General features: G+C 38.3%; 2 protein-coding genes across 2 annotated transcripts; one reads left to right on the top strand and one right to left on the bottom strand.

Annotated features, from left to right (window-relative positions):
- Positions 1 to 10283: 10283 nt before the first annotated feature.
- Positions 10284 to 11071, bottom strand: FGFBP3 (fibroblast growth factor binding protein 3). The gene has a single exon (XM_070431886.1). The coding sequence runs from the start codon at positions 11069 to 11071 to the stop codon at positions 10286 to 10288; it is 786 nt and encodes a 261-aa protein (XP_070287987.1). The 3' UTR covers positions 10284 to 10285.
- Positions 11072 to 18703: 7632 nt separating this feature from the next.
- Positions 18704 to 126202, top strand: BTAF1 (B-TFIID TATA-box binding protein associated factor 1). Its single transcript, XM_070432712.1, has 38 exons — positions 18704 to 18989; positions 34814 to 34937; positions 38880 to 38994; positions 41592 to 41738; positions 46565 to 46728; positions 48797 to 48933; positions 51937 to 52066; positions 52337 to 52405; positions 58097 to 58186; positions 58853 to 58948; positions 59045 to 59221; positions 60193 to 60333; positions 61140 to 61264; positions 64319 to 64439; positions 71657 to 71761; positions 72862 to 73011; positions 73324 to 73466; positions 73727 to 73901; positions 75797 to 76000; positions 85593 to 86019; positions 87130 to 87320; positions 89793 to 89946; positions 90360 to 90469; positions 92293 to 92494; positions 93715 to 93863; positions 103083 to 103235; positions 103421 to 103542; positions 103631 to 103798; positions 106485 to 106562; positions 106674 to 106803; positions 108395 to 108536; positions 108621 to 108751; positions 110347 to 110472; positions 112544 to 112696; positions 114687 to 114898; positions 116430 to 116589; positions 117245 to 117415; positions 119294 to 126202. The coding sequence occupies exons 1-38, from the start codon at positions 18976 to 18978 to the stop codon at positions 119435 to 119437; spliced, it is 5550 nt and encodes a 1849-aa protein (XP_070288813.1). The 5' UTR covers positions 18704 to 18975; the 3' UTR covers positions 119438 to 126202.
- Positions 126203 to 127258: the final 1056 nt, after the last annotated feature.

Here is a 127258-nt window from a genome sequence, read left to right as displayed (position 1 = left end):
TCCTTATTGCATTGGGTATGGGACTAATGAAAAGAGTGTTCTCCCTCCAGACCCCGTCCTGGCCCTGTCCCCTCAGAGGTCCCCAAATTTGGAGCGCCTTTGTGGCTTGAATCTAGGTCACAAAAGATTGCCCTTTTTTAATCCCATGTGGTCACGGTTGCACACACCCAGTGCTTCAGGGGAGGACCAATGAAATGGAATAAATGCCTGGCTTCTGCCTTCCTGCTTTCCTCCGGAGATGCAAAGGCTTCTAGAGGTTAATAAGATAGAGCCAGTGCGAGGTTCACTCCCTGGGGCTCTCCAATCAACTTCTTGTATGTGCTGTTTAGTTAGGGCTTTGGTGGGTCTCTTAGAATGTCAGAAAATAGCACCCTCTTCCTCCCAAAGAAGGAGTTCACGCTCTGTGGTCTCTGACCTAATGACCCCCTTGTAACATTGCGGAAGGGGTCATATTACAAGTTGGGCGACCCGCGGGGGACGAAGGAGGGCGGCTTTCAGAACTATGATAATTGTCTCCACGTTCTGGGCTCCGCATTCTGGTTTCTGCGACGCGCGCAGACTTAACTCACGTCCCGCTTTGTAACCTCTTCTGGCCGCAAGAATGGTGGAGGAGATACCGTGACCGCGGAGCGCGGGGTGGGGGGTCCCGGAGGGGCGCGGGCCCGGCCAGTGGGAAGGTCGGACGCGGAGGGGCGACATCACCCCACCGGCATCAGGCCACCGCCTCCATTCAGTGGCGAAATGTGGGCGGGCAGAGGATGCGCGGAGCCCTTGGCCCGCGGTTAACCCTGTGCGCGCCCGCCCGCCCTAGCATCACCTGGCACCCGGGGCATCACCCGGCGCACGAAGCACCAACCGCTGTGGCAGCACCGCCCAATTCACTGTCCTCTACGTGTACTCGTGGTCCCTTAGGTGTTGCCCTTTTTTTCCCCACCGCTTAATCACCATAATTACTTTCCCCAGAACCCACATGTTCACGCTACAATTCAAATAATTTATAAAATAGTTTAAGAGGTAATCGTGGGGCCCCAGGAAGCCAACCTCACGTAGGTGGCTTCCCTTGCTGGCAGTCACGACACAGTGTCCAGAAGAGGGAAGCCAGCACCTGGCAAGCTCTTCAAACTGCAGCCGCCGCCTCCGCACTTTGCATGTGGGAACAGTCAGGCCTTGTCTCTCTTTTCTCGCCTTCTCTGTAACTTTGTTATATTCGTAAGTAGACGAATGATCAATTTCCAGTTAGTTTCTCTTAAAACTTTTATTTAGCAAATACTCAAATGTGCGGAATCGTTGAAAATGTGATGCAATAATGCAAATAAACATTTCTCTATCCTTCTAGCTTTATTACTTGTTAACATCTTGTTATATTACTTAATCAGCTATCTGTATAGAGATATATTTTTCTCCTAAATTATTTGAAGGTATATTGGAGATCGCATGACGTTCTACTCTGATATAATTTATCACACCGAAGAAAATGAACCCTAATTAAGTAATAATCACTTAAAATATAGGCCGTATTTACATTTTCTCTGTTGTTCCAAAGATGCCTTTGAATCAAGATTTTAAAAATCCAGAATAAAGATGGATTGCATTGCATCTAGTTATGTTATTTATTTTTATGGTAATTTTCTTAAAAGGTTTTTATTATTTTTAGCCTGCATAGCACATTTCTGGAATTTAAATTTGGGTACTGTGGTTATTCTAGATCTATCTTTTCCTTAAGGTTAGCACATTTTTAAAACGAGATTTTTGACAGAAATACTTTGTTGCTAAGCTTCCTGTACACATCTTGGTTTTCATGTGCAGACCAACCAACGTGTTTTCCTCCCTTGGAGTCTGACCTAAACCTGATGCAACAAAGCTCCTTTTCCTAGGCCCTCACTTTCAGGGCCATGTCCCACAGGGCTCTTAGTCTCCATCTTCTCTTAGCTCTCCCTTTGGATCCATGATTTGTGTGCTGTTTTGCAATAACTCTGATCAAACCCAAATTAAACCATTATTTTTTCTCTTCATAGGTAACCTTTAAAAATATTTTTAAAACTTTCCCCAAGTCCTGTCACTGTTCTTATTACATATGTGGACCTCAGCATTCTTTTCCTATAGTCCTATTGCCTCTCTCTCCTGGCTTATCTATAATCAGTGTGTATTGAGTGCTTGCTATATCACACACACACACACACACACACATGTTGCTCAGAACAATCTCATAGAATTGGCACCATTAATATTACCTCCATTTTAACTTATTTTAATTTTTATTTATTGATTTGAGAGGGAAAGGAAGGGAGAGAGAAACATTGCGTTGCTGTTCCATCTATTTATGCATTCATTGGTTGATCCTATATGTGCCCTGCCTGAAGATTGAACCCGAAACCTGGGCATAATGGGACGATGCTATAACCAACTGAGCTACCTGGGCAGGGCACTATTACCCCATTTTAAAGATGAGAATAGTGAGACTTAGAATAAGTAGTTTGGTGCGTGTGGCATTGTAAGACGTGGAGCTGGGACTTGATCCTTGGTTATCTGACTCCAGAGTTCATGTTCTTAACACTGTATACTACCTCTGAGACATTAACACATCCTTTTATCCAACACATAAAGAGCCTATATAATTGGATGTTCCAATCCTGTGTATGTGTGTGTGTGTGTGTGGGTGTTCTGTTGTATTGTGTTTTATTTAGCTTTGCTTTGCCTTTTTTTTTTTTTATTTTACTGTCACTATATTCACAAGTCATTCGGTAGAAATTGGTGACACTCATGTGCCAGGGCTGTGTATTGAGCACAAGGCTAAGATTTTAACTAAATGACATTTGGAGACCTTATATCAGCTAGCCGTTGGCTCACTGAGGCCATAGAACATCACTGGTGACACCCCTGGAGGTCAGAGAAGGTTAGGTCATCCCCTAAACCAGTGGTTTCCCAACATCTGGAATTCCAAAACCATTAAAACTTCCTACACATTTGGAGGAATGACATTTGCCAAGTGAGAGCATTCAATTTTTAAAATCACCATCTATAATATTAGCATCATCATTTTATAAAAGAAAGGATATTTTAAATCTATCTCCCTCCACTCCTATAAAAAGATTAGAAGGGACATCACTTCAGAATAAAGAATAATCCTTAATCTAAAAAATTCAGATCTGTCAAAATTCACTATCTTGCCCTTATTTTTCTCATAATGAACTGACTTTGGATCGGGCCATATAGGCCAACATCATCATTTTACCAATAAGGAGGTGATTCATCAGACACATCTTTATGTTAGCCAGGTTACTGTGATGGAGTCTGCTGGCCAGGATGGCGGACTAAGCCCCTCTAACAAAATCACTGAAAGTGGTTTCCCCTGATTAAGTGCAAAAGCCTGATGCTTCCATAAGGGTATGGATGTAGACCTGGCAGAAAGACACTGTGACTCAGCAGAAACAAGGGTTCATAGAGGATGAAGGATGAAGGTATTGATGGAAGGTGTTCAAGGTCAATGGCCTGGTGATGGGACAGTTGTGCAATAACAAAAATAACTCAGTTCAAGTTCCAGCTCTACTCTCTCCTTGGAGAATTCCCTGAATGTCCCTGAACCTGTTTCTTCACTCATAAAATGCCATCTCATGAGGTAGATAAGAGGACACATAAGAAGATGCTTTTCAGTCTGACTGGTGCGACTCAGTGGTTGAATGTCAACCTATGAACCAGGAGGTCACGGTTCAATTCCCAGTCAGGGCACATGCTTGGGTTACTGGCTGGATCTCCAGTGTGGGGTGTGCAGGAGGCAGCCAGTCAATGATTCTCTCTCATCATTGATGTTTCTATCTCCCTCTCTCTTACTCTATAAAAGAGAAGGCCTCCTCTGCTATTTTGAACAAATCTATCACTAAGCAGTGGTCACCTTTTAGGGCTGCTAGGAACTTGAGGCTGCAGCCAAATAACCCTGCTGGCCCCTCCTCTCTTAACACCCTACAGCTGGTCCCAGGAGGCTAATTATCCTGCTTGCAAATAAGAGCTCTCCAGCCTTCTGTCTGCCCCAGCCTTCCTCCGGCAGCCTACTTGCTTTTTGGCACACATGCTGCCATCCTACACTGAGGTCCTCCTTCATTCTGGGTGACTCACTGAAAGTTTTTATAACACTGTAGGTGCCAGCCATTCACAGTTACACAAAGTGGTTTCACCCTCCAGATTTTCCTGAGGGTTTATGTTATGGATTTTAACAGGGCTTTGCAGGAACATCCGCACCCACCTAAGAAAATGGTTGCATACCCACATGGTTGAGACTGCTGGTATGAGCTAAGGCATTAGGATATGCTGTCCTAAACATCTTTTTTGCTGTAGGCATGCTACTGTTGGTACGTTTTCCAAATGTTCCAATCCTGTGTGTGTGTGTGTGTGTGTTCTGTTGTATTGTGTTTTATTTAGCTTTGCTTTGCCTTTTTTTTTTTTTTTTTAATGTAATTAAAAGCATTCCTGAGCCTTGGGCATTAGTTGGAAGGGATAAGAAGAGAGAAATGTAAATAGCTGCCTCTAAGTGCTGGTAAGTATTTCATCCCAGGGCACTGCCAATGAATACTTATATATGACTAAACATAAACTGTGACATCTCACCCTCCTGGAGATCCCACACTGGTTGTCTTCCCTTCATCTCTCTCCCCACCTCTTAAAATCAATGCAAAAGGGCCCTATCCCTTTTGGAGAAGAATCCTTCTCATTGTGGTCATTGTGCATGGAAACAAAAGAACATCTGGATCAAAGGGTTAGGGTCTCCAGCCCCACCACGATCACATGACCACCCAGCTCAAAGGAGGCAACTGTTAACTGAAGTGCTGGTCGGAAGCTTCTAGCCTTTCATGGAGAGTTCCTGTGGTTACCTAGAAACAGTCCGCTCACGTCATTTACGTTGCCTTGCACTGTGCCGCCAACAGTCCTTAGGGAAATTCTGTATTTAGCCATTTCAAGTTGTACCCTCAACGAAAGCTTCCTTTTCCCGGTCTCTGAAACATCCAACCCTGTATTCCTCCAGCCCCCAAATTCATTTTGGTTTTCCTTTAAAACTTCAGAAACAGTTTGCCTCGTTCACATAGCCCCCAAAATCCTGCTAGTGGCTTTGTTGAAATCATGTTTAAATGTATAGATTATTTATAGATTGAAAAAATAATTTAATGCTTCTTATGTAATAATAATACATTCATCTATAATTTCATTTTTTATGGCTTTCTTTTCTGCCCTTCGAAGTATTTCTGTATTCTTCATATAGCTCTTGCATATTTCTTATTGAGTTTATTCTTAGGCATCTTACCTTATTATTAATGGCATCTTCCAACATCTTTTCTTCCCGCTTGTCTGTACATGATGACCACTCAATAATTTTAACATGGCTGAAGCCAACATCGTGTTTTGAAAAGGAGAGGAGGGCTTTGGTCTGCTTTCATGCCTGCTTTTAGAAATTGAAACGGGAAAGAGTTTGAATGTGGTGAGCCAGAGGTCACACAGGAGGGACAAACTAGGGGTAAATTCATCAAAGCTCTGCAGCCATGAGCCTGGGCAGGAAGCAAGGAGAGTTGTTCTTTGAAGTTGTAAGAAAGCCATAGAGCTGGGAGGTCAGCTGTAGTCCCCAAGCCTTCAAGACCAGAAACATTCTCTTCTCCTTTCAAATCCTCCTCATTGAAGATCTCACATACCCCCGTGCTTCCACAGTAGGGGGGCAAGCACTGCATATTGTTCTCATCTTCGGATAATTCCCTCTTCAACAACTAAACATTTCCTGCTTCTTTCTTTTGATGCTGTTCCCAGCTGAGATGCAGAGTTGCTGACTGCCATTTTGTGTAAGTGCCCTTTAAGACTGAAAGGCCCTCTGGATGCCCGCGTTGGTCTACTAAAGGAAGTGGGAGCACTAAGGATATATTTATTGCAGGCTTGCAAGGTGCCAGGCACTGTGCTTTTCATGAGCATCTCATTTAATCCTCCCAACAGCCCCATGCGGGGGGGGGGGGGGGGGGGAATTACTGTTATTTTTTCCCTATTTTACATAGAAGAAGACTGAAGCTCAGAGACAGACATGAAGTAAACTGTCCAAGGTCATGCAGCTTGTTAGTAGCAATACCGAGATTTGAACCCATGCATGTTGGTCTCCTTCACCGAAACTCTTAGTAGCTTTTAGCTGTAGTATATTTTTGTGACGGTAGAAGAAAAAAGACCTAGCTCACGCTTCGACCAAACTGAAACATTAGCCTTTTATTAAATGGAGTGCAGTGCTCCAATCTCCCTTTCCGTGAGAGCCCGTCATGAGCGGTGTAATTAGCTGACAGTGTCCAGCAGTAGCACCTTCAGAATCTGCCGTGTTCACACCACGAACATGTTCTTCCTGGGCCATACTGGAGCACAGATATGTTTATGAGTGCCAAGACTTAGACTGAGAAGCAGCGGAGGGCGTGGCCCAGGAATTTCAGGTTTAAATTGTGTCTTTCCTCCCCCACACCTGTTTCTTGAGTTCCGCCATTCCTTACCTCAAGCTGACATCTCCTAGATAGGCTTCCCAGATAACCAGACCTTTTCTCAGCTTCCATGTTCCTAATCTTTTACATGTAGAAACCCAGTTTTTATTGTTGTTGTTAGGTTTTGTTTTCTAATGGTTTCGTGGTGTAATCCTAAATTCCAGCTTGTTGAAGACTGGAACTACATCAGGGTATCCCCGTGCCCTGCCTCCTTCCTTAGCACCGAGTCCAGGGCATTTGGAACAGCATCCAACATTATTTGTTTATTGTTTAATTAAACTAATTGACTTTAAACTTTACTCTTCTTCAAGGGAAGGAGAGGTAATATTTATGGGGTGCCTATTATATGTCAAGTATTGTGTGGTGCTGAGTAGTATCCAATGTATCACAGAATTTATTCTCCATGGTAACTCTGGAAGTTAGCCATTATTGTTATGGAACAAGAGGAGAGAGAAACATGGAGAGGCTAAACAACCTTCTCAAAATAACACAGAGTCAGTGGCAGGTGGATCTAATATTCAAACCAGCCATGTCTGACTCAAAACCAGTGCTCACCCACATCACAGAATGGCCTCCTCGGGCCAGTACTTGAAGGAGGCAAGTGAGAGGGGTGAGGCTCTTGCCTAGGGTGCAAAATATAAGGCAGTCCCAACAAACTCAGTCATCAAAATAAATATCTTAATGCAATATTTTAAAAATCAAAATTAATGCAAAAACAATCCGTGAGGAACAAAGTACTGCATTTTAAAAATAAAGATGGGATCAGGCTTCAATAGAGCTTCCCACAGCACCGGCACTGATCCTGCCTTTATTTAAAATCATAAACTGAGTCATTGAATGAAAGCTTTGTTTTAGAAGATTAATATGTTGGTGGTGTGAAAGACAAACTGAAAAGGATAGAGACTTTGAAGGTTTGAAAAATTTTGCTTAGTCAAAATGAGTTAAGAAAAATTCCACTATTCCCTCTTAGCTCTGTGCTAAATAACTTGGGAAGTACCACCAGAACAAGATGGTCTGATGCTTTTAACAAATTCTCTGTCTTCTGTAGACTGAGCTACAGATGCCTTGCTACTTCTGATGCCCCCGCTGGTGCCAGCTCTGACGTTAACCAGGGTGTGTCTGGCAACTTTCCCTTCACTCCTAATGGCACCCGAGGGGGGAAATTCCCATGTTTCCCATGTACATCCGCCTCATTATTTTAGAGATTTTGATCCTGTCTTTTCCCACCTGCACATTTTACCTTCTAGCTTAACCTTCCAAGTCTTTCTAGATGCTCCAGATACAGAAGCCTTCTCAATTTCTCTGGTCATTTTGGTTGTCTTTCTCTAGGTCTTTTCTAACTCCATGATCTTTCTGGGGTTATAACATGTAGTACTACATGTAGCACTTGTTGATTTTCACACATTATCTTCTCTATGAAAAACTATATATAGGTTTCCAGAATGCTAGTAGTGTGCCTTATGGACCTCAGATTTAACCAAGCCCAACTCCCCGCAATGTACATTTCAGAGATATTGGGACTTAACCAAAGTCACCCAGGATGCTGATGGTCGAATCTGTCCATTTCTCTTCCACTGCAGGCAATTGGCCCCTCTTAGTCTGTATCCTGTTCCTGAGACAGAGTCTAGTATAGCTCTGCTTGAACAGTAAAGCAGCAGAGAAGTAGCAACCAACACAGTGTACTTGGCCTACAGAGTTTGGCCTTTCTCTCTTTCATAGAGGTAAGTTCATCAGCTGGCCAAAGGACACACAGGAAGGAATTGGCAGTTGTCTTGTATGGAGAGTAAAACAATGGTTCCAGCCAGTGCTGTTTTATTTCAAATACCCTTTTCTGATGACACCCCAACTTTGCCAATCTTTTTGAAGAATTATACATTGGTCCGTATTTCTTTTTTTTTTAATATATTTTTATTAATTTTTTACAGAGAGGAAGGGAGAGAGATAGAGAGTCAGAAACATCGATGAGAGAGAAACATCGATCAGCTGCCTCCTGCACATCTCCTACTGGGGATGTGCCCGCAACCCAGGTACATGCCCTTGACCGGAATCGAACCTGGGACCTTTCAGTCCGCAGGCCGATGCTCTATCCACTGAGCCAAACCGGTTTTGGCATTGGTCCGTATTTCTAGGGAGTAGTCTGCAGTCACTCTGAGCTTCCTTTCCTTGGCCCAGATGAATTTTATCTAGTGGTCAATGTTACTCAAATGTGATCTCATAAACCTGGCCTGAAACTGTGTGCAATCTGAATATTTTTGCCAATTGTATGAATACAAGAATGTACAGAATCGGTAAAAGATCATTTGTTTACATTTCCTAGAGGCCAGACAGAGAGGAAAAAGTTCAAGAGATGTTTGGTATCTGTAAGATTGTTGTATTGACCATGATTTTAAAGGGGAGGAGATAAGAAATACAGAAGGTTGGTAAAACCTTATATTGGGCAGTGGCTTAAATGTCTAATGGCTTAGGCCTGTAACACGAATGAAGTCGATTGATAAGATGTGTAGGAGCAGTGGAGAACTCCAGAAAACATGCCTATTCTAAAGGGGCAGCCAACGGTAGGTGTCAGCCAATTGTTGCCATGCAGGAAGGTAGGTCCAATGTTGCTAGATCTGATTTTTCAAGACAATTCAGAAATCTGGATTTTTAATGAAATTACCTAATTTTTAAGTGCTGGCAACATATTCAATGTGGGAGGGAGGAAAAAAGAGAGGAGAAATGAAAGTGAACCAACCACATGCAGACCAAATGGACAGTTTGTGACTCTTATAGACTTCTTTCTTGTCTTTCCCAACAATTCAAGATAAGTTTAGCAGCTTACTTCAAGATAAACTCAGAACTAGATCAAATGCAGTCAGAATTTCCATTGCCTTGTCAGTTCTTTAAATCTATCCACACAGTTTTTATTGGGCACCTAACATGTGCAAAGTCTCTCATTACATCTTATTTAAGATGAAATATGTTAACAATTAATTACATGAAACAGAAATACAGCTTCCATAGTGATCCAAAAGACTCTGAGATACATACTTACATTTTAGCTGGTTTTTAAAAATATGGTCAACTATAAAAAATTATTTTTTAAAACCTACTGGAGCCCTCAATTTCTACAATTCACTTCTGAATTTAGAAGGTTAATGGGAAAGTTTCAGAACATGAGGCATCACTGTTTAAAAGTAGCACTTCTAAAATCATTCATTCGAGTCCATTTTGACCAATGAATGGCTTCTATCCCTGTAGACGTCATCTATATTACTAAGCAGCGTCCAAGTTAATATTAATTCAGAAAGAGAAAAAAGTTGGGAACCCTGTCGACTGATTAGGTGAGAAGACATTATACAGGTCTACTTGGCTCAAGCTATCAGTTGTTCGTGATTACATTTTAATATGTGCGCTAAACAGTACACATTGTATCAGCTTCCCAGGTGAGAGTCACGTCACTTTAGTCACTTTCCCCCTTATTACTTTTTTCAGTCTCTCTGTACCCATCTCTCTCCCCCAAGTCTACAGTTTTTACACATTTAAGGTATGCCTACTTCTGTTTCCACTATTTCTTCTGGTCTTAATCAGGGTGGAGACTCTTCAAATTGGTTAAACTTCTCTGCTGTCTCAGAGACTGTCCATATCCCCTTACATTACACTCTCAGCCCAAGCCCCCACCCCCACCTCCATTCTAGAACCTGGACTCCTCCCCACTCTCTATCCCGTACCTCCGGACCTAAGGTGCCCTTCGCCTCCTTCTCCAGCTGAGCGCCCTCTCCCCCCATCCCCAACCCCCCATATCTCTTCCCAGGCCGGCACCCTCAGCCGTTCCAAAAGCTAACCAAGAAGTTGCAGAGGGAGTGCCACTTCTCGGCACAGTAGGTCTCCGCGAACTTCGCGTTCCCGTCCAGCCCGTCGGGATCCGGCCCTGTCCCCAGGGGTCGCTCCTCGTCCGGGTCCGAGGCCGCCTTCCTCTTGCCCCCTTTCATCTTCTTCTCCGAGGACTTCCCTTCGGGGCGCGCGCTCAGGGGAGGCGGGACGGTGGCGGCGGGGCCGATCGCGGGCTCCCGGGTCCGCCCCCGGTTCCTGGCCCGGGGCCTGGGATCCGGGGGGAAGCCGGCCGCAGTGGGGCGGGCGGGTGGGGGCGCGTGGGCCACCAGGCGCAGCTCGGCGCCCTGGCCCTTCCTGCCGGCGCACAGGCGGGCTCGGAGCGGCGCGGGGTCCTGGCAGGGCCGCCGCTTCCTGCGCAGCCGGCCCAGCACTTGCTTCCAGTAGCGCGCGCCGCGGGCGGCGTAGGCGGCGCAGCGCCCGGGCTCCCCGCGGTAGGCGCACCGGCGGCGCTCGCCGTCCGGGCCCTGGCAGCGCAGCCACAGCTCGCTGCCCGCCGCCGGCCCTGGAGCGGACAGCAGGAGCTGCCAGCTGCACGCGTGGCGCTCGGGGCTGATGAAGCGGCCGGTGGAGCCGCCCACGGGACCCCGGGCTGCCTCTGCGGCGCTGCCTGCCGCCCCCGGGTCCCTCCGGGCGGCCGCGAGGAGGCAGCCGCCCAGCAGCAGCAGCAGCAGAAGCAGCAGCAGCAAGAGTGATGCTCGCAGCCTCAGAGGACTCATGGCTCAGGTCGGCTCTTCCGGGCTCCCTGGGTGCTTCAGTGGTGACAGGGCCAGGACAGCAGCATCCCTGCGACCTGGGGACAGAGGCAGAGGCTGAACCCCCGCGCAGTCCTTGGCCCCAGCACCGACACCTGCGAAATCCCTCTCCCCAGACTTTCTGGGCGCTTGTTGCCAGTGGGCCACAGCAGCAGCCGCCCTGAAAAGTTCTGGGAAAAAATAGTTGACTGTCTAAATAATCATTTTTAAATAAAAATTTAAACCCCGTGCAAACACGGAAGCAAAGCAATGCCTGATAACTACCACCTCCACAGCCTCCCTTCTCCACATCCAATAAGCAATCCCCCCAAAGCATGTCAGGTTATTCCCCAGGAGCTTACCGAGTTCTAGCAGCGGTAGCGGAGCCTTATTAGGGTTAAGGGAATGACTGTAGAAGAGAGGTCTGTTTCAGCCAACTCCCAGGGAACGAACGTGTCATTAATGGGACAGAAGGGGTCTCACCCACTATGCCCCTCCCAGACTCCTTTCACACTGGAAGATTTCCCACCACCAGCCCAACACACACACACACACACACACACACACACACACACACACGATAGAAGTGGCACTGTACCATGAATATAAATCGTATATTTAGCTTCCAGTGTTTAAAATAATCATGTGAATTTTAACAAGTAATTCTTTTCTTTAACATATTTAATCATCTGAACAGAAAAGTTAAATAGAAAGACCTAAGTTTTAACAGTTAAACAATAAAATTAAACAAAGCAATATTCGAAACCAGGCACTACTTACATACTTACACTCTTTTTTTATATCATTCTGACTTCTATGTTTTCACTCATCATTTCCAATAGTATTTCTTACCACAATAATTTAATCCTAATAATTGTTACTACTAATAAAATATATTCTAGTTTATTAATGTACCCCAGAGTCCAGCAGTTCACCCAGGGGTGGACATTTAAGCTTTAGATTATTTTTAGGTACTATAAATCAGTTATAAACTTCTTACCAAAATAGAAGATTAAAAAATAATAATTTATTTGGATTATAGTTGCAAGGTAATATTACTAATTCAAATGCTATAATCTTTTAAGAATTGAAATATTCTTGAATCTTGAAATTTGTATATTTAAACAAAGCTAAAATATACATCAGGATATTCCATTATTTAAAAAATGATTTCAGTAATAAATGTGATTTTTTAAATTTCAAGAGTTTATACTTTTTACTATAATTGTTTTACACATGTATTTTTCTAAATACTTCCCCAAGATATCAAGAAATCCATCTTGCAGACAGTATTTTCTATTACTGAACTCCTATTGGTGGTGTATTTGAACAGTTATAATTTGAGTACTACTATAAAAAGCAAAATATTTTAAATTAGAAGGATGTACTTAAATATGTATTAGCATATATTAAATATACAATAGTGTATATTGACCTAAAAAAGGAAGTTGTTGTGTTTTGTTTTTTGGTTTTTTTGTGTGTGTTTTTTGCCACTCTGGTGATACCAGAGAGATGAAATGACTTACCCAAGCTCACACATCATTGAGTGTTAAAGCCAAAAGCCACCTGACTTTCAATGACCAGTAATTTTTACATTTCAGCTTTGTATTACTCCAATCAATATCAAAGTTAGTTGTGTCTTAATTACACCAATTTGATTTATTATGAAAAGCAATTTGTACCAAGGAAGTTAAAAATATTCACATAAGTTTCATAAACAAGAATAGCTTCTTAATAACACCGGGGAGATGAAAACCTTTCCCAGAAAATCATGTTGGTATGAGTAAAGTACTGAGGAGTAGTTACAGGCTTCTGTTAGTCGCTCTGGCATTGCTGTTATCAGCTACTGAACCAATTGGAATAGTTTCTCAGCTAAAGAGTGACATCTTGTGACATTCTGCTCTAATTACAATGAAAAAGTTTATTATCTGAAGAGTCATATTACACATTCCAGAGACCATGCTTTCTGTCAGAGACATTGTTCCCAATGTAAGGACACAGCGATGTGCTGTGCCATGTCAGAAGGGGGGGCTTCTTATCTGAAGTTACTTTTTATCAATTCTGTAAAATATACATAACACAAAATTAGCCATTTTAACTATTTTTTAGGTGTACTGTTCAGTGGCATGAAGTACATGCACACTGTTGTGCAGCCATCACCATCATCCATCTCCAGAATGTTTTTCATCTTCCCAAACGGAAATTATACTCATTAAACAATAATGCATTCCTCCCTTCCTCCACCTCCTGGCAATCACCATTCTACTTCTGTCTCTATGAATTTGACTACTCTAGGTAGCTCACATAAGTGGAATCATACAGAATTTGTCCTTTTGTGACTGGTTTATTTCACTTAACATAATGCCTTTAAGGCTCATCCATGGTGTAGCATGTGTTGGAATTTTCCTTCCTTTTTAAAACAATAATATTCCATTGTATGTATATACACATTTTGCTTATCCATTCACTTGTCAATGGGCTCTTGGGTTGCTTCCCCATTTTGGCTATTGTGAGTAATGGTACTATGAACATGGGTATATAGATATCTTTGAGTTATTGTTTTCAATTGTTTTGGGGCATATACTGGTACCCAGAAGTGGAATTACTGGATCATGTGGTACTTTTTTTTCTGACTTTTTGAGGAACCTACATACTGGCTTTCCCAGAGTGGCTGCACCTTTTTACATTCCCACCAACAGTGCACAAGGATTCCAATTTTTGCCACATCTTTATCAGTACTTGCTATTTACTGTTTGTTTGATTAATTGCTTTTTTTTGTTTTTATAATAACCACTAGAGGCCCAATGCACGAGACTCATGCAAGGGGCTCAGCCCTCACAGCCCTGGCTTCGTCTGGAAGGTTGTTCGGCTGTCCAGTCTAATTAGCATATTATACTTTTATTATTATAGATCCTAAGGGGTGTCAAGTGGCATCATTGTAGTTTTGATTTGCAGTGCTCTAATTAGTGTTGTTGAACATCTTTACTTGTGTTTATTGGCCATCTGTATATCTTCTTTGTAGAAATGTCTATTCAAGTCCTTTGCCCATTTAAAATTAGGTTGTTTTGTTGTTGTTGAGTTGTACGAGTTCTTTATATATTCTGGATATAGATACACATATATGTAGCAAAATGGTAACATGGACAGGTAGTTTACACACAAACTTCTTTTAAAAAATATTTTTATTGATTTCAGAGAGGAAGGGAGAGGGAGAGAGAGACAGAAACATCAGATGAGAGAGGATTATCAATTGGCTGCCTCCTGCACGGCTCCTACTGGGGATCAAGCCCACAACCCGGGCATGTGCCCTTGACCAGAATCAAACCTGTGACCTTTCAGTCCACAGGCCAACACTCCATCCACTGAGCCAAACTGGCCAGGGCACAAACTTCTTAATAAATTATTTCTGGGAAGGTAAGGAGGAAAAAGGGATTAGAGAGAAATATAAGACCCCAATTACACAATTTATTGTAAATGTATTTGTATATGATAAAATATTAGCATTTGTTAAATCTGGTGGGTAAGTATATGCATAGATTTTATTCTCTATATTTTTCTGTATGTTGAATATAATTTTTAATTTAAAAATACAAATAGTATTGCTTTGTAAATATAGTTTTTTTGAACTTATAGAAATTGTATGATATTGTACATATTGTTCTGTATCTTGCTTATTTTATTTACTCAACTTACAGTTTTGAGGTTCATCCATATTGGCATATATAGATCTAGTTAATTTAGTTTAACTACTGCTGTTGGCATCCCATCATATGCTATATTACATTTAATTTCTCCATCATTCTCAAGATGGACATTTAGGCCATTTCTAGGTTTGCTAGCTGATAAACAGTGCCTCAGTGAACACTCTTGTAGAGATCTTGTGTACAGAGTTTCCCCTAGAGCAATGGTCTTTAAACTGGAGTATATGTACCCCTGGGGATACCCAGAAACTTTTCAAGAAGTGTGTAGGTCTGAGTAGACTTTTAAAAACTCAATTTCAAGATCCTCAGCCTGAATGTGCATATGTTTATTTCAACCATAGGCCTGGGTGTGGGCCTGGGGTTAGGATATTAGGCTGGTTCTCCTTTTCCCCTCCTTTCACTATCACCCTGCTCTCAGTTGAGTACAGGAAGGCAGAGTTTGTATCCATATAAAATCTCATTTGGGATTTTATATATAAAATTTAACATACATACTTTTTATATTGTTTTTAAAATTTCAGTTAATCCATCTAAAATTTATTTTGTGGTTAGCATGAGACAACAATATATCTGTAGATGTAATAACTTTGATGTAAACATCTAAATAATTTAACTGGATAATTTATACTTTTATATTTATATCAAAGGCCTTTTGAGCATATGAGAAAAGGCTAAAGTTAGTGGATGTATCATTTCACTATCTTCCCAGAACTCGCTGCAGTTATAGTGGCCACATGACACTGTTCTGGCCAATGAGATATTAAGCCTGGGAAGATTTTTGCTTTCTTGAGACAAGCACTGCCTCTTACTCCTTCCTTTTCCTTCTTTTCCCTGGATGTATGATGCCTGGAGGTGGAGCAACCTTTTTTCCAACTCTCACAGTAGAGCTTATCTCAGGGGAAGCTGAATCTGTCTCATGGTTGGTCTAAGGAAAATTCCACCCCCATTGCCAATGGTTGGTTTAGTTATCTGTGTGTGACCCGACTCTATACGCTTGGTTGCTAAGTGGTTAGTATCAGCCTGTGCACCAAAGGGTCTTGGGTTCAATTCCCCGTTAAGGGCATGTAGCTGGGTTGCAGGTTTAATCCCTGGCCTCTGTTGGGGTGCATGCAGTAGGCAACCAATAGATGTGTCTCTCTCACATCGATGTTTCTCTTCCTCCATTCTCTCTAAAAATCACTGGAAAATATCCTTGGATGAGGATTAATAATAATAAAAATAATAATAGCTACTTATTTAACATTTAGTATTTTAAGTGTTTCATGTATACACTCATTCAATCCTTACAACTTTACATGTACCTTAAAAGTACGGTACATGGTTCATTATTTACAATTCTGAAATTGAAAAAGGTCTGAAAACCATACTTTAAGAAAATTCATTTGGAAGCAAAACCTCATCTGAACTGGCATGTAGCTATTTACAGTCTTTTATTTATTCCTCTTAGTATGCCTATTAATACATTTTGCTGCAGAACTAGAAATGTATTTGATTATAAGGTGCTGCCCTAGAAGCTGTTGGGGTGTGACATAAAAAGGCATGTATATTGGATAACTTCTCAAAACTGAAAATTCTAAATTTAAGAAACCATCTGGCAGGGGTTTCAGGTAAGGGTGGTGGACCAGTGCTATTATTATCACCATTTCACAGCTGAGAACATTGAGACATAGTTAAGTCACTTGTTCAAGGTCGCATAGTTAACACAAAGAATAACCAATGTAATGAATAATATCTTAAGTTTTTATTACAATAAACATTATGTTCATTATCTCAGTTAATCTTGATCACAACCCTCTGAGGTACTATTATTTTATTTCTCAGATGAAGAAACTGAAGCTTAGAAAGGTTATATAACTCTCCTGGGCACACAGCTGATGAGTATGGTGAGGAATGACTTAAAAACAATTTAGTCTGACATCAATACATTTGGTTATCACGCTATCCCTTACAAACCTATCATATTAGCCCTTTCCTCTTTTCTAAATGTCCTTTATAACTACATATCTAATTACCTCTTGGATATTAGAGTAAGATTTTTAAACTGTATACCAGATCATTTTACTCACATGCTTAAAACCCTCTTATAACTTTTTACTGCATTTAGAGTGGAATCCCAATTCCTTACACTGGCCCTTTTCTACCTCTCCCAGCTCATCTCCCAACACAGCAGACTTCTCTTAGGCTTTTGCACTTAGTGTATCCTCCACCTGGAAGGCTCCCCAGGTTCTCACACAGCTGGCTCCCTTTTGTCATTTGGGCCTCACCTCCAGTGACTCTCAATTATTCCTAATTACCCAGTTTAGAGTCTCTAACCACCCTCTCTAGCTCATCATTCTGTTTTACATAACATGTAAACATGGTGTTTTCTTATTTATCTGTTTTCTCTTTTTCCTAGAATATAACTTCAACCAGAGTGGGCACCTTGTCTGTTCTGGTTTCTTTTGAAGTCACAATTTCCAGTACAGAGTTTAGCAAGGGGGTATGTAATTAATTTTGGTTGAATAAATGAATGTACATAGTACAACCAGTAAATAGCATCTGCTGGCTAGTTTGTCGCAGGAGATAAATTTGCGAATGCAGGTGGGAGGAGACTGTGAAATGTGAAGATATTTGAACATCAGCTTAATCAGATTTAATAGCATAGAAGTGCCTAGCAGAGGTCTGACACAGAATAGGTGTCAAATAAATACTTGATGAATGAATAAATACTTGATGAATGAACAGTAAATATTACTAGCTTGGATCTTTAGTAAATTACTTAAAACATTCTGGGCTTAGTTTCCTCGCCCATAAAGTGAAGATTAAAACTTACTTTACAGGGCAAGCCTGCGAATTATATGAGAGAATGCGTACCACGTGCCTACCATATAGCAGGTACTTAAGCTAGTTTCTGTCCCCTTACATTTACGTATATACTACTTTATTGTTTACGAAGCTCTTATAAGCTCTTCTAGATACATGACCTCATTTTACTTCCATACCTTGTATAGTACTTCTCATTAGCCTCATTTTATAGTTGAAAAACAGACTCAGGGCTTGAGACATAGCCTCTTTGGGTAATGAGAAGCCAATGTACAAGTTTTACAAGCAGAGGAGTGACACAATAAAAACAGTGGTTTTTTTTGGAAGATTAATCTTAGTGGCCTGGAAGATGAGCTCGGCTGAAGATGGAGAAATATTACGTTGACTATTTTCATAAAAATCAAGTTTATGGTGATAAGGGCCTGCACCAGGTGACTGGATAACATTTAAAAACCTAATGAATTAAGCGACTGAATAACCAGATAAACCTGACCCTTCCCCGCCCTACCCCCCCCCCCCCCCAAAAAAAAAGCCTGGGAGTTTTCACATCTGGTTGAGAAAATGATGGCACCATCACCATGAAACAATTGGGAAGTCAAACTTGGCAAAATAGTTGCCTTTTTAAAAGACCTTCCCTCGAATACCTATGCAGAACTTCTGGCAAATAGGGCAAATATGTGCACGGTGTCTTAAGTGCTACCACAGATCTGTCTTCATTTTTCCCCTCCCACTGGCTTCCCCACCTGGACTACAGCCCTGAGGTCCTGCGCGATCGCTTTCGCTACAAACAGTTTGGTGGGATGAGGATGGGGTGGTAAGGAAGTAGAAACTAAGTTTTTGAACTTCCGGAACTACGGTTAAATCGCCTTTTTTCCTTCTCTGAAAAATAAAGGAGAGGTCCCACATTCCTTCGCCCCGCCTCGTTTTAAAATTAAACGACCCTCTCCAGGTGAGCACGAAGAGAGTGCCTCCGCCCTTTTTTAAACGCTCGCTGCCAGGCCCCAGCTGCTGACACTCCTCGCCCTCACCCAGGAGCGGAGCCCCTCGCGGGGAGCTGACGTCACTTCCGGCGCGCTGACGCTCAGTCCGGCGTGCGGACGCCTGCGTCAGCAGAGAGCGGGGCTGGGGGCACCGGGTTTGAAGTCGTGCGGGTCTGAGGACTGCCGCCTCCGCTGTGTCAGACCCCTGCTCCCGGGCCGCTGCGGGGACGAGCGTCGGTAGGCGGGGGGCAGATGCCCGAGAGCCCGCGCCCGGACGCCCCGCGCCGCGCCAGCCGCTCCCCTCTGCTCCGCGGTCTGGGCCTGCGCCGCGCTGCTCTCGGGAAACTAGCGCCTCGGCGGCGCGGCGCCCAGCTCGCGGGGAACCTCGAACCGCCGGCGCCCGGCCATGGCCGTCTCCAGGTGGGTCTCGCTCCGGACCAGCCGGCGGGGAGGCGGCCCCGGCCAGCCCCCGTCTCCAGTCCGCGGCCGCCTCCTAGAAGGGAGCGGTTCCCCGTTGTCACTGGGCTCGGGCGCCTTCTTCCACGGACCGCGGAGTTCGCCCCTCAGTCTGCGGGGCTTTGGGCGCGGGTTCCTCCTCGTGAATGGTTCGGAACGTGTGTGTGTGTGTGTGTGTGTGTGTGTATGTGTGTGTAAGTCATTGACTTATTGCCACGATAGAGCTAGCTTTTCTCTTTCCTCGCCGCGTTTCTCATGTCTGGTTTCTCTTCCCTCTTTCAGTTCGAGGAGAGCCTTTTATCTCCGGGTCTTAAGGCTGCTCCCTAACCTCCATTTCACGGGAAAACTTGGTAGGAACGCTCCGGGATGGGGCCATTAGAGTACCAGGATCTAAGCGAGCTGCTAATGACGTGAACATTTTATAGTTACGGCTTTAGAGATAAGTTTTTTTTTCCTGAGGACTTTTTTTTTTTTAACATTACAGTAGAATTTACCTTCTGTGTAGCAGTACACATTCAGTCGTCAGCGTGGTAATCTTGGGCAAATGATCGTGTTAGTACCGTTTTCCTTAGCTAAAGCGCGAAAGACATATCGCAGATGTGAAATTTTTTAAAAATGTGTGTTGCCTGTCAACAGGACCGCCTAGGGCAGTGGTCGGCCAACTCATTAGTCAACAGAGCCAAATACCAACAGTACAACGACTGAAATTTCTTTTGAGAGCCAAATTTTTTGAACTTAAACTATATAGGTAGGTACATTGTTATTAACTTAATTAGGGTACTCCTAAGGCTTAGGAAGAGACACACTCAAGAGGCCAAAGAGCCACATGTGGCTCGCGAGCCGCAGTTTGCCGACCACGGGGCTAGGGGGAACGGTAGGAAAACCAACATATTTGCATGCCTTTCCTGCAGCACGGTAGGATGGTGGGGAAACTTTCTGTCGGATGTTTGATTGTCGTGGGTCTGTGTGAGTAGGGGACAGCCCCTGGGACGACAGCTAGAAGGAGTTAGCCAGTTTCTTAGAGTTCATGAAGCCCGTTTTCATGAGAATTGGGTCCTTCTACCACATAGACCAAGCGGTTCTCAACCTGTGGGTCGCGACCCCTTTGGGGGTCTAACGACCTTTTCACAGGGGTCGCCTAAGACCATCGGAAAACACATATATAATTACATATTGTTTTTGTGATTAATCACTATGCTTTAATTATGTTCAATTTGTAATAATGGAATTGGGGGCCACCACAACATGAGGAACTGGATTAAAGGGTCGCGGCATTAGGAAGGTTGAGAACCACTGACATAGACGGAAGGAAAAGTGATAGTTGAGAAAACGAATAGTATTCGTTATTCTTTTTCATAATTAATTGAACATGGTCCTTGAGCACACACCGTGCTCCAGCTGTATCTGTTTTCCAAGAGAAAGGATCACCCATCCCTCACAGACTCCCCAGGTAACTGATGAAATCGTGTGTGGGAGAAGCCCGAGGGGAGTTGGGTGAAGGGGGTTGCTAGGTACCTGGAGTTATGGGGCATCTACTTTCTATTTCATCGATCAACTGAATCCATTCAGTGTGAGGAAATTCTTATTTTGTGATACATAAAACTGCCTTGAGAGAACACAAGCGGTACTTTCGATTTTTGCAAATGCAGAACGTTACAAGACTGTGCAAGTCCTCGCCTTTTTAATGTGTTACCTTCCATATAAATACATACATATGTGCATTATAAATACATTGATGCATAAGCTTAGTATGATATTTGTCTACCAGGTGATAACAGTATGTAAGGGAATGAGTTGTTCTTGAAGTTCCTTTCTTAGAGCTAAGTGTATTTTCACAGCATTGGATATGGTTTTATAGAGTCAAAATGAAAGTGATTAAAAAAGAGACTAATCTGCTTGACCAGAGGGTTAGGGCACCTACATTTCTGAAGGAATGAGTGGGTTTCGAGAGATACTGCCTTTTGTTCCTGATGTTGGATTTCAGCGGGTAGTGAGATTCTTGCTTATTCGTCTTGTCAAAATTCTATTAAATTCTACTTTTTAAAAAGCCTGTCATGGTTTTATGAAAGAGCTACTCCTGTGCTTATTTTTGTAATATAATAGGTTAAAAGAAAACACTTTTGAGACTCTTGTGTTTTGGGGATACTGTCAGTTCTTGCCTTTTTCATCTGCAGATTCACTCTAAATTGCAAACTTTAATTTCAAGCTGGCCTTCTCCATGCACTAAGCAAAGTTTCTTTATTAACTAATTATCTTTTTTCTCCTGTTACTGTATGCATGTGAAATACAGACTCATTTTATTTTTTTATTTTTTATTTTACTTTATGGACTCATTTTAATCTTATTTCATACAGAGTAGGTGGGAGATAGTTCAAGAGATAAAAAGCCTATTTGCCAGAATTAAATCAGAAATGTTTTTTGCTCTGTTTATATCAGTGCACATAACTGAAAAGAAACTGTAATAGTGTTTTTAGGACCTGTAAATATTTCCAACAGAAAGGTAAACAGTAAGTTGGTACCATCATCATTCCCTCAGTTGCCAAATTCAGAAATTTGGGATAATATTTGACTTCTCCCTCTCTCTTTTCCCCTATCTAGCAGGTTACCAAACCCAATGTCATCAGTTCTACCTTTCTAATCTTTTTCTGGTCAGTTTTTCTTTCCATACCAGTTACCACAATTCTGCTTCATATCATCGTCATCTCTAATCCAAGACACTTGGAACAGCAACCAGTTGATTTTCTTGCCTCCCATGGCAGCTCTTTCTAACATATTCTTTACTTCAGCCATGTCATTTGCTAATATACACATTTTAATATTGTCATTTTTCTGCTTAAACCCCAATAGTTTTCTAATGACATGGGATAAAGTCCAAATTTCTCAACAAACATATCTTTCCAGGTCTTTTGTGATCTGATTACTGCTTCACGTTTTTAGCTTCATCTTGTGTCAAGTTCTGTGTCTCTCTCACTTCCTTTCTCCCCTTTCCAAATTTGTGTTCTCACCTCCTAATCTTTATTTCTGGAACATTTATTTCTTGTGTCCCACCCCTAAGTCTGACTAATTCCAACCTTATATTCTGGGTCTAAGGCAATATGTCAGTTTGTTCAGGAAGCCTTCTCTGGCCTTTACTTCATCTGAGCTTTTTGCACCAATGTGTTCTTCTGTCAATCATAATATTTATCACTAGTGACCCAGTGCACGGATTCGTGCACATTGAAAGGAAATTAATTAGAAGGTGGCTTACAGGGCAGGGCCAGACACGCTTTGGAGCCAACCTCCCATAGTCCCTCCAGCAGATAGGGTCCCTGGGCCTGGCCTGTGGGGATCGAGCCTAAACTGGCTCTCCGACATCCCCCTAGAGGTCCTGGAGTGCGAGAGGGCACTCTGCAAAGTTGCTGTTGTACAGGGTGTGGAATGCAATCTGCAGTAAACCAGATTCGGGGCCGACAGTGCCCCAGCAACAACATAACTCACGGCCCAAGGTGGAATTGCATGGCCCTGTGAGGAATCGGGCTCCCTCCTCTCTGGTTTCAGGGTGCGTCACCCAAGAACCGCCACTGCCAAGTCACTGCAGCTTGGCAGCTCCTGCGTTGAGCAACTGCCCCCCCCGGTGGTCAGTGCACATCATAGCAACCAATCATTCCACAGTTTGGTCGATTTGCATATTAGCCTTTTATTATATAGGATACTTTGTGAGACAAGGGAATATGTTTGATCTTTCTATCCCTTACAGGAGGTCCTGGCTCCTACTAGGTGCTCAGTACATTTTTTTTAAATGAGTGATTTTTGTTTCTTGTTTTAATACTTGTCATGATTTACTGTAATTTATATATAGTAAAATATTTCCAGTGTTTTCCAGTGAGTGCTTCTGAGTTTAGCTACACTATTTTTTTTTAAATATATTTTATTGATTTTTACAGAGAGGAAGGAAGAGAGATAGAGAGTTAGAAACATCGATGAGAGAGACATCGATCAGCTGCCTCCTGCACACCTCCCACTGGGGATGTGCCTGCAACCCAGGTACATGCCCTTGACCGGAATCGAACCTGGGACCTTTCAGTCGCAGGCCGACGCTCTATCCACTGAGCCAAACCGGTCTCAGCCACTATTTTTTTCTTCAGGAATATTGGCTAGGCTTATAACTTAACATAATAAATATTATTAGAATTATTTTTTTATATATTTTTAAATTGAATTTGAGAGAGAGGGGAAGGGAGAGTGATAGATAGAAATATTGATGAGAGAGGAACATCATCAATCGGCTGCCTCTTGCATGGCCCCCCCACTGGGGATTGAGTCGTAACCCGGGCATGTGCCCTGACTGGAAATCGAACTGGAAACCTTTTGGTTCCTGGTTCGATGCTCAACTGCTGAGCCACACTAGCTGGGCTAGAGTTATTTTTAAAAGTTTATAATTGGTACAATTCTGTGATAATGTGGCATTTTAGAATGCAAGTTGGCTATTACTGCATTTTGAATGATCAAATTTTTTAGACCCTGGTTATAGTTTTATAAAGGCCTATATAGATTTATTATACTTTGAATTGTAAGACTGTGACGAAATGCACATGGGTGAGTTAAATTTCACAAAAACAACACCCACCACAAACTTTAGGACCCAAAACTGCAAGTACAATTATAGCATTTTGTTCTCCCTTCAGCAGCACATACACGATGGTAGCATTTGAAGTTCTCCATAAAATGCAGTGAAATATTACTGAAAAATAATTCCTTTTGACCCTTAATAAATAATTGTTAAGGAGTATATAAATGTAGGAGTAGAGAACAAAGTTACCCTTTACATGTGAATGCTGGAAAATAAGCTAAGCTCACTCACTAGCTACTTGACTTGCTCTTACAAAACCAGCCTCAGCAAAAAGACAAATTAGTATATATTACTGCTTTTCGTGTTGCTTTCAGACAATTTATATTACAATTGTTAAATCTTTGAATTCTGCTGTTTTATTTTGTGATTCTTTCTCTAGTACAGTGGTTCTCAACCTTCTGGCCCTTTAAATGCAGTTCCTCATGTTGTGACCCAATCATAAAATTATTTTCGTTGCTACTTCATAACTGTAATGTTGCTACTGTTATGAATCGTAATGTAAATATCTGATATGCAGGATTGTTTTAGGCGACCCCTGTGAAAGGGTTGTTCAACCGCCAAAGGGTCGCGACCCACAGGTTGAGAACCGTTGCTCTAGTATCACCTGTCACTACCTAGTTGGGGTAGTTTTAGAAGAATTGTTAAGGAGTATTATGCTCATTACAGAAGATGGCGAATCTGTAACTGTTGGGCTCGATGGCTTAATACAGATTTTTAAAATATATATATTTTATTGATTTTTTACAGAGAGGAAGAGAGAGGGATAGAGAGTTAGAAACATTGATCAGCTGCCTCCTGCACACCCCCTGCTGAGGATATGCCTGCAACCAAGGTACATGCCCTTGACCGGAATCAAACCTGGGACCCTTCAGTCTGCAGGCCGACGCTCTATCCACTAAGCCAAACTGGTCAGGGCAGAGATTTGTTTTTTAAAGATTGTTTTTGATGCCTTTGCCTGTTTTGCCACAATTGAATCAGCTGACTGTTGTTTTACATTGACTAGTTAATATGAACAGTTTTTCCTTGATCATATAGAGGAAATTTTTAAATATAGAGAATTTTTCCTCAGTGTTATAAGCTAAACAAAATGAGGTTCATGTCTAAAATGTCTAGACAGTAATTATGATTTGACTACATTAGAAGCTACATCTTACATCTGTGACATATACCTTTGCATTTGAAAATGATGCAGTGTTCAGAAAGGATTCAGGAAAAAATCGGAACATATCCTGTTATGAAAGAAACAAATTGCTACATATGAACAGAACTTTGCTTAGTTTTGTTAATTCTCTCTGCACTGCTGATACTTCGGAGAAACATTGTTTCAACAGGTCTGTTCTGCCAAGTAAAAGGAAGTTTCTTGATGTGGGGGAAGTTCCAGTGGATCCTTCCTAGTGACAGGGGAAATGCTAAAATGATCTTAATTATCTATAGGACAGCATATGTTTCTTGTATTTGCTAAGCCTATCCCTCTTTTACTACAAATTTTAATTCATTATAGGATTGACAGAAGGGACTATTATGAATTACATACAGTGGGTGCTTCATATCTGCAGGTTCTATGTCTGTGGATTCAAGCAATCATGGATCTGGATTAAAAATATTTGGGGGAAAGAAGTTACGTTGTTGTTGATGTGTACTATGTAGTTAGGCCTACAATGGTTGCATCTGTACTGAACATGTACAGACTCTTGTCATCCCCTAAACCAGAGGTGAGGAACCTTTTTTTTGCCATGGGCCATTTGGATATTTATATCATTTGCTTAATATAATTTATTGAATATAAATTTATGTTGCTATGAAAAAAGCGCCTGGATTTATTGAATTTCTAGTGTCGCCTGTGGTTGCCTTGGCAGGGGCAGACCAAATGATTTTGTGGGCTTTATACGGCCCCACTCCTGCCCTAAACAATACAGTGTAACAACTATTTACATAGCATTTGCATTGTATTTGGTATTATACGTAATCTAGAAATGATTTAAATTACAGTAAGTCCTCACTTAACATTGTTGATGGATCCTAAGACTTTAAGGGAAACAACTTATAATGAAACCATTTTACCATATGCTAACTGGTATAAACAAGAGTTAATTTCCTGTGGCATCTCATCATCTCATCAACATTATAATAAAACAACCTTAAACAAAATGATGTTATTTGAGGACCTGCTATATATGGGATGATATATGTAGGTTATATGCAAATACTATGCCATCTTTTATCTTCTATATATATAAAAGGCTAATATGCACAGTGTCCCCTTGGGAGTTCGACCAGGAGACCGGGAGTTCGATCGCTAGCTATAACATGTGCTGACCACCAGGGGGTGGCGTGGAATGAAGGAAGGCAGCGGGGAAGGAAGGCCCCAGCTGGCAGCCAGAAGGCCCCAACTGGCCCTGGTCGCTGGCCAGGCCTAGGGACCCTACCTGTGCACGAATTTCGTGCACTGGGCCTCTTTTATATAAGGGACTTGAGCATCCAGAGATTTTGATATACATGAGGAAAATGTATAATTTTGTATTAAGTTTTAAAACCACAGATAGTTCTTCTAAAGAACCTATATTTTATCTTTAAGATAAAATCATACAGCCCTAGCCAGTTTGGTTCAGTGGATAGAGTGTTGTCCTGCAGACTAAAGGGTCCCAGGTTCGATTCTGGTCAAGGGCACATGCCCGGGTTGCAGGCTCTGTCTCCAGTGGGGAGCATGCAGGAAGCAGCCAATCAGTGATGCTCTTTCATTATTGATGTTTCTATCATTCTTTTACCTTTCTCTCTGAAATCAGTAAAAATATTTTTTAAAAGTTTATTAAAAAAACAAAAATAAATAAAATAAAATCATACAAAAGGCAATAGGCTATTAGGTAGGGATAGAGATTAGGAAAAAAATGTCCTGAAGGAGAAAACATAACTTTGTTGTATTTAAAAATATATATATCGCTATTGATTTTTAGAGAGAGAGGAAGGGAGAGGAGATTGAGAAACATCGATATGAGGGCAAAAAATCAATCGACTACCTCCTGCACACCCCCTACCCTGGATTGAGTCTGAAACTTATGCACATGCCCTGACCCAGATTCAACCGGAGGCCTCTTGGTGCCCAGGATGACACCAACTGAGTCACACCGGTGTATGTATATATACCTAAGCATTCATTTAACAAGTATTTGCAGAATGCTTTCTATATTCTAGGTACTGGAGATACAACAGAGAACAAAAATGGAGTCCCCATTCCCAGGGAGTTTATGTTCTAGTGTGGTTGTGGGGGAAATACAATTTATCTAGCATGCACCTGGCTGTGCCCCTGGCTTTGGTGTGGTTTCACATCTTCATATTCACCCTTGTGTTCTACGTGGTATCTTAAATTAATCTACATCCTTGTTTAAAGAGCATAACATTAGCATAGTTTCAAATTACCCATAGTTTGAATTAGAAGATTTATGCTTTAAAACACCAGGCTAGAGAATTTTTTGGAAATTTTTTTCTTTTGACTGTAACTTTCTTAATGATAATATGTGGGACTTAGGACAGTGTTCATGTTAGATATTTATTTTCTTACCTTATTCCCTATATAATAAAGAAAAGTGAAAATTTAAATAATTTCTGTTTTAAATTTTAATGTAATTTTTTGCTAAATGTAATAAAAACCTAACAAAATGGACAGAATTGACTGATCATTCTCTTTTAGTTAAGGTTACAAAGCCACTCTTGTGAGGTATTCTGTCGGTTGACCTTCCACAATTTTTCAGAGATTAAGTTTATTCTGAGAATATTGAGATTGGAAGTAGATTAAGGAAGTTATATTTTATACCTTTTTTCTTTCATCTTCAACTGGCTTTGGAGTGGAAATGCAACATATACCTGTTTATTAATGATGGAGTAGTAATCTAGGGCATAGTAATAATATCTAGGAGTGGACAAAAGTGGTTTATAGTTGTGAGTATGCAAAACACAGTTTATTCTTGTATTATTATTTATTAATTAATATTTATTTGTATTGCAACTGTAAGCCTACTTTAGCCCACCCTGTATGGCTTCTTTCAGTTTCTTTTTATGTCTTTATGAGGTATCATAATGCAGAGAGCTGAAAAGAAGAGGGATTAGATTGCAGCTGCCAGTATAAACTCTACAAACTTCTTGTACTCTTTCCTTTTCCTAGGTAGTCTTTAGAACAGTTGCCTGAAATCACAAGTAGGTAAACAAAACATGAATCATGTCTTGAGTAGTTATCTCTCTGAATTAAAACCCAAATTGAAAATGGGCCAGATTTCTTATCATCAGTAGATTCCTAAGTAGTGGATATTGTCAAATATAATTACCTTAGGTTTTATTTAAATTATTCTTCTATCTTCTTTGGTACCTTTTATACAGTTGACATCTGTTACCTCTTTCTTCTCCATCTGTCTATCTTCAGAGAATGAAGAATGGCTTTTTTTTCTACTAGCTTTTCTGCAAGAGAAGGTTTAGCTGAAAGAAGTATTGTGGTAAATACTGTGTTCCTCAATCAGCCCTTCTTTTAACTTCCTTTTTCTTCTGACCACCTAGCTTCATTCAGGACCTCTACCTCACCAGGGCCCTGTGTGCCCTCCAACATTATACTGACCCTGTCTCAAGCCTTTGCCCCTCTCCCATCAGTTCACTATACCAGCCTTTTCCATTGTGGCCTAGCCCTGATGCTTACCCTGCTTGCCTTATAGCTGTCTACCTTGGGGTAACAGATCAGACTGCCCTCTTGTCAGATCCCGGTCTGCATCTCTTTGTTCTGCCTTTTATGTGGTGTCTAATCTGCTGTCCTGGAGAGAGGAATGCAGAACTCCAAAAGAGACTGTGAGTCAAGAGGACCAAGGAAGCATCTTGTGTCTCCATTCCTCTGTTCAGGGAGACATGTTTATTTACCACCAGGTAGAAGATGTGAGAATAAACGGACCTAGAACTGGATGAGAGAGTGAGCTAGTCTGCTACTCTTAGGGCAGTTGGCTATTGGAGGAGCACAGGTGACATGACATGGCATTGGGATAAAAGGCTTTGCAGAAAGGAGAGGCAGGAGTAACTGTGTGGCTGAGACAGATCAGCATTAAGTTAGGAGTTGGTCTTTGGGTAGCTTGTGATTCTGATGAAGCTAGGTAGCAGGGGACTAAAGGAAAGTTTAGGAAGGGTGGAAATTATTGAAGGAATACAGTGCCTACTGCATGGTCTCTTTCAGCTTGCTGTTTGGAGCAGACATAAGTGCCTTGATGTTCAGAATGCTGAAGTACTGTTATGCTAATCTCTTCATTAATTGAAATATTATCTTACCATCAGTTCTGTTATTTTAATAATTTGTTTTTATGTAATACGTCTGTTGTAAATTAAGGTTGTTTCTCAAAGGAAGCAAAAGAAAATTTAATATAGCACACTTTTTTTTTGCTTAAAAATGGTGCCTAAATTTGTTCCCAAGAAATTTGAACTTTTCTTTATAATTTTAATCACAGTAAGCACCAACTACTCAACTACATTTAAATACTGTGCAGAGACACTGTGCAAAGTATTGTGGGGGAGCGGGGCAAAAAGAATCATCAAAGGAGGTGAAGCCTAATGAGCATAAGACATCATGTGACAACTCAATGTAAGAGATGCCACAAAGCAAAGCATAATAAATACCAAAATGGCCCTTTAAGATGAGAATTCATGTGGATTTCGGAAGAGGAAATAATCTCTATGGTTTAGTAGTTTGAAATGGTTTCAAAGGGTAAACAACTTTAAATCTTTTTTTAAAAAATACATTTTTTAGTGATTTCAGAGAGGAAGGGAGAGGGAGGGAGGGAGAGAGAGAGAGAGAGAGAGAGAAACATCAATGATGAGAGAGAATCATTGATTGGCGGCTGCCTTCTGCACATCCTCTACTGAGGATCGAGCCCGCAACCTGGTCATGTGCCCTTGACTGGAATCGAACCTGGGACCCTTCAGTCTGCAGGCCGATGCTCTATCCATTGAGCCAAACCAACTAGGGCACAACTTTAAATCTTGATGGATGGGAGCTAGCTGAAGAATTGAACCCAGAAAAGGCATTCTAAGTGGAAGAAACAGTATAGACAAAGTTATGAACACCAAAAAGGTTCATGTTTGGGAGAGACTTTTTTGTTTTTGATTGCTGATAGGCAAGGGCGAGCCATTAAAAAGTTTAGAATAAGGTAGTCATTTGACCAAAGGGTGCTTAAGGAAGTAAATCTAGCAAATAATATCACATCAGTATGAGATTATGCTTACCAGGCAGTTGAAAGTGTGGCACTAGAGCTTCCAGATGGGCCAGAATTAGGGACTATTTGTACTGTTATAGTTTTAACAAATAATATAGTTTCCTAAGGGAGAAACTGGTGAGAGATGAGCAGCCAAGGATGGAATCTGGGAGAATGTTCATATTAAATGTGTTAAGAATAGGGAAACCAAGGAAAGAATTGAGTTCAAAGAAGAACAGGGTAATAAAATATGAAAATTTAGAAAAGAAAGTATTTTAAGGAGTATTTGCTGATGTCAGATGTCATAGAAGAGTCAAGAAAATTGGATTTAAAAAAAATTGGATTTGGATCTTACAAGTTCATTGGTGACTTTCAGGTATGCTATTTCAGCAGTAGAGAAGGATTAGAAACGTGACTGATAAAAATTAAATTGTATGGGGAGGAAATAAAAGAGGTGTTTTTAAGCACTGGTTCAAGATACTAATAGAGAGGATAAGTATAAAGACCAATTTTTAGAGGTAATTGAGAGAACTTGAGATCATTTGTGTTCCATATCCTGGAGATCTGTCTATGCAGTGAAGTAGCCCTTTTTAAAAAAAAAAAAAAAAAAATTGATTTCAGAGAGGAAGGAAGAGGGGGAGAGAGATAGAAACATCAGTGATCAGAGAGAATCATTGATTGGCTGCCTTCTGCACGCCCCCTATTGGGGATCGAGCCCATAACCCAGGCATGATCTCCTGGTTCATAGGTTGATCTTCAACCACTGAGCATCACTGGCAGGGTGTCTGCTCCTTTTTAAGGAATAGGGAATGGTAATTGGGGTTTGAAGAATGTGGAAATGATTGGGGAAAATTTTGAAAACTGTGAATTTTCTTTCAACTTTTTACACATAGATTTATAAACAGGTTAGTATTGCCACTTCCTTAGAGTGTTCATTTTGTGGCCAGCTTTGCTTTTGGTCACAAAAAAGCAGAAACTCCATATGGAAAAGGAATTATGAAGTCGTTAAAATCTTTGCAGATGTCTAAGGAATTTGACATCAGGTGTCAAAGATATGAAAAACATTATATAAGAAAAAATACAAAAATGTTGCAATGATGTGATGCTGTAAAATACAGCCAAAATATCTAGTTTTACCTCCAAAATAAGAGGTTAAGCAAAGTGAGCTTCCCTAAGTCCTCTAATAAGTGACAGAAGTAGGACCTTTAAAGCTTCTCTAATTTCCAGTCTTGTTTTTCATTTTATCACTGTTTCCTATAGGAAAATGCTGAATCTTTTTGAACTATACCTATATTGAAGAAACATCCTATATAATAAAAGCCTAATATGCTAAGTGTCCGGTCATCCATTCAACCAGTCAAAGTATAATATGGTAATGATATGCTAAGGCTGCTCATCCGCTTGCTACGATGTGCACTAACCACCAGGGGGCAGACAGTTGACCGGTCGACCAGTTGCTATGATGTGCATTGACCACCAGGGGGCAGATGCTTTGACTGGTAGGTTAGCTTGCTGGTAGGGTCCAGCCAATCAGGACTGAGCGAGATGGGCCGGACATGCCCTGGAGCCCTCCCGTGGTCCCTCATGGGCTGGCCAACCTCCTGCATCCCTCCCTGGCCGCGATCGTGCACTGGTGGGGTCCCTTGGCCTGGCCTGTGCCCTCTCGAAATCCAGGACCCCTCAGGGGATGTCGGAGAGCCGTTTCGGCCTGATCCTGCAGGCCAGGCTGAGGGACCCCACTGGTGCATGAATTCGTGCACTGGACCTCTAGTATTGTTATAAAGAATACATGAGTACATGCAGCAATCTCTATATATAAAAGCCTAAGCGACCATTCGACCAGTAGCTATGATGTGCACAGCCACCAGGGGGCAGATGCTCAATGCAGGGGCATGGAAACATGGAACAGATTGATGAATCTCAGGGGGGAGGGTGGGAGGAGATTAATCAAAGATCTTATATGCATACTAGAGGCATGCACCGGTGGGGACCCTCTGCCTGGCCTGTGGGGATCGAGCCGAAACCGGCCCAGTGCACAGATTTGTGCACCGGTGGGGTCCCTCTGTCTGGCCTGTGGGGATGGGGCCAAAACTGGCAGTCCCACATCCCCCGAGGTGTCCTGGATTGTGAGAGGGAGCAGGTCAGTCCAAGGGACCCCACTGGTGCATGAATCTGCACTGGGCCTTCTAGCACAATTATACGTCCATTGTAGCATAAATTTGATCTAAAACTAATACATTTTTTATTGTAAAACATCTAATTTTTGATAATTTTGCCTGCCATAGAATATAGAAGATTCAAATGAATATTTGTCTTGCCCTAGCCGGTTTGGCTTAGTGGAATAGAGTGTTGGCCTGTGGACTGGAGGGTCCCGGGTTCAATTCTGGTCAAGGGCACATGCCCGGGTTGCAGGCTCGATCCCCAGTAGGGGGCGTGCAGGAGGCAACCAAATCAATGATTCTCTCTTTTTTTTTTTTTTAAATATATTTTATTGATTTTTTACAGAGAGGAAGGGAGAGGGATAGAGAGCTAGAAACATCAATGAGAGAGAAACACCGATCAGCCGCCTCCTGCACACTCCCCACCAGGGATGTGCCCGCAACCAAGGTACATGCCCCTGACCGGAATCGAACCCGGGACCCTTGAGTCCGCAGGCCGATGCTCTATCCACTGAGCCAAACCGGCCTGGGCAATGATTCTCTTCATTGATGTTTCTATCTCTCCCCTTCTCCCTTCCTCTCTGAATTAAAAAATATATTTAAAAACAAAAACAATAAATGAATATTTGTCTTGATACTTACAGGAAGTAGTTTGTAGATGTTTAGATTTTCTTTTCATAAATTTTTCTTCAATGAGCATAGACATTCAAAAATTATATTGTCATGGCAATGTACAGATTACTTGTTGGTTCAGAGAGGGTTGTTATAAACTTTAACATTGTAACCATTTTTAAAGATGAAAATAAAGGGGATTCTGAGAGTTATGTATGGAATGTATGTGGGAAATCACTTTCTGGGGACGGGGTCTGAGGTCCAACTTAGAACTTTTTAAGAACACTGATTGTCAGAAAAAAAATTTTTTCCTTTTCTTTTGTTCCACTATCTCCCTGAGTCACTTCACCAAATCCTGTAGCAAAAACTGATAAATAAATGGGTAAAGACAAATATTTAAATAGCATTGAATGAATAAGATGGGACATGTCTGTATAAAGTAAGTTAATTTTTGCATGTCCTATAAAAATTTCTTTATAATCATTCAGTGTGCCATTCACTATATAGGAACAAAACTGTGATGTATTATTCTTTTTTCTTTACGTTACGGCTTAAATTGCCTCAAATGTTTGTCCTTCTTACACATCCTTAACTATAAAATTTTAACCTTGCCCCTTAGTGTTGTTCTGAAGCAGTTGAAAAGTTTTCAAAGTACCCTTAAACCTCTTGACTGAAAAAGACCTACTTTAGTTATATATTTCTTACCAGTTATAATGATTTTATACTTATTAGTGACTAGCTAGCTTGAAAAACTAGCAGAAAAGAAAGAAAAAGAAAAACCCTGCCCATTTCATTCCCCCCTCAGAGGTTTATCCTTATAAAAGATTTTCAGAACTTTGTTTTTTAACTTTTTAGCTCTATATAAAAGAAAAATAATCCCAGAAGTAAAATATGAGCCTCTCTACAGTTTATTATTATTTTTTATATCTAATATATTTAACTTTAAAAGAAATCTTTATTGTTGAAAGTATTACATATGCCCCCCTTTTTCCCCCATTGACCCCCCCCCTTCCCAGGCCCTCACCACTTCACTGTCTGTGTTCATGGGTTATGCATATATGCATACAAGGTCTTTGTTTGATTACCTCCCCCCACCTCCCCTTCCCCACCTTCCCTCTGAGATTCCACACTTTGTTCCATGCTTCCATGTCTCTGGATCCATTCTGAGGATATGTTTGTTTGATTTTTAAAGAGAGAAGAAGGTGGAAGGGGCGGGGCGCAGGGAAGGGAGAAACATCAATAGGTTGCCTCCTATGCACCCACAACCTAGGCATATGGCCTGACAGGGAATTGAACCCATCACCTTTTTTGGGGGGGTGTATAGGATGATGCTCCAACAATTGAGCCATCCGGCCAAGGTAAACTTGTCATCTTGTAACATTTCCTCACCAGTTCTTCCCATTTCTTGTAACGACATCTTCATTTTCTAAGATTCAGAGTCTCAGAACCTTTTTATTTCCTTAACATTTATTTCACTTAATTATTATACCATGTGTGATTTACTTCAGCATTTCTCTCAACCTCTTTTTAGTCTTGCCATGATTATAGTTCAGGTTTGCACTTTTAGCCTTAAGTTATCTAAAAGGTTCCTTCCATTTTATTTCATACTTCAAACTGTTGCCAGAGTAATCTTTCTAAAACATAGCTCCAGTCTCATCACTTTCTTAATTCAAGACCTTCATGGTTGAACTACACATTCAAAGATCTCCACATTAGAGCTCTATAACTACTTCTGTCTCCCACTGTTATCTTACAGTTAAGCTACTAGTCACTTCTCTAAGTAGTCTTCCTTTTCTTATTGCCTTGGTGGTATTATTTCTTCCAGGTGTCTCTCCCCCTTCCCTTTTACCACCTCATACCCACCAGTATTGAAATCTTATTTTCTACCATTATGGTCTTTCTCATACACCATTTCTTTTACAAAGCCTTTTCAGTATTACACAGTTGGGGAAATAGTATTTGTTTTCTCTGTCCCTACTCTTTAAAATACTTTGTATGTTTTTTCTGACATGTATCTTACTGTATTCTATATTCTACTTATTTGTATATTTGCTTTGCCATAGCAAGTTGCTTGAGAGTAGAGATTCCCCTGCAGCTTTAGCATAGGTCTTTGTCCACAGATGCTCAGTACATTTATTAACTCATACATATGAGAAAACACATTTCAGAATAACCATTGTATTTTTGGCATTTTAGGCTTGACCGTCTTTTTATCTTACTGGATACTGGCACTACTCCAGTTACAAGAAAAGCTGCTGCACAGCAACTTGGAGAAGTGGTAAAGCTTCATCCCCATGAACTACATAATCTCTTATCTAAAGTAAGAATGCTTTTTTTTTAAAAATTATAATACAGTTGTGAAAATTTGTCCATAGATAACAAAAGTAAAGACAGAAATTGTCTTATTTTATTTTAGTGACAGCTTGTGGTCTTCAAATTCCATTAAATATCTTAACATTTTTCAAATATTTTTAGATTTTTCTATTTATAATGTATTTTGTTTGTTGCAAGATTTAAAGTATTTTTGTTTTGTTTTTGCATCAAGTTTAATTGTTTAAGGGATGTGACAACATAAAATTTTTTACCTGTGGCACAAATTTGAATCTGACCCAATTTGGTAATGAACTAAGTTGTTAATCTAGTTTGTTGGTGGTCTAACTTGTTTTTAATGGCTAATAATTATATCACAGTTGGCAGTCTTAAAATGGACAAGTACTCATGGGCATGATTAAAATATATGAGAACCTAGCTGTGATTATATTCTTAGTAAGTGGAGGCTTTCTGCTTTGTTGGATCACTGTTTTCATAATGCTAGCCGAAGTTCTTTCCTCAAGCAATGACTGTACTTTCACTGAACTCTGGGCTTGTGGAAGTATGTCTATATGATAGTAAGCAGCAAATTCCATATGTTTAATTCTCTGGCATGCAGAGTAAAAACAAGAGTGCTTTGGGGAGAGGAAGAATAGGGAATAGGTTGAGGGAGGGGCAATATGATAAGCCCAGACATTCGAAACACCATGATGCCTCTCTTCCCACTGATCTTATCCCTTTTTTCATTTTCATTTGTTCCTCCCTGATTCTTATGAGTAGGAGTTATAAGCCCCTTGTTGATATATATAAATCTGTACTATGTGGTTCCTACCATAAGGGTTAACAGTGACTCAGTGACTCTTTCCAATGTATTCCCTGCTTAGATACTACCATTTCTAACCAAGATGTAGATGGAGAGACAGTGATTTGACATCTACAGGTCCCATGTTCTCACAATGGAGAAGGATGCATATTAGGCAATATTACACTCATGTGTAAGCATACCCACTTCCTCTCATCCCAAGGGAAGAGAGGACTGAATGAGCTGAAACTGGAAACAATGAACAAGACTAATCTATGCTGAACTGAGAAAAAGTTTCCAGCCTTCCAAGTGAGTTCTGGTCTTCATAACTGAGACCCCAGCATACTGGCTGTCATCAAATAATTCCAAAAGAGGCAAAGTTTGTTTTTAGCACCTTCTTACCTCCTACTCTCTCATCTCTCACTTCAGTGTTTTCTTGTTGCCTTTCAGTTTTGTTTTTAAAACAGCTTTATTGAAATAGAATTTACATATAATACAGTTCACCCATGTAGAGTATGCAGTTCAATGATGTTTAAAATTATATTCACAGATATGTGCAACCATCACCGAAATCTAATTTTAGAACATTTTTATCTCCCCCAAAAGAAGCCCCATTCCCATTAGCAGTCATTCTTTATCACTCCCTCTCTCATTCTCAGTCCTAGGCAACCACTGATTTATTTTCTGTCTATAGATTTGCATATTCTGAACATTTTATATAGTTGTGTGACATTTTGTGAGTGGTTTCTTGAACTTAAAATAATATTTTATATTTTCATGGTTCTTTCATATTGTAGCATGTCTCATTACCGCCTTCCTTTTTATTGCTGAATAATATTCCGTTGTATAGATATGGATATACCATATGGATATACCTTATTATCTATTCATCAGCTGATGGACATTTGGGTTGTTTCTACTTTTCGGCCTATGATGAAAATGCTGCTATGAAAAGCCATGTGCAGGTTTTTGTGTGGTTGCATGTTTTCCTTTCCCTTGGATATATGCCTGGAGTAAAATTGCTGGATCCTGAGGAACTGCCAGACTGTTTTCCAAACTGGCTCCACCGTTTTACATTCCCAACAACAGTGTATGAGAGATCTGATTTCTCAACATCCTTGCCAGAACTTATTAACTGACTTTGATTATATACATACTAGTGAGTGTAAAGTAATATCTCATTGTACTTTTTTTAAAAAAAATATATATTTTATTGATTTTTTACAGAGAGGAAGGGAGAGGGATAGAGAGTTAGAAACATCGATGAGAGAGAAACATCGATCAGCTGCCTCTTGCACACCTCCTACTGGGGATGTGCCCGCAACCAAGGTACATGCCCTTGGCCGGAATCGAACCTGGGACCTTTCAGTCCACAGGCTGATGCTCTATCCACTGAGCCAAACCAGCTAGGGCATCATTGTACTTTTAATGGGTTTTCTGATGACTAGTGATGTTGAACATCTTTTCATGTGTTTATTGGCTATTTGTTTATCTTTTATGGAGAACAGTCAGACCCTTTGCCTGTTTTTAAAATGAGATATTTGTTATTTTATTATTGAGTTGTTAAGACTTTTTTATATACTTTGTGTATAAGCCCCTTATCAGGTATTTGATATGTTCTTCCAGTCTGTTAGATATTTTTTCACTTACTTGATGGTGTCCTTGAAGCACGAAAGTTATTACTTTTGATGAAGTCCAATTTTTTTTTAAACATCACGTGCAAGAAAACAACAACACTTGTGCTTTTCGGGTCATATCTAAGTAACCCTTGCCTAACCCAGTGTCACAAAGATTTACCCCTATGTTTTAAGAATTTAATAGTTTTTAGCTCTTACTTTTAGATTTATGGCCCATTTGAGTTAATTTTTGTGTATGGTGTGAGGTAGGGTTCAAAATCATTATTTTGTTGCCCCAGCACCATTTGTTAATAAAAACTCTTTATCCATTGAATTGTCTTGGCACTCTTGTTGAAAATCAGTTGATCATAGACACATAGTATTGTTTCTGGGCTCTTAATTATTATTACTTTTAATTGATTTTAGAGAGAGGAAGGGAGAGAAAGAGAAACATCCGTTTGTTGTTCCACTTATTTATGCATTCATTGGTTGCTTCTTGTATGTGCCCTAACTGGAGATCAAACCTGCAACCTTGGCATATCAGGGACAATACTCTAACCTAGCAGTCACCAACCGGTGGTCCGCGGACCACTGGTAGTCTGTGAGGTCTGAAAGGTTGGCGACCACTGCTCTAACCAACTGAGCTTCTGGGCCAGGGCCTGGACTCTTAATTCTATTCCATTAATCTAGATAACTGTTCTTTCACCAGTATCACACTGTCTTGGTAATTGTTGCTTTATAGAAAGTTTTGAAATCAAGAAGTGTGAATCTATCAATTTTATTCTTTTCAAAATTGTTTGGTTATTCTGAATTCCTTGCATTTCCATTTAAATTTTAGGACCAATTTGTTCATTTCTATAAAAAGTCAACTGAGATTTTGAAGAATTTTGTTGAATCTAGATCAATTTAGGGAGTATTAACTATCTTAACAATATTGATGCTTTCAATCCATGATCATGAGGTATTTTTCTGTTTATTTAGATCTTATTTAATTTCTCTCAAAAATACTTTGAATTTTTGTGATTTTTCAGTATTCAAGTATTGTACTTCTTTTCTTAAATTTATTCTTAAGCATTTTATAATTTCTGATGTTATTTAAATGGAATTATTTTCTTAATTTTATTTTCAGGTTGTTTATTGAAAGTTTATAGGAACACTTTCCATTGATTTTTACATACTGATTTTATCTCTTGCAATCTTACTGACCTCATTCTTTCTGCTAGATTTTTATAACTTTTTGCATTAAATAAGACTTAATATACACTTTGCTTTTTAGCAGGTTAAAAGCTATATGTTATTTTTCAGATGTACTTAAGTCTTCATTTATTAAAAATTCTTTTTAAGGTGTAGTGATTCATGTGAATGATATAATCTTACAAAAGATTTTAATAATTTCAAGATGTTGTATATAAATTTGATGGCTGCTAAATTAAAATACATTAATAACATGTAAATTTGTATTTCTCTGTTCTGGCTACCTTGAAAAAACAACATTTTCTGGTATATAACTGTTTTTGTTTTATCATTTTTTAAGGTGCTAACATACTTAAGGAGTACAAATTGGGATACTCGGATAGCAGCAGGACAAGCTGTTGAAGCTATAGTGAAAAATGTACCTGAGTGGAATCCAGTGCCAAGAACCAAACAAGGTGCTTTTAAGTGGAAAACCTATTTGTAGTAAAACACCTAACTGTAGAATTAACTAAACTATACATTTTATACTTTAATAATTTTAAGTCTTAATTTTTATGCTTTTAGATGTAGCCTTATCAAAAAATGACATTGAATAAGGTGATTTTCATATGCTTTAAAAAAAGACTACTAAACAAATGTTTTCATATTTATTTTTTTAAATTATTAATTCTAGGCTGGCAGGTGTGGCTCAGTGGTTGAGCGTCAACCTCTGAACCAGGAGGTCATGATTCGATTCGTGGTCAGGGCACATACCCGGGTTGCAGGCTTGATCCCCAGCATGGGCATGCAGGAGGCAGCTGATCAATGATTCTCTCTCATCATTGATGTTTCTATCTCTCTCTCCCTTCCTCTCTGAAGTAAATAAGAATATTCTTAAGAAAATAAATTATTCTACAGTATGCTTGACTTACAGAGATTATTACTTCCCTGAAGGAATTTATGTCCTAAAAAATAAAATTAAATCAATACAAAGTAAATCTTTGAAGCAGTAGTCTATTTATTTTGCTGGTGGAAGAATAGTGTAATTATTTTCTAAATTTAATCACAATTATGTGTGGCTATTTGGATGGTTATGCCTAGTTTTTTGTTGTTTTAATTTTTATTTATTGATTTTAGAGAGAGAGAGGAAGGGGGAGAGAGAGAAAGAAACTTCGATTTGTTGTTCCATGTATTTATACATTTATTGGTTGATTTTTGTATGTGCCCTGACCGGGATGCTTAGTTTTTTAATGTGTCCTTTAGATGCCTTATAGTGGAAATTATTTTCTGACTTCCTGAAATAATAATTAAAAATGATTGTATGCTTTTAAAAATGTGTAAAGATGCAAATTTTAATTGAGTGAAAATTTAATATGATGCAAGTGGGTTTCATTTTCAAGTCACTTTGATAATATCACTTTTATTATAAGTTTCAGTTATCTAAAATTTTTGCTTTAATTTGCTGGCACATATTATTTTCAGTGATTATGTTAATTTGTCTTTTCTGTAATCAAATGAAATATATAACCAAAAGAAGTTATAACTTGTTTTTAGAAAAGAGCTTTTTCTTTTTCAGGTTATTATCCCTGATTATTTTGGTATATAGAGATGGTAGAACTCAATTCTTTTTTACAAAACTTGTTAGTTACACTGGCATTAATATTTATAGTAAGATTGCTTATCATCACTAGAAAACTTAAAATATGTGTAGCAGTTCTCTTTAAGTGAAGCAATTATGCTTTGTTTATGGATGAATTATATACAGATGCCAGCTCAACAAACCAATGGACAATTAACAATATATAAAATTTATAATGGCATACCTTTTTGGAAAGGATACAGAACATTTTGAAGTTATTTTTAGGCCTCAGATATAATTTTAGCAATTTAACAGTGGATTATAATTAGTTTCTTTTTTAAAAAAATTTAAATTCTTTATTGTTGAAAGTATTACATATGTCTCCTTTTTCCCCAAATGACCTCTCCACGGCTGCTCCTGCCCCATAGCACATGCCCTCACCCCCCTACTGTCTGTGTCCATTGGTTATGCTTATATGCATGCATACAAGTGCTTTGGTTGATCACTCCCTGCCCCCAACCTCCCCTGCCTTCCCTCTGAGGTTTGACTGTCTGTTCGATGCTTCTGTGTCTCTGGTAGCTTCATATTTTGAGAAGTGAGTGCTATTGAATTAGTAGTTGCTTTGTGTTCCAGATATTACTCAGTAATAGGGAGGAATAATGCTTACTAGTTTTAGTTATATGAATATGTTTATCTTTCAATTTAGCACTATAATAAACTCATTGTTACCTTGGTATTTTTAATTTAGCTTTTTTTTTAAAAAAATATTTTTATTGATTTCAGAGAGGAAGGGAGAGGGAAAGAGAGAGAGACATTAATGATGAGAGAATCATTGATTGGCTGCCTCCTGCATGCTCCATACTGGGGATCGAGCCCACAACCTGGGCATATGCCCTGACCGGTAATCAAACCGTGACCTTCTGGTTCATAGGTTGACCCTCAACCACTGAGCCACAATGGCTGGGCCACCTTGGTATTTTAAAAAAAATTTTTTTCCTTTATTGATTAAGATATTATAAATGTGCCCTTATCCCCCCATTGTCCCCTACCCCCCCCAACTCATGCCCTCACCCCTGGTGTCTGTATCCATTGGTTATACTTATATGCATGCATACAAATCCTTTGGTTGCTCTCTCCCCTACCTTGGTATTTATTTTTTTTTTAATTTAATAGTAAGTGGAGACAACATGATATTTATTATACATATTTCAACATAAAGGGGATGCATTTTTTCATATAACATTGTGCTTTTGTAGCAAAAAACAGCTATACATACGTCCACTAACATTCTGATAGTTTGTAGGAGGGGAGCCACCGACTAAATAGTGTGTTTATTCATAAATAAGAGCTGATCATAAGTAAATCCACAGTAGCTTTTCTACTTCCCCTTTTACTTTTCTTAAAATATTACCCATCCACCACAAGTAATGCTGTTTTCTTTCATTTTACATTTTGGCTATGTGATCAAATTAAATATTTTTAAACTTTATCTAGAACCTACTTCAGAAAGTGCTATGGAAGATTCATCTACTACAGATCGATTGAATTTTGACAGATTTGATATATGTAGATTGTTACAACATGGGGCGTCACTATTGGGATCTGCTGGTGCAGAATTTGAAGTACAAGATGAAAAATCAGGTATGTAGTAGTTCTACAGAAGAAAGTCTGAAACACGTGTGTTCAAACTAATTTATCACTTGATATGCTATGTACTAGTCATGCAGAATATAACATGTCATGAAATATAAATTAACTAAAGTTTGCAGGTAGGATTTGGAGGTGCTACGAGTGGGAAGATAACCAGAAGTACTTGGTCTAAAGCTACCATATGAATATTTTTCTTCCCTTAACTGAGTATGTACTATATGTACAGAGTGAGGCAAAAGTAGGTTTACAATTGTTCATATGGAAAAATAATACAATAGTTAATAAATATTACAATAATAAACTGTGTTTTGTGTACTCACAACTGTAAACCTACTTTTGTCCCACCCTCTATGCATTATTAATGGTACATACTAATATTCAGTAGCCATTTTATCTAGTATAGAAATTTTAAATTGTTACCCAAGAGCCTCAATTGAAATGATTTTAAAAGCCAGATTGTGGTAATATTCTCACAATTCTGGAAATCTGAGAGGCTATATGATAGTTTTTATTATGTTTTAAGTATTTAAACAATTGGATCTATTCTTTCTGGTGACCAAGCAAAAACTAAAAATGAAAAATAAATTGTGGCTAGGTAATTATGCCATTATCTTTAAACTTACAGAATCTATCTGGATATAAAATAAATGTTTTGGCCATTCAAGATTGATGCCTTGAGTGGAAAAAACCTTGATGTTTTTAATGGATTTGTAAGTAAATAAATTGTTTTTTTGGACTAAAACCAAAACAGAACTGTGTTTTGTTGCTAAATAAAGTAATCGTTAGTCAAAGTATATCTATCCAGCTAAGTTAATGAAATGCTCTTTAATTTGTACATATTAAAAAAATTTTAAGTACCCATTCCCTCTTCCTTATATGGTTTCTTTTGGAAATATAGTTTAATAATTTTTAGAGAAAATTAGGAAAATTTGCTCAAGTTCCAGAAAAGCAATAGTTTTTCTAATAAGGGAGGTAGAAACTTCAACTTGAAAAAATTCTCTAAACAGAAAGTATACTAATCTTACTAAGGTACCCATGAACATTATCAGAGATCTTTGTCCCTAATCCAGGAATAAAAGTACACTAAAAAAAAAATGTGTTTGGGTCTTACCCCAGAGATGATTCCGATTTAATAGATCTCTGGAGAGCTCTAGGAAATTGTATTTAAAAGAAAAAACTGCACTTGTGACTCTGATATGTAACCAGGATTGGAAACCCCGGAACTCAGTTTTAAATGCTGGTATGTCACAGCATGCTTATTTAAAACCCTAAAATTGGGTTTTCTTTAAATGTCTGTTCATCTTTGTTTGTCTGATGTATGTGATGAACACATCCATGATTAGTTTAGGTGCTGGTCTTAGTTTCCTTTGCAGTTATGTAGGTTATTTTTCCCAGTAACTTTCCTTGGAACAAGAGGACTAATTTGGGGCCTACTATTTTTCCTTCTGGATAGAGCAGCCTTAAAATTTTTAAAAAGTAGCTTTATTAAGTCATAATTCACATTTTATACAATTTACTCATTTTAAAACTATATATGTGAGTGGTTTTTGGTATATTCACAGATAGGTGCAGTCAATTTTAGAATATTTTCATTACCTCAGGAAGAAACTCCATATCCTTTAGCTAACACCGTTTTACCCCCTACTTTGTTTCCTTACCTTTCTAACCCTGAGTGACTTTTTGTCTCTATAGGTTTGTCTATTCTGGACATTTATTGTAAATTGAATCATAAATATATCGTCTTTGTGACTGGCTTCGTTTACTTAGCAGCATGTTTCCAAGGTTTATCCATATTGTAGCATATATCAGTATTTCTTTTTTGTTTGTTTGTTAATCCTCACCCAAATATACTAGTATTTTTCCATTGAATTTTTTTTTTTTTTTTTTAGAGAGAGTGGGACAGAACAAGGGATAGAGAGGGACAGAGTGGGGGAAGAAAGATAGGGAGAGAGAAACATCGATGTGAAAGAGACACATCTGATGGGTGCCTCCTACATGCACTCTGCTGGGGATCGAACCTGCAACCCAGCTATGTGCTCTTGACTGGGAATGGAACCCAAAATCCTTTGGTGCACAGGCGGATACTCTAACCACGAAGCAACATGAGCCAAGGCTGCTGCTTTTTTTAAAAAAATACGTTTTTATTGATTTCAGAGAGGAAGGGAGAGGGAGAAGAGAGAAACATCAGTGATGAGTGAGAATTGTTGATTGGCTGCCTCCTGCATGCCCATACTGGTGATCTATCCCACAACCTGGGCATGTGCTCTGACTGGGAATCAAACCGTGACCTCTTGGTTCATAGGTTGACGCTCAACCACTGAGCCATGCCAGCTGGGCTGGGGCTTTGTTTTAAAATAGTTTTTATTACTGTTATAGGATGTATTCATTTTTTAATTGTGGTAGATAACGTAAAATTTATCATCTTACCCATTTTTAACTGTACATACTGTTCAGTAATATTAAGTCCATTCATATTGTCATGCGGCCAGTCTCCAGAACTCTTTCATCTTAAAACACTGAAACTTTATACCCATTAAACAATTTCCATTACTCCCCCTTCCCCAGCCCCTGGCAACCACTATTCTATTTTTTGTCTTTATGAATTTGAATACTCTAGGTATTTCTTTTCTTTTTTTTAAAATATATTTTATTGATTTTTTACAGAGAGGAAGGGAGAGAGATAGAGAGTTAGAAACATCGATGAGAGAGAAACATCGATCAGCTGCCTCCTGCACATCTCCTACTAGGGATGTGCCCACAACCAAGGTACATGCCCTTGACCGGAATCGAACCTGGGACCTTTCAGTCCGCAGGCCGACGCTCTATCCACTGAGCCAAACCGGTTTCGGCATACTCTAGGTATTTCATGTAAGTGGAATCATACAGTATTTGTCCTTTTTAATAATTGTTTTATATTTTTCTATATATATATTTTTAGATATTTTTATTGATTTCAGAGAGGAAGAAAGAGGGAGAGAAACATCAATGATGAGAGAGAACATTGATCGGCTGCCTCCTGCACACCCCCACTGGGGATCAAGTCCATAATTCGGGCTTGAGCCCTTGAATGGAATCAAACCTGGGATCCTTCAGTCTGCAGGCCAGTGCTCTGTCCACTGAGCCAAACTGGCTAGGGTGTTTCTCCATGTTCTTGACAAAACTTGTTATTAACTGACTTTGATTAATATCCATACTAGGGAGTGAAGTGCTATCTTGTAGTTTTGATTTGCATTTTCCTGATGACTAATAATCATATTGGACACCTTTCATGTGTTTATTGACCATATGTATATTGTTGGAGAACTACCTATTCCGATCCTTTGCCCATGTTTTTATTTTACACTAGGGGCCCAGTGCACGAATTCATGCATCTTGAAAGGAACTGTGGGCTGCGAGGCTGCGGTAGGCACAGGGGCAGGTCTTGGCCCATCTCAGAATACATAAAAGCCTCACTTGGAATAAGCATGTATTTGTTGAGATCTTTTCTGTCAAATAAAACCTAGATTTTTGTTTTGTCTTAGCTTGGTTAGATCTTTCAGAGAATGTATAAGGTATAGTTATACTAAAATAAGATTATATTTTTCCATAGGAATAGATCTCATTTTATATATACTCGATAATTGACAATAGGGCAATGGGGAAGTCTCAATGAAAAATATTTTCTAATGGTTAGGTCAGGGGTGGGCAAACGTTTTGACTCAAGGGCCACAATGGGTTCTTAAACTGGACCGGAGGGCCGGAACAAAAGCATGGATGGAGTGTTTGTGTGAACTAATATAAAGTCAAAGTAAACATCATTACATAAAAGGGTACAGGTTTTTTTTTTTTTTAGTTTTATTCATTTCAAACGGGCTGGATCCGGCCCTCGGGCCGTAGTTTGCCCACGGCTGGGTTAGGTAATGGAATTTATGCCATTAAATTATCCACTATAAAAGACTGAGTATGGCTTGCTTATTGTCAGGAGGGGTGTTTTAATTTTATAAAATATATTTTTAGCCGAAACCGGTTTGGCTCAGTGGATAGAGCGTCAGCCTGCGGACTGAAAGGTCCCAGGTTCGATTCCGGTCAAGGGCATGTACCTGGGTTGCGGGCACATCCCAGTGGGAGATGTGCAGGAGGCAGCTGATCGATGTTTCTCTCTCATCGATGTTTCTAACTCTCTATCTCTCTCCCTTCCTCTCTGTAAAAAATCAATAAAATATATTAATAAATAAATAAATAAATAAAAATAAAATATATTTTTATTCAGAAAGAAAGGAAGAGGGAGAGAAAGATTGAAACATCAATGATGACAATCATTGATCAGATGCCTCCTGCATGCCCCCTACTGGGAACCAAGCCCACAACCCATGCATGTACCCTTGGCCGGAATCGAACCCAGGACTCTTCAGAACCCAGGCTGACACTCTGTCCACTGAGCCAAAGCAGCCAGGGCAGGAGGGGTGTTTTAATAGTTAAAAAATTTTTTTGTATTTTATTTTTTTTTAAGTTTTATTTGAGCTTCTCTTATATTTTTAAAAAATTTTAAATATATTTATTAATTTCAGAGAGGAAGGAAGAGGGAGAGAGATAGAAACATCAACAGTGAGAGAATCATTGATTGGCTGCCTCCTGCAAGCCCCCTACTGGGGACCAAGCCTGCAACTCAGGCATGTACCCTTGACCAGAATCGAACCTGGGATCCTTCAGTCCACAGGCTGATGATCTATCCACTGAGCCAAACCAGCTGGGCTTTTTTTGCGTGGGGGTGGTGATCTTCATGTATTAGAATACTTCTTAGCTGATTTAGAGGAAATGTATTTCTTTTCTGCTTAAAGGTGAAGTGGATCCTAAAGAGAGGATAGCACGCCAACGAAAACTATTACAGAAGAAACTTGGCCTTAATATGGGAGAAGCCATTGGAATGAGTACTGAAGAACTCTTTAATGATGAAGATTTAGATTATACCCCAACTTCAGCAACCTTTGTAAACAAACAACCTGTAGGTAAAACCTTTATTTGTTTGATTTTAAACAATAATACAAAGGGCTTGTTTCATTTTGCTATGCAACTGCAATTTTTAAAAAATACTGTCTTTAATTCTGTTCATTGCTAATGTCTTTATAAATTGGGTTTCTGGTGACAAGATTTTAAATAGAAAGAAGTTCAACCTACCTTGTAGAGACTGGACTGTTAGATAAGACCTGTGGTGGACCTTTTGAAGCCTCTTATATTGAGAACTCCTAGTTGCACCAGTTGCTCTTTCCTTTGTTCTTTAGCAAAGGGCGAAAAAAAGTAAATGTTTGAGAGAGTGGGATAGTAAGGGCTATCATAGTCAGATATGAATCTGAAATCTTTAGAGCTGTGATTCATTTTTTAATTTGAGAAAGTAACAAACATGATAAAAAGGATTTAAACATTTAAAAAGGATATACAATATGAAGTAAAAGAAGTTTCTTTCCAATAATTGATAGATAGCCATGTCCCCATGCTGCATAGGCAATCCTGTTGTAGTTATTTATGCATTCTTCTGAAATGTTCTGTGTGTAGACAAGTATGTGTGTCCTTTTAAGCCATGTTTACCTTTACTGACTTCATGTAACTGAAATATCAATATATATAGATTGATCACATTCTTTTGTAATAGCCTCAGGCTATTTTGTTAGTGGCTTTACCATACTTCTGTTCTGTATTGCCCCTTTTCTCTCTGTTCTTCCAATTTCCAATAGATGCCTATGCACTTGTTTTTTTTAATGCCCCAGACTCATTATAAGCTGTGGCTTTCTCCTCAGGAACATTAACATACAAGTGAAATACTACCTTTCAGGGAGGGGTTCAGTACCCTTTCTTCTTGCCCTTGCAATATTCTTTCAGGGTTCTGTGAGCCCTGTTAGGATTTCCTGCTTTACAATCATAAAACCACCTTCTCATTCCCTTGGCCTTGCCCTTTACTTGAGAATGGTCTATTTGCCTTTATAATAATTGTTCTCTTAACCATTAGAATTTGTTAACTTTATATTTTTAGGGTTAGGGGGTGTGTGATGATGAATTACCTTTGCAGACAAAGAACAATATTGCACATACTGGAAGGGAAAAGGAAAAGAGTATAAAGAGGCAGAAAATATAATGACAACCAATAAAGAGTGGAAAGAAATGAGGTAGAAAAAAGGGTAAATAAAAAAAATAGAATTTAAGGAAAACAAAAATGTAGTACTGTGATCACAGTGTGGTAATTGGGCATGGTGTAAGAAAATGAATGGGCAGGTATATTAGAGAAAATAGTCAGTATACAGAAGAGTTGGACATGGGATGGGTAACAACCAGTTTATGGTTTGAAAGATCCAAGTTTGGTTGTAATGGACATTTGGGAGGAGTACTGCTACAGTAGCTCATTATTGCTCCATTGCCTTATATGTGCACCAATGGTCCCTGGATCAAGACTGTAGAATGGGATCCATACCAGTGGCCTTAATTGGTTGTAGAATGGTAAATTTCATTAGAATCTTAATCAGTTAGTGGCAGAAAGGATCTTTAGGCTTGGGCTGAAAGCATTTCTAACTTCACAGTCTTTATAATGTCTCCCATGAATGGAGAAGAGATTCAAAAAACAGTAGGCAGTGAGTGCTTTAGAAGAAGAGTGCTTATTGGGGTAAGTTGACTATAGGATGCTGGACCAATCACTTCTGGCTATAATTTTTAAAATATTTTTAGCAGATGATAATTATCAGTTTCTTGCATTGACATTTTTTATTCTTATAATTTTTGATTGGTATTATGGTTATTTTGAAATCTCATGTCTTTTTTATGGGTTAGGATCATACATTTGTGTCACATCCATGACATAAGAAAAATTAAGAAACATGAGCATCTGTTAGGATTTGGAAGAACAGGGAAAAAGGAAGAAGAGAGTGAAATTATGGAACAGCCATACAGTGGAATAGCATGAAGCTCTCAAAAAAGAATGTGATCAATTTGTATATAGTGAAATTTATAGACATACTCCTCTTTTGAGGCTGAGACTATGGATATTTGACTTCTTTAGTTCAAACTCTGTTCTTTTATTCTTTTAGACTCTCCAGGCAGCTGAACTTATTGACTCAGAATTTCGAGCAGGAATGAGCAATAGACAAAAGAATAAAGCTAAAAGAATGGCCAAGTTATTTGCAAAACAGAGATCCAGGGATGCAGTGGAAACCAATGAGAAGAGGTAGAAATCTTTTTCTGCTATTCATTTAAAATAGTACTGCTATATAGCTTAAATCTGTGTCTGCTTGATCTCTAAAACATTTTGCTGACATTGACTCTAGCTGTGGAGTACCATTTGGATTGTCTTGCTCAACTGTCAGAGAGTATTTACTATTATAGGGACTAGGACAACTTCCCAGAAAAATCTGCATGCAGATGTTTTCCTTACTAATTATGAACTCTGAACGAGGGCTGAAGGTCTTCCAAGGGGAGCACATTTCAAGCAGAGGCAACAGTATAAATCCCTTAATCATGGAGTATCCAAGAAATAAAAAGAAGGGCCGTATAGCCAGGATGAGTGGATGGAAATGAGAGTAGTAAAGAGTGAAGTCAGAAAGATGATGATGTAAGGCAGTGATCGGCAAACTCATTAGTCAGCAGAGCCAAATATCAACAGTACAATGATTGAAATTTCTTTTGAGAGCCAAATTTTTTAAACTTAAACTATATAGGTAGGTACATTGTTATTAACTTACTTAGGGTACTCCTAAGGCTTAGGAAGAGACACACTCAAGGGGCCAAAGAGCCGCATGTGGCTCGCGAGCCACAGTTTGCTGACCACGGGTGTAAGGGCTACAAGTTAAGAAGAGTGCATTAGTAAAATGAGAACTATTATAGTATTACATTGCCTGTTTCTTAGGCTGGAGGCTAAACCAAATAACAGGTAATAATTACGTCTTGTTTACCTAACTTGTTGTAGGAAAGAACTCTATGGTTGAACTCATGATCCTCACGTTTTTGTTTTTCTTTTTTCTCTCATGTTCTTAATGAGTCAGTAAAAGTGGTATCTGTGCATGGGTTGGAGCAGCATTTCTCAAAGGGTGGTTTAAAACAACCCCCTTCAGAAGCACTTGAGGGACTTGTTAAAATGCAGGATCTTGGGCCCCCTTCAGCTCTATTATATCAGAATTTTTAGTGGTATTCAAGAAGTGCTTGAGTAAATGATGAATTAAACACAAGAGCCTATAAAAATAAATGTTTGTTGCAGATGGCAACCTTTTTACATTTTCCCCATCTATATAAAGCTAAAAAATAAGTGTTTACAGTGTTCATTTAACCCCTAGAGTGCCGGGAGCACGATCGCGCACCTCCTGTCTTTCGCCAAAAGTGCCGGGAGCGCTATTGCACTCCTCCTGCAGTGTCACTATTAGATGCTAGTAGTTCACTCTTTATGTGGGGAAAAAAAATTTAAAAACCTTAACTCAAAATGCCTTGGCAATTTTAGCATAGTTCCTAGGATATTGGTTGGCACTCAAAGGGTTAAAAGCTAGGCACAGTAAAGGACAAATAATAAACATCTAGTTGGTATAAATTTTTATATGGGATTATTTTATTTTTTAAGTATAGAATCTTTATTGCTTGTAGTTAACAAGATTTTTTAAGTTAACAGTTCATTAGGATTGTATGGTAACTAGTAATTGTTTCGACTGGCTTTTATTTATATAAGCACTTTTACCCAAATATTTGAATATTGGAAATATTAGATCTTATTTTTCAGATTTGTGATTCATTCATTCCACGAATATTGACTGAATATCTTCTATGTGCCAGATACTGTACTAGGCACTCAACATACAGTAGTGAATAAAATAGATAAAAGATTTCTGTTTTTTGGAGCTTACATTCTAGAGCAGGGGTCTGGCCTTGCCATGGCAACCACAGGTGGGACTCGAAATTCAATAAATCTAGGAACTTTTTTCATAGCAACATAAATATATATTAAGTGAATTATGTCATAACTATCTGAATGGCCCTTGGCCAAAAAAAAAAAAGGTTCCCCACCCTTGTGCTAGAGGGAAAGATGTGAAATAAGATAAATGAATAAATCACATGTTAATAAGGATTAAGAAGGAAAAAAGTGAAATGTTTTGGGGTAGAGAGTTTAAAATGTAAATAGACCGATCAAGGAGGGATTCACAGGGTTGACTTTTCGGGATCTGAAAGAATCCTTACTTCTTTCCACATAGAGGAATAGCAAGGGCAAATGCCTGGAAGTAGAAATGTGCCCAGCTAATTCAAGGACTGTAAGGTGACCAGTGTGGCTAGATTGGAGAGAATTAGAGTAAAAACAATAAGGAGTGAGATCAGAAAGGCTCAGATTTTATTCATCACCTTATAGAAAATATAGTTGGCCAAACAAATTACACTATTAAGATGGGGGCAATATTTACAGAAAATGATGCTGTATATACCTTGATAGTGCTAATTTGTTCCTTTCCATTAATTCAGAATAGTTTTACTTGTCTTCTCCTTTGTAATATTTTGTTAGGAAGCCAGCCTCAATATTTATGGTCCTTTAGTCATAAAATAACATTCCTCATATTTTTTGGAAACATTTTTGTTGATCAGTTGTCTTATCTCTATGTTTTTCAAGAACTAATAAAATTATAGTGTGTCACTCAATATATTTTCTCCTGAGTACAGAAGCCTAAAAAAGTTATGCTTGGCCAGATTTAGGTTGTTAGACCAAGGGAGTTTGAGAGGAGCTGGTTCTAGAAAGGCAAAAAACAAAGACTTGTTAAATTTGAAAGTAAGAATTAATTGGCTATTTTATATTCATCAATAAGGATATATTTTTGCTCAAATTTTAAGTAGTTAATTTAAAAATTTTTTAAAATTTATTTCAGAGAGGAAGGGAGAGGGGAGAGAGATAGAAACTTCAATGATGACAGAGAATCACTGATTGGCTGCCTTCTGCTTGCCCCCCATTGGGGATCGAACCCGCAACCCGGGCATGTGCCCTGACTGGGAATCAAACTGTGACCTTCTAGTTCATAGGTCGATGCTCAACCACTGAGCCATACTGACTCAGTGGTTAAGTGGTTAATTTTTGTTATTTGATATATGAAATTATAAATAAATCATAAGAATATGACAAAACATTTGTTCAAATGATGGGTTTTCTTACATTTATTGTGGTTCACAGTATCCTTATTCACGTTTCAAACTGATTTTTTTTTTTTAGCAATGATAGCACTGATGGAGAACCAGAAGAAAAGAAACGAAAAATATCAAATGTTGTTATTAATCAGTCTGCAAATGATTCCAAAGTCTTGATTGATAATGTTCCAGACAGTTCTTCCTTAATTGAAGAGGTACTATTGAAATGCCCTAAAGTGTCCTTTGAAATTGTTTATAATTTTTTCATACTAATGTGTCAGTAGATAGTATTTAATAATATGTAAAATGAAATAAATTATATTAAAAATCTTATTTCTTTACTTCATTAGTAGCAATTTTAATTATTTAAACATGTTAAGACCTGACTATTATTATTATACTGCTACATAAATACACTTTATTAAATTATTAGCATAAAATAGACCTTTTGAATTAGTAGTAATATTGTGTGTTTTTTTATTTAGACAAATGAATGGCCTCTGGAAAGCTTTTGTGAAGAACTTTGCAATGACCTTTTTAATCCCTCCTGGGAGGTATGATCTCTTTCTTTTTTTTTTTTTTTAACCTATTTTATTTATTTTTTTAGGTATTACTTTTTAAATTGAATTTATTGGGGTGACATTGGTTAATAAAATTATATAGGTTTCAGGTATACAGTTCTATAATACATCATCGTATATTGTATTGTGTATTCATCACCCCAAGTCAAGTGTTTATTTAGGTTCTTTGCCCATTTTATATTGGATTAGTTTTTTTTCTTTTTGGTGTTGAGTTTTTTTAAGTTCTTTATAAATTTTACCCTCTTACCATACTGTTGTCTGTGTCTCAGAGTTGTTGTTTGCTTAATCCCTTCAACTTGTCCTGGCCAGTTTGGCTCAGTGGGTAGAGCATTGGCCTGCGGAATGAAGGGTCTTAGGTTTGATTCCAGTCAAGGGCACGTACCTCAGTTGCAGGCTCGATCCCGCCCCGGTTGGGGTTTGTGCTGGAGGCAATCTATTGATACGTTTCTCTGACATCGATGTTTCTGTGTTGCTCCCCCTTCCTTTCACTCTCTAAAATAATCAATGGAAAAAATATCCTCGGGTGAGTATTAACAAACAAATTAAAAAAAAAATAATCCCTTCAACTTTTCCACCCAGCCCCGCAAACCACCTCTTCTCTGACAGTCGTCAGTCTATTCTCTGTATCTGAGCCTTTTTCTATTTTATTTATTAGTTTATTTTATTCATTAGATTCTGCATATATGTAAGTGAAATCATATGGTACTTGTCTTTCTCTGACTAGCTTATTTCACTTAGCATAATATTCTCCAGTTCCATCCATACTGTTGTAAAAGGTAAGATTTTCTTCTTTTTTTATGGCTGAGTAGTATTCCATTGTGTATCACAGGTTTTTTATTCACTCATCTGCTAATGGGCACTTGGGCTGCTTCCAAATCTTGGCTATTGTAAAACAACACTGTGGTGAACATAGAGATGCATATAGTCTTTCTAATTAGTGATTTGGGTTTCTTGGAATATAGTCCCAGAAGTGGAATTACTGGGTCATAAGGCAGTCCCATTTTTAATTATTTGAGTTACCGCCATACTGCTTTCACAGTGGCTGCACCAGTCTGCATTTCTATCAGCAGTGCACGAGAATTCCCTTTTCTTCACATCCTAGCCAGCATTTGTTTGTTGATTTATTGATGATAGCCATTCTAACAGGTGTTAGGTGATATCTCATTATGGTTTTAATTTGCATTTCTCTGATGATTAGTGATGTTGAGCATCTTTTCATATGTCTATTCACCATGTGTATGTCCTCTTTGGAGAAGTGTTTATTTAGGTTCTTTGCCCATTTTATATTGGATTAGTTTTTTTTGGTGTTGAGTTTTTTTTAAGTTATTTATAAATTTTAGATATTAACCCCTTACCAGATTTATCATTGGCAAATATGTTCTCCCATTCAGTGGGTTGTCTTTTTGTTTTGTTGATGTTTTCCTTTGCTGTGCAAAAACTTTTTAAGTTTTATGTAATCCCATTTGTGTTTTTTGTTTGTTTCCCTTACCCAAGGCAATATATCAAGAAACATATTGCTACATGAAACATCTGAGATTTTACCGCCCATATTTCCTTCTAGGATTTTTATGGTTTTGAGCCTAACATTTAAGTCTCTAATCCATTTTTAGTTTATTCTTGTGTATGGTGTAAAAAGGTGGTATCGTTTCTTTCTTTCTTTCTTTCTTTCTTTCTTTCTTTCTTTCTTTTTTTTTTTTTGCACATTATCTGTCCAATTTTCCCAACACCATTTACTGAATAGACTACCTTTACCCCACTGTATGTTCTTGCCTCCTTTGTCAAATATTAATTAACCATAAAGGTTTGGGTTTATTTCTGGGCTCTCTATTCTGTTCCATTGATCTATATGTCTGTTTTTATGCCAGTACCATACTTTTTTTTTTCCATACTGTTTGGTTTTTAATCTTTATTGTTCTAAGTATTACATATGCCCCCACTTTTTCCCCCCTTCACCACCTCCAGCCCGCCCTCTTGCCCCAGTCGGCTATTGTCTGTGTCCATGGGTTATGAATATATGCATGTAAGTTCTTTGGTTGATCACCTCCCATCCACCCATACCATACTGTTTTGATTACTATGGCCTTGTAGTATAGTTTGATATCAGGTAGCATGATTCCTCCAACTTTGTTCTTTCTCAAGATTGCTGTGGTTATTTGGGCTCTTTTGTGATTCCATGTAAACTTTTGTAATATTTTTCTAGTTCTATAAAATATGCCACTGGTATCTTGATAGGAATTGCTTTGAATCTATAGATTGCTTTGGTTAGTATGGACATTTTAATGATGTTAATTCTTGCTATCCATGGACGTGGTACATGCTTCTATATATATATATATGGCTTTAATTTCTTTCTTTAATGTCTGATAATTTTCCGAATACATGTCTTTTACATCCTTGGTAAAATTTATTCCTAGGTATTTTTAAAAATTTTTATGCAGTTGTAAATGGGATTGTTTTCTTAGTTTCCCTTTCTGGTAGTTCATTATTTGTGTATAAAAATGCAACTGATTTCTATAGATTTATTTTATATCCTCTACTTGACAGTTCCAGTAGTTTTTGGTGGAATCCTTAGGTTCTCTCTATATAATATCATGTCACCTGCAAATACTAACCATTTTACTTCTTCCTTTCCAATTTGTATGCTTGTTATTTCTTGTCTGAATGCTGTGGCTAGGACTTCCAGTACTAACTATTGAATAAGAGTGATGAAAACAGACATACCTTCCTTGTTCCCAATCTTAAGGAAAATGCTTATAGTTTTTGCCCATTGAGTATGATGTTGCTGTGGGTTTGTCATATATGGCTTTTATTATGTTGAGGTATGCTTCCTCTGTTCCCATTTTGCTGAGAGTTTTTATCATAAATGGGTGCTGGCTTTTATCAAATGCTTTCTCTGCATCTATTGATATGATCATATGATTTTTTGTCCTTCAGTTTGTTTATGTGGTATATATATCACATTTATTGATGTGTGGATATTGTACCAACTTTGCATCTCTGGAATAAATTCCATTTGATCATGGTGCATGAACTTTTTAATGTATTGCTGGACCTGGTCTGCTAATATTTTGTTAAAGATTTTAGCATCTATGTTCATTAGGGTAATTGGCCTATAATTTTTTTTCTTTGTAGTGTCTATACCTAGTTTTTGAAAATATTGGCTTTGTAAGATGAGCTTGGGAGTCTTCCCTCCTCTTGAACTTTTTGGAATAGTTTGAGAAGGATAGGTGTTAGTTCTCCTTTGAGTATTTGGTAAAATTCACCTGTGAAGCCATCCAGTCTAGGACTTTTGTTTGTTGGGAATTTTTTTTTTTATTACTGCTTCTATTTCATTAGTTGTAATCTGTTTATTTAGATTTTGTGATTCTTCCTGATTCAGTTTTGGAAGAATGTATGTTTCTAGAAATTTATCCATTTCTTCTAGATTGTCCAATTGTATTTCTTTTGTGTCAGTCATTACTTCTCTTTTCTTCCTATTTTGTTTATCTGTGTCCTCTCTTATTCTTGATTTATTCTGGTTAAAGGTTTGTCAGTCTTGTTTGTCTTTAAGAAAAACCCACAAAAAACACACCCAGCTCTTGGTTTCATTGCTCTTTTGTACTTTTTTAGATTATTTTATTTACTTCTGCTCTGATCTTTATTCCTTCCTTCTACGTACTTTGGGCTTTGTTGTTATTTTTCTAGTTCCTTTAAATTTAAAGTTAGATTATTTATTTGAGTTTCTTCTTATTTCCTGAGGTAGGCCTGTAATGCTATGAATTTCTGTTTTAGGACTGCTTTCACTGTGTCCCGTAGATTTTGGGTTGTTGTGTTCTCATTTTCATTTATTTTAAGGTATCTTTTGATTTTTTCCTTGTTCTCATTGTTTAGTAACCTGTTATTTAGCCTCCGTGTCTTTGTCTGTTTTTCATTTTTTTTCTTGTGATTGATTTCTAGTTTTATACCATTACGGTCAGAAGATGCTTGATACGATTTCACTCATCTTAAATTTACTGAGACTTGTTTTGTGTCCTAAGTTGTGGTCTGTCCTAGAAAATGTTCCATGTGCATTTAAAAAGAATGTATATTCTGTTGTTTGGGGGTGAAATGCTTTGAAGATATCAATTAAATCCATCTGATTTAGTGTGTCATTTAAGGCTGCTGTTTATTTTTTATGGTTTCTGTGTCCTTTTCATGCTTTTGTAGTTCTTAGTAAGTTTCTTGAGCATCCTTATAACCCCCCCCCTCTTTTTTTTTACTCTATATCTGATAAATTGCTTGCATCCATTTCATTTAGCTTTTTTATTTTTCTTGAGATATCACCTGTTTTTTCATTTGGGGTCTGTTTCTTTGTCTCCCCATTTTGGCTGCCTCTTTGTGTTTGTTTCTGTGTATTAGGTAGTATATAGCCTTATGTAGTAGGTGTCCTGTGGGACCCAGTGGTGCAGTCTCCTTGACCACCTGAGCTGAGTGCTCCAGGAATGATGTCAGGAGAAACCCCGGCAGCTGAGATATCTCTCCTGAATCTCAGCCGCCGCTTGTGGGAGCATGGCCAGCCCTTGTCACCTCTCCACGTTTCCTACCAGTCTCGCTGTCTATGGTTTCTTTATTATAATTTTTCTAGCTTTATTTTCTTTGCCAATGAAGGGAACTGTGTCGAGCACAGTCTATTTTACCATGGTTCTTATTCTTTCCTCGTGTCCTTCTCAGGACCACTGCTCAAGTCATTTCCTATTACCAAGTAGAAAACTTTGGACTGATTTTCACCTTTCATATCATTTTTGTTGTATTTCTTTAGTGACTTGTTTATTTCTTTGTATTATAGTTCTCTCTCTATAATACAAAGGCTTGTATAACTCTCCCAGACAGTAAAAATTTCCTTTGGACAATTTTGATTAAAAGTAGAAATTTCCACAACAGCTTTTAAACCTCAAATATATTTCTTCAAAGAAAATCTTCAGCAGGTCCCAATATGTAAGAGATATGAAAGTAAAGTTCCTCTGGTTGAAGTTGAGGGTTGTTGGTCTCAAACCATTCTCTTCCTCTTATATTGGCCTCTGGGTAATTTCAAAGACATTGGTTTGGAGTACCTTTTAGCAGTCTTTCTGCTCTTTGATAATATTTCTGTTTAAAGCTATTCATGTTTTAACTCACAAGAGATCTTGGAATAAGTGGGTGTAGTGTCAGTGGCCTGTTTTCTCCCTTCCATATGTCACTTCAGAAGGGTATAGGGCTATAATGAAGCATTAGTCATGAGATATTTTATTTGCATTGTCTTCTTTTGCCACTTAACACTGGTAGCTTTAGAACTTAGTTTTGATGTATATATTCTAAGATATTGATATTGGGACTTTGAGGAACAATATATGATACTTTCTTTAATATGGATAATGCTGAATGCAAATAGAGGGTACAGGAGGGACAGCCAAGTGGATTACATATACCTCGGGAGGATATTAGAATAGCTGTTATCTTAGCTTGATTTAAAAAACATTTTACATAACCAAGATTATAACATTTATATATGTATTTCTCCTTGAATAGTAGAAGAAAAAAACATTCTTGTGAAATGTCACTTAGTTTATTCCAGTTTCTTAAAAATCTAATATTCCCTTTCCAAATTAAAGAAGTTAAATTTGGTTTCTTAAGCATTTAACCTGACATTTGCTTTCTGGTTATTTCTAGGTTCGACATGGTGCAGGCACTGGACTTAGGGAAATACTTAAAGCTCATGGGAAAAGTGGTGGTAAAATGGGAGACAGTACTTTAGAAGAGGTAAGTCTAGTAAAGAAACAATTATTATCGAGTTTCAGTAGTTGACTCTTCTTCCAAGTTAGAGAAGTAACAGAGCATGTACCATAAGGTAAAAATGAAAGGTAAATAATAAGAAATATGGAAAGGTGATTTTGAGGGGAAGAGTAAAAGTAAAAAGCTTAGGATGAAGTTTATTTATAGACAGGAAGAACAAGTTCACAGGAAAGATGTTCAGAAACATTGAGTGGAAAAAATATGTAGAAGCAATATTTGAGCAGGACATAATGGATTAGAAAGTAGAGTAAAATGAATAAGAAGATAGTTCAGAGGCCAGTGAGCAATATGATTGGTGTAGCATGGAGACACTGGTAACAGGATAGATAGTAAGTAAATGATAGATACAGTTGATATTGGAGCAGCCTTAAGTAGTTTCTTCATTTCTCTTGGAGTGCAAGCAGTATAATAGAATTCATGAATTTTAAAGATTTTGGTATAGTATATCTGAATCTAATAAGAGGATGTGGTTAATATTAAAGATAGCAATTGGAACTCTAATATATTTTGGTTATTATTCCTACAGCTAAAATAATCCATTCCAATATTTTAATTTTTTGTTTTGGACCTAATATTTCCCCAACCCTCAATACAAAGTGTGATCTTTTTTACTAAAAAATGATTGTTTAACAGATGATTCAGCAGCATCAAGAGTGGTTGGAAGACTTGGTTATTAGACTCCTTTGTGTTTTTGCATTAGACAGATTTGGAGACTTTGTTTCTGATGAAGTAAGTATCACATAAGGGAGGCTTTGCCCAATTAAATTTCAAATTCAGCAAAATAAGGCTTTTGAAATATGAGTTTTCTTCCTTTCTCATTTGTAGGTTGTGGCACCAGTTCGTGAAACTTGTGCTCAAACATTAGGTGTGGTGTTAAAACACATGAATGAAACAGGAGTTCATAAGACTGTGGATGTGCTGCTTAAGTTACTTACACAAGAACAATGGGAAGTTAGACATGGTGGTCTGCTAGGAATAAAATATGCTTTGGCAGTTCGTCAGGTAAACATTCAGTTTTTGAAGCATATATGGGAGAGTTTCTCCCCTCAGTTTCTTTTCATTAATTATACGAAATGGCCCTAGATTCTTAGTGTTACCCCAAATGTAAACAAGCTATTTTTAGGTAAGTCAATCCTTCAAGATTTGCTTTTTTGAGATAGTGTCATAGAGATAGGTACAAATAACAATTTAAGTACAAATCAAAAGATGATGAATTAGGTTTGGAAACCTGTTATTGTTTCATAGCAAGACCAATTCTAGGTGAGATTCCATTGTATGTGATCACAGGAATGGCCTCTGAAGGCTGGCTCTATGAGGAACTTGAAAAAAGAGTAGATTGGAATAAAGATAAGTAGGAAGGCGTTACTTTTCTTTCCCTCTTCTCATACCCTTTTTGGCTGTCAATGGGGTTGAATGAGAAATAGGCATTAAGGTTCTAATAGCAGGGTTATCTATGTATCTGTGGTCACATGAAATTCATAGTCTTACCTTGAGAACATGTTCTGATGTTTTAAATCACACTGAATAATAATAAAGTACTTGATATTGTAGTTTTCTGTAAATAGGATTAGCTATATAGGCTTCTATTGATGTTATTTTTCTTTTCTGTTTGTGATTCCTTTTTTTTTTTTTAAATATATTTTATTGATATTTTACAGAGAGGAAGGGAGAGAAAGGGATAGAGAGTTAGAAACATCGATGAGAGAGAAACATTGATCAGCTGCCTCCTGCATACTCCCCACTGGGGATGTGCCTGCAACCAAGGTACATGCCCTTGACTGGAATCGAACCTGGGACCCTTCAGTCCGCAGGCTAACGCTCTATCTGCTGAGCCAAACCAGTTAGGGCTGTGATTCCTTTTTAATAAATAAAGTTTTGGACTTATGTTTTCATATGGCAAGTTTAATAAAAAATGTTGAAGCACAATATTTGTACTACAGAAAGTTAATTTATTTTGATGTACTGTTTTACAGGATGTAATTAATACTTTATTGCCTAAAGTTTTAACTAAAATAATTGAAGGACTCCAGGACCTTGATGATGATGTCAGAGCTGTTGCTGCAGCATCATTAGTACCTGTGGTAGAAAGCCTTGTGTATCTTCAGACACAAAAGGTAAATTTAATTTTATTTTCAATATTTTTCCTGTATAGCTTATTTACATTTGGGGTATAAAGTATTAGGAAAAACATTGACTACTTTTTTTCCCATACCCTTCATTTTTCTTATGACAGTCCTCTGGTATATATAATTCAATTATACATTATCCTTAGGAAGAGTGAATTGTGACTATTAACCTTCTTCCCATTCACATACACATACTATGCAGGGAACTTCCTTGAGAAAAATGCAAACATTTCTTCTTTAGTTTACTCTTGGTTTTCAGACATACGAGATTGTTTTGATTTTGGTTTTTGGCTTTTGGTTTTTTAATCTGGTCTCATTTTTTGAAGTGACTCTCTCAAGGTCTCTCTGTTTCCCTTGTATTATCAAAACCAGAACACGTGTATTTGGAAGTGCAGCAAACAGTATTTTACAAATGAAATTTGTCTTTAGTACTGTTTTAAATAAAATTACAAAGAGGGTCATGTCTATATGTCAACACTGTATTGTTTTCACAGTTTAGTTTTTTTACATAAAGTATTGGCTATTTTATTTCCTGAATTCTCCCTCCCATTGCGAATCCGGTTAGGAAGAGAAGTTTCAAAATAGATGTGAGTGGCATTAAAAACGGGTAGGGAATTGTTAAAGGCAAATAATATCCCCTTTTTAACTTTGCTCAAAACTGACTCTATTCAAGATCATTGGGATTGTATATGTTATTGAATTAGTAGTGACTCCTGGGATACAAACAACCTGGCATGGCTTGTGAATATATTGTGTAAAATTAGTAACTGTTTCCTTGATAACTGGTCTTATAGGTACCCTTCATTATAAATACATTATGGGATGCTCTTCTGGAACTAGATGATCTAACAGCTTCAACCAATAGTATTATGACTCTTCTTTCATCCCTGTTAACTTACCCTCAGGTCCAACAATGCAGGTAATTATTTCTATTTAGTGGAATAAAGTAAAAAGTATTTACATAAATTTCCAATACTTAAGCCTAAAAATATAATAGTCTAGCTTTTAGAAACAGTACTGAAGTTGGTGATGCCCAAAACTACAATTTTCAGGAAGCCTCCGCCCCGCCTCCCCCCGCCCCCCCAAACTATCTAGCCACTAGCACATTTGGGACTGGAGCTTAAAAAGGTCATATTCTTTTATGCTTGGGTTACTTTGGTTATAGAAGTCTTCATCTTATTCATCTTATAATAGTTGACTTCAGAAATATAATTATTGCATTTTATTTCACCTCTAGCCCCAAAATGTAGAATTTTTGCCTAATTTAGTGATAGTTAGCAGAATTATCATTGAACACCAGCATTGCATTTTCCAAAATTTGCTTCTCTAGGCACTTTTCCCTTGTAATGTTTACTTTAACTCTTGTTCTTGACTTCAAGAATTACTCACCAGGAAGAAGATACATAGTAATCTATATATATAAAACCCTAAGTGACCAGTCAATTGTTCGACCAGCCGACCGTCTGGTCACTATGATACTCACTGACCACCAGGGGACAGACACTCAGCGCAGGAGCTGTCCCCCTTTGGTCAGTGTGCTCCCACAGCAGGAGCGACGCTCAGCGAGCTTACCAAGCGGCAGCTAGTGCAGTGGGAACGGGATGAGCAGGAGTGGTGCCGCTTTGCTGGCAGTCCGACATTCCCCAACGGGTCCTGGATTGTGAGAGGGCGTAGGCCAGACTGAGGGACCCCACCCATGCACAAATATAATGTCCAAGGGCAGAGAGATTGAGTGAAGCCAAAAAACAAATAAAAATTTAGTGGCATGTATTTTCCTATCCTGATATTTGAAATGAAGCTCAGCTAATTAATGTATTTCCTGCTTTTTAGACTGGCTCCTGAATGTTATTGTTTCTATTAATAGTATCCTTGAAGATAAATAAGTAAAAATTTTTATGCAACTTTAAAAAAAAAATCACAGATGAGCCCTGGCCAGTTTGGCTCAGTGGATAGAGCGTCAGCCTGCGGACTGAAGGGTCCCGGGTTCGATTCTGGCTAAGGGCACATGACCGGGTTGTGGGCTCAATCTCCCCCAGTTGGGGACGTGCAGGAGGCAGCCAATTAATGATTCTCACCATTGATGCTTCTATCTCTCTAGCTCTCTCCCTTCCTCTCTGAAATCAATAAAAATATATTTTAAAAAAAATCACAGATGAGAAAATTAATTGCTGTTCTTATCCTAGTGAGGGTGTTCAGTGACTGTTCATATGATTATGACCATAAATGATTTTTGACTCTGAATGAATATTTCCAAGAAATAATCATAGATGCATGAAAATGTGTAGAGAATGTTTCAAATAGTGCCGACCAACTGGTAATACTTCAATGTTAAATTTAGGTTAGCAGGATAGCCCACAAATTGGAAGAGCTAAATAAGTACCTGTACAAGTAAATGAATAGAAAAATTGAGGTGATAGTGCATATATTTCAGATGCTTTCATTAGTAATAAAAGCTATAGGGAGTAAATGAGTTAATCTGTGTGAAAGCTCTTCTTAAGCTGCAAAATGCAAGAGCTTTTAATTACCCTTAGTTAGGAATTGGCAGCCTTTTTGTGAAGTCAAATAATTATCTTTTTGGCTTTTTAGGCCATGCGATCTCTCAAAATTACTCAACTCTTCAGATAATGATATTTTTGGCCTTGTGGGCCATGTGATCTCTGTCAGAACTACTCAGTTCTGCTAATGTAACACAAAAGCAGCCATAGACAATACATGAAAGAATAAATATGTCTGTTTCCAATAAAACTTTATTTTAAAACCAGGTAGAGTGGATTTAGTCTGTGGGCCTTAGATTTATTGACATCTGCTCTAAATAAAGGACTTAGGACTTTAAAAAAAATCACCAACTAGATAGTGTTAGGAAAGTAACATAATGTAAGAAAATGAAAAAATGTAGTGAAAGTTCTATTGCCACAATGTGAAATAATGTACTTTTTAATTTTATTTTTTCAAAATTGTTTTATTGGAACATTTGTTCATATATTGTGCTATTTGGCAGATACTTTCTAGTTTATGTCAGAAGAAATGCAGCATGTCATTTGGAGCATGAGGAGTTTACACTATTAACAAGACGTTACTATGCTTTTACATATTTTGAGTCTGTGTTGCATGTGTACTAAATGTGTAAATTAATGTAAGAAGTCATTTTTTTATACAAACCTTCAAGTATTGAAATATTAAAAGATAGGCCACATGAGAGGAACTACAAAACAACAGATAAATAGTTACACTGACATATTCTTTTTTTATTCATGCTTTTTTCTACAGAGGTATGTATTCCAAATGCTATTTACAAATCATTTCCTCATTCCAGGTAACTTTTATAAATCACTCATGGTTGTGACAGGAATCTTATGGCTCAAGTTGTCAGCCTAGATGTGGCTTTGCTTGCTTTCCTATTTACAATCTAACCTGTAAGAAGGAAGATATTTGAGTTTTCTTAACTTAGTAATGCTAAATCAGGATACATTTCAAAGCTACTGCCATACCACCTTTTGCTCATTTGACATGTGGCAGAGATGGCCCCAGAGTGGATGTAAATGATGTGTATGTTATGGTTGCCCACAGGAGAGGAGTAAGGATTAGCAATCCTGACTTTGTGTAGGCTACTACCAGCTAAGATACATTCCCCCCCCCCCCCCTTTTTTTTTTTGAGTAAGAACAGATTGGGAATAAAAGCATTATATTGGAAAAGTTCTAATTTGATAAAGGTAATTTATGACATTAGCACCATAGAAGAACCTAATGTTAATATTTCTGTTCTTCTTTATGACTATTTGCTTTGGCTATACTGGTGCTGTAATAACAGTTTTGGTTGAAGGTATTAAATGAAGGTTCATATGAAAATTATATTATATTTTTAGAATTTACTCCTCTAAAAAGATAACAGGTCCACAAGGAAATGATATTTAGGTAATGTATCAATGGAGTTTCAACTGAGAATAATTAGATTAACTTGTGTCTTCTTTATTAGTATTCAGCAGTCACTCACAGTTTTAGTTCCACGTGTCTGGCCATTTTTGCATCACACTATATCATCAGTTCGAAGAGCAGCATTGGAAACTCTGTTTACGTTATTATCAACACAGGACCAGGTAAGAAGGAGTAACTATGTATAGCAATCTTGAAATTTATGTAAATTAATTTTTTAAAGTGAATTGGATCATCAGGTTACCGTTACTACATATCCAAGGATCAGGAGAATGCTGGGCCTAGTAGAAATAGTATGGTGACCATATAGACACAAAAGGATATAATCACGATGAAGGCAGGAATGTTTTAATAGTAATATTTTCATCTAGGTTATATTACTAGCACTTGAAATAATGTTTAACACATAGAAGGCCCTCAGTAAATATTATGAAAGATTGAATAGTCCCTCCCTGTCAAAGACCTTTATTCTGTCTTTGCTGATGAATTTGATGGTTGGCAGAACCCATCTCAGATTAGAAGGTTACATTTGAAGCTCTGTAGTACTTCTAAAGATTAACAATGAAATTGCTAGACACTTGCTTCTTCTTAAGGATAACTCAATTTTAAGAGCATGATATTTCCAAGGATAGAATACTTCAGAAGTCACACACTGAAATGTGTATAGCAATCATTCAGGTAATATTCACATTCCTATTTTTTTAAATAACCCTATGGGTCAAACAAAATACTAGAATTTAGAAAACTATCATAAGGAATCCATTCATCTTTCATGCTCTTTCTTATAGGTACTGCGGTTTGAGCCAGTGACCTTTAAAAAGCATTCATTGATTTTTTTAGACAATAGATTATAGTATAGATAAATGTCTCCTTTGTGTTCACTAACCATGCATTTCTATGTGAATTAGGGATATTCCATATAGACTTGCTTTAATCTACTGCATGCTACTGTGTTGCACTTCTATGAATCAGCATCTTTAAATTTTGTTTTGCATTATCTTTTTTATTTTGTCTACTCAGACTCTTCTGAGGAAAAACTATCAGGTCTGTTTTGTAATCCTCAGTTGATCAGGCATGGGTTGATATGACAAAACTGGCATGGGTTATTCTGAATTTTTACTTTATTTTTGTTTTAGTTTTGTGGTTTTTATCTAAATGTTTTTGATGTACGAACTGTAGTCTTAAATTCACTTGGATAGGCCTCTTAAAGTTACCAAATTTCTTGCCTTCGTGTTGTTCTTTTTTAAAAAATAAATCCATAGGGCTTAAAAAATACACACACACACACACACACACACACACACACACACTGGGGGCCCAGTGCACAAATTTGTGCACCTTGAAAGGAACTGTGGGCTGCGAGGCTGCGGTAGGCACAGGGGCGGGTCTTGGCCCATCCTCCTAGCCCTCGCCCGGCCCCTCCCATTGTGGCCCCCAGTCCCGTCTGTCTGCAGCCCCGCTCCTGCTGCTGCTGACAGCACGGAGCGTTTGGGGCCGGTGCCATCAGCAGGTGCCAGTGGTGGCTGCTGCCCTGATAGCCCCTCAGGAGCAGGGGGAGGTGAAGAAGCCCTCAGGGGCAATCAGGGCCAGCAGCCACCACTTGCACCCACTGATGGCACCGAGTGATTGAGACCGGCATCAGGTACCGGCAGTGGGTGTGAGCGGTGCGAGTGCTGGGTGAGACCGCCATTCTCAGGGGCAAAGAATTTTCAGTAATCATCAGAGGCTCACCCCGATGACAACAACCGGCTCCCTGCCTTGGTCTGGTGCCCCCATTCACCTGCTCTACCATCCTGCCGTGGCCAATGCCCGTCATGTTCCGCACACACCCCCCCCCCCCCCCCAGGTGGTCAGTGCACATCATAGCGACTGGTTGTTCAGTTGTTCCACCATTTGGTCTATTTGCATGTTAGCCTTTTATTATATAGGATTTTTATTGATTTCAGAGAGGAAGGGAGAGGGAGAGAGAGAGAAACATCAATGATGAGAGAGAATCATTAATTGGCTGCCTCCCGCATGCCGGGATTGATGTGGGATCGATGTGGAATCGAACCGTGACCTGGTACATAGGTCAATGCTCAACCATTGAGCCACACCAGCTGGGCCATAGTTTGCATTAAAGTTAACTCTTTGTATTATAAATTCTATGGTTGTTGAGAAGTGTACAGTGATAGATATAAATAATTATAATATCATATAGAATAGTTCAGTGCCCTGAAAAATGCCTTTCATGTGTCCCTGGAGCCTTTTGAGCTGTTGTCCCAGTGCTGGAACTCTGAAGGACTGTGTCCAAATAAGTCTGTCCATAGGCCCTTTAAGAGGAATGCCTGGGACTCCAGCAGCCTTCTGTCTCAGCCACAATTCTCATTGGTTTTTACAGCCAGAAATTATGGAGACTTCTCTTTCTGGCACTGGAACCCTGACCACTTTCTCCTCGGGGGACCCCCGCAGTTGAGATATCACTCCCAGATATTTATACACCACACATAGATATTGGACAAGCTTGTGCGGTCTCTATCCTTCCTACCAGTCTCGATGTAGCTTCTTTATATTCTTTGTTGTAGGACTACTGTTTGGCTAGATTTCAGGTTGTTCTGAATGATGTTTGTTCTGTAGTTTAGTTGTAATTTTGATCTTTCAGTTCTTAATTTACATGGAGACCAAATGAATTGTCTATTGAATTGCTTTCCCACTCCTGAATATGAAATCATCTTAAGTACAAAGTGAAAAAATTAACCTCATTTCTAAATTACTAGTAACTTTATTCTGGCTTTAATGTCTAACTTTTCAACCTATTCCTCTCAATAATTCCAGGGTAATTTGGTGAGGCTAAACCTGGCTGTAGCTCAGTGCATCAGATACCTCAAAGACTGATGCCTCTGTTCTCTTGAAAGTTCTGATTATCTTTAGTAATTTTGTTTTTTTTTTTTTGCTTTATAAAACCAGAAGACTTTATGGGAAAGATTTCTTAATCTTAAAATTTATTTGATCATAAATATATATGCAGGCATGCCATTCTCTAAAATGTCTTTTAATAGAACCATCCTATCTAATAAAGAGGGAGTATGCTAATTGACCCTCACACCATCGGAAATACGGCGTCCATAGCCAATAAGGAGGGAATATGCTAATTGACTGTCACACCCTCAAAGATGGCGGTGCCCACAGCCAATAAGGAGGGAATATGCTAATTGACTATCACACCCTCAACGATGGCAGCGTCCACAACAAATAAGGAGGGAATATGCTAATTGACTGTCATGCCCTCGAAGATGGTGGCACCCAGTCCCCTCAACCCTGCCAGGGCGGCAGGCGCACAGCAAGGCCTGGCCCGCCCCCAGGCGGAACTAGCAGCTCCACACGCCTGCCTCCGGAGTCCCCCAGTCCCCCGGCCGCCCAGGGCCAGCCCGAGGTGCAGGCAAGCCTCAGATGACGGCTGCCCAGCCGCCCAGGGCTGCCCGAGGCTCAAGTAACCAGGGCCAGCCGAGGCTTGCGCTGCCAGCAGTGGCAGCAGCAGAGGTGTGATGGGGTGTCGCTTTCCCCTGATCACCGGGTCACCTCCCGCCCCTGAGGGCTCCTGTACTGTGAGAGGGGACAGGCCAGGCTGAGGGACCCCCCCTCCAGTGCATGAATGTGTTTTAATCCTCACCTGAGGATATTTTTCCCATTGATTTTTTTAGAGAGAATGGAAGGGAGGAGAGAGAGAGAGAGAGAGAGAGAAAGAAACATCGGTGTGACAGAAATACATCGATTGGTTGCCTCCCGCATGTACCCCTACCAGGCTGGGATCAAACCTGCAGCCCTTTTTTAGTGTTTGGGCAATGCTGTAACCACTGAATAACACCAGCTAGGGCTTATCACTTTTTTATAGCTTCTTTCCAGATCTTCCCTGCCACCCAAACTCATTTGCTGTGGAGATAGAAAAAATGATTAATTTGCCAACAAGCAAGAATCAGATGTTCATGGTAATGATGACCAGATTGCTGCTTTTTTCCACACCTACCCATTTTGCAGGAATACTTGCAGGAAGATAAAGGGGGTGGGGGTGGGGACATAGCAAAGGGTGCTGGCAAGATCGTAGCCCTCCTAGGATACCAATTTTGCCAGTTAGGGATTTATTGCCAACTACAATTCTGTGCAAGGACTAAAAATAGTAAAGTCCATGCTGTGCCCGGCTCCCTCACTATAATCCAGTTAAATAAACCTATAAATACAAAGCAACAGCAGTAAGTTGCCTGTCTAAATCAATGCCTACTAGAAGGCAGGTGTAAAATAAATGAAAATCGGTGGGCCAACTTTCAGTTTTATAAGAGATGGATTGACCCTGGATTGGCAAACTATACCTTGTGATTTTTTAAAAATATATTTTATTGATTTTTTACGGAGAGGAAGGGAAAGGGATAGAGAGTTAGAAACATCGATCAGCTGCCTCCTGCACAACCCCTACTGGGGATGTGCCTGCAACCACGGTACATGCCCTTGACCAGAATCAAACCTGGGACCTTTCAGTCCGCAGGCCGACACTATCCACTGAGCCAAACTGGTTACGGCTACCTTGTGATCTTTTAAGATAGTACTAATAGTGAGCTAAAGGCATGTTACTTTTTGGAACTATGTCTAAAAGGAGATACTTGGCCCAGCCAGTGTGGCTCAATGTTTGAGCATCAATCTATGAACCAGGAGGTTACCGTTGGATTCCTGGTCAGGGCACATGTCTGGGTTGTGGGCTTGTGCAGTTGGGGGTGTGCAGGAGACAGCCAATCGGTGATCGTCTCTCATTGATGTTTTTATCTCTCTCTCCCTTCCTCTCTAAAATCAATAAAAATATGTATATATAAAGGAGATATTTGTACAATTGTTCAGGTGCACTAAATTTGGTCTACAGATGTTTTCCCAGCCTTATCTTATTTTCTGCTAAGGAGACTTTATACTATGTGACTAGAGAAACTGCATTTTTTTTTAATTGTTTAAAGTATTACATATGTCTCCTTTTTCCCCCGATTGACCTCACCACCACCAACACTCCCACCCCTCAGGACAAGCCCCCACCGCCCCAGTGTCTGTGTCCATTGGTTATGCTAATATGCGTGCATACAAGTCCTTTGGTTGATCTCTTAAACGCACCCCCCCCCCCCCCCCGGTTTATTGTTGTTCATTATATACCATATGAGTGAGATCATGTGATATTTATCTTTCTCCGACTGGCTCATTTCACTTAGGAGAATCTACATTTTTTTAAATGCTAATTCCTGTGATGATATTGATCTATGTATTCTGGGATGGTATTTTTTTATTTGGTTGGATTTTTTGGTTTTGTTTTCTCTTCTTTAAATTTTATTTTTCTCTTTATTTTATTTATTAAGTTTACTTTTTAGAGCAGTTTTATGTTCACAGCATATACCTCCTCCCCACCATCAACATCCCACACCAGAGCGGTACATTTATTATAATCAGTGAGGCAACATTAACACATCATTATCAGTCAAAGTCTATAGTTTACATTAGGTTTCAGTCTTGATATCGTACATTCATTTTATGGGTTTTAACAAATGTATAATGACATATCGTCATTGTATCATACAGAATAGTTTCTCTACTCTAAATTCTGCCACTCTCCACCCCCACTCCCCCTTCTCTACCTATTTATCCTTTCCTCCCCCCTTGTTATTTTTAATAAGTATAAAGTAGAATTTACTATAGTAATTAAGCGTGTAGCCTGAGAAGACTACTACAGTTTATATCACATTTATTGTTTATAAATATAGGAGAAACAATATTCCTCTATAGATACAGCTTTGGGATCTACAAGCAACTGTTTGGATTTCCAATGGGGTTGAGGGTGGTAAATATGATGGGGAAGAAATCATAAGAGAGAAGAGATTATAGAAGAGTAATATTAAATTATTTGCTTGCTGCTGTTATAGCTTTCCTAATTCTGTTGAGATTGTCCCTAATTCTGTCTGATGAGAAAAAGAGCTTCTCAGTTTCTCTTTCCCTTTCAATGAAAAGTAGTTAAGGCATAGTATATCAGTAAGTAGGCTACCCTAGCTGATGATTTTGTTGTCTGTTTTAAACATCTTTCAAACTACTTTGAGAACATATAATCCTGGTCCTATTCTTTGTTATTAATTAGTTTTCCATTGGCTAGAAAATTATACATAGCTAAGTTATACATTATCCCTAGAACTTCTAGCTTCCTGAAATTTCAGTTTAAATTTTCAAATTTCTCTTCATACTCTTCCAAACAACATATGTTTGCTTTAAAAAATTATGGTGGGCCCTAGCTGGCTTGGCTCAGTGGATAGAGCATCAACCTGCGGACTGAAGGGTCACAGGTTCGATTCCAGTCAACGGCATATGCCTGGATTGAGGGCTTGATACCCAGTAGGGGGCGTGCAGGAGGCAGCCAATCAATGATTCTCTGTCATCATTGATGTTTCTGTCTCTCTCTCCCTCTCCCTTCCTCTCTGAAATAAATAAAAATATATAAATAAATAAAATTATGGTGGAGTGTGGTGATAAATACTGTGAATTAGTTACTAGAATTTTTCGGTTGGTCAGTCTTATTCAGTGAGCTTGTACTTATTTGGACAGCAATAGACATGTGAGATTCCTTTCTGAGAATCCTGGGCACACAATAGGTGTTTGGTTGAGCACTATTTGATTGCTTACTTTGGGTGAGCTTTTGAATTGTTGAAAAATTCCTTAGGTTGAGGTGCTAAATCTGGGCATAAGGGAATCACTGAACCCTCTGAAATTGGGAGCAAAATGTTACACCTAAATATGTATATAACTGATTTTTCAAAGAGAAGAGTGTGCATAGTTTTCATCAGATTTTCAAAGGGCCCCTGAACCAAAATAGATTAAGAACCTCTGCCTTAATTTTATAGCGAACTCAAAGTAGAGTTTTCAAGATTGGTATCATCTTATAATTCTTTACTTGGATTATTGGTGAGCACAGCGGCAGAATTTGAATTCTGACCATCCAGCACAGCAGCAGAAATCTGATCACCTTTCAAATTTCCCTGACAAAGCAGTGATAAATAATGTAACCAAGGAGGTGTTGCTGGTTAGAGCTTCCTTCCATGTGGAGGATGATTTCAACATTTTGAAGCAAAATTTAGTGTTGTTAATCATAGTCAGACTTCTCCAGTTTCCTAGCAATTATATGCTATTCAGTTTCTCCAGACTACTGGAATAGTAAATGTGGTGGTGGTGCTCTAAAATATTGTCAGAATTTATTACTAGTTGAACCTTTTTGATAAAGCTAAATAGTCTTTTTATGGTAATACTTGAGATTATTTGACTTATTTATAACTCTTCAGATAAGCTAATACCCATGAGTTATGTGCTAAAGCTTTGATTCTGTTTTTGTTTTCAGAACTCTTCATCTTGGCTTATACCTATTCTGCCTGATATGCTGCGACACATTTTTCAATTTTGTGTTTTAGAAAGCAGCCAGGAAATTCTGGACCTCATTCACAAGGTACCCAGTGAATATATCTGTACTCCTTTTCCTAGTAACTTGATAGTTTTAAAATTCTTTCATAATTGCTATACTGTTGTTGGTTAGTGGTTTTTAAGAAATTAGAAATCACCTAAGAGATTTGAAAAGTCTGGAGATCTGCAAGGTGAGACAAGAAAATAAGGCTTCTTATGCAATATAATAGTTAAGTCTGGCCATGCTTCTCTTTCTTATGTGACCTTCTGTGCAGGTATTTTAAGTTAAGTATTTTTCTGATAGCCTCAATATAGAAAATAAAATGAAGGAAAGACTGCTTTTCTCTATCATTTTGCTATTTATCAGGATGCTTATTGATCTGCAAAGTATCTTTTGGGGATTTATTGGTGATCTGTAGAGTCTGATTGTCATAGTTTAGTACTTTCCTCCCTTACTTAGCAAGATTGGTTATATGTGTTGGAATGTTTAAAGAAGGACCATGTGATATATTTAATAACATTTATGGGAGGGGGGAATTGCACTATTGTACCTTTAAAGCCCATTAAATTAATCTTGAATTATTGGCTCATTGTTAACAGTGGTGTTATTTCTACCATTGTTATTTCATCCTGGTCGTTCCCATGTAATGTTAGTCATCAAGTAAGGTATCTTATGAATAAGTAAGCTCATGAATCAAGACTTATACTGTTCTTAATTTTATACTAGGATATTATGATCTCAGAAGTTAGAGGATATTTATCATGAATTCTTATATCTCGAAGTGAGTTGAATGTGGGACTGTATTAGTATGGAACTTTATGATATATGCAAAGGATTTCATTGACTTATTGAGATTTTGACAACTCTTATTATTTTTAGGGTATACTTTATTTTAAATGACTTTCATAAAATACTGAAAAATTTTTTAACTTTCTTTTTTATTACATTTTAAATGTACAAACCTACCAAAAAAACCCAAACATCCCAGTATTTTAAAAATAGGCCTCTATATTGAATTTTAAAATTAATTTATACTGTTTCTGATAATTTTTTTTTTCCAATTCGCTTTCCCTAACAATAAGTATTAGGATTTATTAGCCCTTACTAGAAAAATTTCACTTTCATGTTCCCCCTTCACTCTGCAGGTTTGGATGGAATTGTTGAGCAAGGCTTCAGTTCAGTATGTGGTAGCAGCTGCTTGTCCATGGATGGGTGCTTGGCTTTGCTTAATGATGCAACCTTCACATTTACCTATTGATTTAAATATGTTGCTGGAAGTAAAAGCTAGAGCCAAGGTAAGTGAAAGGGACATACTATATTTGCATGTTTAGCTCATAATAATTAATATGGTAACCGCATAGGAAATCTGTATTGTTTTATTATAAGTGTGATTTTATTAATTTAGCTTAATGGGAAATTATTTTATTAGGATCTTAACAAAGTGCATAGTAATTTTTATCCATTAAAATTTTGTGAAAAGAACTGTATTTTACTGAGATTATAACAAATGAAAATATTTTTGATGTTGCTATTAAACTTTAATGATTAATGATTACTCTTTATTGTTTTATGGTTTTTGGTTGTTTGTTTTTTTTCATTCCTTCTAGGAAAAAACAGGTGGTAAGATACGCCAAGGCCAAAGCCAGAGTAAAGAAGTACTTCAAGAGTACATTGCAGGTGCAGACACCATTATGGAAGACCCTGCAACCAGGGATTTTGTGGTTATGCGGGCCAGAATGATGGCAGCCAAGTGAGTATACATAAATTCAAAAGTCATTTAACCCAAAGATTCCTCTAATGTGTCTGTTAATCCTTCCTCCATCACACTATTTACAAAGGAAAAAAAAATTAACATGTAAGAAAACTTAATTTTTTTGAAGTTTTAAATAGGATTTATATATTTTTGTGAAGGTAAGATTCGAGTTATGTCTTCTTGGTAAAAGTTAGCTTCAATAGGGGAAACTTTACCTCAAGTAACTTGTATAGTAACTTCTTTTTTCTCCCTTTTAGGTTGTTAGGAGCACTTTGTTGCTGTATTTGTGATCCAGGTGTAAATGTAGTAACCCAAGAAATTAAACCAGCTGAATCTCTTGGCCAGTTACTACTCTTCCATTTGAACTCCAAATCTGCCTTACAGAGAATTAGTGTTGCTTTGGTAATCTGTGAATGGGCTGCTTTACAAAAGGTAAGATTTTGCTCAAAAAGAAATTAAGTTACATTAAGTAAATTTTCAGTAGCTGTTAGGATTATTTTCATTATATTTTATAAACAGAAAAGTGAAAATTTTCTCTGTATAAAAATCCAACAGTTACAGAAAAGTATTCCAGATTATATTGAAACATTGTTGGTCTCTCATTTGCCTTTAACCCTGGACTTTTTTCTTAGAATTCCTAGTCTTATACCTGAGACTACTAGTTATGCCTATACTTAACATTTACTCTTAATCTACTATCTGTTAAGAAATATCCCTCCTCTCAGCTGGCATGGCTCAGTGGTTGAGCATCAACCTGTGAACCAGGAGGTCAGGGTTCGATTCCAGGTCAGGACACATGCCTGGGTTGTGGGCTTGATCCCTGTGGTGTGGGGCAATGTGATTCTCTCTCATCACTGATGTTTCTATCTTTCTCTCCCTCTCCTTCCTCTCTGAAATCATTAAAAATATATTTTAGCCCTAACCGGTTTGGCTCAGTGGATAGAGCATTGGCCTGCGGACTCAAGGGTCACAGGTTCGATTCTGGTCAAGGGCATGTACCTTTGTTTTGGGCACATCCCCAGTGGGGAATGTGCAAGAGGCAGCTGATCAGTGTTTCTAACTCTCTATCCCTCTCTCTTCCTCTCTGTAAAAAATCAATAAAATATATTTAAATATATATATATATATTTTAAAAAAGAAATGTCCCTCCTAATAAAACATGTGTATGTATGGAAGCAGTTTAGAAATTATTGGTCATTTATTCCTCTGTATCTCTCTCACATATCACTGAAAACTACCAAAGATAAGAGGCTTTGAGTACTAGAGATCCATTTGTATGAGTAGTCTAGCAAGGGCAGAATTTTTGGTCACACAAAGAATTATCTCCACATTTAAGCCAAAAATCTTTGTTTCCAAATAATCCATACCATGTAGCCCCTTTTACTTCTAGTAAGATGTATGACTTTGTGTAAGAATTGCTTCTGTAAATTAAAGAAACTTCCTGCTGGCTTTGTTTATTCCGTTGACTGGAATTCTGGAAATTTAACTGTCTGCACTTGCTGTGAGAGTTGCTTATTACTGCCTCTTAGCATTTTGTCAGATCTGTGCCCAAAAGTAATTGAGCCATGCTTTATTGCAACTGAGACCCCAGTTTTGCTTCTGGAAAAAGCAAGGCTCATCTGTTTTTAGGCAGGACTCAATGTGCTGGAGAGGCAGTGATGCTGTGTTTTTGTGCCTCTCAGACTCAGCAGCAAGTGTTCACAGTTCGGTTTCTGGACCCTCACAGAGCTTCTCTGGATTTACTCTGTGAAGCCCAGGCTGATCACCCAGATCCCACAGAACCCCTCATGTCTCACCACTGAGGCCATTCCCCTTCTGGTTGGGGCAGGCAACAACCAGACAGAGTGGGAAGGGTTAGTTAAATTTGGGGGCAGGTAAGTAGCTTTTAAATTATATACCCATTTCTACAGTATGGCATGTGAAGCTATGGGTTCGACTGTTAAGATATCTAATAATGAGTTTTTAAATAACATTTTTTGTGCATGCTAAGTGTTCTTATCTGACTGATTTCTTTTTACAGTTATGTATTTTTAAATCTGTGCTATATAGATGTAAACTTAGAATAAGTTCAGAGTAAAGTAACAGTAATTAGTTGGCAAATGTAGTGGAACTTTAATAGTTCCATGTGCATGTTCTTTATTCATTCATATTAAAAATTTAGAGTAGTTTGGGTGTGATACCTTTTCTCTGTGCAACTAACTGTTGTTTAGGAGATAACATAAATTGAAAATGAGGAATTTAGAACTTGGTAGTTTACAGGCGAAAATTTATGCATCTTTAGAATTATGTTTATTTGCTCTGAATATTTGTTGTCTGTTATATTTTAGGAGTGTAAAGCTGTTACGCTAACTGTGCAGCCACGTTTACTTGATATCCTTTCAGAACACTTATATTATGATGAAATTGCCGTCCCATTCACACGAATGCAGAATGAGTGTAAACAGCTTATTTCATCTTTAGCTGATGCACATATTGAAGTTGGTAATAGAGTAAACAACAATGTTTTTACAATAGATCAAGCTAATGATCTGGTGAGTAAAGAAGTAACTTTCTTAATTTTAGATTGAGCATGACATAAAACAATGATTTGTTGAATCTTTCTGTGGCTCGATATCCTGTCATTTCTATCCTTTGGAAAGGTTATTTCATTGTATTGACTTTTCTTAAAATAAGGGGATGGGAAAGGATTTTTTTTTTTTTTTTTTTAAAGTTCAGATTCTGGCAAACCAATGCACCATTATTAGAAAAGCTATTACATTTTTTATTGTTTCTGTGTCTTGCTTAAGACTGGCAGAGTATAGGAAAAAACTGCTTCTATAAGTTCCTGAGTATTTTTCCTTCCCCCTCCCAACTTATAATGAAAATATTCAAACATAAAACTTGATAAAATTACACAATGAACATTTCATATACACACCAACTAGCTTCTAAAGTTAACATTTTAGTAATTTTTCTTTATCACATGTGTATGCAACTAACTATCCCTTTATCTAGTCATCAGTCCATCTTATTATGCATTTTTAAGTTGCAGATATAAATACATTTCAGCATGTATGTCATTAACTAAAATTCAATATTTGATTGTTCGCTTTTTTGAGTTAAAATTTATATACTGTGAAATACACAAATCTAAATGGACCATTTGATGAATTTTAACAGATGCCTATACCTAGGAAACCCAGTTCCCTATCACCAGTTCTGAGTTATTCCCTTCCTTTTCCTGCCTTCACGTAGCCATTGTTTTGATTTTTTTGCCACCATAGATTACTTTCGCCCATTCTAGAATTTCATATAATTGGAATCATAGACTCGGTACTGATTGACATAAATATTTTTTTCAGCATGATATTTTAAACATTCACTCATATGTATCAGTATTTCATTTTTTTATTACCAAGTTTTATTATAAATACTAGAAGCCCAGCGCGCGAAATCATGCGGCCCCGCCTACCTGCGTGGCCTTGCCATGCCCGCAGCCCCGCCCACCTGTGCCAGTCTTTGGTTGTTACAGCGTTAGGGCCACAGGCCTTTTATAATATAGATACTTCAATCAGTTTAAGCCCCTTTCCAGTTGAACACTTGGGCTATTCCAAGTTTTTTGCTATTAGGTACAGAGCTGCTATAAACATTGTTATATAAGTCTTTGTAGTAGTATATTTTCGTATCTCGAGTACATTATAGAATTGCTAATTTTGCTTTATCACATGCATATGCAACTAATTACAGATGCATAGCACATATATTATAGAATTGCTGGATCATAGGGTAGGTGCTTATTTAGTTTTATAAAAAATTGTAGACCTTTGCCTAAAGTAGCTATTCATTTTTACCTTCTAACCAGAATATGTGAGAGTTCTGGCTCCACATCATCACCAAAATTTGGTGTGTTCACTCCTTTTAATTTTTGTCATTCTGGTGGTTGTGTGATAGTGTCATTTTGGTTTCAATTTGTGTTTCCTTGATGACTAATATGTTCAACACTTTATTATGTTTTATTGGCCATTTGTAGGTCTTCTTTCTAAAATGTCTGTTCAAATCTTTTGTCTGTTTTTAATTAGGTTGTCTATTACTGAGTTGTAGGAATTTTTGTATATTCTAGATACTAATCCTTTGTCAGATAAATGCTTTCTGAATATTTTCTTCCAGTGTGTGGCTTGCTTTTTCATTTTCTTAATTTTTGGTGTCTTTAGATGAGCAGACATTTTAAATTTTGCTGAAGTCTTATTTATCAATTGTTTTCTTTTATGGTTATTGTGTTGTGTGACCTGTTAAGGTACCTTTTCTTATCTGCAAGTGGCAAATGTATGCACATACATTTTCTTCTAAAGCTCCATAATTTTAGTTTTTATGTTTAGATTTATCCATATTGAATTAATGTTTATGTATAGTGTGAAGTAGAGATTGAATTTTGTTTGTTTTTCCCAAAGACACCATTTTTTTCTGTTTTTTAATCTTTGAAAAGGTTTCCACCCCTTACCCCCTCCCCCCCCATTGGATTGTTTGGGCACCTTTGTCAAAAATTTGTTAAAAGTGTTAGTCTCTATCTAGGCTCTGTTTGTTCAGTCTACTTGTTTCTCCTTATGCTATATCACCAATGTCTTGGTTACTGTAGCTTTTTGTACTTAGTAAGTCCTTGAGTTAGATGTTGTAAATGAATTGGGTTGTTTGTTTGTTTGTTTACTTAGAGTATTAGAAACTAAGCCACTTCACTTGTCTTGGTGCCTGTGAAATAGTAGTCTTAATTTCTTATTCCTTTTTCTAGTTAAAAAGTGAGACAAATCTAAATTTGCTATTTTTTCTATGTTCTTTTATAAAGTTGTTTGTTTTTAATTATTGTTCTATAATTTCTCCTTTCACATACCATGCCCCCCCCCCCCCTTTTTTTTTGCCTGCCTTGAATGAAATGTCAAATTTTTGTGTATGTTTGTTCTGGATTCCATTTCTATTATTTCAGTAAATTTTTCTTTTTAAAGCTATCAAAGGTCCTCTTCTTCAAGCTTTTGTTATTTCACCAATGAAATTACTGTTCTGTTTCATGAACTTTATTATTCCAACTGTTTTGACCTGAGATATCAGAATCTCTGGAAGAGTATTGAGGGAAGGGCAATTTTTAAAAGTAGTCTATGTATCTTTCATTGAATCCCTATGTTTCTCTTACCTGCCAAATACAGGCACTTCTTTGTTTCTCACGAGTCTCATAATTTGGTTCTTTTTTTTTTTTGTAGCAATATTTTTTTCTTTATTGATTAAGGTGTTACATGTGTCCTTAACCCCCTTTTACCCCCCCAACCTCACCCTCGCTCATGCCCTCGCCCCCCTGGTGTCTGTGTTCATTGGTTAGGCTTATATGCATGCATACAAGTCCTTCAGTTGATCTCTCCCCCTTCCCCCACCTTCCCCTACCTTCCCTCTGAGATTTGACGGTCTGATCGATGCTTCTCTGTCTCTGGATCTGTTTTTGTTCATCAGTTTATGTTGTTCATTATATTCCACAAATGAGTGAGATCATGTGATATTTATCTTTCTCTGACTGACTTATTTCGCTTAGCATAATGCTCTCCAGCCCCATCCATGCTATTACAAATGGTAGGAGTTCCTTCCTTTGTACAGCAGCATAGTATTCCATTGTGTAGATGTACCACAGTTTTTTAATCTACTCATCTGCTCACCTAGGCTGTTTCCAAATCTTAGCTATGGTGAATTGTGCTGCTATGAACATACGGGTGCATATATCCTTTCTGATTGGGATATATTCCTAGAAGTGGGATCACTGGGTCAAATGGGAGTTCCATTTTTAGTTTTGAGGAAACTCCATACTGTCCTCCACAGTGGCTGCACCAGTCTGCACTCCACCAGCAGTGCACAAGGGTTCCTTTTTCTCTGCATCCTCGCCAGCACTTGTCATTTATTGATTTGTTGATGATAGACATTCTGACAGGTGTGAGATGGTACCTCATTGTCGTTTTGATTTGCATCTCTCAGATGATTAGTGACTTTGAGCATGTTTTCATATGTCTCTTGGCCTTCCTTCTGTCTTCTTTCAAAAAGTATCTATTTAGGTCCGTTGCCCATTTTTTGATTGGATTGTTTATCTTCCTTTTGTTAGGTTGTATGAGTTCCCTGTAAATGTTGGAAATTAAACCCTTATCAGTGATAACACTGGCAAATATGTTCTCCCATGCAGTGGGCTTTCTTGTTGTTTTGTTGATGGTTTCTTTTACTGTGCAGAAGCTTTTTATTTTGATGTAGTCCCATTTGTTTATTTTCTCTTTAGTTTCCACTGCCTTAGGAGCTGTATTGGTGAAGAAATTGCTTTGGCATATGTCTGAGATTTTGCTGCCTGTGGATTCCTCTAATATTTTTATGATTTTCCATCTTATGTTTAAGTCCTTTATCCATTTTTAGTTTATTTTTGTGTATGGTGTAAGTTGGTGGTCTAGTTTCATTTTTTTTGCTTGTATTTGTCCAATTTTCCCAGCACCATTTATTGAAGAGACTATCGTGACTCCATTGTATGTTCTTGCCTCCTTTGTCAAATACTAATTGAGCATAGTGGTTTGGGTCAATTTCTGGGTTCTCTATTCTATTCCATTGGTCTATATGTCTGTTCTTGTGCCAGTACCAGGCAGTTTTGAGAACAGTGGCTTTGTAATACAGCTTGATAGCAGGTATTGAGATCCCTCCTACTTTGTTCTTCTTTCTCAGGATTGCTGCAGCTATTTGGGGTCTGTTTTTATTCCAGATGAATTTTTGGGAGTTCTTTCTAGGTCTGTGAAATATGCCATTGGTATTTTAATGGGGAGTGCATTGAATCTATAAATTGCTTTGGGTAGTATGGACATTTTAATGATGTTGATTCTACCAATCTATGAACATGGTATGTTCTTCCATCTGTTTACGTCTTCCTCTGTCTCATTTTTCAGTGTTCTGTAGTTGTCCAAGTACAGGTCTTTTACCTCCTTAATTAACTTTATTCCTAGGTATCTTAATTTTTTTGTTACAATGGTAAATGGGATTGTTTTTTAATCTCTTTCTGTAAGTTCACTGTTGCTGTATAAAAATGCCATAGATTTCTTGGTGTTAATTTTGTATCCTGCTACATTGCCAAATTCATTTATTAAATCTAATAATTTTTTATGGAGTCTTTAGGGTTTTCTATGTACACAGTAACATGTCATCTGCGAATAATAACAATTTTACTTCTTCTTTTCCAATTTGGAAACCTTTTTATTTCTTCTTCTTGTCTAATTGCAATGGCTAACACTTCCAGAACTGTGTCGAACAGGAGTAGTGAAAGTGAGCATCCCTGTCTTGTTCCTGTTCTTTGGTGAAATGGTTTTAGTTTTTTGCCCATTGAGTATGATGTTGGCTGTAGGTTTGTTGTATAAGGCTTTTATTATGTTGAGGTATGATCCCTCTATTCCCACTTTGCTGAGGGTTTTTATCAAGAAAGGATATTGGATTTTGTCAAATGTTTTTTCTGCATCAATTGATAGGACTATGTGAATTTTATCTCTCAATTTGTTTATGTGATGTATTACATTTATTGATTTTCGGATATTGTACCATCCTTCTTGCATCCCTGGGATAAATCCTACTTGGTCATGGTGTATGATCTTTCTGATGTAATGCTGGATCCGATTTGCTAGAATTTTGTTGAGGATTTTGGCATCTATGTAAACGAGGGATTTTGGCCTGTAATTCTCTTTCATTGTGTTGTCTTTATCTGGTTTTGGTATTAGGGTAATGTTGACTTCATAGAATGAGCTTGGAAGTGTTGCTTCCTCTTGAATTTTTTGGAATAGTCTGAGGAGGATAGGTTTTAGTTCTTTGAATGTTTGGCAAAACTCCCCTATGAATCCGTCTGGCCCCAGGCTTTTGGTTGCTGGAAGCTTTTTGTTGACTGCTTCAATTTCCTCCATAGTTATCGGCCTATTGAGATTTTTTGGTTCTTCCTGAATGAGTTTTGGAAAGTATTTTTCTAGGAATATGTCTATTTCCTCTAGGTTGTCTAGTTTGTTGGAATAGAGTTGTTCATAGTATTTTTACACAATCCTTTGTATTTCTGTGTGGTCTGTTGGTATTTCGCCTCTTTCATTTCTGATTTTGTTTATTTGGGCCCTCTCTCTTTGCTTCTTGGTGAGCCTGGCTAACACAATTTAGTTCTTATCTATGTGCTATGCTATCTCCTTTGATGTTTTATATATTCTTCTAGTAAGCATTCTTACTTGGATGTCTCACTGTCACTTCAAATTAACACAACTCAAACGAATTTTTTTAAGCAAAAAAGTGCCATTTTTATTCACACTCACAAATTTTGTTAACATTTCCTTACAAAAAATTTCATATGCTTATCCTTTGTTTCCATTGCTCCAACTTAGTCAAAGGCCTTTATTACTAGAACCTGATTCACCTCTAAGCCTCCAGGCAAGTCTCTGTTTCATTTCATTCTGTATGCTATGCTAGACTGGTAAAATCCTCTAAGTGCCACTCTGAATGCATCCCTCCCCTGAAACATTATTTTCTTCTTCCTCAATTTGAGTTTTCTTTTCTTACTTTCAGTACCTTCTTTAAATTGCTCATCTCTTTCCTCCTTATTTCTCAGACTTCCTCCACTTAAACAATTTATTTTTTTATTTATTGATGAGAGAGAAAGAGAAAGAAACATTGATTCGTTGTTCCACTTATTTATGCATTCATTGGTTGATTTTTGTACGTGCCCTGACTGAGGATCGAACCCGAAATCTTGGCATATCAGGACTACACTCTAACCCAGTGGTTCCCAAACTTATTTGGCCTACCACCCCCTGTCCAGAAAAAATATTACTCAGCACCCCCTGGAAACTAATTTTTTTTTAATTTTAATAGCAATTAAACAGAAAGATATATGTATTAATGTTTCTACCTTTTTCGTAAAATATAGTAAAGAAAGGTGTAAATTAGAAACATTGAAGTTTGAAATTATGAAACTATTTATTGAACTCAGAATAGAAAGGTAATCCAAAAAAAGTTAAAACAAATGCACCTGTGGCCATCACCGCCCCCCTGGATCGCTGCAGTGCCCACCAGGGGGTGGTAGCGCCCACTTTGGGAATCACTGCTCTAACCAATTGAGCTACTTAGCCAGAGCCTTCCACTTCAACTCAGTTTTCCTCTTGCAGAAAAATACACCACACTCACTTTCTGTGTGTCACTCATTCTCACTCTGCCTGAGCTCCTGTTTCTTTTGCCAGGAATTTTCTACTCTCAGTCCTCTTTGCTTATCCCAATTTCATTTCTTGATATTCCTCCATCTGTACCCTGTGCTCAGGCCATGATAAACTGTTTTCAGTTCCTTAAACAACATCCAGCTTTTCACTCCCTAACACACTATTTTCAAAGATGTCCCTACAACTCCTGATGTACCCATTCTTAAGAAATTCAGCACAGGTATTAACCTCCTGGCAAGCCTCCACTATCCTGTCACCTAAGAAGAGTCAAGCAAACCCATGTGCTCCCACAGCAACTTGAACTTACCTTGGTTATATGTTACATTGCCTTAGTTGTTTACTTACATATCTATCTCCAACATTAGAGTCTGCATTTTTTTTGGATGTATGAAAACATCTTTTAGTATTACTCAATAAATATTTGTTAAATGAATGGATGAGTGAATTTGGGGTAATTGGAAAGCTTTCCCTTAGTTGCCTAGACAGAAACCTAGTTATTTAAGACAGTGTTTTAAAACTTTTAGCAGTGAAATCCTGTTTCAAATAAATTTTATGCAGAACTTGAATAAATAAAATAGACAGTGGTATGTGATCATGTTCCTTTGCAGTGAGCAGACTGACAAGGTCAAGCAGATATAGCTCAATTTAAAGTCTTTGGTATTTTATAATGATAAAAGAAGATCTATATGTGTGCCTACTTTGTTTTTCATAATAAGAAGCCAGCATTATCAGTTTTGTCCTTAGTGGAATTGATCATTTCTAAGTCTGAAAAATTAGGTTCTCCATTAAAAATAAGTTAGGTTCTTTAGTGTTGCAGGCTCTTCTGACCAATATTAATCAGGCTGGATCTATTTATGGAATCTCTTTATGATTGCAGTTACCTATCAAACAAGAAGACTAATTTCTTTTTATGTAAGCCATCAATCAGTCTTTAGATGGTAATTAAAAATGCTCACACAAAAACATGTATATAAATGTTCATAGCAATATTGTTCATAATAGCTAAAAGGTGGAAACAACCCAAATGTTCATAAACAAATGAATGGATAAATACAAGGTGGTATATCCATTTAGTGGGATATTATTTGACACAAAAAAGGGAATGAAGTACTCATACATGCTACTACATTGATGAATTGTGAAAGCGTTATGCTAAATGAAAGAAACTAGTCACTATAGGTTACATATTGTATTAGTCCATTCATATGAAATGTCCAGAATGGGTAAATCTGTAAAGATAGAAAGTGGATAAGTGGTTGCATAGGGCTGGGAGGAAAAGAGGAATGATTGCTAATAGGTATGAGTTTTATTTTGGGGATGATGAAAATGTTCTAAAATTGTGGCAATGATTACACAACTCTATGACTATAATCAAAACCATTGGATTGTATACTTTAAATGGGTGTATTTTTGTGAATTTTATGTATATATTTTTAAATATATTTTTATTGATTTCAGAGAGGAAGGGAGAAGGAGAGAGAGATAAAAACATCAATGATGAGAGAGAATCATTGATTCTCTTGCCCCACACAGGGGACCAAGCCTGCAACCCGGGCATGTGCTCTGACTGGGAATCAAACTGTGACCTCCTGCTTCATAGGTCGATGCTCAACCACTGAGCCACGTGCCAGCTGGACATGTGAATTATATTTCAAGTAGAGGCCTGGTGCACAAATTCGTGCACCGGAGCAGGGGTGTCCCTCAGCCCAGCCTGCACCCTCTTTAACCTGGGACCCCTTTGGGAATATCCGACTGCTGGTTTAGGCCCGATCCCTGTGAGATTGGGCCTAAACCAGCAGTCGAACATCCCTCTCACAATCTGGGACTGCTGGCTCCCAACGGCTAGCCTGCCTGCCTGCCTGCCTGATTGCCCCTAACTGCTTCTGCCTGCCAGCCTGATCACCCCCTAACCACTCCCCTGCCAGGCTGATTGACGCCTAACTGCTCCCTTGCTGGCCCAGTAGCCCCCAACTGCCCTTTCCTGCCGGCCCAGTCACCCCCAGCCGCCCTCCCCTGCTGGCCCGGTCGCCCCCAACTGCCCTTCCCTGCCGGCCCTGTCCCCCCCAACTGCCCTTCCCTTCTGGCCCCGTCGCCCCCAACTGCCTTCCCCTGCTGGCCCAGTCACCCCTAACTGCCCTCCCCTGCTGGCTTGGTCGCCCCTCACTGCCCTCCCCTGCTGGCCTGGTCTCCCCTAACTGCCCTTCCCCACTGGCCTGATTGCCCAAAACTGCCCTCCCCTGCTGGCCATCTTGTGGCTGTGGGCACCGCCATCTTTGAGGGCGTGGCAGTCAATTAGCATATTCCCTCCTTATTGGCTGTGGGTGCCGCCATCTTTGAGGGCATGACAGTCGATTAGCATATTCCCTCCTTATTGGCTGTGGGTGCTGACATCTTTAAGGGCAGGACAGTCAATTAGCATATTTCCTCATTAGTTGTGGGTGCCACCATCTTTGTGATGGTGTGAGGGTCAATTAGCATATTCCCTCTATTAGATAGGATGATGTTGTTAAAAAAGATGTATTGAGCAGTCTTTTAATGGGGTCTGATGCCACAGGTATATAGCTTTAGGCAGTTCTTGGTAATTAAAGAATTAATCTATTGTCTACACCCCCCACATACACCCCCATTATTTGGTTATTTTCACCAGAAGGGAGACCTTCGACCTATAAACCAGATAGTCACTGTTCGATTCTTTTCAAGATACTGTGTCTTTCTTAAAGAATATAATGCTAATGTTAAAATAAAATGTAGTTGGAACTTTTTAGACATTTATTTAATCTATTGAATACTAAAATAATACTAGATAATGTGAAACTTCAAATTGAAACAGACAGCTTGCTGTCAGCCCTTTAGGATTTTATGGACTGTATTGGGGTTGATATCATTAATTATTTTAATTTCTCTTTTTCAATAGGTTACTACTGTTTTTAATGAAGTCACGTCATCTTTTGAATTAAATCTTCAAGTGTCACAGCAGTTAGATAGTAAACGACAGCAGGTCCAAATGACAATTACAGAGACCAACCAAGAGTGGCAAGTGTTGCAGTTGAGAGTGCATACTTTTGCTGCATGTGCAGTTGTGAGCTTGCAGCAGCTTCCGGAGAAATTAAATCCTATTATAAAACCTTTAATGGAGACAATTAAAAAGGAAGAGAATACACTAGTGCAAAACTATGCGGCTCAGTCTATAGCCAAACTACTTCAGCAGTGCACAACAAGGACACCCTGTCCCAATTCAAAAATTATAAAAAACCTTTGTAGTTCACTTTGTGTGGACCCCTATCTAACTCCTTGTGTCACATGTCCAGTGCCAACACAAAGTGGCCAGGAAAATTCTAAAGGTATATATCTAAACTGTCATTTGGGATAGAGAAATAATTAACCATTTAAATGTGTTTTCATTTACTTATAATTTAAGCACAAATTCCATTTTATGTTAGTGCTTTTTTCCATTTTGAGAGAATTTGCACATACTGCTAATAAAATCACAACCCTTTAAACTCAAATCAGCTATTCATAAAAGGTCTGATATTTAATATAAGATGACTGAAATCTAGGTGTTAACCCTTCTCTTTCAACATCATCAATATAGAATTTATTGTGAACTGGGGTTAGAATTTATTGTGAACTTTTATGGTATCAAATGTTAAATGAAAGTTCTTCCTATTAAAGTCTGATTTCTCTAATTTTGTACATCTTATGAAATAAATGAACTCTATTACCTTTAGCAAATAATTACTAGCCAACTTTTCTGTTTTCATCTGGAGAATCTATATGGAAAACAAGAACTGCTCTCTCTAGGCTAGTCTCAAGGACCAGCGTTTTTTCACATGCCTTAGTCTTATGTGATTTACTTATTCCTTTTGATAAGATTTTGGGAAAGCAAAGGTAATAAATTTATAACTTTGGCACAGTATAGGTCTTGAAAAGAAATCTGAACTGGAAGAGGAATGTGGTGGACATTTTGAATGTCAACATTATAAAAATGTGATAGGATAATTCCAATTGCCATCCCCAGTGTTATGTGAGGCACAGTATTTTGCAGGGTCAATGTTTCTGACCTAACTCTGGATATTTCTTATAGAGAGAACTTGCTTGCAATATGTTTTTAAAGTTTGTTTTTATGCCTAGAAAGAATCATTTTTAAAAAATTAATATTCTTTACCTTGAAGGCCAGTTATTCTTGCATATGGTAGTTATTAACATGATCCTACAACCTTGATTTTATTAAGTATGGACCTATACAGATATCAAAACATTTAAATTAATGTTCTAAATTACTGAGAATTTTGTTGCCACTTCATTGTCTTAAGAAAATGTACTTGGCCTATAAAGATTGGAGGCTTCAAAGACATAGTTTTAAAATATGTTTTATTTTATTTTTTTAGCAGGATGCATTTGGTCACCTATATTATGCTTAAAGGATTATGTAACTTTTTTTTTCTTATTAGTATCCAGCTCCGAAAAAGATGGAATGCACCATACTGTCACCAAGCACAGAGGTATAATTACACTCTATAGGCATCAGAAAGCTGCTTTTGCAATCACAAGTAGACGAGGTCCTACCCCCAAAGCAGTAAAAGCTCAAATAGCAGATCTTCCTCCTGGAAATAGTGGAAATATCCTTATAGAACTTGATGAGGTAAATTCTTTTTTCTTTCAATACTCTGGTTTCTAAATGAATATCTTTCAGATTGATAGCGAAATTGTCAATTGTCATCTCACCTTCCAGGATTGTATTTTTATATTTTTAAGCGAAAGAACTGGGATTAATAACCCTTTGGAGTACGCCAGCAACATGATTCAGAAAAACTTCAAATTTCTTCAAATTCTCATGCATCAAATTTTTACCTGCCTAACTTTATCTCCCTAAGCGAGATACTTTCTTGGTACATACATCTTCACAAATGTAAACTAATTCAGCTCCTATAGCAGTGACTGTAGAGTTGTTAAATAACAGTGAAAGCTAACTTTTCTCAGTCCTATCAGTGACAGGAATTATTGTTGATACTCAGAGGATAAATTGGTAAGTGTCAAATAATTGTCACCTATCTGACTTTTAGTCACCCTGGAATTTATTGTATGTGTGAAGTGAGGGAGGGATCTAAATTTATTCTCCCGAATGAATAGCCAGTTATACCACTCTTTAATCCTTTCCTCCCTGATTCAAAATGGTACCCTCTGTTATATATCATGCTTCATATACACTATATGAAGATTTGTTTGGGTTTTCTATTCTTCTTCATTGGTCTACTTGTTCTGCAGCATAATATTCTTTAACCCTTTTCGGTCCAACGTAGAGGCTGACTCGACAGATCAGGTGCTAGGAGCAGGTCCAGCGTCGAGGCTGAGACACCGCAAACCGGTTCAACATTCAATCCCGTCAATTAATTTGGACCAGACTGTTTAAATTCCAAAAATAAAATTGGACTGCAAAGGGTTAAAGATGATAAAAGTGGTTATTGAAAATCTTACAGTCACATTATTAATGAAATGAATGCTCTAGAGCTCTTTTGGTTGCAAAACAGGAACTTACCCAAATTCAGCAATATATCAATACTCAAAGACATGTTTAATATATTTCTATAAAATATAGGCATATTAAGTTTTAAAATAAAAATCTTAGCTTATTGTCTGTTTCTTTTGAAATATTCTGTCTTGGCCAGTGTGTTGTCCCGTGCACTGAAGGGTCTTGGGTTCGATTCCCAGTCAGGCCACATGCCCACGTTGAGGGTTCAATCCCTGGTCACGGTGTGTATGGGAGGCAACTAATCAATGTTCCTCTGTCATGTTGATGTTTCTCTCTCATTAATGAGAAACATATCCTCAGGATTAAAATAAAATATCCTATGAACGAAGCTGATTATATTCTTCCAATAATAATTGTAGTAAAAAATTTACTATGATTTTTATGCTTATACCTCTATAGTGTGTATAGTTCTTCCACTTAAAAATAACTTGTGCCCAGCTTGCATGGCTCAGTGGTTGAGTGTTGACCTATGAACCAGGAGTTCAGGGTTCAATTTCTGGTCAGGGCATATGCCTGAGTTGCTAGCTCAATCCCTAGTAGGGGGTGTGCAGGAGGCAGCTGATGAGTGATTCTCTTACATCATTGATGTTTCTATCTCTCCCTTTCCCTTCCTCTCTGATATCAGTTTAAAAAAATAATTTGTGCCCTGACCGGTTTGGCTCAGTGGATAGAGCGTCGGCCTGCGGACTGGAGGGTCCCGGGTTCGATTCCGGTCAGGGGCATGTGCCTTGGTTGCGGGCACATCCCCAGTGGGGGGTGTGCAGGAGGCAGCCGATCGATGTTTCTCTCTCATCGATGTTTCTGGCTCTCTGTCCCTCTCCCTTCCTCTCTGTGAAAAATCAATAAAATATTATTTAAAAAAATAATAATAATTTGTAAAACATATGTATCTTTCTGGGGCAACAGTTTTTTGTATTTAATTATAATAAAATTATTGCTTGGTGAGAAGTTACCTGTGGTTACATTAAATAGATGCTTTTATTCTATCCCTTAAACAAATATTAATAAGGACAGATCATTCTGTCTTCTAATCTTCTCTTTAGCAGATAAGTTTCTTTGGGGTAGGGAGAAGAAAAGTAGATCTTTTAGGACTATCTCTGAAAACAGCACATATTCTTCTGTTCCTTATCCCCAACCCAAAAAAGTATTTTGCTTTGGATGGAAGACATCTAGTTTGGATTTTATGCCACTGTAAATTTAATTATTAAAAAATATTTAGCCCTAGCCGGCTGGGTCAGTGGATAGAGCGTCAGCCTGTGGACTGAAGGGTCCCAGGTTCGATTCTGGCCAAGGGCACATGCCTGGGTTGAGGTCTCGATCCCCAGTAGGGGGCGTGCAGGAGGCAGCTGATCAGTGATTCTCTCTCATCGTTGATGTTTCTATCTCTCTCTCCTTCTCCCTTCCTCTCTGAAGTGAATAAAGAAATATATTGAAAATATATGTATTTATAGTTATAAATATATCCAATAATTGGTTAATGGTAACACTGAATTCTTAGGTGGTTACTTTTATATTCTCTTAATGAAATTTCAAATGCATTATACTTTTTGTGAAGTTCTGTTTAAAACTAACATTTAATTGTAGGCCCAGAAACCTTACCTGGTACAACGGAGAGGAGCTGAATTTGCCTTGACAACTATAGTGAAGCATTTTGGTGGTGAAATGGCCGTGAAATTGCCACATCTCTGGGATGCTATGGTTGGTCCATTGAGGAATACTATCGACATAAATAATTTTGGTGTGTACATATTTATCTGAGTTGGAATTTTGACTAATGTCAGTGTATATTTATTACATATATTCTTATAAAATAAAAACGCCTATACCTGTTTATCTCAGACTTGCTGTTTTCAAATGGAAGGTTAGTAGAAGCATTTATTTTAATTTATTTACATTTTGTATATTTTTTGCTTTTTTTCTATTACATGTTTAGAAAGATATTTGAAATGGGTCAGTCATTATGTTAAACTTTTTTTAGTTGCTTTAAGTGTATCTTAGCACTTAAATTAAGGCATGGCATTTAATTTCACACTCAAAAGGCAAAATTGCTTTCCCATGGTAGCTGGGGAGATATTAAAATTTTATGTGGGCTCTAGATTTTGAAAAATTATTTACAAGGTGATATGCACTGAAATCAATGTATTTTAATAGATGGAAAGTCTCTCCTGGAAAACGGAGATGGCCCTGCTCAAGAATTGGTGAATTCTCTGCAAGTTTTTGAAACGGCAGCAGCATCAATGGATTCTGAGCTTCATCCTTTGGTAATTAACTAATGCAAGTGTAGTTTTCTTCTATTAAAACAAGTGGCTTTATATAAAAGTCTTATGGCTGGAAAAATGCAATTTGATGCCATCCCTAGTAATTGCATATTCTTTTATATGGTGTGTCTAGATTCCTTATTGACAGTACAATTCTTCTGGGATTTGAGGCAGAGTTGAGTGCATGAAGGATAGGAAACCTACTCGGGGACCTTTGAATACAGGGCAGTAGGGACAGATCTCTGATGACACAGAAGTTGGATATAAACAGGAAAGAAAACTGCAGCCTATTCATTTTTACCACCTTAATAATATAGCTTTAAGAAAGGAAGAGCACAGGTAATAAAACTTTTTCTCAAGATAAGTGTAAAGGTAGAAGGAAGTTACCTGGACAAGATGAAATTAGTGGCAAAGACAGAACACTAATTTGAGTTTTTTGACTATTAAAAAATTTCTTATAAAATATTGGGACAGAGGGAGGAGGAAAATAGAGTTAATTACCTGACTTTTCCATAGAAGAAAGTATTTTTTTCCACAAAGCTGCAATAGGAAGCTCTCTGCAACTTACAGGGTGCTAACTCCAATTCTCTACTTACAGCTAATGGAAAAGGGAGAATCTAGGAGAGAGTAGACAAGAATGAACTTTTTCGCCCTGGCCGGCTTGGCTCAGTGGATAGAGCGTCGGCCTGCAGACTGAAGGGTCCCAGGTTCGATTCCGGCCAAGGGCACATGCCGGGGTTGCGGGCTCTGTCCCCAGTGGGGGGCATGCTGGAGGCAGCTGATCAATGATTCTCATCATTGATGTTTCTATCTCTCTCTCCTTCTCCCTTCCTCTCTGAAACCAATAAAGAAATATATTTTTTTAAAAAAAAGAATGAACTTTTTCCTTTTATATAGTAATAAAGTATGTTCTTTTATTTGTTAAATTTCACTGATTTATCATTAGTAAAGAATCCATCCATATGCTGTTACCCTCCACGTTCAACAATATGCATTCACCTGAAATTAAAGGCTAGTCTGTTGAGCAGGTATCTGGCTTTCACCAACATCAATCCTGGCGTTCAGTGCAGCATGCATTTAATAATGGCATATCTTTTGCTGTTGTGGTCATAACACTATGGTATGCCAGGAAGTTAAAGTGGAAAATGCACTTACCAAAGTATGGTGCCTAGAACAAAATCAGGATCACTCAACCCAGTGAATAAAAAGTATGTGCTTAAACCTAAGCTAATGCTACAAGATTTGGAGGGGGTTGGTGATGTGTGGTGTCATTTTCCCAGCCTCAGTAGGAGAATCTTGCCAATACTTTTTGATGTGTTCCCCTATTAAATTTTTTTTTAAATATACATTTTTTCTTTATATTTTGAGAGAGAGGAAGGGAGAGGGAGAAAGAGAAACATTGATGTGATAGTGGAACATCAATCGGCTGCCTCCTGCACAACCACTCCCACTGAGAATTGAGCCCGCAACTTGGGCATGTGCCCTGACCTGGAATCGAACCAGCAACTTTTTGGTGCACGGGATGAAACCCAACCAACTGAGCCAGGACTCCCCTGTTAATTTTTGAAATAATTGTATGCTCCCTAATAACTAAAAGAAGATATTGAGCAGGGAAGTTCTGCACCTTTTCTTTCTAAAAGAGTTATACCTTAGTTTGGATTTACATTAGTTTCTTATTGAGGATATTTTGACAGTAATGGTTTGAGATATTCTTGGATTTAGAGTCACTTTGGCATTTGAGAACCTTTGAATATGGACTATTATAGTTACATTTTAAACAGTACATTTCCTAATGAGTATTCTTATTGTTTTAAACTTTTTTTTAGTTGGTACAGCATTTGCCTCATCTCTATATGTGCCTTCAGTACCCCAGCACTGCAGTGAGACACATGGCTGCTCGTTGTGTAGGAATCATGAGCAAAATCGCTACCATGGAAACAATGAATATTTTTTTGGAGAAAGTTCTTCCATGGCTGGGAGCAATTGATGACAATATCAAGCAAGAGGGTGCAATTGAAGCACTTGCCTGTATCCTTTTCTATTTTTACAAAATGTTCAGCAATTATATTTATTTTATTTAAGGATGACTAAAATAAAATTGATTTATTCAAGTAAATTTGTTCCACAAAGAAAACTACCTTTTTACATTCTATTTTGAAGAATTTTTTATTATAGTATAAATACATTAAAAATATATTTACATTTTATTGTGAAAATTTTTACACAGAAAGTTTGCAGAATTGCTATTTTAGGAAATCTTTTCAATAGGCAAAAATAACTTTATGTACTTTATGAACTATATATTTGGTTTATAATTAATACTTCATTAATATTAATCAGATATTAATAAGGTACTTCTTATATTATAAAACATTTTGTTGCCAGAGTTAGTTCATTACTTGGGTAGAATATGACTACATGTTCTAAATTACTGGGAATGTACAGGCAAAGCTCTTTGCTAAAAGGATATGGCATCTACTGACATTTAATTTGAAGTACCTGATATTTCTAAGAGCAAGAAAGATGAATGGAGATCAAATCAGTGGAAAGTCAGGTTCAGAAATGCTGAATATTGCAGGGGAACTAAATTTACTGGGCCTGTTATGTCCAATCTATGATTGTCAAGATCTTGATGGGAAGTTTAGAATTAATCATTGAGCATTGTGCTCCCTGCTTATAATGTAACTCACTTTATTTTGGAATTGGAAGTCTAGAAACTTGCTAGTATAGGAATGAAAAAATCTTATTAGTAAAACTTCCTCCAGCTAACCTCAGATGGAAACATGATTTTATATTCTTAATCATGAGAAAATTACATAATGTTTACAAAGAGCAACAGTGTGCAAATGCTGTTATAAGTGAATCATAGACCTTGAGGGACAGTCTAGTCCAGTGATGGCGAACCTATGACACGCGTGTCAGGTGACATGGGAACTCATTTTCTTGGTTGATTTTTCTTTGTTAAATGGCATTTAAATATATAAAATAAATATCAAAAATATAAGTCTTTGTTTTACTATGGTTGCAAATATCAAAAAATTTCTATATGTGACACGGCACCAGAGTTAAGTTAGGGTTTTTCAAAATGTTGACATGCCAGGCTCAAAAGGTTCACCATCACTGGTCTAGTTCCTCGAAACACAGATGAGAAAATGAGGAACTGTCTTAGAAGTTACAATCTTGGTGTATCCGTTTGTTTGCAAAAATATTTAAGAACCATTTGGAAATTTCCTTAATAACTTACTCAGGTGTAATGGAACAACTGGATGTTGGTATTGTTCCATATATTGTCCTTTTAGTTGTGCCTGTGTTGGGAAGAATGAGCGATCAGACAGACAGTGTAAGATTCATGGCTACGCAGTGCTTTGCAACCCTAATTAGACTCATGCCACTTGAGGTAAGTAGAAGACACTTGGTTTATGGACTTACAGGATATGTCAAGTTTTAAAAAATAATGTTGAATATGTTTGTTATAAGCATTAAGAAATTTATACTTTAATGGGTAACTTTTTTAAACAAGAGTTTTAAGTAAAACTAAGGTTCCTAAAAGACTAATTCATTAATGCTGTTCTAGAAATAGTATTATTTATAAGTATCCCTACAACATCCATGTAAAGATTCTATGCTGAAGTTTACATGAAAAGTAAATTTGAGAGATGGTAATTGAAAATGTAAAGCAATTGAAGTCTTTGTGGGAGTATGGAGAAACAGACTAGAAGGACTGAAATTGGAGAATTTTGGAGTATATTCATGGGACAGAAATAATATATGTGGCCAATCAGGAAATAATGGCTTGAAGCAACGGAAGTACCAGGGCCCTGCCCACCAAGCCCCTTAATATATTTTGGTGGGATTTTTGTAAATAAGTAGATATGCAGTTCATTCATGTTATAATATGTATCAATACTTCAGTTTGTGTGTGAAAATAGCTACTTCAGAACCATTTGGAAATTTCCTTAATAACTTACTCAGGTGTGATGGAACAACTGGATATCAGCGTTATTCCATATATTGTCTGTGTATAAATGCTTCCTTTTTAATGGTTGAATAGTATGGACATACCACCATTTCTTTATTCATTCCGCAGTTGATAGACAGCTGGATTGTTACCAGCTTTTGGCTGTTACAAGTAATACTATGAACTTGCACTTATAAGTCCTTTTGTGGATGTGTGCTTTCATTTCTTTTGAGCAGATTGTTATCTAGGAATGGAATTACTGGGTCAATTCTTTTTTAAGAAACTGCCAAACCGTTTTCCAAAGTAACTTTACCATTTTACATGTCTACCAGCAAAGTATGAGCATAAGTTTGATACCCTCTTTCTTTGAAAAAAAGTTTGGCTAGATCTGGTAAAATTGAAGATTCCCATCCCAGTGACCCAGCAAAACCATCCTAGATATATACCCTAGAAAAATTCATAGACATATACCAAGGCACATCTTCAAGAACATTTACTAGTATTATAGCATTATTTATAGTAGTCTTTAACTGCTCAGTGTTCATTATCAGTAGACTACTGTTAACTAGATTATTATACTACAATAAGAATGAACAGTACAGATGCATAGTACAATATTAATGAATCCTTTTACATAAGATTCCCTTTTTTTTTTTTTAATATATTTTATTGATTTTTTACAGAGAGTAAGGGAGAGAGATAGAGAGCCAGAAACATCGATGAGAGAGACACACCGATCAGCTGCCTCCTGCACAGCCTTCACTGGGGATGTGCCTGCAACCAAGGCACATGCCCTTGACCGGAATCGAACCTGGGACCCTTCAGTCCACAGGCTGACGTTCTATCCACTGAGCCAAACCGGTTACGGCAAGATTCCCTTTTTTAATGTAGTTCAAAAATAGGCAAAAGATGCATACTTTAGATGATAAAGGTATAAGGAAAAGTAAGAAAATTGCCATGAAAGTTAATAAAGTGACTACCTCTTAGGGAAAGGAAAGTAATTATCACTGGGAAGAAACATGGGATCTTCTAGGATATTGGCAGGGCTCTTTTTTTTATTGGGTAATGGTTATAAAAGTGTGTTTTTTATAATTTACTGGAGGCTTGGTGCACAAAATTCGTGCACAGGTGGGGTCCCTAGGCCTGGCCAGTGATCAGGGCCTATTGGGGCCATCTCGCCCATTCCCAGTTGGGGCCAGGCCAGCTGGGGCCTGCCACCTGCTGCCTGCCAGATGGAGTCTGCTGCCTGCCACCTGCTGGCCAGGGAAACAGACGGGGGTGGGGCCCACAGGATGTTTGCCAGCCAGGGGGGAAGGACCAGGGAGGTTGGCTGACTGTGGGAGGTTGGCTGTGGGAGTGCACTGACCACCAGGGGGAAGCTTCTGCATTGAGCACCTGCCCCCTGGTGGTCAGTGCGCATCATAGTGACTGGTCGTTATGGTTATTTCAGTCATTCTGGCTCAAGTTGCTTAGGCTTTTATATATGTAGATTAAACTGTACATTTGTTTATATATTTTTATATCCAGAATTGTTTTCATCACCCACTTCCTAGGTCTTATTCATATCCTTAGATTCTTGGGCTTTGCATCATTTTATTTATAAATTAAATTGCTTATATTTAGTCCCCTTGGCCTGTTTTAGCTTTGGAATCCATGAGTGATGAGAAAATATCATGTCTTTTTTGAGCAAAGGAGTAGATAAAAGCAATGTTTTAGGAAAAGTAGTCTTAACAGCTAAAAGCAGTGTCTTGGGAAAATCAGTTTAATAGCTGTTTGAATGTGAATTAGAATGGAAGTGCCTCCAGATCCACTATGAGGTTATAAAGGATATAAACACTTAAAAAATAATAATACTTAAAACATTGGCAAGGAAAAGAGATACTGACTTTAGAAATGAGAAAAGTAAGGTTCCCTTTGATGTGAAAATTACAAAAATGTGATGCATATTTTGCTTCCAGCCATAATAGAAAGACAGGGATCAGATTTATCCTCCTACTTGAACCAGAAAACCACACAAAATTAAACAGTGGTTTTCAGATGTTGAACAACAGGCATCACAGAATAATGTTTTATGAAAGAAGGGAAATGAAGAGCCTAGTGCCTTTGCCAAGTTGAAGAGTCAGAGTTCAGAGTGAAGGGAGGACAAGATGGTGAGACTTTGCAAGGCAACGTACCCAACAGGAAGTAGCTGCATAAATAGGAAGCTCCAGAGGTCCCCACAAGGACTGAGCATTCATCTGGGCATATGGATTCTAGCATACTGCGTTCAAATTCACATTCAAACATATATGAGAATATATGTTTAAGATGGGGGGTGGGGGGCGGGAATGTCATAGAAAGGAGTATGTGGAATAATTTCCAGAGCTTACACAGGGCCAGGAATAGTCTGTGTGCCCAAAAAGCTGAGTCAAAAGCCTTCTACCATATTGAGCACCAAGTATGGTCCTTAAAAGTATATTGCCTGAGTAGTGGGACCAAATTAGCCCTTGACAAAAGGCTAAATTGGACCCACCTTAACAAAGTTTAAAAGCAAGCCTTAAAAGGATCAAATTGATTTCAAGCAACTTACCTACATTCCAGGGAAAAAAAATTTAAAGGAAGAAAATCTAGCACCTGACAACATAATTATGATGTTTAACATCCATGAAAAAATTACCAGGCATGTAATATTTCCAGTAACCAGGAGAAAAGTCAGTCAATAGAAATAGGTTCTGAAATGGCCCATATAATATAATTAGTAGACAAGAACATTAAAATGCACTCCATTTGTTCAAGAAGGCAGTATGAATATAATGAGCAAAATGGAAGGTACGAGAACAACCTAAATTGAACTTTGTGAGATGAAAAATATAATTACAAATAGTTCCATAAGTTCAATGTCAGAGCCCATTATGCCAAATAGATCCATGGACTCAAAAACAAATTTCCAAATCAAAATATTGACTCTTCAGTTCTACACCCACTCTATGTTAAACACTCTCTTTTTAAATGAATACCACAAAGTTCCTTAATCTGCCCACTACTCCAACATGCAGTAGGCAAAACCACATTGCCATTACAATCCCCTGTGTTCCTTTACCTCTCCATTTTAATTTCTTACTCCTACTGATCTTTTTACTCCCTCCTGACAGTCACTATTATAGTGATCTAAGCTTTATCCAGCCAGTTTCTCCTTCATGTTTCCAGTCAATCCAGCCCACATCTCTCTTCATGGAGCAGCATCAACAGCTTCAATGTTTTATTTCTGACCCTGTCAGAAGGAAGCAGGCAGAGGAGGGCTTGTGGGACAGTTCTCATAAAGTCTACAGCAGTGTATAGCAATTCCCTAAGCCTTCATATGCACTCACCACTCATTCACTGACTCACTCAGAGCAACTTCCAATTCATGGTAGGTGTCCTATACAGATGTACCATTTTTTATCTTTTACACTGTATTTTTATTGTACCCTTTCAATGTTTAGGTACACAAATACCATAGTGATATAACTGCCTACAATAAAATGCTGTACAAATCTGTAGTCTAGAGCAATGGGCTCTACTGTATAGCCCAGGGGTGGGCAAACTTTTTGACTCGAGGGCCACAATGGGTTCTTAAACTGGACCGGAGGGCCGGAACAAAAGCATGGATGGAGTGTTTGTGTGAACTAATATAAATTCAAAATAAACATCATTACATAAAAGGGTACGGTCTTTTTTTTTTTTTTAGTTTTATTTATTTCAAACGGGCCGAATCCGGCCCGCAGGCCGTAGTTTGCCCACGGCTGGTATAGCCTATGTGTGTAGTAGGCTATACCAGCTAGGTTTGTGTAAGGGCACTTGATGTTTGCACAGCACCAAAATTGCCTAAGGATACATTTCTCAGAATGTATTCCTGTTGTTAACAGTGAAGCAAGACTATAAAAACACACTGGATACAATTGATAGCAGATTGTCGGGGTCCAACCCCAGCAGGTCCAGGGGTCCCCAAAGGTGTGGATGGAATCGGCGAAGAAGGAATGACACGAAGACAGCCTTCAGTTGATCAGCAGCCTAGTCAGGACCTCTAGCCAGGATCTCCAGCCAAAGTTCTGGTCGGAGTTCTGGTTAGGAACTGATGAGGATCTGATGTTTATTGTCTTGTTACATCCGTATTTATACCAGCCGATTTTAATCCTGTCAATTTCTATTACAAAGGTTAGGGCGTTTCTTATCTCTATTCCAGGGAGTAAAGATTATGTAGCTTAACTACCCGCCTGGCACTTAAGGGGTGTATCCCCTCCCTAACCTCAGGGAAAAATCCCTACCTGGGGAAACAACCTTTCTCAGAGAGGTGACCTTGGTTAAAACACATGGCACTAAGTAGAGCAAACATATTAAGAACAGTATTCTATATACGCCAGGTCCATTGAAACATATGCTGTGCAGATGTTTCTTTCCTGCACGACTGTGTCAAGCAGCAAGGATGGACCGGCTTCCGGCAGCAGATTGGATGCTGCATAAGAAAAGATTTGTGAGCTTGAAAGCATAGCAATAGAAACAAGAATGTCATGCAGATTCAATGCTGTTCCACTTGATCTTGATTTCTATTATATCATAATAGGAAGAATCATGCACTTTTCTAAAATGTGTACTATCAAAGATTCAGGGAATATCAACTACCAATTCTAATTCCCTGCACTATTAGTAACTTGTTGATTTTATAGGAATTGGAGTGAAGAAGATATTCACAGAAAGGGTTCCTGGGACTAAACAATATTTGTGACTCTTGGACTTAGGGTTTCATTGTTAAGAAAAGGATCTCGTTATATGTCATTTATTAAAAATTCCATCAGGATAAATGAAGATTTTGTTACATCTTTGTAAAGTACTGTGCAGAAATGCCTCATTTTTATTAATATCATTATGGTATTAGATGTGCTAAAATATTTGTTTCTATCTTACTAAAGTTAATTCTGAAACCTTTTGTAAATGTACCATGCAGTCATTTTTAATACTCAGTGTACATATATATTTTAATTGAATTAAATTATAATTCTGTTTCCAAAGTTCTAAATTTTTTAAACTTTAGAGAGCATAGGGCAGTAGTTTTCACATTTTTTGGGCTGAGGATCTCTCTGCACTCTAAAAAATTGAAGATCTCCAAAGGGCTTTTATCATATTTTCTGTAATGTGAAAGGATTTATTAATTAATTTAAATAATAAATCCATTAGATGTTCCCATATGTAACATTTTTAATGAAAAATAACTATTTCCTAAACAAAAAGTTAGTAAGAAAAATTACATTGTTTGACATTTTAACAAATCTCTTTTGCTACAGCTACCTAGGTGTAGGTAGCTGGATTCTTGTATTTCCTCGGGCATTCAGTCTCTTGCAACACGTTCCTTGGGTTGAGGTATTTGAAGAAAGTTTAGCCTCACAGAGATAGGTACTTGGAAAAGTTAGTATTTTGACAGCCTTTTCAAATAATTGTGGGTATTCTTTTATCTGATAGCATATCAAAATTCAAAAAGAGAAAGCTTGTTAAATTTGTTTTCAATGTAGAATCTAACATTCTACTAATGAATGTGTAAATTACCTTACTTTAAAAGTAATTGGTTAGCCCTAGCCGGTTTTGCTCAGTGGATAGAACATCGGCCTGCAGACTAAAGGGTCCCAAGTTCGATTCCGGCCAGGGGCACATGCGTGGGTTGTGGGCTAGATCCCCCCACCCCAGTAGGGGGCGTGCAGGAGGGAGCCAATCAATGATTCTATCTCATCATTGATGTTTCTACTTCTCTCCCTTTTTCTCTGAAATCAATAAAAATATATATATATTTTAAAAAGTAATTGGTTAATCTTATACTTTTGAGTAGATCTTTTACCCATATGTGTTTTGTAACATTATGCATACATCATTGGGAAAATCTTGGTTCACTGAGTTGCATTAAAAAAAAACTTTTAAAAATTGATGAGAGAGAGAGGGAGAGAAAAAGGTTGTGTGAGAGAGAAACATCGATTTGTTATTCCACTTACTTATGCATTCATTTCTTGTATGTGCCCTGACCAGCCATCAAACTTGCAACTGTGGTGTAATGGGACGATGCTCCAACCAATTGAATTACTTGGCCATGGCCAGTAAAATTTTTAACGGTTGGTATATTTCACCACACTGTAGCAAAAATATCAAATTAATTAATATCACCAACAGAAAATTCCTTTTTAGTATTGGCAAGTTGCCAAGTTCACAGTGCTAAGTTTTCCCTGAAAGCTTATTTTGTCATTGGCAACAAGTTAGGTCAGTTGTTTTCTTGGAAGTTGAAATTTTATTTTTGAGAAAATGTCAGCCAAATCCCCAAGTCAGAGTAACTAGTTTATCTGTCCAGTCAAGTAAAATGTTCTATGAAAAATCACTAGGTCTGATCATAATTTAAGCAATCTCACAAGTGCTTTTCCTCAACATATAGTGCAATGTTTTATGTATACTTTACATCTCATTGCGTAAAATGTTAAAAAGATGTGCATTCATGGTTGAGTTTAATAAAATTATGTTTACTACTTTAAAAGACATTCTGAAATGAAACCAGTTTTTTTTTTTAATATATTTCTTTATTGGTTACAGAGAGGAAGGGAGAAGGAGAGAGATAGAAACATCAATGATGAGAGAGAATCATTGATTGGCTGCCTCCTGCACGCCCCCTACTGGGGATTGAGCCCGCAACCCAAGCATATGCCCTTGCTGGAATCGAACCTGGGACCCTTCAGCCCGCAGGCTGATGCTTTATCCACTGAGCCAAGCCAAGCCAGCTAGGGTTGAAACCAGTTTTTTTTTTAAATGCTGGTGCATGGCTGGGAGGAATACAGTGACTGCTGGTATATTTGGTGCAATTGCCATGATTCTTTCTGATTGACAAGAAGTTTTACCCATATTACTTTTGCATCATCAGTGCAAATGTCAACACAATGGTAAAAGCAAACGATATCTTTTATTATGAAACTAGGGGCCCAGTGCATGAATTCATGCACCTTGAAAGGAACTGTGGGGCCATGAGGCTATGGTAAGCACAGGGGCGGGTCTTGGCCAATCCTTTGCACCCTCGCCTGGCCCCTCCTGCCACAGCCCCCAGTCCCGTCTGCCGGCAGCCCTGCTCCCGCCACCACTGCTCCCACGCACTGACGGCACTGGTCCTGCTCTCACCCGTTGAAGGCGCGGAGCGATTGGGGCTGGTGCTGTCAGCAGTGCGAGTGGCAGCTGCTGCCCTGATCGCCCCTTAGAAGCAGGGGGGAAATGGAGAAGCCCTCAGGGTGATCAGGGCCTGCAGCCACCACTCACACCCGCTGATGGCGCCAAGCAATCGGGACCGGTGCTGGGTAGCAGGTTCGATCGGTGGCTCTGGTGCCGGCTGTGGATACGAGTGGGGCTGGCGCTGGCAGTGGGTGCAAGTAGCAGCTGCTGTCCTGATCACCCCTTAGGAGCAGAGGGAGGTGAAGAAGCCCTTGAGGTGATCAGGGCCGGCAGCCACCTCTCACACCCACTGACGGCACCGAGTGATCGGGGCTGGCGCCGAATGACGGCAGAAAGTGCAAGCAGAGGCTCTGGCACCAGCAGCGGGGGTGAGCGGGGCCAGCGCCAGCAGCAGGTGCAAGCACTGGGCGGGACCGTGGCACGCAGGAGCAAAGAATTTTCAGTAACCACCAGAGGCTTGCCCCGATGACAGCAACTGGTGGCCTGCCTTGGTCTGGTGCCCCTGCTCACCTGTTCCACTATCCCTGCCATGGTCTGCACACGCCCCCTGGTGGTCATCACACGTCATAGCAACCGGTTGTTCAGTTCCTGTTGTTCCGCCGTTCGGTCTATTTGCATATTAGCCTTTTATTACACAGGATGGTTTTGACCTCAGTGACCCTTTGAAAAGGTCTTGAGGATCCTGAGAAGTCAGCAGCCCACATTTTAAGAACCAATATCCTAGAGCGTCGGCCTGCGGACTCAAGGGTCCCAGGTTCGATTCCGGTCAAGGGCATGTACCTGGGTTGCCGGCACATCCCCAGTGGGAGATGTGCAGGAGGCAGTTGATGGATGTTTCTCTCTCATCGATGTTTCTAACTCTCTATCTCTCTCCCTTCCTCTCTGTAAAAATTCAATAAAATATATTAAAAAAAAAAAAAAAGAACCAATATCCTGGGACATCATAACCCAAATTGAGAAGCTCTAGTAACAGCATTTCACTTAAAATAAGCTATACAACTTTATTTGCCTTTTTAAGTAATGCATGGTGTGGGAAAAATTAAGTTGTACGTGTGTTTTTTAGAATACCTCAAATGTGTTTGTTTAGTAGTCTCATTGTAGCATTTTAACCCTTTTTGGTCCAACGTGGAGGCTGACTCGACAGACCAGGCGCTAGGAGCAGGTCCAACATTGAGGCTGAGGTTGACACTGCAACCGGTTCAACATTCAATCCCGTCAATTAATTTGGACCAGACTGTTTGAATTCCAAAAATAAAATTGGATCACAAAGGGTTAATACCTGTCAAATTCTTTAAACTGTTTGTTTTCCAGTCTTTAAAATTATACTACTTTTGAATTAATTTTTTCTCTGCTTTCATATTTCAATAAAACTTAAAAATACTAGTATTTTATAATCTAAGGATAAAAAATTAATCATGAGTAAATAGTTTTAACACACTTAAAAAATCATTTTAGGCAGGCATTCCAGACCCTCCAAATATGTCAGAAGAATTAATCCAATTGAAAGCCAAGGAACGACACTTTTTGGAGCAATTGTTAGACGGGAAGAAATTGGAAAATTACAAAATTCCAGTACCAATCAATGCTGAACTCAGAAAATATCAGCAGGTAAAGTATTATAGTTATCTTATAAATAGTGACTATTCCTTTCAAATGTACCTCAAAGAGTTTTTAAAATTCATTTAGTAAAATAATTGTGGTTGGTATCCTATATCCATTTATTTCTTTTATGCCTGTAAAAATGCTATTTATGATTTGTTTATAGTTATAATTTTTCTCTTTCAACATTTCAGGATGGTGTGAACTGGTTAGCATTTCTTAATAAGTATAAACTTCATGGAATTCTATGCGATGACATGGGTTTAGGAAAAACTTTACAGTCCATCTGCATTCTAGCAGGAGATCATTGTCACAGGTAATTTAAAATATTATTTTGAAAGAAGGCTTCCAGATGCTGAGAAATATAGACAAGGTGATTAATTTATTGTTTTGTTGTTGAAAAGGGCTCAGGAATATGCAAGATCAAAATTGGCAGAATGTATGCCACTTCCTTCCTTGGTGGTTTGTCCACCAACATTAACAGGTCACTGGGTGGATGAAGTAGGTAAATTTTGCTCCAGAGAATATCTCAATCCATTGCACTATACTGGACCTCCTACTGAAAGAATAAGGTAAGAACTGTTAAATCTTTTGCTCTAAGTAGTTTGGAAGAATAAAATTTATTGCAGGTGAATTTAGTTAGCTTTTTTTGTTATCAGACATATAAATTTATTTAAGAAAGGTAAGTGTACATACATTTTAAAGATAATCTCTCTCATCAAAATTCAAGGACTTTGCCAAAAACACTAATTCAAAAGAATATGCCACCCCTGTGTTCATTGTTATTTACAATAGCCCAGTGGCCATCAATAGACAGTAGGTAAAAAAGCTGTGGCACACACACCATGGAATATTACTCAGCCATTAAAACAAATGAAACTTTACCACAGCAACAGTATGGATAGACCTAAAAGGTATCATGCTGAGTGAAACAAGTCAATCAGAGAAAGACAAATACCATATGACTCACTTATATGGGGAATCTAGAGAACAAAATGAATGAACAAACAAAATTGAAACAGACTCAAAGACACAGAGAACAAACTGACCGATGGTTGCCAGAGGACAGTTGGGGGAACGAGTGAAAAGGTGAAGGGATTGAGTAGTACAAATTGGTAGTAGTACAAAATAGTCACAGGGATGTAAAGTACAGCATTATGAGTATAGTTAATAATATTGTAATAACTATTTATTGTGCCAGGTGGGTACTGGAAATATTGCGGGAACACTTTGTAAAGTATATGATTATCTAACTATGCTTTCACCTGGAACTAACATAAAATAATATTGAATGTTCTTCTTTGTGTTTTTTATATACTAGAGGCCCGGTGCACGAAATTTGTGCACGTGGGGGGGGATTGTCCCTCAGCCCAGCCTGCACCCTCTCACAATCCGGGCCCCCTTAGGGGATGTCTGACTGCCAGTTGCGGGATCGGGCCTAAACCGGCAGTCAGGCATCCCTCTCGCAATCCGGGACTCCTGGCTCCTAACTGCTCACTTGGCTGCCTGCCTGATCGCCCCTAACCACTCTGCCTGCCTGCCTGATCACCCCTAACCACTCTGCCTGCCTGCCTGATCACCCCTAACCACTCTCTCCTGCCTGCCTGATCGCCCCCAACTGCTCGCCTGCCTGCCTCATCACCCCCAACTGCTCGCCTGCCTGCCTTATCACCCCTAACTGCCGCGGCTTTGTCTGGAAGGTCATTCGGCTGTCAGTCTAATTAGCATATTACACTTTCATTATTATATAGATATATACACACACATTGATTTCAGAGAGGAAGGAGGAGGGAGGGAGAGATAAAAACATCAATGATGAGAGAGAATAATTGATGGGCTGTCTCCTGCATGCCCCTTACTGGGAGTTGAGCCTGCAACCAGGGGATGTGCCCTGACCTGGATTAGAACTATGATCTCTGGTCAGTGCTCAACCACTGAGCCATACTGGCCGGGCAAAATTTAAGTTCTTTAAAAAAATATCAAGGACTTGGGCTGTTCTTAACCATCAATTGGGCTTTCTAAGTATTGGAGCTAGAAAACTATCAGAAACCAAAGCCATTCTCTGTGCCTTTCTTGGGAGCCTTGTGATCATAGTACTTAAGTGTCATAAGCTACCCACTTTCCCTAAGAGTTCCTTCTCCCCAAACGTGCTTTTAGTTCACAGTGACTGCTTTAGCTGTCCTGATAGCATAGCAACACTAGAGTTCTATTAGCTTTACCTTCTCTGTGTTCACTAGTATATCCCCTAATGTTCCTAAATACAAATTTTAAAGAGGGGAATCTCATTGATTTCAGTTCATCTTTAAAAAAACTTGGATAGTCATAGGTTGCTGATTAGTCCATAGATACCCTGCTCCTTCTGTATTAATAATAGGTAACATATTGAGCACTTACTGGCCAGGCACTGTTCTAAACAGTTTCACATTTATGTAAAATTGTATGTTCTCACAATCACCTTATGAGGTGTGGGTTCTCTTGTTCCTAATTTGCAGATGAGGAGTCTAAGGCATGGGGCATAGGTCCAAGGTCACTCCGCTAATTGAATAAGAGATTTGAACACAGGCATCTCAACAGCTTGTACTCTTAAAAAATTTACTGTAGTATCTGTTAGAATTCATTTATTTACAAGTGATAGAAACTCAGACTAGCTTACATAAACAGGAAATTCATTAATTCACTAAATTGATAATTTCATGGGTATAATTCTTGTTTCGGGCATATCTAGATTGCTCTTGTTTGCTCTTTCTCCTAATACGTAACTTATATTTGGTCTGTGCTGGACTTCAGTCTATAGTTGGTGGGTATGATGATCGTGGGCAGTCTTAGGCCCATTGGTCATGCCCCAAAACCAGCCCTTTGTGGTCAGCGAATATTGTGAGGGTCTCAGCTTGATTCAAGTGCTTCATCTCTTTGGTGAATACGAGGATTGATTGCTCCCCCTCAACCCCCAACACAACATGGAATAGTGAAGGAATAGAGCCTCCAAGGAAGAGGTATTGGCAAGTGAAGTTAAAATGTCCACCACATTTGAGTCAGGTATCCGTCTCTTTTCTTATCAGACTAAGTTAGAGCAATAAGGCCCATTTATAAGAATGGCCTTCTGGTAGCAGGGTCATAAATGCAAACAGAAGGGAATGTTAGTCTTATTAGACAGATTGAAAGCACCTTATATGATGGTAGATGTAGTTTATTTCTCCTTTGAAATTGTATTATAAACTTTGCAGATTCCTCATGTCCTACTCTTATTTTTAAATACAGGTTACAGCATCAAGTAAAAAGGCATAATCTGATAGTGGCTTCATATGATGTTGTGAGGAATGACATAGATTTCTTTAGGTAAGAATCATTTATTTATTTAGAAAAACTTAATATCAAATTTGGAGAAACTTAGTATTTTCCCGCCTCAAAGACTCTTCATGCTAAATTTATTTGTGTATTCTCCCTTAGAAATATTAAATTTAACTACTGTATTCTTGATGAAGGCCATGTCATCAAAAATGGAAAAACAAAATTATCAAAAGCAGTAAAACAACTGACTGCTAATTATAGGATTATTCTTTCTGGAACACCAATACAGGTAATTATCTACTTTAACAAAAAAAATATTTGCCATGTGAAGAGAGGGATTGGCATTGGCAGTGAATTAAATAAGAGGGTTTTTGTTTGTTTTGTTTTGTTAGTTTATAGGAATGATAATTTCCAGTAATTATGTTTTTATAACTGTTCATTTGGTACGTAGCAGTATCTGAGAGAACTAGGTTTTTAAAGTCATATTTAAAATACAATTTTAGGCTATGTAAATAGAAGTCTTATGTCCAAAGTCTGGGAGTCATTAGTCCGACTCTATTCCAAAATGGCCGTTCTCCTTTTGTAGTGTTACACCACAATTGGATTTAACACTGAAACCATGAATACCTGAGATTAGGAAACAGTTGAAAGCAGGAGATTGTAGAAGTTTATGTTGGAAAAGGAAGAAGATAGTTGAATATGTAGATGTGTTCAGATAAGAGAGATTGTGTTACAGTACTTCCAGAGGTTGCAAATGTTTACACCTAGTTTGGATAGCCCACTTGGATGGGGAAGATACCCTTCATCACTCTACAGTTAGTGGGAGGAAAAACACCAGGTGACTTTGAAATAATTGATTTTTTTTTAATGTACTTGTTACTTATTTTTGGTGATGGACTGATTATTATTATAAGTGTTAGGGTTTTGTCTATTACTTGAACACTATGGATTTTAAAAGTACCTTTAAAAGGGGGAAAAAGACTCTTTAGGCTTGCATTATCGAGATTTATTTTGTTCCAATTTAAGCTTACATAGAAACGTCACAGTATTTTTAAATAGGTTACTGCTTTCACAATAAAAGAGTTGTTGTTTAAAAGCAATCTTTTTTTCCCTCATACCCACCTGAACAGTTTAGCTCTGAAGCTGTAAGGTGGGTTTCTGCACTGAAGAGCCATGGTAGCCCATTTGATAATGGTCCCTATGGGAGGTCAAACTTAAGTGGGATTTGAACGATGTCCATCATATGGGAGGGTAGCCCAGCATGGTGAGCCAGAGCTTGAGCAGGGTGAGGAAGGACAGACATCTGGAAGAGTTAAAGGGTAAAATGGTACCTTAGGATACACACATTTTGGGAAAGAATCCAAAATGAAAACGTGATTTATTTATTTTTTTCATGAAACTTCAGAATTGGAAAGAACTTGTGCCAGCTCTTTGTGAACCTTAAATACTGGGCAGACTTGACCTATTACCAAACTCTTTAGGTTTTTCCTTTGTTGAAGAAATGGTGATGTAGGCCAGATTCCTTAAATATTGCTGTCAATATGAGTGTCAAAGTTAAAAGAATCAGAAACACATTCATCCTTTTGCTCTTTTATTTACTACTTTATGCCACCAGTAGGACTTAATACTATAGACCAAGACTTATCTGGTGGAGGAAACTTGAAAATCTCCCCTCCTCCCCCCAAATAAGACAGAGTATTTTCTCCAAGGATGCTGACTTGAATATTACACGTTTAAATATAGACTTATACCATATACCTAAAAATGTGATATCTCATCTATATCATCATAATGGGCTTTTTTTAAATTAATGATTCAATTTTTAAGTGTAAGTAAATCATCTCAGTACAAACTCAAATATATTCCTTTCTTATATTCAGAACAATGTTTTGGAGCTGTGGTCATTATTTGATTTCCTCATGCCAGGATTTTTGGGGACTGAACGCCAGTTTGCTGCTCGATATGGTAAACCTATATTAGCAAGTAGGGATGCTCGAAGCTCTAGTCGAGAACAAGAAGCAGGTATGAAAAAGAGATAATTATATTTTCTGTGCAAGTGAATATAATTTATTCTTTTTTTGAGCCATTTTCTCTTATTATTAACAGGTGTCCTTGCAATGGATGCACTACACCGCCAAGTCCTACCATTTCTTTTGAGAAGAATGAAAGAAGATGTTTTGCAAGACCTTCCACCCAAAATTATTCAAGACTATTATTGTACTCTCAGTCTTCTCCAGGTTAGGAATCTGGTGATTGTGGTTGTTGGTGATATATTTATTAGTGGAATGCTTTGAATAAGCCACAAAAGGGGAATAGCCTTTGGCTTTATCACTCTAATCTAGCTTCTACTTTCCTAAACTTGAAAAATATTCTGTTTTAAATAGGTGTAGATAAGACACTAAGTGAATCTGTTTATATATGTGGATATATTTGGATAAGTGCATTTTGCATTAACATGCAAAATTCAGTATCATAGTTGCTTTCTCATACGTCTAGTTAATTGAAAAGGTTAAACTGATGAAGAAATGTTTATAAGGGCCAAAAATCTGCCTATAGTGTCTTATCCTCACATATATAACATTATAGGTATCTTACGTCAGTCCTCATTTTTACAAATAAGGAAACCGAAGCTCAGAAAGTTAAGCAACTTGCTCAAGGTTGTATAGCTAACATATATCAGGATTGAGTTTCAAACTTTGGGAAGTGGGGATCACATCCCTTTTAAAGTATTATTGCATTACCAGTAAATTTCTGAAATAAATTTTGACTTCTGTGCAGGTCTGATTTTGTACATAGAGACCATTATCAAAGGAATGTACTGTATGCCTTTCCTTGTGTAGTATTTTATAAGGGTAAATTGCCCCTTACAGGCCATGTCTTACGAAGACACTTAATAAGACATGGCCTATAATCAGAATTTTTTGTTTGAATATGTACTTTATGTTCTAGGTTACTATTCATTAATCTATTTCAGTAGTATGAGTTGATCAAATGAATAAGATATATAGACTCACCCTACAAACTTACCTTCTTTCCCCTGTATGTAAGACAGCCTGTTAGTATATATTTATGCAGCTAGAGTTTAGATGCTAATAATTCTGTGATCATTTATATTATCTACCCTATTTCTCTGGACCTCCATTCCTTGTTTGTAAAAATAGGGTTAATGTTTCTTAAATTTTGTATGGGTAATGGGATGAAGATTTTGTAAAATACAATAAAGAAAAGGTGCCACGTGAAAAAAGGCTGTAATGATATACCAGTGATGGTATTAAAATATCAGTATAAAATACACTAAGTAGACTGGAGGCAGGGAGCTGGGGAAGGAAGTGACATTTGGCTTTATTTAGCCCTCTAGATTTTCTTCCCTTTTGCATTGTTTTAGCATGTACAAGCAGAACCCAAACCCCAAGGTAATATTTTAGACTTGCCTTTTAGGCAGCAATATTCTTTTAAAAGTTGGTCTCTTGGAATGTACCTTTAGTCTTGATCACATAACTTCACTTAAGGGAGATTTTCTAATTTACTTGTAAGAGTTCAGATTCTTTTTTAGTGGTATTATATTTATCTTCTGAACAGAGTGGAAAAATTAAGTCTAGGACTATTTGACTATTTTAATATTTTAGCAGCCCAACTTAATGTGTTATACTTGTTTTCTAAATGTAATTTTAAAGGAATTTACCAAGATGGATTATCTAATCAGTAGCAAAGTACAGGTATCATAATTTAATGAGAGTTGATTTAAATTACTGCTCTTATTGGCCTTTGCTATCTTAGTTATTTTTTCAACAATTGAAAATAAGTATATTTGTTTGTGGGGGAAATTTTACAGGTCCAGCTCTATGAGGACTTTGCTAAGTCTCGTGCCAAGTGTGATGTTGATGAAACAGTTTCTTCAGCTGCACTTTCTGAAGAAACTGAAAAACCAAAGCTTAAAGCTACAGGCCATGTATTCCAGGTATAGATTACAGTCTACTTTTTAAATGTTGCCTAAGTATGTTCTTCAATGCAGATTTTACATGGAACACTGAAATGTGGGTTTATTTAAATTTTTTAAATATTGTGTATACATTCTTGGAAATAGGGAAAAGTGCCAATTATTTTCTTCTTTTTTTTTTTTAAATAGAGAGGAAGGGAGAGAGACAGAGAGTTAGAAACATCGATGAGAGAGAAACATCGATCAGCTGCCTCCTGCTTTTCTCCTACTGGGGATGTGCCCGCAACCCAGGTACATGCCCCCAACCGGAACCGAACCTGGGACCTTTCAGTCCACAGGCCGACGCTCTATCCACTGAGCCAAACCGGTTTCGGCTATTTTCGTATTAAGTAGTTTAATATTAAAATTAAACGTAAAATGCAATCTACATTGTTTATTATATATTTAAAGGGGTTTTAGAATAGAGAATCTTTTGCTTTCCATTTAAAAAATACTGGGACAAAAATAAAAATAAAAATAAAAAATACTGGGACACCTACCACAAGGCAGTAATTTTTCTAGGCACAGGGATTAATTAAAGCAGTGAGCAAAACAGACTGCCTCCCTTGTAAATATGAAAAATGAATACATAAAACGCATGTAAGAGAAAAAGCAGAGTGTGGGGTTATGCAATATAGGAGTCAGGATAGGTTGTGATTTTTAATTGAGGGATCAGATATGGCCTCACTGAGAAAGTGACATTTTAGCAGAGATCTGAAGGAGGATTGAGGCATGGCAGTTATGTAAGGGGAAGCAATTCTGGGCAGAGGATACAAAAACTACAGAAGTCCTGAGACATCATGCCTACTGTGCTCACGGGGGTAGCAAAAGAAAAAGACACGGAAAGTGCCAACTCGTTTTCCCTTTTGAAATATACTATAGAAAACCTTCCAAACCCCTTTGCCACCAATAAATTAAATGCTGCAAGCATTTTTAAAGATAGAAGAGGAAAAAGGTAGTTGTAAAGGCTAATAACTCTCTCAGTTTCTATCATAGTGCCCAGTCATCTCTGTGCCTTGTCAGTGAAGCTTGCTAATACAAATCTCCAGGGCAAAGGGTGAGACACAAATAATAGCCCAAGCAAAAGGCAAAAGAGAAAGGTTGCGGCTGAATTAGAGTAAAGAAAAAAGAGATCCTATAGGGTTCTGATTCTTAAACACAACCACTTGAAATAACCACCTAGCTCCACAACCCCCACCACAGACCTACTAAACCAGAATACTATATAGAGGGGAAAGATCTGCAGATTTATTAGGTCTTCAAGACATTTTATACACACTGATGTTTGAGTAACCCTTCTTTGGAAAATGATGCCTGGTGCCAGAAGCATCTGTAAGCATTATGAGGCATTTGGGTGGGAAACGGTTAGGTATAGGAGCTAATGAATAAACCTCTTTCTGCCATAAGAAGCTCATTGTCTAGTGGGGGATACAAACAAACAGTATGATTGATACAAGCTATAAATGCTCTAAAAAATACAAACTGCACAAGAAACATAGATGAAGGCATCACAGATGAGATTTGAACTGATTCTGGAAGGAGTAAAGGTAGTCAAAAGAGAGAGAAGGGCATTCTAGACAGTAGGAAAAGATACTAAAGTGCAAACATTTGTGACATGTGAAGTGATCTTGTCACACACACACACACACGGCCCGATGCACGAAATTCGTGCAAGAGTAGGCCTTCCTTCCCCTGGCTGCTGGCACCAGCTTCCCTCTGGCACCTGGGACCCAGGCTTTCCTTGCAGCCCCGGCGTCGTCTGGAAGGACATCTGGCCTAATTAGCAGATTACACTTTTATTATTATAGATATACTAGAGGCCCAGTGCACGAAATTTGCGCACTCAGGGAAGTCCCTCAGCCTGGCCTGCACCCTCTCGTAGTCCAGGAGCCCTCGGGGGATGTCCCACTGGTGTTGCCTTGACTGGCTGGCACTGCCTGTTCGGCAACACCCTCCCCTCCCCCCCCCGCCCCGCCAGCCAGTCATTCCACAGTTCAGTTGATTTGCATATTATGCTTTTATTATATAGGATATACTTTTTCCTCTTTTAAAGGCGTTACAGTACTTACGTAAACTGTGCAACCATCCAGCATTAGTCTTAACACCTCAACATCCTGAGTTCAAGAGTACTACTGAAAAACTGGCCATTCAGAACTCTTCACTTCATGATATTCAACATGCCCCTAAACTCTCAGCTTTGAAACAAGTAAGTAGGTCTTTTAAGGGTTAGATGTGTGTTGAACATTCCTGATCTATAACACTAGGTAAATTTGCATTTCTAATAGATTACTGATATATTTACCATTTTTATTTTTAATTTGGTTAATTTTGGTACAGCTTTTTAAAAAATTGGGGTAAAATACATAAAGCATTAAATATGCCATTCTATTTTTAGGTATATAATTCTATGACATTACTTACATTCACAGTATTGTGCAATTGGCACCACTATTTACAAAATATTTCTGTACCCACTGAGTAATAACTTCCCATTCTCCTTTTTCCCCAACACTGGGTAACCTCTAATATACTTTGTGTCTTATGAATTTGCATGTTCTAAATATTTCATGTAAGTAGAATCATAATATTGACTTATTTCACTTATTTTCAAGGTTCATTCATGTTGTAGCATGTATTGGTACTTCAACTTTATGGTTAAATGATATTCCATTATTACTGTTATGTTTACACCAGATATTGTTTATCCAGTCATGTGTTGATGGGATATTTGAGTTGTTTCTACCTTTTGGCTATTGTGAATAATGCTGCAGTGAACATTGGCTTATAAGTATTTGTCTCTCTCTCTCCAGTTTTTTTTGGATATAGACATAGGAGTGGAATTGCTGGCTGGGTCATATAACAATTCTACGTTTAACTTTTTAATAGCTGCCAAATTGTTTTCCATTGTGGCAGCATCATTTGCATTCCCACCAGCTATGTACCAAGGTTATAATTTCTGCATATCCTCCCCAACAATTATTTTCAATTTTTTTTAGTATAGCCATCCCAGTAGACATGAAGTGGCATGTCATTGTTGATTTGCTATCCCTAATGAGTAATAACGTTGAGCATCTTTTCATGTGGTTATTGGATATTTATATAACTTTGGAGAAATGCTGTTTAAATCCTTTGACCATTTTTTAATTTGATTGTTTATCTTTTGGTTGAGTTTTAGGGATTGTTTTTTATTGTAAATATTAAGCCCTTACCAGATATGATTTGCAAATACTTCCATTCTTTATTTCATTGTTTTTCACTTTCTTGATAATGGTTTCTGATGAGAAATCAGGGGTTAATCTTAATTGAGGATCCCTTTTGCATGACAAGTCACTTTTCTCTTGCTGCTTTTAAGTTCCTATTTTCAAATAAAAATTGAATTTCATCCACATTTTAATTATACTACAGGCTTTAAATTATTTTTAGTTTATATTTTTGTACATTACTTTTTTACCTGCAGTTATTACTTAAACTAATCTCTCGATTTAGAGTGCCTCTTGTCACACTGAAGTGTCTGGAATTAAATTTAGGAACTCTGCAACTTAGGCCCAGATTATTCCTGGCTATTCTTATGGAGGGCTGTTCTAGAACCCTTCTTTTTAGAGATTCAGAGTAAAGGTTCTATCTCAGGAGAGAACTAGCTTGCTTTCTTTTAAAATATGTCTGTTCTCTGAAGTAGAGGAGAAATCTTATTTGCGTTTTAAAAATCTGGCAATAGAAGTAAAGAAATGTTTATCAGCAGATAATAGTGCCAGACGTATCTAATATTGCTAGAGCCAGAATTTTAAAATTTCAGTAGAATGGAATGAATTGAAACTCCAGGTAACAATTAAAGGTGATAAGCACAGTCAATTTTTAAAAGAAAAACACTTAAATATAGATTCTGTCAGACTTGGCAAACATAGTTGAATTTGATTTGATGGTAAGTTCACTACAAACCTACTATATGAATTAGTTGCCAGTAAATAAAGCTAATATGATCTTGGTGGTTAAAGCAGTGTAATGGCCAAAATGAGGGCATCATAGTTTCACTGTATTTTATATCAGACCAGATTTTGAGTATCATTTATAATTTGGGGCCATTATTTATTATAACCATAATAAATAATCTAGGAACCATTTTATATGAGGTATAGCTTGAAAAACTGTTGGTTGCCTACTTTTATTGAATGCCTGTGTGACAACTGATATTTTTCTAGTTGCTGTTGGATTGCGGTTTGGGAAATGGCAGCACTTCAGAGAGTGGCACAGAGTCTGTTGTGGCCCAGCACAGGATCCTGATCTTCTGTCAGCTGAAAAGCATGCTTGATATAGTAGAACATGATCTTCTCAAGCCTCACTTACCCTCTGTCACTTACCTGAGATTAGATGGAAGCATACCTCCTGGTCAGAGGCATGCCATTGTTTCACGGTAAGTGGCTTCTAAAACTCCTATAAATCATGGCTATAGTCAGTGTATTATTTCTTACATAGGAATTTGCCTCATGAAGTATTTTCTTTAAAAATATAGAACTAAAAAACAAATTAGAGAAAAAAAGATTTTTCTAAAAACCAAAAAAATAGAACTACAGAAATATCATTGAATAAATAGTTTGTTTAGCTAAAAAAGTGTGGCTTTATTAGGATAGCACTTTGAAGGGTATGAAAGAAAATTAAGGCATCAACAAAAAATAGAGATAACATTTTACCTCACCTTTTGGGGGAGAGTTGGGGTGGGAAGAAGCAAAACTGTGGCTGAGATCTGTATCTTCATCTCTGTGCCTCTGCTCAGAACAAGTTGGACGCTGGCCCAGCTAGGAAGCAAAATCAATGAATGCAGTGTTTCCTAAGTGTGGCCTGCACCCTCTGCTTTAGAAATCATAGAGTCCTAGGTTCTGTCCCAGACTTGTAACTTTAAGAGTAAGCATTTTTAACAAGCACCCTCAAGAGATTGTTAAGCAGGATACAGTTAGAGACCCATGATCAAGCTTTGGAGACAGGCCCAGGTTTGACTCCTGACTGCTATTTAGGAAGTGTTCTCTTGGGCATGATTATCTTCCACAGAGCTTGAGTTTCCCTAAAATAAGGACAAATGATAATATCTTCATAGAGTTGTTATAACATTGAAGTAACATAGTGCATATAAAGCACAAAGCCCCATTGCTTGAATCATAGTGAAATCTAATAAATGGGAGCTTGGTAATAATGTTAGTTTTTCTTTTTCCTAGAAGTTATTAGATGTCCTTTATCAATATACTGGAGGCCTAGTGCAAGAAATTTGTGCATGGGTAGGGTCCCTAGGCCTGGCGGGCAATCAGGGCCGACTTGAGCCTTCCTTTGTTCTGCGCCGCCCCCGGTGGTCAGCACACATCATAGTGAGGGATTGAACTCCTGAGGGGACACTTTGCATATTAGCCTTTTATATATATAGATTCTAGGACCAGTACAATAGCAGCAACCCTCAATACCCTTACCCTCTACCTTCCCCGACTGATCTAGCCTTTTCCCCCATTATCTTCTGTTTCTCTACATTAAAGGTTGATAGTTGAGTTTTGCCTTAATTAGAATTAGTGTTTAGTTACATTTTTTCAATTTAGTCTTTATCTGATACTCTAAAATATAATCCAGTTGGACTTATTTCTGTTTGTAAAGTTTCTGACTTCCATTCTTTCTACTACTAAAGATGTTATGTACAGGGTGGGGCAGAAGTAGGTTTATAGTCAGAGTATGTGAAACCATTTATTCTTGTATTATTTTCATACAAACTGTAAGCCTACTTTTGCCCTACCCTAAATACTAAGAGAGAATAGTTTGATCTCAAGTAGTCACAGAAGTGTCTATATTATGGAGTTGTAAAGAAGTATTCTCATTTGTGTTCTTAATTTTTATTAAATAGTCTAATTTTTGTTATATGGGTACATTAGAAATGTACTAATTTTATTTTAAAATATCTATACTTTTAGGTTTAACAATGATCCATCCATTGATGTTCTCTTACTTACAACTCACGTTGGTGGCCTGGGGCTTAACTTAACAGGCGCTGACACAGTGGTATTTGTGGAGCATGATTGGAATCCCATGCGCGATCTACAAGCCATGGACCGGGCCCATCGCATTGGGCAGGTAAAGAGTCACCACTCACAGGTGTTAACTTGTGAACTGGGAAAAATAATTCTCAAAAAAGACAGGAATTGGCTTAAGTTTCTACACCTGATATTAACACTCCGGTGTGGGGTGAATTTCCCGCCAAAATATAAGATGGCGCGGGCAATTATTTAGGTTTCCCGCGCAAAATCAGGGATTTTTATGATACCTATTACCCCAATGGGTATGAAACGGTTCGCATACGCAGGTAGGTATCTTTGTGAACGGCAAACAAACAAATATTTGGTAATACGCAGTTACAATCGGCCCGAGTTTACACGTTTCCCGCACTCCACCGCAAATCTATATGAACCGAGTTAAGACGGCTCCCGCGGAGTACGCGCAATTCACGCGAGCCGACTTAACTCGTTTCCCCCACTCCAAGTGTTAACAAATGTTTGACCTTAGGCAAGTAGCTGAATTCTGTGGCACCAGTTCCTCATGCATTAAATGAGGTAGCTTAGGCTAAGAAAACTGGGACACTATCCATCACTAATATTCTGTGCAAACATTTTAAACTCATGGGGCCAGATAACCCCACCATAATTAGATAGTAGTTAAATATGCAAGCCCTTGACTTGGTTTACCTCAAACCAATCAGTTTATTTGTGCTTAACCTCTTTTTCTTACTCAGAAACGTGTGGTCAATGTGTACCGATTGATAACCAGAGGAACATTGGAGGAGAAAATAATGGGTTTGCAGAAATTCAAGATGAACATAGCAAATACAGTTATTAGCCAAGAGAATTCTAGTTTGCAGAGTATGGGAACAGATCAACTTCTCGATCTATTCACACTTGATAAGGTAAAGAACTTAACACAATTTGCTTTTTTGTTGTTGTTAATAGGATATTTTTTCCATTGATGATTTTTTTTTTTTTTTTTTAGAGAGGCAAGGAGGGGGGGAAACATCGATGTGAGAGAGACAGATTGATTGATTGGTTGCCGTCTGCAACCGAGATACTTACCCTTTACTGGAATCGAACCTGTTACCCTTCAGTCCGCGGGCCAGTGCTCTAATCACTGAGAAAACCGGTTAGGGCCAATTTTCCCTATCTTTAATGCATGCAGACTTCCTAGGGTTGCTTGGTAAAAGTATTGAAGGAACTAGCAAAAGGCATTCACTTTAGTATCAATAGTATCAACTAGACAATTTTTTGAGGAAATTTTTGACGTCCAGATAAAACTCCAGGATTCTTGAAGTTTTGATTAATGTCTCCAGTGTCTTGCCCCAAGATTTCTTTCCTTAGTCCTTTCCTGCTAACGGACATCTGTCACTGAAGCCAGCTAAACCTGGGTCTGTGTTTCTTGCCCTGCCTCTTGGTGATCTTAGGCAAGTTAATTTCTTTGAGGTTCCACACCCTTCGGAGAATAACAATGCCTATATTATTACATGGTTATGAAGTTAATATAAGTAAGCACTTAGAAAGAGTATCTAGTATAGATTCTCAGTACATAGTAGCCATTATTGTTATTATGGGTGATGGAACTAATATCCATAATCAAAGGATGCACCATCTGGAAATACTGGTCAATCTAATGTAAAACTAATATGGCTGGAGTTATAGTCCTGCCTAGGTTTAGAAAGTCAGCTGTACAACCAGTATAAATTATAGTGAGAATTGGCCTTAGATAATGTAATTAAACTAGGTGTAATAACAGAATTGTAATATCCAAATCTGAGAGAAAGTAGTTCCACTGTACTGTGTGGTTCAGCCATATTTAAATATTATGTCTGGTTCTGGGTGCTGCATTTTAAACAGTAAGTCCCCAAAAGATTACCAGAATGGAAGAAGGTTCTTTAATCATATCATATAAGGTAAGGTTAAAAACAAGACATGTGTAACATAGAAAAAGGAAAGCTGAAAGAAATATGGATTGCTGCCTTCAAATAACTTTTATGTGTGACTTTTAGCAAGGAGAACTGGACTTGGGGATGTTCCAGGGAAGCAAGAACTATTGCTATAAAGGATCCTATTGGGACAGTTGGGAAGATTTGAATATGGACTATATTAAATCGTTTTGTATTAAATTTTCTTAATTTGATCTTTGTATTTCAGTTATGTTAACAGGATGTCCTTGTTCTTAGGAATACATGCTTATTTCTATCTAGGGATAAAGGGGCATAATACCTACAACTTCTTCTTGAATGGTTTGGGTAAAAAGCTGATTATTTAACTATATGTCTGGGAGAGAGAATGACAAAGCCATTGTGACACAATTAACTGTGTCCTGTGTAATGTTCTTATAATTCTGTAATCTTAAAATGCCAAATTAGGCCTGTGGGAAAATAGAATAAGCTATCTAATGAGATGAACTTATCATCACTTGAACTATTTTTTAACTCTGTTGAATAAGAGCAATGTTAGAAACAAGCCAAAACCGGTTTGGCTCAGTGGATAGAGCGTCGGCCTGCGGACTGAAAGGTCCCAGGTTCGATTCCGGTCAAGGGCATGTACCTGGGTTGCGGGCACATCCCCAGTAGGGAGTGTGCAGGAGGCAGCTGGTCGATGTTTCTCTCTCATCGATATTTCTAACTCTCTATCTCTCTCCCTTCCTCTCTGTAAAAAATCAATAAAATATATATTAAAAAAAAAAAAGAGCAATGTTAGAAACAAGTATGGTATTTTAAAGGAAAATCTAATTTTTGAAGTTAATGATCTTTTTGCCAATTTTTCTTAAGGATGGCAAAGCAGAAAAAGCTGACACCTCTACTTCTGGAAAAGCAAGTATGAAATCAATTCTCGAAAACCTGAGTGATCTTTGGGATCAAGAGCAATATGACTCAGAGTACAGCCTGGAAAATTTTATGCATTCTCTCAAGTAACTATCAAATATTGTTAATGCAATTGCTGCTAGTTCGGTTACATTTCTGCTGATATTCAGCAAATTTCAAAGTTTATGGTGAACTTTTAGCTCAGTGTGTAAATAGATCTGAAGAATATTCAGCATAATGCTGGCTCTTGTTTCACTGGGGGGAACAAGTTATTCTCAAATATTTGCACTGTATTAAATTTAAATGTTAATGTGAAATGGTATAAATTTTACATGCTGAATAGCTGCAGAGCAGAGGAACCAAACCAGGTTTACATGTGCTACCATGAGGTGTTCTTACTGGGAACGAGCCTCCTATTTTACATAGACACTTTGTACAGAATAAATATCCAAAAGTACTTTAGTGTTCATGTACATTTTTTCGTTTAAATAGAACTTGTTTTTAAAAACGGCTTTTTTTCATAAAAGCCTCAATGAGCCATAATTTTAAAAATAATGACTATACTATTGGTCACTTTTAGAATATGAAAATCTTAGACAATGAATTGAACCATGCCCTTGGTGAAACCTTTGTATATTTAATGCCGATGCATAGTGTTTTTCAAATCTTTAACGTCATTTTGTCACCTTTTAAAATATATCAACTATTCTAAATACAGGTAATGGGCTATTTAAGGCTATCATAATAACATCCTATTAAGAGGGTGTTTGTTTTTAATTTATCTAATGGCTAGAATATAGCCAATTCGGAGAACATATGTACACAATAGGTTTCAATCATATATATATATATATATAATATATTTTTTGTAACTATGAACATATACAGTTTTCCAGAAGTAAATTTTACGCTCTTTAGAATTCTAAAACCTATGGTGATAAGACTGTTTATTGAAGTAATGCATGACTAAAGCATAAAAAGAAATAATTCCTTTCTATACACAGACATACATACCTATATGCACAGACATACACCTGTCCTGCATCTGAAAAGGTGCTTGGTATTGGTACTAAAATCATGTAGTTATACTGGGCAGCAATAATAACTGGCCTGAAGTTGATTAACTAGTGTTAGAAAAGTGATCTCACTGGTGAGGGTGGATATATGTATATAGATGTGCATTTATGTGTATGTATATAATTTTATAAATTTCACACATAAATTAATACATGCCTATGTGCATATATATATATATATATATGGATGGGACATATTTGTATATACATGTACAGGTAATAAACATCCCCAAGGTTTGTGGCTGGTTATACACATAGGCATCGGTTAAAAAACCATCAGACCTCAGCTGTAAAATAACCATTCTGTTAAAAATCATTTCTTATATTGTTCTGCAGCTTTTACACTTGGACATTTGTCACATTTCAGTAGCTTTGACAACCATACTGTAACATTAAACCTAGCATTCCACAAAAGAGTAATAAATAAGATTGAAACTGTAATATATATGCAACTATGTGTATTATTTGTACAAAATGATTATTTAAAAAAAGCAAAAGAATAAAATGATTAGTTCATACATACAAATAATTAAATGATTCATTGTTTAGAATTTACATTCAAATTGCAAAAAATCAAAAGGAAACTATATAGCCGGAACCGGTTTGGCTCAGTGGATAGAGCGTTGGCCTGCGGACTGAAGGGTCCCAGGTTCGATTCCGGTCAAGGGCATGTACCTGGGTTGCGGGCACATCCCCAGTGGGAGATGTGCAGGAGGCAGCTGATCGATGTTTCTAACTCTCTCTCCCTCTCCCTTCCTCTCTGTAAAAATCAATAAAATATTTATTTTAAAAAAAAAAAAAGGAAACTATATAAGACACCCATTGTACATAGCACTGGGTAACTGAGCCAGTACATACCTGAGTTGAATTTTTTTTAAGTATTTATATACTATTTCCATAAGCCAACTATTGAGCATAGCTCAGAGTAATTGATATTTTTCTAAGACTATGTAAGGAGCAATATATCATTAAAGAAACAGGAAGAGAATTCACAACATAAATGTTGAAGTTGTTTCCAAATTGGAAGGGCAAAGCTGAAGTCAGATGTGTAGGCAGTTTAAATTTTTTTTAAATATATTTTTTATTGATTTCAGAGAGGAAGGGAGATAAAAACATCATTGATGACAGAATCATCAATCAGCCGTCTCCGATACACCCCACAGTGGGGATCAAGCCCGCAGCCCGGACATGTGCCCCAACTGGGGAACCAAACTGCAATCTCCTGGTTCATAGGTTGATCCTTACCACTGAGCCACTCCGGCTGGACAAGGCAGTTTAAATTTTAAAAGAGTAGGATATTTCTAGTAGCACAGGCAGAATAATGATAATAGTGATTGCCTCTAAGGGTCAAAGGTAAGAGGAAGACTTAGTGTGACTATAACATTAAAGCCGCCCTATCTGGTTTGGGTCAGTGGATAGAGCATCGGCCTGCAGACTGAAGGGTCCTGGGTTCAATTATGGTCAAGGGCACATGCCCAGGTTGCGGGCTTGATTCTCTAGTAAGGGGCGTGCAGAGGCAGCTAATCAATGATTCTCATCATTGATGTTTCTATATCTCTCTCCCTCTCTCTCTGAAATAAATTAAAATATATTTAAAAAATAATAATACCCTTGCCCTGGCAGTATGGCTCAGTTGGTTAGAGCATTGTCCTATATATACCAAAAAGTGGTGGGTTCTATTCCAGTCAGGGCACATACCTAGGTTGTGGGTTTGAACCCTGTGCGGGAGGCAGCTGATTGAAGTTTCTCTCTCTCTCTCCATCTCACTTCCTCTCTCTAAACTCAATTAAATTTTTTAAACAAAAATTTTTTTTTTTTTTTTCCTTTACTGCCATTTATTGATAATTTTAGAGCCTATCACTCTCTAGAGCTTCTGTTCCTCAACAATAGCAAATTCCAACAGTCACTCTGTACCACAACTGCCTTTCCCTGCAGCGCACCACTTACTTGTTCTTCAGCCCCTTCAAGGTCTCTCACACACTCTTCTGTTATACCCTTCCTGCCTTCACTTCCTTCCCTACCCATCTGTATTAGCTCGGGCTGCCCTAACAAAATACCATAGACTCGGTGGCTTAAACAAGGGAAATTTTTCAGTTCTGAAGGATAGAAGTCAAATATCAAGGCTTCAGCTGATTCCGTTTCTGGTGAGAGCTCTCTTTCTGGCTTGTGGACAGTCACCTTCTGGCTATGTCCTCACATGGCCTTTCCTTAGTGCATATGCGTGGAGAGAGGGAGAGCTCTCTTGTGTGCCTTCTTATAAGGACACCAATCCTATCAGATCAGGCCCCTGCCCTTAAGACCTCATTAAACCTAAGCTGCTCCCTTAGAAGCCCCATCTCCAAATACAGCCAAGCTGGGGGGTATGGCTTCAAATAAAATAAATTTTAAGGTGGCACAAACATTCAGTCATAACACCATCTTATTATTGATGACCCATAAGTTCACTCTCGAGTTAACTAGGACCCTGACTCCCTCAACTATTTGTCCTTCCATCACACCAGTTTGGAGAAACTACACATGGATCAATCCTAGGGCCCACCTTCTCTGCTCCTATACCAATCCTACTGGGTAATACTGGGAGAAGGGGGTGGGGAGTCACACAAATTTGTAGACATGTTGTTTAAACAAAATTTTAAAATAACCTTTTGAGTTACACAAAATTAAATCTCATTCCAGCTTTCCAAATAAAGAATAATACAAACAGGTAAGAATTAAGTATTCTCAATTAACTGACTGACTAGGAGTCAGTAGTGCAGCCTAAGAATAATGGCTACATGAGGAGAATTGAAGTGAGTGAACTCAGTAGTGAATGATAGTAAAAGAAATTTACAGCTCTTAATTTTGTGGCTATGATAATGATATGGTAATGTTTCTTAAACTGTGTTCATGTGGGAAACAAAACAAGCATGGGAGAATGTTAATTTTTAAAAATATATATTTTTGATTTTTAGAGATAGGGAGAAAGAGAGAGATAGAAACATCAGTAATGAGAGAGAATCATTGATTGGCTGCCTCCTGCACGCCCCACACTGGTGGTCAAGCCTGCAGTCTGGGCATGTTCCCTGACTGTGAGTTGAACCGTGACGTCCTGGTTCATAGGTTGACGCTCAACCACTGAGCCATGCTAGCTGGGCAAGAATGTTAATATTTTAAGCTGGGTTTGGGTTCATGGATATCCATTGTACTTTTCTCTCCCCTTTTTTATTATAGGAAAAGCAGTTTTTAGAACTAAAAATGTTAAAATTTGGGGTTCTGTGTATAATTTTTGTTATATGAACATATCCATAAATATTTGTCAAAAAAGATTCTAGTGTTTCAACAGGAGCTTATTGTAACAAGGGTGAAAGTCTCTGATGTTGGACTGATTGACCCAGAATAGTATAATTTTATTCCTTTAGATGATTATATAAGCTTATTCAAAAATAAATACTTCAGTGAAGCTGTTTGAGAATGTGACCACTTAATAGTTTCCCCAATTTTGCCTCTAGAAGTAGAATGGAAATTATATGAAAGTAATAAGCATCCTATCACATCCGTTCCAAAAGATCCCAATACAATCGTCTCCCTCGTTAAAAAAAGACCTCAATTTTTCAGAATCTATGCTGGCGTCAGTGAGCTGTAAAGTGAAACTGATTGCTGCAAAATCTATTATCAAGTGCCAGAGCACTCAATGTAAAAAAAACCAACAAAAACTTGAGTTATGCCAATTAATAGAAAATGTTTATTTACTATTTACACAAATCAGTACCAGCCATTATCGCTTAGGAGACAGAAACTGCCCCCAATTCAAAAAAAGGTTCTTAGTCTGGTAAATTCCCTCAAGCCAATGAAGTTCTATTGAAGAATATAGGGGCTGAGATCCTATTATCTGTGTAAGGACAAAAGACTTGGTTTCAGGCTTACAGTATAAAATGAAACTATGACTTAATCCCCTCCATAAAGTCACAAAGAGCTAATGTATTCAAACAGGACTAGCAAAACTATCCAGGAGCCCAGAAATAAAGTTATCCATGAGAAGTCAGAATCCCAGGCCTGCACCACTAAGTTTAAGGTCTGGGTCTAGGCTGAGTGTATACTGTGAAACCACAAATCAAAACAACAAAATCAACTCTGGGACTCTAGCAGAAGCAAATACATATAGATAGATTCTGGTAGAATTCCACAGGGGTAAAGGTTCTAAGATTAAATGTACATATACATACTACCTACAGGAAGAAAAGTCAGCAAATAAGAGGGCTAGTTCGTTAACTGCAAATTAGAATAATCTGAAAAACCATAAAATGATTAAGATAATTCAATATAAAAATAAAACATTAAAAATTAATTTGAAAAGATCTAAAAATGAAAAAGTTATTGGAATTGGAAATGTGATAGTTATCAATGCAGATTAGGCACAGCTGAAGAGAATTTGTGAACTGGGAGATTAATTTTACAAAATTAACCTACAATGAGATACAGAGATGTATGGTTAGAAAATAGGAAAGAATAGGCAAAAATCACGGGAGATGGAATGGTAGCATCTCATACACTTAATAGGTCCAGAAGGGAAGGGAGATCACATAACACCTTTGAGTTAATGTGGGGTTTTTTTTTGCACACTCCTGCATCTAATCTATCAGCAAGTTCTACCATCTCCAGCTGATCTTTTCTCCATCTCTACTGCTACAGCTATAGTTCCCACCACGATCTTAACTCCTGCTTGCCAAATTCTTCAGTGACTTCCTATAACACTCAGTCTGACCCTGAACTCTTTACCATGGTCTACAAGTCCTACAGGTTCTGGCCACTGTCCATTTCTGTGACTTTCTCTTGTGATATCTCATCATGTTTACCCCAGTTCAGTCAGTCTGTCCTCCTGCTTATACCTCCACATAAAACCAAATGTGTTTTCCGTCTTGATTTGGGTTCTGGCATAGCTGGGTGAATGGTGTCATGGGAGATATGAAAGCCTGAAGAGGGAGCAAACTTGGGAGGGGAAGGTAGAAAATGAAGAATATATTTTGGCCATTAAATTTGAGATTCCTATTACATATCAAAGTAGAAATGTTGAGTAAACAGGTAAATGTGGGAGTCTAGAGCTCAAAATGAAAGGTCACAAGCAGGGATATAAATTTGGAAGTAGTTATAAGGTATGAGACTGAATAAGATCTCCTGAGGGGTTATCCTATCTAATAAAAGAGAAACATGGTAATTAGCCATACGGCCGCTACCCTTCCCATTGGCTAATCACTGAGATATGCAAATTAACTGCCAACCAAGATGGCGGCCGGCAGCCAGGCAGCTGACGCTAACAGGGAGGCTTGCCTGCTTCAGTGATGGAGGAAGCCAGGTTCCCCGACTGCCTCGCCGGCCTCTCAGCTGCAACTCAAAGAAACATTGTAACAAATATAGAAGCTAAACCAAACCCCAGAAACCTGTTTTCAGTCAGCCAGGCTTCAGCCAGCAGGACCGCAACATTGTTTCAAATACAGAAGGTAAACAAAGGCCAGAAACCTGCTTTCAGCAGCCGAGGTCTCATAGCTGGAGCCAAGCCTCAGAGCTAAAGCTGGCCCAGAATAAAAAAAAAAAAAAGGAAAAAAGGAGCTGTTGGGAGCTTCAGTCACCCGCCAGCCTGAAAATGGCCCTCAGCCCCTCACCCAGACTGGTCAGGCACCCCAGTGGGGACCCCCACCCTGAAGTGGGTGTGACCAGATGGAAACAGCCATCATCCCCTCACCCAGGCTGGCCAGGCACCCCAGTGGGGACCCCCACCCTGATCCAGGACACCCTTCAGGGCAAACCAGCCAGCCCCCACCCGTGCACCAGGCCTCTATCCTATATAGTAAAAGGGTAATATGCCTCCCAGCACCGGGATCAGCAGAGCAGTGAGGCCTCCCGGCACTGGGATCAGCGTGACAGGGGGCAGCGCCCAAACCCCCTGATCGTCCTGCGGCTCTGTGACGGGCGGGGCCACAACCTCCCTATCCGCCCTGCTCTGTTCGTGACAAGGGAAGGCGCCCCAACCCCCTGATCAGCTCTGCTCTGTGCCTGATAGGGGGGAGCTCCCCAACCCCCTGATCGCCCTGCGGCTGTGTGTGTGACAGGGTGCGGCGCCCCAACCCCCCCCCCCCCAATGGGCCTGCTCTGTGTGTGACGGGGTAGAGCCATAACCTCCCCATCAGCCCTGCTCTGTGCGTGACAGGGTAGAGCTCCTCAACCCCCTGATGGGCCCTGTTCTGTGTGTGACAGGGTGGCGCCGCAACCTCCCTATCGACCCTGCCTTGAGTGTGACAGGGGGCGGTGCCCCAACCCCCCAATCAGCCCTACCCTGAGCGTGAATAGGGGTGGCATCGCAACCTCCCGATCCGCCCTGCTCTGTGCATGACAAGGGGCGGCGCCCCAACTCCCCAATCGGCCCTGCTCTGAGCCTGACCAGGGGCTGCACCTAGGGATTGGGCCTGCCCTCTGCCACCCAGAAGCAGGCCTAAGCCAGCAGGTCGTTATCTCCCGAGGGGTCCCAGACTGCGAGAGGGCACAGGCCGGGCTGAGGGGCCCCTCCTCCCACCGAGTGCACAAATTTTTGTGCACCGGTCCTCTAGTTTACATAATAAAATACTATACAGCAGTGAAAAGTGAGTAATAAAAATGGGTACATCTCAAAAACAAGGGTAAGTCAAAAAAATAAAATATATAGTTTGAGTCCATTTATAAAGATTAAAAACAGACAAAACCAAAACACTTTAAGGATATACAAATACATGGTTATTCACATTTGAAAAGTAGAAAACTAAGTGATAGTCATGTGCACAACATTTATTGATCATTTCCTACTCTGCCAGACACAATGAGAGAAGCTCATAAACCAGTTGGGAGAAGG

The sequence above is a fragment of the Myotis yumanensis genome, unplaced genomic scaffold, assembly GCF_028538775.1.
Source record: "Myotis yumanensis isolate MYYU_CA2020_CCGP unplaced genomic scaffold, mMyoYum1.0.hap1 SCAF_13, whole genome shotgun sequence".
Classification (NCBI taxonomy): domain Eukaryota; kingdom Metazoa; phylum Chordata; class Mammalia; order Chiroptera; family Vespertilionidae; genus Myotis; species Myotis yumanensis.
Note: the sequence above shows the minus strand (reverse complement) of the source record. Positions and strands in the feature narration are given on the sequence as shown.

Bases quoted from the DNA above. Each gene is read 5' to 3' on its own strand.
- BTAF1 (XM_070432712.1), top strand. The intron at 58,949-59,044 runs GTAAGTATCACA...TCTCATTTGTAG, and splicing joins GAGACTTTGTTTCTGATGAA to GTTGTGGCACCAGTTCGTGA. The intron at 76,001-85,592 runs GTGAGTAAAGAA...CTTTTTCAATAG, and splicing joins TAGATCAAGCTAATGATCTG to GTTACTACTGTTTTTAATGA.
- FGFBP3 (XM_070431886.1), bottom strand. From the start codon at position 11,071: ATGAGTCCTCTGAGGCTGCGAGCATCACTCTTGCTGCTGCTGCTTCTG.